General features: G+C 40.8%; 4 protein-coding genes across 7 annotated transcripts; 2 read left to right on the top strand and 2 right to left on the bottom strand.

The window, feature by feature from the left end:
* The first annotated feature begins 30,433 nt into the window (after positions 1 to 30,433).
* Positions 30,434 to 66,726, top strand: LOC308217577 (serine/threonine-protein kinase Sgk3). 2 transcript variants are annotated; one of them, XM_080610727.1, is made up of 17 exons: positions 30,434 to 30,447; positions 37,881 to 38,084; positions 42,502 to 42,585; positions 44,516 to 44,588; positions 47,434 to 47,509; positions 52,978 to 53,065; positions 55,019 to 55,071; positions 56,346 to 56,403; positions 57,173 to 57,256; positions 57,345 to 57,476; positions 59,441 to 59,553; positions 59,779 to 59,815; positions 59,926 to 60,012; positions 63,038 to 63,133; positions 63,988 to 64,143; positions 65,207 to 65,296; positions 66,266 to 66,726. In XM_080610727.1, exons 2-17 carry the CDS (start codon positions 38,007 to 38,009, stop codon positions 66,434 to 66,436), a joined length of 1,476 nt encoding a protein of 491 aa, XP_080466853.1. In that variant the 5' UTR covers positions 30,434 to 30,447; positions 37,881 to 38,006; the 3' UTR covers positions 66,437 to 66,726. The 2 variants fall into 2 exon arrangements, with proteins under 2 accessions (XP_080466853.1, XP_080466854.1); XM_080610728.1 differs by lacking the exon at positions 30,434 to 30,447 and having other exon boundaries at positions 37,422 to 38,084; positions 55,022 to 55,071.
* Positions 66,727 to 71,263: 4,537 nt separating this feature from the next.
* MCMDC2 (minichromosome maintenance domain containing 2) lies at positions 71,264 to 79,314 on the top strand (the record flags this gene model as incomplete). Its single annotated transcript, XM_080610534.1, has 14 exons — positions 71,264 to 71,363; positions 71,451 to 71,581; positions 71,678 to 71,737; positions 72,064 to 72,259; positions 73,362 to 73,484; positions 73,676 to 73,783; positions 74,982 to 75,110; positions 75,614 to 75,845; positions 76,350 to 76,555; positions 76,864 to 77,024; positions 77,207 to 77,383; positions 77,930 to 78,072; positions 78,626 to 78,735; positions 79,148 to 79,314. 14 exons carry the CDS (start codon positions 71,264 to 71,266, stop codon positions 79,312 to 79,314), a joined length of 2,043 nt encoding a protein of 680 aa, XP_080466660.1.
* An 8,078-nt stretch (positions 79,315 to 87,392) lies between these two features.
* TCF24 (transcription factor 24) lies at positions 87,393 to 92,090 on the bottom strand. Its single transcript, XM_080611151.1, has 4 exons — positions 91,988 to 92,090; positions 91,771 to 91,862; positions 90,471 to 90,880; positions 87,393 to 87,539 (listed from the first exon to the last, which is right to left on the bottom strand). Exons 1-4 carry the CDS (start codon positions 92,002 to 92,004, stop codon positions 87,426 to 87,428), a joined length of 633 nt encoding a protein of 210 aa, XP_080467277.1. The 5' UTR covers positions 92,005 to 92,090; the 3' UTR covers positions 87,393 to 87,425.
* A 4,869-nt stretch (positions 92,091 to 96,959) lies between these two features.
* PPP1R42 (protein phosphatase 1 regulatory subunit 42) lies at positions 96,960 to 119,825 on the bottom strand. 3 transcript variants are annotated; one of them, XR_013956285.1, is made up of 9 exons: positions 119,643 to 119,825; positions 117,551 to 117,717; positions 116,962 to 117,100; positions 114,791 to 114,907; positions 109,328 to 109,445; positions 107,670 to 107,792; positions 106,205 to 106,359; positions 98,710 to 98,827; positions 96,960 to 96,997 (listed from the first exon to the last, which is right to left on the bottom strand). XR_013956285.1 is itself a non-coding variant. In XM_080611143.1 (9 exons), the coding sequence occupies exons 1-7, from the start codon at positions 119,769 to 119,771 to the stop codon at positions 106,205 to 106,207; spliced, it is 948 nt and encodes a 315-aa protein (XP_080467269.1). In that variant the 5' UTR covers positions 119,772 to 119,825; the 3' UTR covers positions 98,651 to 98,827; positions 104,183 to 104,225. The 3 variants fall into 3 exon arrangements, 2 of the variants coding, with proteins under 2 accessions (XP_080467269.1, XP_080467268.1); XM_080611143.1 differs by lacking the exon at positions 96,960 to 96,997 and adding an exon at positions 104,183 to 104,225 and having other exon boundaries at positions 98,651 to 98,827; XM_080611142.1 differs by lacking the exon at positions 96,960 to 96,997 and having other exon boundaries at positions 98,651 to 98,827.
* Positions 119,826 to 121,896: the final 2,071 nt, after the last annotated feature.

A 121,896-nucleotide genomic window follows, 5' to 3' on the forward strand; every position in this document is an offset into this window, starting at 1 on the left:
TAATTATATAGCAGTCTTGTATTACATGCCATACTGCTTTTTTTCCTTGTGCCTCTTTATAGAGAAGTAGCTTCTAATTCTTATCTGAGTATCTGAGAATTGTCATTTAATATATTAAATAGTTTTATTATTTTTAAAGATATTTACTGCAGATTTAAGTAATAGACCGTTTTCCATTACTTCAGTTAATTCTGCTTGCAGAGGCTCTGTTAGATGCTGTAGTCAACATGACTGGTGTTTTATATGGCCAATAGTTCATAGCAGCAGGGATCCTGAATGCAAAAAATGAGCTCTGCTTTGTATGCAGAAATTAAACAGGCTTGTGCTATGAATGGATGAATCGTACAGTGTATCCAGTAACAAAAGCTGAAGGGCAGTGAACCTTCTGGTCTAATTAACCTTCAACTTCACACAGAACACACTTAAAACATTTGTAGCATAATGTGCAGTTGATTAAGAGGATACGATAAAATAATAACAAATTTTATTTTTGGAAGGAGGAAGAGAAAATGTGTTTAGTAGCTAGAGAGAAGATCCCATGCTTAACTGCTTACCTCTCACCATTTCAGGAAAAGAACTGGACTTGCTGAGTTGAAAGCTGCTTCTAGTAAGGACCAAAGTAACAGTGGTTTTATGTCCTGAGATACCACCCACAAACTTGGTAATATCTTCTTCCTACTCAATTTACCAGTATTCACTTTGTTTCAGGATTAGACTGCTAATCACCATTGTTTAATAACAACTAAGACTTCAAAATACATTTCTGTTTTCACTCTGGAGGTGGGCACCTCACCTGAATATCTGTCCATGGTGGACTTCAGTTCTGCAAAATCTGATCTAGATTTACTCATGACGCTGACAAGTACAAACTACTCTTTTGTACGAGTACAAAACTCAAAGCATCCAACGGTGTAGGAAATACAACCAAGTAAAACCAACTTAAAATAGGTGGCTAATGAGAAGGGTGACCTCTACCTGTTCTGATTCGGGTGTTGATATGAAAGCCTCATGGCAGTGCTTTGGAGAAGATGATTTTTCCTTGGAGGCACAATGGGAGTTAGATAGGGATCCCCAGATGTGATTTGGCAATGCAGTTTCAGGAGTTCAATAAAACATTTAAGTTGCTTTTTATTTAACATTTACATTAAACTTTCATCTTAATTGCTGTAGTCCATGTTTCAAATGTTCAATAAAACATGTAAGTGTTATATGACCTTACTGGGGAAAAGTAAATTCAATACCTATACTTTGTAAAGCTCTACACTTACTAGAAATATGAATGGTTAGCTAACCCCCTGAAGACAAACTTCATCATCCCTTCAGGAATTTGCTCTGAAAAATGGGGATTTCTGTGCCTGAAGATAGGACCTCTTCATGAACATGGATTCAGTGGCAGATGAATGGCATGTCAAAACAAGCCTTTCTCATGGTACGTAATCATTGATTTATTTCCTTGCTAGTATGTAGTTGTGGGGATCTAACTAGCCCGAGCGTGTACTGTCAGGTCTGCTGAACAGACAATCCTAGGTGAAAGATTGCCTTATATAACTTTCTGCTCTCTACTTTAGAACTTTCTTAACTCTTTTTTTCCACTTCTCCTTAGCCTAGCTCTATTTCTTCTCTCCCTACTTTGGCTCATAGCCTGTAGTGCTAGAAAGCTCACTATCAGTCTACATCAGCTAACGACCATTTGTCTTTGCAATCTTCCCTCCTGAAGTTCAGCCCGCACTATTATGCAGCTTCTTCATGTGGGCGGTGGCGGAAGTAGGATGTATGGAGGCAGAGTTGCTATGGGGAAAGAAGTGCAAAGGGAAGAAGGTGGAGACATGCAAATAGGTGAAAGCAACAAAGACAATGAAAGAAGGTAATAGGAAGGCAGAAGTAATGGTGACCTCGCAAAAGATGTTCCCCACTTTGGTCTCTCACAATAAGGAGCAGAATACATCATCTCCAGTTACCACAAAAAGTGTTTACCCTGACCTCAGTCTGTGCACCAGACTGCTGATGTTGACAGGAGTTGTTATGCTTTAAAAGCAGTATGTTATCATCATAGTCTGTTTTTTCCCCATTTTCTCTTTCTGTGTTGCTGGTGCTCCTAGGTGAGCTGTTCAGACATTGACCCCTGTGTAGTTAAACAAATCAACCTGTCTGCAAGGATATGTGTAAGAAAAGAAAACAAACAATGGAGTAAACAGATGACAGAACAAATGAGGCACATCTATTAGCTCTGTTTGTTCAGGAGCAGGACCGAGACTGACCCTTTAAAGATTTGCTAGGTTTAGTGCTTCATATTATGGATGAGGTAGCATTAGGGACTTTGAGTGTGTACTTATGTCCCCGCAGTAGAATACCAGAGTAAGAGGAAAACATGCTGCTCCTGTTTGTGCCTTTCCTTTTGGTTTTCTTCCAGCTCCGTGTCCTTTTTAAGTGGCGGGAAAGAGTTACATATTATTGTTAGATAACTAAGGTGGGTTTCACTTTAAGTGGATGCTTTTTATGATTTTTAATTTTAGACAAGGAATAAACAATGCAAAAATACCTTCTTAGAGCTTTGGAAGTAGAAATCCTTGTGGCATTATGGAATGAGCAGCAACAAAACTGGGTACTTTACCCACTGTTTAAGAAGTACAAGAATGTTGTGATCAGGTTATAGCCTGCTCTGGAGAAGGGAAAACAACATTTTTTGTTCTGTTTTTGGTTTTGTCCTAATAAAGGAGAAAACCTTCCAAGACTTTTTCCTCATTCAGGTTCTGTCAGAGAAAAGGGAGAGAGTTTAATCCAATGTGGAAACAGTGTTCTAATACTGAAAGATTAATTCCTGAAAATCTAGGCCTTAAAGGAAAGGTTTAGTTGTGTTAATCACTTTATCCCAAGTATATCATATGGCAATAATCTCTCTTGTCACTTCTTAGCATTACTTCTGTGTAACATGGGTGGATCTCTTGGATGGGTCAAATTGCATAACCTTTTTGTCTGGAGATTCGCCTTTTGGAAGCTGTCATAGAACCATAGAATAGTTAGGGTTGGAAAGGACCTTAAGATCATCTAGTTCCAACCCCTCTGCCATGGGCAGGGACACCTCACACTAAACCATGGCACCCAAGGCCTCATCCAACCTGGCCTTGAACACCGCCAAGGATGGAGCATTCACAACCTCCCTGGGCAACCCATTCCAGTGCCTCACCACCCTCTCAGTAAGGAATTTCTTCCTTATATCCAATCTAAACTTCCCCTGTTTAAGTTTGAACCCGTTACCCCTTGTCCTGTCACTACAGTCCCTGATGAAGAGTCCATCCCCAGCATCCTTGTAGGCCCCCTTCAGATACTGGAAGGCTGCTATGAGGTCTCCATGCAGCCTTCTCTTCTCCAGGCTGAACAGCCTCAACTTTCTCAGCCTGTCTTCATATGGTAGGTGCTCCAGTCCCCTGATCATCCTCGTGGCCCTCCTCTGGACTTGTTCCAACAGTTCCATGTCCTTTTTATGTTGAGGACACCAGAACTGCACACAATACTCCAAGTGAGGTCTCACGAGAGCAGAGTAGAGGGGCAGGATCACCTCCTTTGACCTGCTGGTCACTCTCCTTTTGATGCAGCCCAGGATACGGTTGGCTTTCTGGGCTGCGAGTGCACACTGAAGCCGGCTCACGTTCATTTTCTCATTGACCAACACCCCCAAGTCCTTCTCTGCAGGGCTGCTCTGAATCTCTTCTCTGCCCAACCTGTAGCCGTGCCTGGGATTGCTCCGACCCAGGTGTAGGACCTTGCACTTGGCATGGTTTGACAGTGGGATTGAGTGCCCCCTCAGCAAGTTTGCTGATGGCACCAAGCTGTGTGGTTTGGTTGATACACCAGAGGGAAGGGATGCCATCCAGAGGGACCTCGACACGCTTGTGAGGTGGGCTGATGCCAACCTTATGAAGTTTAACCATGCCATGGCAGAGGGGTTGGAACTAGATGATCTTAAGGTCCTTTCCAACCCTAACTATTCTATGATTCTATGATTCTATGGTTAAACTTCATAAAGTTGGCATCAGCCCACCTCACAAGTATGTCGAGGTCCCTCTGGATGGCATCCCTTCCCTCCAGTGTATCAACCGAACCACACAGCTTGGTGTCATCGGCAAACTTGCTGAGGGTGCACTCAATCCCACTGTCCATGCCACCAACAAAGATGTTGAACAAGACGGGTCCCAACACCGATCCCTGAGGGACACCACTCGTTACTGGTCTCCAGCCGGACATCGAGCCATTGACCACAACTCTTTGTGGGCAGCCACCCAGCCAGTTCTTTATCCACTGAGCGGTCCATCTCTCAAATTGATGTCTCTCCAATTTAGAGACAAGGATGTCATGTAGGACAGTGTCGAATGCTGTGCACAAGTCCAGGTAGATGACATCAACTGCTCTGCCCCTGTCCATCAGTTCCGTAGCCCCATCATAGAAGGCCACCAAATTGGTCAGGCAGGATTTCCCCTTAGTGAAGCCATGCTGGCTGTCACCAACCACCTCCTTGTTTTTCATGTGCCTTAGCATGCCTTCCAGGAGAATCTGCTCCAAGATTTTGCCAGGCACAGAGGTGAGACTGACTGGTCTGTAATTCCCCGGGTCATCCATTTTCCCCTTCTTGAAAATGGGGGTTATATTTCCTTTTTTCCAGTCATCGGGAACTTCACCTGACTGCCATGATCTTTCAAATATGATGGCCAGTGGCTTAGCAACTTCATTCGCCAGCTCCTTCAGGACCCGCGGATGGATTTCGTCAGGTCCCGTGGACTTGTGTATGTTTAGGTTTTTAAGATGGTCTCGAACCAGATCCACTCCTACAGTGGGCCTAGGGTCTTCATTCTCACAGTCTCTGCATTCATCTTCCAAGACTTGGGTGGTGCGGTCAGAGCCTTTGCCAGCGAAGACTGAGACAAAGAAGTCATTAAGAACCTCAGCCTTCTCCAAATCCAGGGTAGCCAGTTCTCCCGATAGCTTCCGGAGGGGGCCTACATTGTCCCTAGTCTGTCTTTTATTCGCTACGTACCTATAGAATCCCTTCCTGCTATCCTTAACATCCCTAGCCAAGTTTAATTCTAACTGGGCCTTAGTCAATTCTAACTGGGCCTTAGAACATAGTTTGTCCTGAACATAGTTTTCTGTGTGACTGTATTCTAAACAATTACACATGGAAGATGGATCAAGGACACCCACATGGACATAATGTTAAACGTATGCAAGACTTAAGAGAAACAGAAGGTTTTGATTATCATAGAATCACAGAACAGTCTGGGTTGGAAGGGACCTTTAATGGTTCAAACCTCCTGCAATGAGCAGGGACATCTACAACTAGATCAACTTGCCCCCATCCAACCCAACCTTCAATGTTTCCAGGGATGGGGCATTTACCACCTCCCTAGTGTTTCACCACCCTCATTGTAAAAACTTTCTTCCTTATTATCTATTCTGAGCCTACCCTCTTTTAGTTTCAGACCATGACCCCTTGTCCTGCTGCAGCAGGCCCTGCTAAAAAGTTTGTCCCAATCTTTCTTATAAGCCTCCTTTAAGTACTGAAAGGCCTCAATGAAGTCTTCATGGAGCCTTTTTGTTTCCAGGCTGAACAACCCCAGCTTTCAGCCTTTCCTCACAGGAGAGGTGCTCCAGCCCTATGAGCATTTTTGTGGCCCTTCTCTGGACCCTCTCCAACAGGTCCATGTCTTTCCTGTGCTGGGGCTCTAGAGATGGATGCAGTAATCCAGGTGGGGTCTCACCAGAGCAGAGCAGAGGGGCAGAATCACCTCCCTGAGTCTGCTGGCCATGCTTCTTGTGATGCAGCTCAGGATATAGTTGGCTTTCTGGGCTGTGAGTGAACACTGCCGGATCATATCCAGGCTTTCATCCACCAGGATTCCCAAATGTTTTTTGTCAGGGCTGCTCTCAATCGATTTATCCCCCAGCCTGTATTGAAACTGGGGTTTGCCCTGATCCTTGCACTTGGCTTTATTGAACCTCATGAGTTCACATCAGCCCACTCCTTGAGCTTGTCCAGGTCCCTCTGGAAGGCATCCCATCCCTCAGGCATGTCACTGCACCACTCAGGTTGGTGTTGTCTGCAGATTTGCTGAGGGTGCTCTCAATCCCACTGACAGTGTCACTGAGGAAGATATTAAAGACTACTGCTCCCAGTGCAGACCCCTGAGGGATGCCACTTATCACCGGCTTATCACTCCATCTTATCACTTATCACCACTTATCACTCCATCTGGACATTGCGCAGTTGACCACCCTCTGAATGTGACCATCCAGCCAATTCCTCATCCACCAAACAGTCCACCCATCAAATCTGTATCTCTCCAATTTAGAGAGAAGGATGTTGTGGGGGAGCATGCCAGAGGCCTTACAGAAGTTCAGATGCATGACATCTGTAGCTCTTTCCTTATTGACTGGTATAATTACTCCATCATAGAAGGCCATTGGGATGATCTAGAAGGACTCGCCCTTGGTGAAGCCATGCTCGAATCACCTCTCTGTCCTCCATGTGCCTTAGCATAGCTTCTAAGGTGACCTGTTCCATGACCTTCTGAGGCATTTTAAGATATACTAGGACATCAGACTAACTGTGCCAGACCATCAGACTGAGCTCTTTGTCTAGGATTCACTTTTGCCCGTACTTAAGTCTGGGGGTTTTTTGCATCTCAGGATGCAAGGGCTGTTGCCTTTCTCAGTAGCCCCTTACCTTCCTCTTCTTGCCACTCAAAAATTTCACCTGCACCCAGTCTGTGCTCGGAACAACCTCCCTCATCTCACATCCCGACTTGAGGCCTTCCTGATATTTTCCTTGGTCTGGGAAGCCTCCAGGCTGGTGCCACCTTCTCAGGAGTGCCATGTGGGGGAACATCACCTGGCCATACCCGAAACCATGGCTCTGATACTCAGAAGAATTTTGAGGCAGGACTGCACAAATTCAGGGCAGGGTGTGTTTTTTTGTGCTTCACGCCGTGGCAGTTTGTGGAGAAGAAAGCATGGCAGGAAGCGGGGGAAAAGGAGCCAGAAAACAGACAATAAACGTTGCTTGAAACAAACTGATAACTCTATTTTTACCACATCCTGCTGCGAGAAACGAGCGCTGAAAGTGATTATTGAAGAAAAAAGGCGAAATAACGCCTAGAAGACAGAAGGGGGACGGTGTTTCTGCACCCAAGCTAACGGCTCCGGCGTCTCTTTCCTCCACCCAGCCCGATTAATTAGTTTTCGCTGGCCAGACGAATGAAATGCTGGCATCGAAAATCCATTCTGTCTCTGTGCCAGGGTGCGACAGCTTTGCAGTTGGCGGGGTGGTCCGGGATTGCGAATGTAGCTGAGAACAGCGCTGCTGCCAGGCACTGTCACCCCCGACACCCGCTCCCGAGGCGCCGGCCGTGCTGCCCGGTATGCGCAACCCGTGGGGAGCCCTGGAAGACCAACGGGCGGTCGGAGGACCCCGGTGATCCGGCCCTGAATCCCGTACCGCAGCGTGCGCCGGCAGCCGCGGGCCGCGCAGCAGCAGGCGCGGCTCTGTCCCTGCCTCGCCCCGGGGCTCTCCCGGGAGCGGGGCCGGAGAGCCGCGGGCCAGGGCCAGGGCCGGCGCCGGCTGCGAGTCCCCGCCTGACCCCGCTGCAGGCGCCACTCGCCGCTGACCGGGGGGGCGCTGATCGGCGGGGCCCGGCTGCGACACCCACAGCGACACCGACTCCCTCACACACCGGCAGCGGCCCCGCCTGCGCGGCGGGTGGGGTGGGGGGAGTCTCGGAGAGCGAGAGCCGCCAGCCGCGGGGCTGCGGCAGGAGGAGAGCGGCTGACGCGGCAGAGCGAGGGCAGAGGAGGCAGGAGGAAGAGGCCGGACGGGCGGACGGGCGGCGGGACACACGGACAGGCACCCCTCGGCCCGGCCCGGCCCGGCCCGGCCGGCGGGAGGGAGGTGGGCAGGTACGCGGGGCCCGGCGATGAAGGTGCCGTCGGCCGCTCGCAGACGGTGGGCGGTAAAGGGGGCGCCCGGGGCCAGAGAGATTCTCCCATCCCGGCGGCCGGGCGGGACGGGACGGGACGCGGGACACGGGGCAGTTCGGCCCCCTTGTGTCCCCGTTTTTTTCTGTGAAGTGCGGTCAGCGTGGTCCCCCCTAGCCCTCTGCTGAGGGGGGACAGACACAGGGGCAGGGACGGACACACGGGCGGGAACCAGGACTGTTCACGCAGAGCACTGATCCATGTGAGAGAACGGCTCCAGTTGCAGGGATCCGGTCACGGACTGGGGGCAGAATGCTCGCAGATGGATAAACAAACACAGAGAAACTTGTGCTTTTCTCCTCAGCTGGTATAGACTTAGATACTGGTGTTTTTTTAAGCAAAGAAGTTGCAAAGTCATTCGGCATTTTGTATTCTCTTTTTTTTCCCCTCTCTCCCTTCTCCAGCTGTGTTCCTAGCTCCTGCTAGTACTCTCTCGCCTTGATGTTTTTCTGCATTACTCTGTGTGTGTGTAGTTATACATGTTACGCTTTATTTTGCACGTCTGGCTGGGTGTGGGAGGGTTTGATTTCTGGGTCACAGCTACAGACACCACCAAACTCCAGTTAACACTACTTAATTCCGTATGGACAGTAGTGCTCAGGTGGAAGCAGGCGGTTAAGAGATAAGGGATGGCGTGGCATTGAACTCAGAGCAGCTGACGGAGCCCTTTTGCAGAGAGCCCCTTCCCCATGCCCTAGAAGGATGGGGAGACTCTGGTTCCCTTTGCTTTGTACTTCGCAGAGGAAAAGCAGTTAAGACAGTTCAGTCTCTCTAGTTGTCTCTGTGCCAGGGAGGCAAGAGCTGGAGCTGCCTCTTTACCTCTTTAAACGTCTTCAATATGAGAGAAGGTTGGAGGCAGGGAGAAAATTAGAATAACATTTTCTCCTCCCATGCAGAAGGAGCTGCAAAGTATCGGTGCTTTGTGCACAGAGCTCCTGCAGGGAGTTAGACTTCAGGCAGAAATTCTTTTCCGTGAGGGTGCTGAGGCACTGCCACAGGTTGCCCAGAGAAGCTGTGGCTGCCCCATCCCTGGCAGTGTTCAAGACCAGGCTGGATGGGACTTAGAGCAGCCTGCTGTAGTGGAAGGTGTCCCTGCCCATGGCAGGGGGTTGGAACTAGGTGAACTTTAGGGTCTCTTCCAACACAAACCATTCTATGATCCTGTGATTCTGTGAAGGTAAAATCCTATCACAGACTTGAAGGATTTGCGTTAGGGGAGAACTAGCAGAGCTTGACAGAGTATCCCACAACACTCACCTGCCTGACTTTGTATTTGCAGGATGTCTTTGGCTCAGTTCTTTCATGAGCGTTGGTCATTGCTCCTTGGCTTCCCCTCACTGAGACTTATGTGCTCCTGTAGAGCTGGATTTGGCTTTGGGCTGGTTTGGATTTTTTTTTTTGGCTGAATAGTGCCGGGCTCTTCCCCTTAATTTTGGGGAGTGTATGAAGAGCAGGAATATGCATGAGTTGGCAGCAAAAACCAGCTTGTGTTCTCTGTATTTCTCTGTAGTAAATGCTACTGCTTCTTTGTTACATGCTCTGAGTGTTGAAATAGCATTGACATTTATAATGGACACTCAAAACAGGTGCTGACATCCCTTGCATTTAATTTCTTTCATGCTAATCTAATAAATTCAGTATGTATTGTTATCTTAAAAGAGGATTAAACATTTCCTGAGGGGAGGGCGAGTTACGCAAACTGGTGTATACACGGGCTGCATCTGGAGTGCTGCGAGACCTGGAATTCATGGGTTATGTTGTTCCAAGGGGATCTTCATTTGATAATCAGAAACTGATACGACTTGTTGCTTTTTATACTATTGCTGCCCGCATTTTCATCCTCTAAGGAGAGGTATCTCTCTAAGAAGCCTGACAAAGCTGCATGTCCAAGACTCATTGAGCAGAGGTCTTCAGAGGACCTATGGGGGACATAAGTTGGGTGCGTCCTGGCCTACTCTGCTTATAAAATAATGTATTGCAAAGGAGCAAGTAGTTCAAGTTTTAAGATGTGGGCACTTTAAAATTACTACTCTGTTCATTTTTTTTACTTGTTTAAAGTGAATCCACAAGTAGGTGGATAATTTGACTGTAATGGCATGTGTTTAAAATAGTGATTGCTGGGTTTTAATATGCAGAATTGTTTCAGCCTAGCTAGCTGGAGTAGCTGCAAGCCTCCGAAGCTGGCTTGACCCAGCAACAAGATATTTAAATAGGGTATGCTGAGAGACAAAAATAAAGTATATCAAATAAAATGCACAGGTATTAGCAAATAAAAACAGATGCAAAGCAACTCTTGTCTCCTCTGAGATCTAGGATTTATGGTGGAAATAATCTGTCATTTTATAATGCTATGCATGCTAATTGCAGGTTCATGTTAATCATCACTGTGTAAGAGGGTATGTCAAATCCTAATTTCCAGCCCATCCATACAAGATAAGCTGCTAATAAGCTGTGATCCTTCAGCCACATCCACACATGAGCTCTCTCCTGGGTTATCCTGCCTATATCCCACATAATTTTCCAGATGGTTTCAGTTTTACGATTTGCATGCAAGGACTAGGGCAGTTTTGTCCCACTGCCGCAGGCCATTTTATACAAAAATGCCCTGCATTTCTGTGTGTAAACTGAGATAGCCTATACATATTTGTACTTGTAAATGAATACCTGATTTTGGCTGTCTAATTTCTCACTTGGAAAAATGTTATTTTTAAGGAGTGGGTACTTTCCAAAAGGAAAGTCACTATTGATTGGTTTTGTGACTTCCTTTCTGGTCATTCCTAAGTCATCGAACACTTATATTGCTATGAATTTTTTTTACTGTAGACTGAAGGAATAGAAACTAGCGAAAGTAATCGATGTATTTATATAAACTGAGCCGTAGTAAAGCAATATGTTGTTTTTACTTCAAGTTAGCACTTGGAGTGTTTATATTGAAGGATTTATTTTGTTCCAGTTTGAGTAGTATCCATATGCTAAAATAACCTGCAAAGCAAACACACTTTCCAAAGTAGAACTGAAGGCCTTCAGCATACTGTGAGAACATTCTAATATGTGTTAATCAGGTTCTTGCTTGCATTCCTGACTCTAAAGCAGAATTTATTACCTCCCCCCAGATCTTCCAAACCACCTAACACAGTTTCTGCCTGGCTCTGGAAGTGTCTTAAACACACTGGATCTCCCTCTTTAAGCAGAAAGTTCTTAAGCGCCTTATCTAGAGCTGCTGCAGTCGAGGATCAAAGCCCTTAGGAGATGGAGAAACTAGGGCACCTGGCAAGCATGCTGTAAACACACACGGCTGTGTCTCCAAATGCAGCTGTATAGGATTTGATTCTGAAACACTGCCAGGACAGGAGCCAGTGCTCACTTCCCTGGAGAGCTGGTGGTGGTGGGGCTTGTCTATGGAGTAGACACTGTTCTGGTAGTTGAAACTTGAGCTGCTGGTCCCTGTGCCCAAGGGGTTAAAGCCCAAATCTGCCCCCGCCTCTGCAGCTATTGCATAGGCTGAAGTAAGTGACTGGGACAGCATGCTTTTCCCCTTGCGTTTACCCTGGGCCATCTCATGGAGGATGCAGCAGGTTGCCTGAAGCTGACATGAAGCACCAGAACCTGACTGTTGCACGAGTTTGTGTGTTCCCCTGGGAGGAGGGCTGGGATCTAGTGCTTGGTGCTGCTGCTGAGACTGCTACCAAAGGTGAGAATTTTCATGTTTCAAGAGAGGAGCAACATTTGGCTAGCTGCTCCAGGAGAAAACTGGGCCCAAGAGAAGAATGGGCTCTGAAATCTGGAGTAGGTGTTGACAGCTGTTGGTAGTCCTGGCTTAGGAGTTCAAGCTCTGAAGGTGAAGTGGGGCAGAATATCCAGTGTTTCCTACCAGAAAGCTCCGTTTCCAGTGCAGGAATCTCCATCCTTAGCACCTCTCATGATGTATCTGTGTGGCAGCAGGTGCCAGCCTGGCAGTTTTGTGTCATGCAGGTTTTTAGGTGGTGGTGTAACCGATCCTTACCCCACATCTGGATGTTAGTGACCTGGCCTGTAACTCCATTCCCTCACCCACATCTATGTTGAGAGTCTGCCTCCCTAGCCTTTAGCGAAGGAAGAAGTAAGGTTGTATCTTCACATGATCTTTGCACTTGATCTCTCAGACATCCTGCAGGCATCATCTGACTAGAAGGAACTTCCTTATTCCCTCATATTTGAAATGCTTTGCAACTACAGTGTTTCTTTGTTTTAGGGCAGGAAAGCACCTGGTTGGAGGGTGGAATGTGGACAGGCAAGATTGGAGTCTAAATTTATTTCAAAACTCCTTTATTCAAAGAGATATCACATCTTACTTCTTGGCAGTCTTGTTTAAACTCTGGGGGTGACTGGCAAGCTGCTCGTGCTGAGTGCCTTGCCAAGTACTATTGCAAAACACTGCCACTGCAGAAGTTGTGTAACTTTACAGACCGTTATGTTTCTCTTGGAGTAAACCAAGTTCTGCTCCTTTGCCCCTGCTGAAAAGCAAGACTGACATGTTTCCATCTGCTTATGTGAGGCACCAGCATGCTGCTTTCCTGCTGCCACCTCTTCCAGTTGCTGCAGTCAGTTTTCCTTCAATGATACTTCATCTCTTGTTCACTGCTGTGAAATAACTGAGGAAGCAAAGCTATTTAAAAAGCTTTCATTGTATTGTTAACTGCAAAATACTTTGGAACAGACATCACACCAAGGAAGGCTTTTCCTCTCATTCTGGACTCAATGTTGCTAATGTGGCAGGTGCATCAGAATATATTTGCAGTGTCTCATGGAGTTATACTTCGTATTTGAGTCCTTATTGAACATTTCTGGAATTGAAATCACTCCCAAGCATTTCTATTTGTCAGTATAATACAGGATGCTAAATCTGATACCTAAATATATGCCAACTGTGTGCCAATTTTTGAGATCTTGTAACTTTCCTGTTTGCTGTTAAAATAAGGCACTGGTTGGAAACAGTTCTTATTTTTCAGAAGCTATCTTGATAGCTATTTCAGGGCTTTGCATCATTAATCTTTGCTCAAATCAGTATTTTGAAATTTGAGGAATTGTAAGTATTCAGAAGACTTGTGAGGATTATTGTACTGTGATGTTGCACATTAACATTGCATTACAGTGACGTTTCTGGATTCAGCTATGGTGAGATATGTAAGCGCCCCTTAGGGCTAAACATCTTAAATCATGCGGTTATTCTGGTTAGAAGGAACCTTGAGAGGTGTCAAGTGTGACCTCCTGTTTGAAACAGGGTTAACCCCGAGTTCAGACAGGGTTTGCTCAGGGCTTTGTCTAGCTGGGTTTCGAACACCAACAAAGGCTGAGGCTCTGCAGCCCCTTTGGGCAACCTGCCTTGGTGGTCAGTTATCCTATAGTGATTTCTCTTCTTGGGCAGTGTCTCAAAGGCACTGGGAGGTTCGTGCTAGGTGCTCCTGGAGTCTTCTTGCGGCTAAGTGAGTCCAGTTGCCTCTGACTTACCTGCTAGAGCATGTGCTGCAGCCCTTGACTGTCTGTTCCCTGGCCTCTGCTGTGCCCTGTTTAGTTCCTGCTCAGTGCAGGGATGTCGGACATCTGTATTTACTGGGAATGTACTCAGTCTGCAGGACTCTGACAGAATGACTGTGTATTTAGATTATGATAGTTGAGGTTTAGACTTCTTGGCATCTTAGTGTTAGGTATTTATGAACTGGGATTACTATCAAGCCCTAAAATATGTTTCATCCTAAATTTAGTAAATAAGTAAGCACTAAGCCTGCAGAAAATGAATAGTTTTACTTAAATGCTGTGGAATTTCCAGTTTATGGTATGTGTTTTGGTTTAATGTTGGGAAGAGCATGGAAGAGGAATAGGAGGTAATTAAAGAAAAAAATAACTTTTTGTACTGCCTTTGGATGGGATTTAACCATACCTTGCAAAAGCAAGATGCATTAAGTCTACGAGTGTAGAATGCTACCAAAAACCACAAAACAGAGAAAGTTTAGAACAGTCAGAAATAAAAGCTACCTGGCAAAAGTACCCAGCCTGTCAAATGCCTGAAGACAAGTGCATCAAAGAACTTCTGCTTCCTTGCTGCAGTAGTAATGGTGCATCTTGACTATATTACAGAAAATGAGTAATATAAAAAGGCTGTGTTTTCATAAAAGGTAAGTAAAAAGAGCACATAGTGTTAAAAAGTATAGAGATGTTTCATGAGCGGTAAGAAGTGAGACAGAAGGGGGTTATCTAGAGTCAAGGTAGATGCTGACAGTCTAGAATCCAATACAGTAAATATCTTGTAAATAACTAATTTGGGTTGATCAGTTGTTCTTACAAGGAGTTCTGGATTTTCAGACTAGCGTGGAAATAGTCAAGCAGCATTTTAATACTAAAACATCTGAATTTCACCCTCCCAAATGAGCCCTTGGTAAAAGAATAGCAGAGTATGGCCACTGTACTCCAAAATTGTCAACTGCCTTAGTGTGAAGTGTTTGTTTCAAGGACAAACTGTGCTGTTTCAAATGAGGTTTTACATCTTGTGTATGTGTCTGCACACATTATATGTAACTCTGATGGCATATGCTGGATAGATTGGTTTAACTTCACTTTTCTTCAGAATTTTTTGGAGGTTGGCTGGCTTTTCGGTCTCTTTTCATGTTAACAAATACGTTATGTGGTGGATGAATAGGATTCTTTATAGAATTATCTAAAACCAGGCACTGATTTATATGAAAACAAAGGGTTTCTTTAGAGCTAAGTTCAAGCTGGAATTGCCATGAATCCTAGAATTATTCTACATTTAAAAGAGAGAACAGTGATGCACTTGTACTTGGGCTTTGAACAGCACAGAACTGTTGACCAGAGGCTTGGTAACCGCTGAGCAAATCTGTTTAGGTTCATTTGCCAAAGTTTTCAATCCTACTTTTCTCTCCTTATGACAAGCAAAGCTAAAACAATGCTGTAAGTTGCCCTGATCAGTTTGTGTGGAGATTTTCAAGTTGTTCTGCAGTGTGTGATCAAAAGATGTATAAAACCCTGAGTGCTCTGTAAGCAATCTGAACACTTACTTCTCTGGTTTGGTTTGGGGTGCGTGGGGTATAGCGCATAGCAGCTAAACAATACCTCACTTGTTTATAAAAAGCGTTGGGAAGAAAGGGTGAGAAAGAAGAAAATATTTACAGTAGTTTTCTACCCAATTAAAATCAGAAGGCAGACTGACAAGGAAAGAGTTCATCTACCATCCAAGCCGATTAAAAGTGAGTTCTGCTGCTTGGATGTTAATTGACACATCCAAGGCAATGTAAATTTAGCCTAGAAGCTTGACTTGACCTCACTAATTCAGACAAACTTCAAATTCATGATTCATTTGCTTTTGGTCATAACATCTGGGTGTTTAAGCACACTTTATGTGGATTGGCAGAGGCTATTAGAAATTTATAAACTGCCATAAAATGTTAGACTTGTGGAATACTTCACCAGAACGTGTAAATAAAGCCTGTCTTGAGAGCATAGCTCTGTAACGCAAGCTGGCTAGGCTCCTCAGATAAAATACTCTTACGTTTGATGCCCTTAGCTGTTAGCCCATTGATTAATTGCCTGGGAACAGAACCAGAACTCTGTAGCTTCTCTCATGTGTTAAGAGGTATCCAGAATTTCTATGCAAACATTTTAATTGTATTTATTGGTATTAGTTGAGATTGTTTATGGGTTTCTTTTTCTCATGTTTCATGTGTATTCATTTATAAAGAATTAAAATAGAGCTGGAAAGAGGAATCTGACAACGCTGACAGAAATGAACCTGTAAACTTGTCAATATGTGCAAAAATCAGTTTGCTGTTTTACATAGGTGCATCACTTGAAGTGACCTGAAAGAAATTTTACCATCAACCACCCAGTCAGAACCCAGATAACTATTCAGGGAACCATGCCGGATGCATGGTGTGCACAGAGTAAGAAACAAAACAGTCCTTGCCGAGGAATCCAGAGGTGCCAAATACTTAAGAAGCTACAGAGCAGTGTCTCATAAGGAACACATGATGGCCTTGCAGCTCAGAATCTAAACAGACATGCAAACACAGATGTGCACAATCTGACCCTTCTTTAGGAAAAGAAAGTGGCATCGTGAAATTAAAATATGTTGTTAAGAAATTAGGAACAGGCAGTGAGAAACTGGGATGGTTTTTTGTCTTGGTTGTTGCTCCAAGACTCAGCAGCTGGGAAAGATTGAGGGCTTGGGTGCTTGGTCCTTTGTTTTGGTTCCGCTACTTTAATTTATATGAGTCAGGAAGTCCCTAGGCAGGTCCTCATTTCAAGAAAAGGAAGAAAAGACAGATTACTATCAATTTATTTTAAAGCAAATGCAGTTGTTAAATGAAAACATTGTGATGGGTTGTTTCAGTTTATTCATACACCTACCAATGACATCCATATGTCACATCAGATGTCAGTTAAAATGGTCAATATACTGTCTCAAAAGAGTCAGTGCCTGGTATCTAGACACTTACTACTGTCACTCCAGTCATGCTCACTGCTGCAAAGTATTTACATCTATCTTAAGAGTTGAGACAAGCAGTGTTCTGGTCTGCTGTAGCTGTGACCCATCCTGCTTGCTCTGCTGTATGGATGCCACCGTCAGTCCCAGGATTACTCAGGTTTGGCTTAAGGTGAGCCTGTGTGACTGAATAGTTCAGTTGAGGAGCCTGCTTTTGAAGGACATCCCTCACCACATTTGAGTTCACTTTGCCTGGTCATATTGGGGAACATGAGCTAGATTCCTTTCAGATTAAGTCAGAGTGGAAGACATTCTGCAGGAGTGCTTTTAACACCTACCAACCAGGAATGGGTGTCTGGCGCACAGGACCAGGTTAGAGCTGTTTGAAGCAAAAGATACAAATTGGGCTGCACCAACATGTGCAGTAGTATGGATGCTGCATCCTCAACATCACCTGCTTTCCTCTCTGTGCTCATTTTAAGCTCATTAGGATTGGTCTATCCATAACTGACTAAAGAGGCAATTCCCTTTTTGTAGTAGTCTTCCAGTGTAACAGCTACCCTTTAAGAGTTACCCCCATACTACAGCTAGCTTGTCCATCCCACCTCCCCATAAGTCACATCTTCTGTACTACTTTGCATTCTTATTACTGTTGCTGAATCCGTCTCTAGTGGGACCGCATCTTTCATAGGTGTTCATATAAGACAGAGTAAAGAAAAAAGTAAAGTAGAAGAAGTCTTTGTTAGTTAAATAGATTATACTCCAGCTTTGCACACCACCACTTTTCTTTCTTTTAAATCTTATATCTCATAGCAGTGTTTTTCTTTCTTACAACAGCATGGTATTTGTCTCTTACAACCCACTGTAGTCTGCTGCTTTCTTGTCTGCTGCTTTCTTGTTTCCACCCTGTACTTCTGTATTTGATGTTTCCTGTCTGCGGGCAGTATCTTGTATGTAACCTGCTACATTTCACTCCATCCTTCCAGATCACTACTCTGTCCTGGCAATAATTCATTTAACCTTTATTTCTCACATCTTGAACTAGTATTTATTCTTCCTGCATCTGTAGTCTGATTGTTAAAATATCTCAAGGCGGTTTCAGAGCCTTACTAAAGGAAAGATGTGACATTTGTGACTTCTCTCCTACCTATCTGAAAGGCCTGTCAAAGGAAGTTAGTGATGAGATTTAACAAATCTCTTTTGGCTGCTAGTTAGGTTATGTTCCAGGTGCTAATTACTTTGTTCAGGATTGCTTTCCCCAGGAGTCTGAAGTTAAACTGACTCATTGGGTCGCTTTGTTTTGTTTACTTGCTTGGGTTTTCTCATCATGCACATGTGCACACGCTTTCGTTCACATTCTCCCTCTCTCCCTCTCTTCCCCCTGAATTCTTACCTGTCATGGCTATTATTTATGCTACTCACTGCTTTAATCTGACACTTAGTGAAGGCTGATGTCCCAAACATGATAGCCTTCTGGATGTCATCTCTTATCAGTTTCTCTCTATTGTCTAGGGCAGCAAGGTTTTCCTTGCTCTTAAGCTATAAACTTATCAATAATAAGGATTTTTTTGTTGTTGTTGCTGCTAGTAATTTTTTTAATTTGCATTATAATTCTATCTTAACCATGCTGGTTCTTATACCTATGTATTTATGCAGGTTTTATACTTATTGCCAGCAGTTTGACCATGTTCTCACATTCTGTGTCTGTCCTGACAAATAAATCTTGTGCTACAACTTCTGCTGTTTGTTTTCACAAGGCACAAGCGCAGATTATCCTGCTGTGTTGTTTCCTGGAGAAACTCATGTTGCTTTCCTATCTCTCGGTAGTGTCTCTTGTGAGGTTTCCTTTCTACCTGAGTGCATTCACATTTGTCTTCATTACATTTATGAATTCCCTCTCCTCTCATTTCATGAGGTTTAATCAACTTGTCTTTTGAACTGGTTGCTTTCCGTTTGTCTAGAAACAAATCTAAGAGGTCTGCTGCCTTCTGTTACTTAAAATTAAATTAATTTACTAATTTCAAAACACAATTATTTCTGTTAAATTATTTATAATTTTCAAATTAGTTAAAATTTTGCTGATTTTGAAATAAGTGAGAGTCTAAACAACAACAGAGCTTCATGTCAGTTCATGAGCCTTTTTTCTTTATACCATGTGGCTATCGAGATACCGCGCGGTGTTAGATTCCCATTTCAGGCTTTCTGGTGTATTTCCAAGTTGTTAGCTGTTTGATATGTAGATTTGAGATACCAACCAAACAACCCTGTTGCTGCTAGATATTTTTTAATGCCTTTGTCATTTAAACTGATTATCCCTGTTAGTGCAATGGCTTGTTCTTGCAATGCTCCAGGCTCTGCTGACTGCCTACGGCACGTTGTCTGTCACGATGCACATGCCATAGTGGGAAACATCAGTTTGGAAAATAAAGGCCTTCAGATTTACAGAGCTGTAGAATAGTTTGGGTTGGAAGGGACCTTAAAGATCATCTAGTCTGACACTGGCTCCATCTCTGGTCTGCAACCTGAGCCTATCCATGGTGGGTCTGGACTTTGTTCCACAGGTTGCCAAGACTTGTACAAAGGTCAGATGCTGAATCCAGACTCTTCCAACCATGGATTTATTTCTGCAGTTGTTACAGAGGCAAAAGTTTTTCCTGACCAGGGTCTTTAAGAGCTAGGAATAGAAGGATTTTGAAACTTTAAAGGACTACTGTGTAGTCAATTGAGCACAATAAGAGAGGTATGTGCAATAATACTTACCTCTCTATATATTTATATTAACATTGTTATCTTGGTCATTAGCAGCCACTAGGCACTTGAAGCTGCATGAAGTCCACATTACACTAGTTGTCTTGCACAAAATTAATAAAGATAATCTCTTTCCCAAAGAACACTACACTGGGGTTTATTCCTGTCTGGTGAGGTATGACAAGCCACAGTTACAGCATGAAAAGGATCCAGAACAGAGTGAGTGACAGTGGCATTTGAGTGTGGGGAGAGCAGGAAGAGAGCTTGTGAGCAAAGAGCTGCACCTCTTGGTGACTGAAACCCTGTGGGTTTCCTCCCATGAGGCCAGGTTACAGAGAACAGGAAGTGGAGGGACAGGATGTAACATGGTAGACACACATTATCCTCCCAGTGAAGGTAAATAAAAATGATGATGCAATAAAAAAATAGGAAGATATTTTTTCCTTGTTGCCTGCTGTCTGTTATTACTCTTTCCAGTGTGTTTAATTGCCTCCAAGTTTCTGTCTGTGCTGATGGAGGAGGTGCCCAAAATAAAATGCTATTTAGGGTTTAATATAATAATTACGCAAGGCTTTGCCAGTTTGTCCTGATCACAAAATGCTTTTTAAGGCTTCTGTCTCCTTTTCTCCCATTTGCACTAACATCTCCATCCCAGTAAGACTTCCTACGATTCTAATAATTTATTTGCAGCCCTACCTGTCTTGTACCTAATTGGAGATTGGCTCTAGCAAACTGATTCACTGAGCATCTTGACACATGCACCCAGATACTCCTTGGGAGCTCTGATCTCACTGGGCTTGGCGAGTGGTCTTCCAAACATTTGCATGTAATGTGAGGGTTCTGCTGTTGCTCTGTGCAGATCAGCATTCAATGTATTTTCTGACTTGATAGGTGCTTCTGAATCAGTCAATGGAGGCAGATGGGTGAAGAATGAAAATATCCGTAATTATCCTAACTTTATTTTAATGGAGGTACATGGTGAGGGTCCCTTGGCTGGACATTTGTTGGAGGGGATCCAGAGACGGACCACAAAAATAGTCAGAGGGATGGAGCACCTGTCTTATGAGGAAAGGCTGAGAGAGTTTGTGTTGTTCAGCCTGGAGAAGAGAAGGCTCTGGGGAGACCTTAGAGCAGCTTCCAGTGCCTAAAGGAGGCTGTAATAAAGATAGACTTTTCAGCAGGGCCTGTTGTGACAGGATGAGGGGCAATGGTTTTAAACTGAAAGAGGGGAGATTCAGGATGGACGTGAGGAAAAAATTCTTTACAATGAGAGTGGTAAAACGCTGGCACAGGTTGCCCGGAGAGGTGGTGGATGCGCCATCCCTGGAGACATTCAAGGCCAGGCTGGATGTGGTTCTGGGCAACCTGGTCTAGTTGATGATGTCCTTGCTCATTGCAGGGGAGTTGGACTAGATGACCTTTGAAGGTCCCTTCCAACCCAAACTGTTCTATGATTCTATGGTTCTATGATCTGCCTGCCATCCCAGGCTCCCAGGGGAGGTGACTGCACCAGCAGCGCAGGCGTTCCCTGTAGTTCCCAGTCATGCTAATGGCTGCGTGCAGGTAGGCATAAATGGGTGGCAAACAAAGGGAAAAAAGAGCAGCGTAGGCCTGGGAGAACCACAGTTACATAAAGGTGAACAATGAGGCATTATTTCTGAAGCGGGTATTTTGAAGGGCTGTTACTGCAACCCGTGTTATATAAATGAACAGCACATTTGAATCGGAAGCAGTTTGGTGTAGAAACCTGTGAGTGATTCATCCCAAACCTGAGGAGAAACAGAGCCTGTGTGGCACGGGGGGATTTTTGAGCTCTTGCACGGTCTAAAGTCTTCAGACTAAATTAAAATTCTCATCAGTTATTCCAAGGGTGGAAGATACTAGCACCCTCTGCCAACACCACTCCTATTAGCATCCGTTAGTGTGGTGCATATTCCAGTCTGGGTGTCCTCACCACCGCTGGAATTGCATCCAAACAGAGGTTGATTATTAATAATTTCCTGACCAGTGTACAGATCCTGCACAGCTCCTGTATGCAGTAAATGCAGTAACAGCGTATTTATTGAGTGCTTCAGTTCATGAGATGTGCAACATCTTGAGTTCTCGTGGCTTTACAAAATCTTTTATCTTCTTTCTACAGCAAAGTTTTTTCTTAATACAAAGATTTATAAAAACATTTACTGAATTGGGTTGACACAAAGATTGCCATGTGATGAGGAAACTTTGGCATTTTGGCCTTTTGTGTTCTGATGCAAGCTTAAGATTGTGCTGTCATCTACAAAAATTACTTTAATTTGTACAGCATTGTTGGAGAAAACTGTAGTTGGAATAAGATTTATTCTTGTTCTCATGCCTTAGAGAAGGAAACAGTAGCTTGGATTTTCATATGAAGCATTTGACTAATTTGAACAAAGACTGCGATAAAATACCATGTGTTTTAAATAATCTGGTTCTTATTGTCCCTTTAAATGGCAGTATGTACATCAAAGCTAAATGTCAATAGATACAATTTTGTGATAATTTCTCCTACTTAGTATTCATGTTCCATGCTGTAACATACAATATCTTTCCTTGTTCCTTGTAGGTCCTTAACCCCCAACAGCATAATAGCTAACATCAAAAAACTGCTGACCTGAAAGATTAAATACTTCCATGTTCGTTCTTAAGACTGCATAATGGCACACTGGTCTTGAGTTAATATAGAGATTAGATGGATTTATTTAATTGTTTATGCTTCTTATTCAGGTTTACTGAATTTTTATGAACTGGCTTCTGCTAGATTGCCATATTATAAAAAATTACATATTGCTGATGTATCTCTATATAAATCTATTGTTGAAACCCACTTAATAGCTCAAACCCACATAAACACTTAAAGCACTGATCCACAGCTCCCAGGACCGAAAATGAAAGTATTTGTGCTTGGAGAACAAAAAGAAAACAGGCTCTGTAGCTGGTAGATGGAAATACGTCTTCTCTATGGAACAGGAGTAGGTTGGGCATCTGGCAAACATGAGGAAACAGCTAGATAAGTAAACAAAGTAAGGACAGCAAATAATAAGACTCTTACAACATTTTGCTTAAATCTCTGTCATTTTTTGATCATGAGATACAGCTTCTTGCTTTCGTAGAGTGTTTTTTCAATTGTTGCTACCTATCTTCTTCTCCGAGTTGGTGTGTAACAGTGCTCTGGTGGGATGCATGCGTCTTTTGACGTAAACAGTTTGTAACAAATATTAAGATGACCAAACACTAGTCTATTCTGTATATTTTAGGCAGCCTTTAAAATGCTGATGTTTTGGAAGAAGGCTGTGAGCCCTTTGTGAGGGGACATACACTCACCCCAAACTCACACCATTGTTTAGTTTCATTTAAATGGAATACCAGTATATAGCTTGAAAAGGCAAGTACAGTGCTTGTGTTCTTGCTCGTCTCTACAATTTCAGGAAGAACTCTCAGTGTTCTGGGTAGACCCCACCTACATAACACTGTGCCAGAGCACTTGTTTACCAAAGCATGTTTGTTCACCCCAGCCCGTATTTGCAATTCTAGTAGAACGTGCTGTAGCTGGGATTCAGGGGGCTGAATTAAGAAACATCCATACAGAATTACTACTTGGAGAACTTTTTTCTTTTCTACTTAGCTTAGCTTTGGTATAGCTTCCTGCACAAACTGCTCAGGTCTCCTGCAAACTCAGATACTTGACCTGTTTTATAGAACTGTATTTATAAACTGAATTCCAAGGAGTTTTTGTGAAGAGCAAAATGCAGGCCTTACAGTACTGTCAGTACTTACACTTTACGAGCTGTACTGGATAACTTCAGCTTCACAGTGTTTAACAGTGCAGTAATTTGTAACTGTGTTGTATGCATGTCTGCTGAAACTAGTCCCAGAATGTGTTAGCATATACCAATAAACTGTGTATTTGATAGCACATATGTTGCTGTAAATCTATAAGACAGCCAGCTATCTTTGTCCTTTCATTATATGTGTATTCACCCTTAAAGAACCTGGTGGTGAAGCCAAGTCCAATGAACTTATTTTTCCTTATGTTCTTGGAACCCATGTAAATCTTCCATGCTTCCATGGAAGCAGGTGGAGGTGGCTTGAGGCGTTATGTACACTGTTCATCTCTAAGATAACTTTAAACTGTGGTAAACTAGGCTATCGGGAGCTTAGCATTAGTGCTATTATTCTGCTCCTGGTAGTTGAACTAGTTTGTAGAGAACTAGTTTATGGAGATTTTGCCTGGGTTCTTGCTCCAGACTGCATGCTTGCAGTGAGTGAGGGTAGGTGTAAGGCACAAAAAAAGAGATCTGGGCAATGAGTACTGGCGTATGTCCATGTGCCCCCAGTTAGTGGTTCTTATCCCACCAACATGGCTTGTAGCTGGATGTCATCTCCAGGTGGAACCCTGCCAGCTACTGCTTGGATAAGTGAACAGGATGCAAACATCAGGGATTGGGTCAGAAGTGAGCTTTGTTGGACAGTTCATGTGCACTTCACCGTTAACTTCAAATGCCTTGCAAAAGTAATTTTTAGAAACTAATCTTACATTGTTTGCTTTGTAACAAAAGGCATTGTTCAATTTGCTCTAACTGAAAAAAAACCCTACTCCAAAATGATTGATACAGCAATAATAATACATTTTGATGTATGCATGAGGGAAATAAAGAACTTGAGGAGGATGAAGTGAGAGAAATAGAGATGCATGTATTGAAAATGCAGATGTGATAATTCACTGTCTGATACTGCTTTTTTATCTTGAAATTCTACCGTGCATTTATGCAGTTTCTTCCAAAAATTGCTTGCCTATTTCAAATGACCCAGGAGGGCAGTTAGTTACAACACAGTATTGTACAAAAGGAATTCGTTTTCCTAAATATGTTTATGAAAACATACAGAGGCCTCAACAAATCAAAAAATGTAAACAAACAGAACTCTTAAAGGAAAAAAGGATAACTCATGGCCTTACATGTCTTCATGTTTTCAATTTGTTTTCCAACTTCTTTTAAAAGCCCATATAATGCTTGTGGCAGTAAATTGGTTTGTGTGTGTGTGTTCTCTAATATTTGTTTATTTAGTTAAAATGCGAAACTGGTTATGGTATGGTATCAAGCTGATGAGGAATGTCTGTGCTATGTCTAAGGTAGTACATACAGCTTTGCTACTGGAATGAATAATTGGGGTTTCCTTCCCACCACCACTCAGCCCATTATGCCCCATTTGCTACCTCCAGATCTTCATGCACATCAAGTACTTGCCTGTAATGAGGTGATGGCCAGGTCCACAGTTTGTCCATAGATGTTGCTTGAAACAGGTTCTTTCTCATTGCAAAACACTGTATGTGATATAACCAAATATGAAGTGTATGAAGTACAGCCAGAAATCCCTGGCTTCGAAGACAGGAGCTCAGATATAGCAATCCCTACATCTCGGGAAAGAAAACCCTTTGAAGAAGAGTAAAATGAAGCTGTGGCTGCCCAGTCCCTGGCAGTGTTCAAGGCCAGGATGGACAGGGTTTTGAGCAACCTGGTCTAGTGGAAGGAGTCCCTGTCCATGACAGGGGGCTGGAACTGAATGATCTTTAAGGTCCCTTCCAACCCAAACCATGCTATGATTCTATGAAAATCAGGGATGTGAAAGTGGCCTTTGTGAGAGGAAAGGGAAGCATTCCTGGGCAAAGTCTTTGATACTGTGTGAAGAATGAGGGCTGTGCTTGGACCAAGATGGGATCTGTAAAACCTGCCATAAATCTAATGTTCCCAGATGTGTCTCTTCTCTTCTGCCTGGAGGTGGTACCAGGACAGAACCCAAACTGTTTGCATTTGTTTTGGAGCTCTGGATACTCAGTAGACAAGTAAGAGTCACTGTTCAGGCCAGACTGTAGACATTAAGAAGTTCCATATAGGTCTGCTGAACATTCAGACTGCAGATACTGCTTCTGGGAAGGACCAGGTATATGTGCTGTAAGCACTGACCAATGCAAATGTCAACATACTTAAGACAAAGGTGCCATCGAACTCAGTGGGACTTTCCCATGTAATTGAGAGTATTTTATTTGCTACTTACTACAGTTGCTCTTGCCCAGAGAAACAGTCAGCTGTTGACTTCATCATCCCAGCGTGTAAATACACCGCTGAATAGACTGAAAGCTGAATGTATTTTTAACAAAAAACATAATTGCTCTGAAGAACACTGGCAGGGAATCTTCACTCCAAGCTACACAGCAACATACTTGTCATACATGTTACTCTAGGTAGGGATAAACTCACCTTTTTCATCATTTACCTTTATCTCTTTTTCCTTAATTCCTTGTAACACTGATGCTTTTGGCACAGTGCTTGCTTGTGTGCTAGCGTTCATCTTTAGTATATGCTTCAATTGATTTAAACCAGTTTTCTTCTTAGCTTCTGTGAAGAATTTCTTTGATGTGGTGCTGCTGTCATTCTTTTGGTTCATGTTATGCATACTCTGTGATGTTTGTGAAATTATGCCATTTATTACAGTTTTTCTATAGTTTTTCATTATTTTGGCCTGTGGTGTTTGCTGTGCTAAATATGAGTCCATGTAGTGTTGCAGATCCTGGTTTTGATCTTCCCCAGCCTTTGTGCTCCAAGACATTCTTCTTGTAATACATGGATTGTCTTCTTTGTGTCTGGAGTGCTGGAAAACTGTCAGTTCACTGTGAATGTTGTTAAGGGTTGGGAAGCCTCATTTTACTTGCTAAGTTCTTATGATTTGTCAAGAGATTATACTGAATCTTTCAGTCATACTTGTTTAGGTGGCTTGTAGTAGTTTTGGGTGGGTTGGTTGGTTTGTTTAGGAGAAGGGGTTTAAGTATATGTTTGCAATGAATTGGTCTTTCAAGTATTCATTTAATTCCTTCAAATTGAAAGACTGTCTCTGTAATCTGGAGACATTTTGTAGTTGATGTAGCATACAAAAAGAAGTACAGAAAAAAAAAAACCCAAAACATTTCCCCTGTGCAGCTCATATAAAACTGAACCATTATTCAGACTTCTCTAATAAGCACAGGCACACAACTATGAAAATGAGTTAAATGAAAGCTATTAATATGCATATGTGCATGAAGTGTTACAAAACCAGTTTTGGTAGAGAACGGTTACCTGGTGACGCTTGCACGTGCACTGTGAGGTGTTAATCTTGTCCAGCTGGCATTTCTTCCACAGTTTTAACCCTCAGGCTTCCAGCTAGATCACTTTCCCACTGAGTGTTTTCTCTTATTTGATTTTGTCCTAGGTAGCCCATGCTTTAAGGTAACCTCATGCATCTGCGGAGTTTACCAGAAGACTGTTTTCTCCAGTACATGATTCTTGGGTGGTGTCATGCTTTGCAGCGCTGAACGCCTGGTCCCAGCTGGCCCATTCTCAAGCCTCTTCAAAGTCCTGTTCATAAGCAGGCAGTGGGATATTAACATAGATTAATTACCCTCCAAGCAAGAGGCTGGGAAGCAGTGTGAAAGTAATTGATAGAAAAGGGTGAGTGAATATCTGTCTTCATACGTTTTATGGGGTCTTTGTGACTGCTAGAATCCCAGATATTAGACAGTATTTGCCCTGAGTTGTGGTGGCCGCATCATTGTGAGGCCCATCCATTGCAGCCTGAGGCTTTCCAGAGGGTGATGTCTTCAGACTGCTCAGTTATGTGTAGGTGGATACAACCTGCCTGGAGCTGGGTTCTTTGATTAAAACAATTGGCACATGCAAAGTTAACTACAATGACCATCAGTTGTTTCCTGAGTGAAGTCTTAAGTTTAGGGGTTTATAGGCTAAATTCTAACAATAATTACTTTAAAAGATCACTTCCGGTCTATTGCAGTGTCACGTTAATGCCTTTTGGAGGACTTTAAACCGACATGCGTGTGGTTTAACTGAAGTTTCTGGTATGTGAGATACTGTCACAGAAGAGTTAGTTGCTGATTCCAAACACCATCTCATCCTAGTGTCCAAACCTGATGACTCCATTGATGGTCTCTTATGGGGTGAGGAGGTTGTGTTGTCCCTAATTGTGAGGAGTAGGATAGAAAAAGCTTGGTAGGCCAAGATAGTCTTTGAAGATGCAGGAACTGAAACGGAAAGCTGTGGTGTTGTGGTATTTGAAGCTGGTAGTGAGGTAATGATTTCAAGGTCTTACTCAATTGACCCACAGTGTTTTAGCAGTAACTAAAAATATTGGACTACACTTGTCAAGTGGTTTGGGCTGTGCTTGTTGTGTGAATACTTTTATATATATTATGAAATATCACATAACATACATACGGAACTGTGTTCACCAGCAAAGCCCCTGGCTATGTTTAAACAAAGTCATTTGCATTCCTGCTTGTCCTTGTCTTGCAATGTATTTTATCCTGTGTTTTTGTCTGTATAGTTCTCTTGCTATTGTAAAATTAGACTTATTATCTTTGATCAGGGACAAGGTTTTCATAGTAATTTAAGGACATTTCCAGTAAAACCAGAATCTAATTGTTCAGATTGTTGCTACCTGCTCATACTGAAATTGGAGAAACATGTTAAAGGTACCATGCATTTCTGTGACATCTTGCATTTGCAGTGGGTTGAGATGGGTCCTTCATTTCTCTTTCTTCTTTTGCACCCCCACCATGCAGTCACTGGTATTCTTCAGCAAACACTTTAAATATTTGGGATGACAGCACAGTACATGGATTTGTAACATTCTTTAGAAGCGAAGTACTGCAAAGCAGTGGAAGAGAGAGTCTTTGTGTGTATTACTTGCCCGGGAAACATAAATGGGGAATGCAAGGGAGTTTCTGGATACAAAAATGTCAGAGCAAATGCTGACCTTTAACTTCTGTTAAAAGGCAAGTTGAGTTCCATGTGTTTCTGTGTGTGCTGTGCAGTTAAACCACCAGGTATCCACCTCCACATTAGAACATTATCCTTTAAAAGCTCATCAAACAGATCTGTAAATTAGGATTTATTTTTTTAGAACCTTAACAGTGTTTTGCACAGTAGGATGCGCTAGGCAAATTAACATGCTGGGGAATTCAGTCAGGCAAGTATCAATTTAAGGATAGGTACCATGCTGCTGCCCTCTGATTACTTAAGATTGCGCACAGCTCCAGAACAGCAAGAGGAACTGCATAAAATTAACCATTTGACAGCCCAGTCTTTGAGGAGTTTTTAACTGTGAGAAAGGACAAATAGCCACTCTTTGGTAGGAAGTTTAGGATTTAGACTGTGTGGCCAGGTAGACAAGAGTTAAATCATTCTTAGGCCAAGGTCATCACCTCGGGTTTTCTAGGTTGAGGTCCTTCTACTAACTGTAAATGAGCCCAGTGGCTCCATTGAGCTCATCTACTGACAAGTGAATGATTAACTGAAAACTATCAGCTAGACAGAACATGAACACTGCAAAACAACTGTAAAGTAAACAGCTCTTGAATACAGATTACCTGATTAAATTATTTGCCAGTAAGTTCTTCTGACTGAAGTTCAAAAGCGTTCTGCTCTGGGCTTCACAAGAAGTGCTAACGAGGTTTCCTTAAAACCTCTCTGTGAATGTAAGGCAAATACCTTGCCCAATCTGAACAAGCAAGAGAAGGCTGTTGCTACCGTGCAGTGTCTGGATCTAGCAGTGCCTACCCAAAAATACAAAACTCCAAAATCATGAGAGGGCAGGTTAGGGTGGGAAAATTCTTCATGTCTTCCTGTGTGGGCTGTACTGAAATGGAAGCTTATGATGCAGTTGGTTTGTAGCCTGTGTGTTTTCAGTTACAACATGCTAATTCAAACACTGACATATTCTCCGGTTTGTTCTGGGAGAGTGTTTCGATGAGTGTAGGTGCCTGACTCGAGTGAGGAACACTTACGCAGCAGGAGCGTTCAGAAACAGGATCTCCTGAATTACTGCTCGCCAGATACTTGCCAATACCTGTGACTGTTGAAATAAGCATCATCATGTCTCGTCAGGCCCTAATGCAAGTCTTGTGAAGACATGCTTGTAGAACATGGGGCTTCTCCATAATCAGTATTTCCTGTTGAAAACCTGTGGGGTTTTGCAGGCACTTGGGTGTTACATCAGTTGAGACAGTGGAATGGTACAGCATCTTTACCCAGCAGTGGAAAACCTGAGAATCATTTCAGGTATTTATATGGAGGAAGATAAAATGGCATAGACTTTTACCTCATCCTGAGCATTACCGTTTGTATTAGATACTGTTTAAAGACCATAGCAGACCCTCAATAAACACAAGGTTTTAACTCACTGGGTGCTGTGGCCTGCTCTGTTAAACTGCATCCATGCTCCCTCCTGGCTGCCCTGCACTTCTAGATCTAGTTGGAAGTGGAAGTGATACTGCTGTTGAAAGACCTTTTTCTTCTGGAACTTGTGTAACTGTTTTATGGCGTCAGTCTGCTCAGGAAAAACTTACCAAGTTACACTTTGTTTTAAGAGGGCTGGTTGCATTTTAACTGGGGTATTGAAACTTACCTTCCCATTTCAGAGCATGCAGAAACACTGCCCTAAAGAGTGGTAGGCATTATACAAACCCCTCTAATTTTTCTGCTAATGCTAATTCCTTACACACATACAGAAAAAGGGGAGAGCTTTCATTACAGCAGCTGGTTGGTTTAGTGGCAGCCTTGCCGGTGGGTTGCAGGCACCCCTGAACGCACCAAGGAGTTAAAACTGAAGGCCCGTTTGTGGGCAGGGTTTTGTTTTGGGTGTTTTTCAGACTATTTTTACCGGAGTGGCAGCTTGGCCGCGGCTGCGCTGCTGATTTTTCCAGCGTTTCTGTGGGGAGCCGCCCAGCAGCAGCGGGAGCATCTCCCAGGGGCCGCGGGGCGGAATTGAAAACTCATGTTAAAGGAAACTTAAAACTTTTCATTACAAGGGAGGTGTGTGTAGGGGGGATAACCTCGCCTTCCGGCCTCGGCCAACAGCCCTGGGCAGCAGGGTGCCCGTGCCCCGCTGTGAGCCCTGGGGCGGTGGGCGGAGGGCCGGGCCACAGCCTGGCGCCGCGGGGGCGGCCGCGGCCGGGCGCTGGCCCCGCGGGCGCGTCCGTGAGTGGGCCGGGCCGCGTTTGTTCGCTTCCACCGGCCACTGTGGGGCTTGGACCCGCGCCCGCTGCCCACCCTCCCCACCGGAGGAGTTAACCGGGGGTTAAAGGTTGGCTCCTCTTGCCCGCCCTCCGGAGCTACGGCCGCACGTGCGGGGTGCGTGAGCGGGCAGGCGGAGGGAGGGAGCGGGCAGGCAGCCGTTGGGGAGGCGCGGGGGCCCACCGGGCGCGCTCCCCGCGGTGGCGGCCCCGCTCCCGGCACTCTCTCGGCCTCCTCGGTGGAGCCGCCTCTCGCTTTTCCGCCAGTGGGGCCGCGTGTGCGTTCGTCGGCGGGGTTCCGGACGCAGGGCAGATGGCTGTGCCTCGGAGCGGGAGGCGGCGGCGGTGGTAGCTGCAGCAGCGCGGCGCCGCCGGACCGGGAATGTGAGAGACTGGTAACTTCCTAGAGCTGAGGGAGCCGAGGCGCGGTTCTTGGGGTGGCGGTGAGCAGCGTAGGGCCGCTCCCCAGCCGCGCCCAGGGCAGCGGAGTCGGTGGCCTCGCTTGCGAGGAGGTAGGTGTGAGTGCCGTGTGGTGTGGTGGCCGCGCTGTTCTGGTAGTCGCTGGGCGAAGGGCATGCCCCGGGTGTTACCTGCACGGCGTTTACTCCTCTCTCTGCGGGTGGTTCGCAGGCAGTATGTAGCCGGTGTTTTGGAAGAGTGCAGCGAACCTAAGGGAGAATACTGCTTAGGTCGTGTCCTGAGAAAGTAAAACTTTTTAGGCAGTGCTGTCTTGCAGGGATTCAGGTACCATTGAGGAATATAACTGTGTAGAGGTTAATCAAAAAGCAGTTGTAACACGTTAAGGATGAAGCAGTTCTGGCAGCTCGTCTTTCTTAATATTTGCGTGAATTTTCGTCCTCTAGCAGCTCTTAAAGCTGTAACTGCCCTGCTTCTGCATGTGCAGTAGTTGTGCATATGGAACGTTAATTTCTTAATCCCCTTTAAACTTAAGATAACGTTTTTGTGCTGGCAGTGCATTTCGTTTCAAGACAGTAAGGTCACTTGAATGCCGTTATGGTTCTTCCAGTTACTTGGCATTGAAGGTTCCTGTGAAAATCACTTGCTGCAGCACTCTTGTAGCGAAGTTGGGTTTGTTATATGTTATATATAACTCTTTTCAAACATAGTCCTAAATTCTGTTTATAGACTCATGTAGAATGATTCTGTACTCTTAAAGACTGTTGTGACTCTATTTTGTGTTCTTTAAGTGTTGGTGGTGTTTCAGTGTGGATGTCTAAACACGGTTCTGATTTTTTTGTTTGTATTTTGTTTGAATCTTCATGTGTGCGTCAGTCTTTAACGATAAAAAAGGAGGGTGTGTATGGAGGAGTGTTTTTTCTGAAGGTATTAAGATTCTTTAGATTTCAGGGAAAAGTGGTGTTAGCTTTTTGAAAGCATTTTGGAAAGTTCACTGTTAATGTTGTAAAGGCAGTCTCCGTCTATGGTATTTCTAATAAAGCTAGAAAACTGACCTATTTCTTAAAAGGTATTTTGACATACTAGTTTAGGTCAGAAATACAGCGTTCTCAACTTGCACATGTCAGTGAGAATTGCTGGTTGTTTTAATCCCCTTGACAACTTGAAAGCTGGAAAAGTAGGTACTAGTGGTTATGTGATGATGATGAATTGTGGTACAGTTGCTTTCCAACCGTGATTCCCACCTTTGATTGTAAGTTACAGCCTTGCCAAATCTGGCCTTATTGCACCAAATTCTGTTCTACATGCATAAACAACTGTGCCCTGAATCCTTACAGAATTGAAACACCTTCTTACTCTCTCTGCAGCACTGAAGTAGGTGAGAGGTCAGTGTATGCTCTTACCTGCAGGAGTTTGTAAACTGTCCTTGAAGAATGAACATGAAATACTAGCTGTGGTTGCACTGAGGTAATGTGAGGAATCGAGTGGCAGTGAACTGGGCATGCAATTTGGATATTGCTAAGGGCTCTCTTACTTGCCTTTTATATTCCAACATTTAAGTTGTTGCCTTTTCATTATCCAGCAGCTTTGTGGTTCTAGGCAGTGTGAATTCTGTAAAGCACAGACTTCAGAAGTGTGTTTTCTGGATTGTGAGCTATAGCTTGGACTTACATACTTCTTTATTTTAAAATCCAAAAATACCCTCTTGTACAGATTTTACCCTTTTGCCAGTTATAGTACACAAAATCCAGTAGCTTAGTCCATGTTTGATGCATTAGAGTAACATCAGTCTTAAATATATCAGAACACTCCTTTGTTTATGTAGCGAGACAGAGGGAGGATAGTTGGTAACTTCCGTTGAAGGTCATGTAAGAAAATGGGCAGTATATGTGTAAATGAAATCTGGTGTTCTCTCGTTTAGTTTTCACCAAAGGGCAAAACGAGGCTGGGATTATTTGCTTTGTGTTTACTGAAGCCTGACTGCCCTCTTATGTAGGGCTGACCATGCTGCAAGTGGCTGGTATCAGCTGTTTGTAAGACCTCTCGAAAGTCATTTCACAGTGCTTTTCATCTCTGCATCCTTACGCATCAAAATTTGAATGTAATTGGACCTGGTGTGTAGGAAGGCTGAGGAAGCATGCCAGGAAATGTGCAGGTAGCAAGTTTAATGCAAACTTAATTTTTTTTTCTCCATGTGCTCTGCTGTTTGTGTAAGTCATACTGTCTGAGGCACACAGTAACCTTTCCAGATAAGTATGGACAAAGGCTAAAGATGAAATTATGATGGGCCTGTGTTCAGGATTGAAAGACAGCTGCTTCCTATTGGCAGTGTTTGTTCTTTAGACCCATTTTATTACTTGGGGGTTTGCTTACCACAGCAAAGAACCTGTGTTCTGTCATGTAATACACATGAATGCAAATAGAGCCGGTCCAAGCCACAAATCCTGTTATGTGCCAGTTAGAGTAATTTACTGAAGCTTATTCTGGGAGGTGGGGCAGAAGGGATGCTCTTGGGTGCAGTTGAATCGTGGGAAGGAAATGTTTGCATGACTTGTCCAAAGTAAGTTTGATAGAGACCAAAAAAAAAAGGAATTACTCATTTCTTTCTGTTCCTAGAGTTTTCACTTTACCTGCTGTCATTTTCTACAAGTAGAAAGAATCAGTTGACTGGGACTTTGCCCACACTGCTGCACAGTAGTGGTTTGCTTTCCAGAGTGGTGCTACTAGAGATTTTTAAAAATGCAAGGTAGTGGGTGGGTGTGTAAACAGGGAGCCAGTGGCTGAAATCTCAATTCTCCTCAGACTGTAGTTAGAAGGGAGTGTGGAGATGAGCCAAAGATTGGCCAGAGCATTTTGGTTTTTCTTAAAATGGACTATTTCTAGAGGTCTATGCTGGTGTTCAGTGTTCTTGTATTAAGTGTCGTAAGTACATGGCCTGTGTGAAACCTCTGTTCTTCAGAACCTAGTTATTCAACAGCTTCTGGCCATCCATCTCTTTTACAGATTAGTCCCTGGCTCTCCTAATTAAGTATTTCTGTTGTGTTGGATTCTGAATATCTTGTCTCCTATTTTCTGTGTATCAGATGCTTGTTTGGTAACAAGAGAGTGGGATACTCTATTTCACCATACAGAGGTTGAGAAAAAGTTGCTTTTCTGGGCTTTCTCAAAGATTGTGTAATGTCCAGTCGTAGTGGAGTCATTATCAGGATATTTGTGGAGAAGACTGAGGAAATGATGAAAAGTATGCCAAAGATGATACTTTCTCTAAAGTAAGAGGAAATAAAGTTTTGAGAGAACAATAGGATGGTCTCCTGTATTTTGCTTTCTGTTTCTTTATATGCAGGTCTTCCATAATTGGAATAATGTTCAGGTGGGATTTTTAGCAGCTGTTTATACTGGTGACTCAGTCCTAGAGTAAGTCTTTCAACGCAGATGATTAGTGTATAGGGAAATGCCTGTTCTGTTGCACTGGGGTGCGTATGGGTCCTGGTGATTCTTCCAGGCATGTTTGCAGGGAGACTCTTTTTGAGTTTTTGACTGTTCTTGTCTCTCCTTCCCTTGTGTTACTCAGAGTCAGAATGAGTATGATAGCTGATTTGCACTGGCCTCAGAGGTATTTAAGGCAATTTGGCTACAGCTGGAGAGGCAGCTGGTGAGAACACAGCTTCCTGATCTAGTTTTGAACATTCTTGGCAGAGATTGACACGTAAGCACCCAGAGCAAGGGTCTTCGTTATACAATTGTATAATCTTCAGGCCATTACAATTTAAAAAAGAAAAGAAAATTTCAGTACAGAATAAAACAATCTGATTAAACTTCAGAAACCTTTTCAAGGTTTTAGCCTAGTTTATGTAGAAAGGACTGAAAGGAGGTTGCCACATATCCCTAAACTACACAATGTCTGCCTGTTGCATGTAGCTATTGCAGAGTTGCACAGAATATTTTGCCTTCGGGCATTCAGAAAATTATTCATTTGTGGGTATAGTAGATCTGTGTAAGGTCTTACAGTGTCAGGGTCCTGTTATTGCTGTGCTCTTATGGCAGAGGCAAGGGTCAGCGTGAAATTTGACATTGCTGTGGCTTCCTGCAGGAAACAGTGAAAATACTGGTCGCTTTTTGACAGCCGCCATGGAGAGAATGGACAATGTAGCAGTTGACAGGCTTGAAACTGTTCCAGAAGGATGCGTAACTTTTGTTCTCCTCTAAAGCAGTTGTTTGTGCTTTCCCCTTTTCCAGGCCTAGATACTGCAGTAACTTAAAAGTTACAGCTGTTTCTGAGCAGCACTGATCTCTGTGTTACCCTGTCTTCATGCTCTCTCAGTAGTGCCCAAGTATGATTTGAGGGGATTTATTTTGCTACCTGTTTTCTAAAGTTCCTTCTCCTATCCGAGTGTTACCAAAGTTGAAGCCAAGGGCTATTTGTTTTTAGTTAGAGGAAAAGCTTATAACCAGAGGCAGAGATTTCTCAGCTGACAAGTGTCAGTTTAATTCGCTCCTGTCTGGCAACCCTCAAGACACTGCAGTTTGTGCTTTTGATGCTGTGGCTGAAAATATGTCTCTACGGTTTGCTGTCTGTTATTACTTCACACAGTAAACCATTGCTCCTAAACTACAGCACAATAAAGACTTAGGCAAATCTATCCCCATTTCTACAGTCAGACCTACAGTTCAGAAGATATAAGAAGCTCTCAAGAGCTGATATGCTTGTGGCAAATAGAAATTGAAAGAAAGGTCTGGTGCTCTGGAGTTTAGTGGCAAACTGGAGGTGTATTTCTTCCAAGTTTGTTGGGTTAGCGTAGTGTTGGTGATGCAAGCACAGCTCAAAGGAGATGCCTTGGGGAAAGAAAATACCACAGACAGTGGCCTTCGAGGCAGCTTAAAGAAAGAAATGTGAATGTTGCAGTTTCAGCTTCTTGGCTGATTTATTGTACTTCTTCTCCCCTGTAAGATGAATAAACTCTTCCTGAATTAATCTGGGTGACACTTCCTCCTTTTGTTTTCTGTAGATCTTCAGATCTGGATTAAAGCTTAGTCTTCCAAGGGATATTCTTTGGACTGCATCATTTAATCCATACTATTCCTGTACTGGTTTTTAAAATTATGACCCTAAGAATAAAAAATGAAGTACAGCCTATATTGTGAGAATGAGTGCAAGCGTATTAGGAACCTTTGTAGTGAATGTCACTTTACAAGAGGAGAAAGACAGTTAGTGATACTACTCAGGGAACACCTAATCTGTTTTGAAGCTTTACTTGTTTTTCTGTGATGAGCAGGAAGACAGATAAAACACAGGGATTTGTGCTCAGTTGCTGGTGCTGGACCCGAAATGAGTAAAGGTTGACATAAGTGCTTAGTAAAGTCTAAGCTTAGTGAAACACTTACAGAAGTAGTGCCTATTTACTGTCTTAGTGGACCTTTTATGATGGAGAAGATCACAGTTAACCTTTAGATCTTAATTTGAGTGTCTGGCAGTGGGTCTTAATCCCATGCCAGTATAAAAATGTGGAAAATTGGAAGTGTGCCTTGTTGTGATAAAGCTTTAAACATTGTTTGCCAAAGGAAAAGAGAAACCAATTTGAAACTTAAGGTTTGGAACTTAACTGGCTTTGAGCTGTATTATAGTCAAATAAAGGTGTGGGAGTGGAGAGTTTAACTCTGTTCAACCTTATAGTTACCTAATCAGTGAAGTAGGGAACAATCAAATTGAAGTAAATGCAGATGTAACTAAAAGTAATTCTCTGAACATGGTGCAGTATGGATGATCTAGTATTTAGCTGTGATTACAGTGAGTTCAAACACTCTGTTTTATTTAAAGTCACCAGATTTTTGAAAATTAATTATTTTTAATGGCCACAGGAGGAATAACAACATGAAGTTTGAGCCAGAGACACAATCTGACAGGAAAAATAGTCAGTTGACTGACCAAGACTAGTTGGGTATCAAGAACAAATCTTTTCACTGTATTCCAGGGGCTTTGGCCTTCGTGCCAATGTAAATATGGGTGTCTCTCTAACAGCAGAATTACATTGGATTAGCCTGTGCTTTTTGGAAATTTATGATATGAAATATACAGTTCAGTTTTATACTTCCCTGTTTTAAGAAAACAGGGAGTTAAATGTTGATCTGGGCACTCCTTTCCTCTGGGTGTTTTGAAGAGAACTGAGGTCTTCTCTTTCTAAAAACTTTTCTCATGTTTGTAACTTAGTCAGACACAGAAGTGTTCCAAAAACTGGGCTGCACTCACTGAAACATTTCAGATGGCCGTGCATGTCTGAACAGAGGGTTGCAGCTATGTAGTATTAGCTTTGGCTGCTCTTAGGCAGTGCTGAAGTTCCTGTTGTTTGCACTGGCGTCCAGTAAACAATTTGCTAGTGCTCAAGGCAGGTGTGTAGCTCAGTGGGTGAAGGGGCATCTAGTCAGTACTGAGCTCTCTGCCTTTTAGATGACTTTGTCTTCTCACTTGTGCCTTTTTCAAGTTCTGCAAGGAAGATGACCTTACTGTTCTGCCAAACCTGGAGTATGGCAAGTATGGGGGAAGAGAGGGCAGAGCAGGTAAATACTCAGGCAGACACATGGTGCTACTGTGTCCCTCTCTAAAATTCACGTGAAAAAAAGATATTTTCTCATGTTGTCTTTCATCTCTGATGTGATAATTAAATATACCCGGCGTGTTCTGACAAATCTGAAATTCCCCCTGGTACAGGCTTCTGCAGTTGAAAACCTTTGTTTTTGAAGTAAAATGTTCTGAATGTATGTGTTCGTGACTCTTCTCAGAGGTCTGATACCAGGTTGTCATCTTTAATTGGTTTTGTGTTGGATCTTTGTTCCTTCAGAGTATTGTCTGTAGTAGGCCCAAATCGGTTTCTAGTATGTCTGCACAACTCAGTGATTTTTTTTTTTTCTTTTTTTTGGGGGGAGAGGAAGGATTCACTTCTCTCTGCAGAGAATGTGAATTATTTCAGTGAAACAACAAAGGACCACAAGCATGAAACTGTTTGCAAACTAATCATGATTATGACCGTATATGTGCATATTAGAGTGCATTTCCTGCCAGGAAAAGTTCTTGTCATGCAGGTTTTAGCACTGTGAGTTGAGTGTTCCTGTACTTAACTTTCCTTTTATTTTCTCTTTAAGATTACATGATGGAATTCACATTTTCTCAAGAAAAGCTGTGTATCTTGGATCAATACCGTTGAAGATACCTTCTGATTACAACACCTGAAGCAAGGTCCTGTAACATTCATCAGAAAAACATATACAATGGATCACAAAGAAAGCTGCCCAAGTGTTAGTATTCCGAGCTCTGATGAACACAGGGAGAAGAAAAAAAGATTTACTGTAAGTATGGAAGTGTGGAAGCGCTGTAGGTGAATGCAGTTTGTGGAAATCTGTTCACTTGCTCTTATGAGTACTGGTCATAGTCCAGAGTGAGAAGTTGTGAATGTTTTACAGTGTTGCCTTCTGCAAAAAGAATATGGCTTTATAAATTTCTGGTGGTTTTATCCCCAAGGGGCAGCATTTTCTCATATATAAGTGTCCAGCTGCAGGGATAACATTTTGGTACCAAATCAGATTAAAATTTGGTGTCCTATGTGATTTTTCATGTGCTTTGGGTTGGTTTCTGTTTGTTGGTGGTGTTTGGTTTGTTGTTGTTTTAATGGCCATTTTTTTCACAGATACCCTATTATACTTTTGTGTGTGTGTAAAAAAAAAAACAAAAACAAAAAAACCCCAAACAAACCAAAAAACCAACCAAACAAAAAAACCCAACAAATTTTTGAAAGGCCTTTTTTCTGCCTTCCTTCCTGTTTTCTGATTGTAAGTTTTTTCCTGTCCTATTCTCATTTCCACTCCTTGTCATTCCCCTCCCTCTTCCTTTTTTTTTGCCTCCCAAAATGACTTGCTTTCTGGAAGTAAAGTCTTCCCATTCTGTGGGGAAACTCTTTGCATTGCATGCTGAAAAATAAGGTACTGTGGCATGGATTTTTCTTTTGCTTATGTTTATGTTGGGATATAAATACAGCATCAGTACTTCTTTTAAAAAGCTCAAACTGTTTCATTGCTGTTGTGCAACTTCCTCTAAGCTTTCTTTTTTTCCTTCTTTTTTGAGTGAATTAGTCACTCTTCAGATGTGGAATGCAAACACCCTTACACTGAGCTGCTGTCTGAAGAATGCAACACACCAAAGATTTAGTTTGAGATGTATATCTGCCCTTCCTCTTCACCTCCATTCCTCATTGAAGAATAATGCTGTTTGCTTTTACAAGATGTAATTTGGGGAAGGAGTGTGCTGGTAAAGGGAACAAGCAAAAGAGCTTTGGAGCTCTTTTTTGCATACAGGTGAAACTCAAATGAGGAGGAAAAATGCCATGGAAGTCTAAACTTGAGCTAAACAGGTTTGCTGTATTGCCTGCCTCGCTGCTGGCAGTTCTGTTAAAAATGTGCCAGTGCCGTACATTTTTGGTACATACTAGTGTTGTCATTTCCAGGTCGTTTTACTTAGAGATCTGTGTGACAACCTTGAAAGCTTAAAGGCACATTCTTTGAGTGTACTTTCTTGCTACAAGCAAGAGTAGGAAACATGATGAATTGGGAGTTGAGGGTTGGAAAACGGAATTGAACCCAGCTTGCACTGTGTGGTGAGGTATGCTTTGTCTTGATACCTTCTGCTTTTTACATTAGGGTATAATTAGCAGCTTGACTAGAGCCGCTTTTCACAACCATGCTTTTGAGTAGTATCACATATATTCTAGGATTTGATAACAGAAGTGAGGGTCATACTAAACTTCATGGTAGGAACTGTGAATTCCAGCATGTGCCTGTCACTGATTTTACTGTGTTTCCCCTGTTGTAGGTGGAGCCCGTCAGTACCGCTTTTGGCAAGGGAGGGATGTAGAAAATAAGTCAAGCTTCTCAATTTTGTCTTTGGAAGTGAACTCTTCATTGCTCCTGAGCCTTTTCATAACCTTTTATTGAATATTTTATTTGTTTTTCTTAAATAATGCACACTTTCGATACATTTACTACCAGTGTTTTTTTTTTCTTGACAAATCATTTCATGTTTGAAGGTTTTGGGTGTTCTGGCTCCTTTTTGCTTCCACTTGATTTGTAGTAACTAGCCCCTGTGTGTATCCACTCTAGTTCACTGTCCTGCCTTTTTCTGAAGATTCAGTATTCACTTTCCTCATAAAAAGACCAAAATCCTTGCTTGATTTGGGCCATATCCAGGCATATTAATTGTTGTGCTGCCCTTGCTGCATAGTGGGTCATTCTTTTGTCTGTCTTGTCAAATAGCATTGTTTTGGATTTCTTGCTTTTATCACTGTGCTGTTTGATGTCTGAGGCTTAATTTTCTCTTCTGCCCTGTTCTCATTTCCCCTCACTCCCATCATACGCAGGCTTATTAACAAATCTCTTTCAAGGGTGCTGTTGTCTGATTAAATCTGGAAACTGTCTCAGACCTGTAATGTATAACACTAATCCCCAGCCTCATGGAAATTGTGGAGTTGGGGGGTTTTTTTGGTGGTGTATTTTTGTGTTTTCATCTTTTTGGCTGTTGTTGACACTTTAATAGTTCCCTTACTTTTTCATGCTTGCCCTCTTGAAATTGGAAAACAGCCTGCCTTTTTTCTTATGTTTGTTCTATACAAGCTGAATGTTTAATCCAGAAACATGAGCTACCTAAACAGAATTGAAGCCTTTTGATTTCAGTGACTTCTTTTGTGAAGAGATCAATCAGATCCAGAAATAGCTGGACCCTCTCCTGTCTATACCTGGGAAGGTAGTTTAATGGAGATGATTGTGGTGGTGATGTTTTCAGAAATTCTGTCTGGTTTTCTTCCTTTTCCCTTTCTCAAAGCTTTGTGTTATTTATCCGCATGTTATAATGTATGGATGCATCTTATCTATGTTTTAAGAGTTTTCTCATACTAGTTTTGATTTAGGAGTAATCAGATGTAAAAACATTGTTATCTAAGTAAGGCTAGATCCTTCCTGGCTGCCTTTCTGGAAACCAACATTGCACGTCTCTCTCAGTCATTACATAGGTGGAGCTGAGAGTAGTAATACAGCCCAGAGATGTTACATTTTTGGGTTTTACCAAATTCTTTGTAGGTATCATGTATGTTCTTACCATTTAGTGCTTCCCTAACTGTTGAACTTGGAGATTCTCCTTTGTTGGGTATGCAAGAGCTTTGGTGATGCTGTGAACTCGATGACATTGTGTTTCTTTTATGCTCTGCCGTACAAAAAAACGTTGACACTGTTGTTGTCCTACAGCTGTTCTACAGCTAGCTGCACTGAGAACAAAACTGTTTTGAGGTTGCCAAGGAGGTGGATTATCATCTTGTATCTCAAGTTAAAGTTATGCTTGCCTGTGCACTTTGAAGTCTATGCATTTTGCCCTGCTAATTTAAGAAGTCCATGAACTGCTTCTTAAACTTGTTGGCATTGGTCTGCCATGAAGTCATGGGGAGTGAATATGTTGGTGTTTGAACATTATTTGCAGGACTTGATTGCTGTCTAGATAGCTGAACTAGGCATCTAGTTCAGAAGGACAGTACTTAAGTCTTTGCAGTGGAAGCTTTTATTCTTTCCAGTATAGCGAGGCTCTAGAAGGTGCGTAGCTATGTTTTCTGCTAATGCTTGTTGAGCAGTGGAAGAGGAAGCTAGTTTTCAAAGAAAAGTCTCATCACTATCGTACTGAATGCTTCTGTTTAGCCCCCTCTGTTCTCCAGGGGAGATTGAGGGCAACTTATTTGAGCAGTTAACACAACATGAATGCAAATCTCAGGCTAAGGAACCGACAGTGGTGGTTTCCACTTCCACTGGGAGTTAAAAAGAGAGAGATAAGCTGCTGTTGCAGGACGGAAGGGAGACCGGGATATTGGTCATGTTATCTGCATCAGGAATTAGCAGCCTTCTGCAATTACTTTCTTGCTGTGTCCATCCTCTTCCCAGGAGGAATAGCCAGGTTCCTTCTGTAAGTACAGGAATGTGGAGAAGGGAGGTCAGCTTGCATAAGACACAGGAGCAGCCTGCTGGACACTAAGCTATCAACCAGATTTATGAAGCTAGGGACTGACAACCTGGAGTCAACTGACAAACTGGAGTCCTCTGCTGTGATAAGATTTGATTGGCCAAGCTGTGCAGCAGATTCCAGAAATTCCTCCTTTGATCCCAGTGCTTTGTGTGGTGTGATCTGACCTGTGCTATGTTTCAGCCACAGCACTGTTTTCCCCTCGAACAATTGTGTCATCTGCCAGGATCCTGACTATTAATACATATTCAAGATGTTGCAAGGAACAGTTACCTTTATAACTGCCTTCCATATGTGCTTTCTCTTTGTTTTGGTGAAGGCAATCGTCAGTGTTTAAATGCTTTACTTCCTTTAATATTAGTCTTTGTTATGAATTATCAGATTGTTAACAAATTTCCTAGCAAATCTTTATAGACTGCTATGGCCAGGTGTTCTTGCTGGGTATGAGCTAATTTATGAAACTCTATTACATCAGCTTTAGTGTTAGTTTTTGCTTACCTGGTGTTATAAAAATAAATCTGTAAAATCCCAGACTCTTCCAGTTGTTCTAATCATTTGTGTTGATGTCTGTGTGACTTAGCTATAAGAAATGTATGGCTCAACAAGTATGCTTACACGTTACATTTAACGACCTTCCCTGATTTCCACCACAGGACTAAACCTGGTGGGTTTTGTTCAACTTTGTTGTTGCCAATAACTTTATCTTTGTTACTACAGGTTTACAAAGTGTTGGTGTCAGTTGGCAGAAATGAGTGGTTTGTCCTCAGACGGTATGCAGAGTTTGATAAACTGTACAATACGGTAAGCAAAAGGCAAGCTATGAAATCATGCCAGAATAGCACAGAGTAACATTTGTTTGCAGTGTTATGGTTTGAGTTAATTCCCTTTTGAAGAATTTGAGTCAACATTTGATAACCATAGGAGCCTGTTGAAAGAAAATGACAGGGTGGGTTTTTTAAACTTTGGTTTGTTTGAATTTCAAACTCAAAATCCACTTATTTGTTGCTTTTTTTAAAAATTGTTGCTTGGGATCATAGTGTAATGAAAGAAACCTCCAAATTTAGTTTGTCGAAACATCTGAAATGTGCATTTGTTCGTGATGGTAAAAAGCACTGCAAAACTTAAACCATCAAGATAAATGAATCTATTAAATAAGTGGTTTACTTTGAAGTACTGAAAGCAGTGAACAAATCCTTGTTTTTTAATATAAACTGTTCCTGTCTGCAGTAGGAATAGTTACAATAGCCAAGTTTTGTGGCAGTGGTCTCAATGAAATAGGGACTGTCCATCAAATAAGTATGGGTTTATTGAGTTCATTGCTACAAGGGGATTTTGCTCCTTTTACATAGTGGGCAAGTGGGGCAATGACTTGCTCAAATGTGTAGTCCATGATGTGTCCTGTATCCCTAGTTGTCTCCAGTTTTTCATGTTTAGAGGCCACACCTTTTGCCTCTTGCAAAAAAGAGAAATGATTCCTTTGTGATCCCCACAAGAAAAGATTACCAACTGCTTATCTGTGCCTCCTTTTCCCTTCTGTTGCTCCTACGGGAAGTAGTCAGGCTTTTCTCTCTTCTGCTTCACTGTACATGGATTTATACGTGACATTGGTATACAAATACAGGCAGTGAGCTTGGAGTTGTCTTACCAGCTCTGAGCTGAAGTCAGCCTTAATGCACCATGGTATGCTTTGCCTGCATCTTTTGCAAGTGATGTGAAAACAAAGTATCCCTTTTTCTGTACCTGTAGGGTAAATGTTGGTGATCCTGTTCCTTTGCCACATTCTCTTGCCATTCAGATCACTGTTGCTCTGGGGAAGCTTGTTCAGCACTGGGCTTTCTAATGTGTGTGGGGACGGAGGTCCTGGAGAAGCATAACCAGAAGGACGCTGAGTCCAGTTTCTGTTCTGTATAATTCATATAGTACACCAAGAAGAACTTGTGCTGCTAACTGGAGGAGATACTTATGTTTCTAAGGAGAGGAGAATTGCTAGCTACTCTATTAAAAAACTACTTTCTTAAAGAGAATGAGGGTAAGATTGCTCCTCTGAGCTCTTGAAGATGAAGCAAATGTAATCAAGGCTTGGCAAATGTCGGGGTTTTTTTGCATAAATTCAGTGCTGTTGTATACAATCTTCTGGTCAGTTTACCAAGTGTAGATTATAATCAAATTATCAAATGCATCGTTGTAAAACAGACTGTTCATCTATTTACAGTTTTAGCTTAGGGGTAGACAACTTGTGTTTTCTAGAGCTTTAAGAATGTTATTTGAGCAAAACCCAGAGGCCTGTACCCCCAGCCCATCTTAAACCTCATGTATACACTTCTATGCAAGAAAAAAAAAACAAAAAACAAACCTGAGAGAGAGAGACTCGAGGAAGGAAGTAAAGAGGAGAATAAAACCAACATTGAAATTCTAACCTGTGTGTTTTAATCTGGGGCAAGTGGAAAATCTTTTCAGCGATGTTGCAGGAGATAGCTGCAATAATCCGTAGCCTTCTAAAGTGTGATGGCCTTTGAATTTAAAAGGGTATGAGTGGTGCAAGCAAGCTAAGTGCAGATTGGGTTTGTTTGTTTATGCTCTTTTTACAAGTGTATGAGTAGAGAAGATGACAGAGAGGAGCAGAATTACTAATAATCAGATGTTCACAAACTGTTCATCAGAAAACAAAGAAAAATGCAATTGTTTCTATCGATATTTAAGCACACTCCAATTGTATGTGTTTTGTTTTCAGCTAAAGAAGCAATTTCCCACCATGAACCTGAAGATTCCAGCTAAAAGAATATTTGGAGACAATTTTGATCCTGGTAAGTTATCATCAGGTTACTCATTTTGTCTTTTTTCTTTTTAAGATGAAAATTGATCTATTCCAGCCTACAAGAAGCTATCTTAGATGAGCTTTACACCAGTCTTCAAAACAGTGACTAAACCAGAGTTAGTCATGCCCCAGTCAAGAACAGGAACCAGTGTAGGAAGGTATTCTGCTTGTGATTGTGAGCAAAGCATTGCTTAGTGACCCCAGACCGCTCTTGCGCTGAGGGCTATAGCTCCTCCCAGCCCTCCTGTATTCACTGTTCTGAACTTTCAAGGTGTAATCTTTGTTCTGTAAAAGCAAAAGCCAAACTCCAGACTCTTCTAAACATAAGCCTAGCAAATTTTAACTTCCTTTGTGTGACTTTCCCTGCCCTCTCTGAAAAGTGAAATAACTGAAGGATTTATCTTTGAATGCTTTTGAACTCTCTATATCTAAATGTGCTTCCTTGTACAGTTTAGATGAAAATGAACCTCTTCCTGTTGTTGTTCCACTTAGAGAATCCTGTTTGATGTTCACACGATGTGATCCAGTTAACAGTGATAGGTCCCAAGTAAACTTGCTCTGTCCACATCAAAATACTCATTTGAAATCACTTCTAAAATGCACTGAATTAACCTAGGTGGCACCACTGATGAATAAATAAAAAGGCAAATGGGAAAGCCAAGGCTTTGCTCTGTGTTTATACTCTTCATTCAGGGTATTTTTCCTTAAGAGTGTTCTTGACAGTGATTGGGAATCTCCCACCCTCTCCTGGCTTGCTAATGTGGTCAGACCAAGTTTGTAGTTTCACATCCTCCTGCACCTATTTCAGGCATTTAATTTTCTCCTTTGCTGAAGAACAAATAGATCCAAAGGTGTTGAACTCTTGCAGTGTGTTCTTTTGGGGTTTTTAGAGTTCTTTCAAACAAACAAATTTTTGGCAGTTACTGTTAATCATCTAGATCCTGACACAAAACTCCTTTTTATTTTTTATTAAAATAATCAAATGCAAGTATCCAAGCTCTGATGGCCTCTTTTGATGAACATGTGACTGGTTGCCAAAACTTCTACATGGATTTTGTCTAAAGGGATTTCTTGCTTTGATTTCTGTCCTTTTCTCTGACCTTGAGGCTTTCAGAACCGGCTGAAGACCTAGTAGCGTGGTGCAGTCTGGGCTGCTGTACAGCCAAATGTACAGGTGGATTTACTGGAATCACATTTAGGAAACTGCAGTTTAAATGGCGGGGAAAGAACCGAAAACTTTATTAAAACTATATATGTAAAACAAAGTCCTCAGACTTGTTTTAAATTTCTGTGAACTATGCTGAAATCCTTGAAGCATGAGAAACTGAATAATTCTTAAGATGTTTCTTGCTGGGGGGCAGGGTGGAGATGGAGCCATGATGCTCTGTTAAATAATTATCTTAACACTAATTTAGTGAAGCTTTGATGTAGTGTTTCTGCTGGCTTCTGAAATGGCACTTATTTTACAAATGTTGAAAAGGTATTTTACCTCTGTCAGTCCATGCTTGTACTGTTGTCAGTCCATGGATTGCACTATTGCCTTGGAGCGCAGTAGAGAGAAATTTCCATATCCCTCTTCCCAAAGTTTACCAAAAATGCTGTTATAACATAGGTTGTCATCTAAATGCTTCATTTTTATTGTCACTAAGGTTATTTCAAAATTAATCTGGGTTTAATGTCAGAAGTAGGGCAGAGGGAACCCATTGAAACCAGTCAGAATACAGAACTAGAAAATGACAATACATTTGAGCTGACTTGATGCAGGTGTTTTATTTTCAACAATGTGGGTAGCTCTGTAGCCTTAAAGTGACTGATGGTACCATACATCCACCATACTGAAACTGCTGATGTTGGTGACTCCCATAACATCTTTATGCAGGTTTACCTTCCTGCTTGATGTCAGTAATTTGGGATTAGTAAATGCCTGAACAAGGACTGAGGGATTATATCCCTGGAACAATATAAACATTTTTTTGGTAGTATTTGAAATACAGCTTTTAATTAAAATTGAATTTTCATTTAAAATTTTAACAGTGGTCAGCAATTTATATATGACAGAGTTACCTCAGCAGTTAACACATGAATAAAATAGGCTTTTTCCATACAACTTGTTGTTGACATGAATAATGAAAGACAAGATTATCCTGTTTTGCACTTTATTTCATGTTAAAGAGTTTTAAATCCCTTGTGTATATTTCCATATCGCTAAAAGAAAGTTATGTATCTTAAGCTTTAGATGAGGGTGGAGATGCTGAGGATTGCTTTTTTAATATCAGAGATTATGTCCAAGACAGAAAATAAAGCATTTTATTTAGTTACTTTTAATGGTTCCATCTGAGTTCCCACTGGCAGGATGAGCTGTGCAACTTTCCCACTGCCATATATATATTATGGAAATGTGCTGCTTGGTGGGACTGTTCTTGTAAAAACTTGATTTGTGCAGCTGATGCCAGGTTTTGCCTGTGGTTTGTGGGTTTTGAATAGAATCGGGTCCTGAAGGGCTCACCAACACAACGAAGGCTGCACAGGTTAGCCTACTGTGCTTACAAGCTGTTCTCGAAGCACTTCAGTACAGTTCTAATCCAACTGGCTGTCTGCATTTTCTAGTAGTGTTGCAGAGAAACTGAAATTTGTTCTTTCGCCTCAGTTGAATGTGTTAAGCTTGTGATTTTTCACATGTAGAACCAATCCTTTTCTGAACCAGTCATGAAGCAGACTCTTTTTTTAACTGCTGTTTAAGTCCTAAAAACCCCCTACGTTTGAAAATGAAGTCTTTTTCATAAGCTGACCGATCATTCTAATAAATCTGTCTTACTTTTTTTTTTTTCCTCCAGATTTTATTAAACAGAGAAGAGCAGGACTGAACGAATTCATTCAGAATTTAGTTAGACAGCCAGAGCTATGCAACCAGTAAGTAGTTTCATTTCTGTTTTATAAGGACTGTATAAAATATGTGAGGTGTCAATACCAAGTTGTAAAATAAGTTATCTGGTTAAAAGTATGTAATTTTCATGTTCGGTGCTCTTAAATAAAATAAACAAACTTTACTATGGCTTGAGGAACAGTATAAAAATGTTTTTGTTTTCTGAAAACTGATCTACAAATAACCTGGGAGACAGTTAATGGATCTTAATTCAAGGGGAGCAGATTCCACTGTAAACCTTGTTGCTGTAGGGCAGGTGTTTGTTTTGCTCCTGGCTGTCCTGTTTAACAACTCTTCCTGTCACTTGCTATTAAGTTGCTGTAAGTCACTGCCTGAACTTTTTTGTTAGAGGAGTGTTTATGTGTGTGCTCCAGAACTTGTAAGCATTTTAACAAAGTAGCTTAATCAGCTTGCTTAGGCAGTTGGCAGTAACCAAGCTGCCTGTCTAAAGCAAATGAATAAGCTTGCACATAAATTGTTCCTTGAGAAGAATTGCAGGTGTGTTAAACTTCATCAGTGTCCTGCTGATGAGTAAGATGGTAGAGTTGGTTCCAGTTAAATCTGAAGGATAGCACCTCCGTGTGCAAGTTTATCTGGGGGCTAAACTGCACTTTCTTTTTCATTTAAATCTATACCTAATAAATTTAAACTAAATCTGTGCAGCTTTCTGTGTTGCTTGAACTGGTAAAATAATAAAGCCCTATGTTTGGCTTTAGTGTTGAATAAATGTCTGTAACACTTTGTTTAATCAGCCTATGTGTACAACCTGTTAAACTGCCTGTTTCCCACAGGAAAGAAAAGAACCCTTGAACAGTATTGCTGCAGTGTGCAGTCAGAGTATTTTTTTTTTTCCAATAAATGAACTATTTAAATGTCCTATTAACACAAAATATGTATTTTCTTTCTTTTTTGGAAGAAAGGAACATTTTATATCTTTCCCTGTGATAAGTGGAAAAAATTTTGAAGCCAAGTCGTTATGGTGGAATAGTTTTCCACTAGAACAAATACTGTGAGGTTTGTGGTCACCGTGATGTTCTTGGAGAAGATGAGAAAGCACTTTAAAATAATTGATTATTGAAAGCTAATCTGTTTTGTTACATTAGGAAAGGACACTGGTTTTATTTATCACAATCCCCTTCCCTGTTTGGTTGTCAGTATGTCCAAATAGTTTGTTTCAAAACCTGGTGTATTTGTTCTCCATAGGTAAAATGGTACAATGTTTCTGTGCACATCACAAAATTGTATACTTAAAAAAAGAAGCCAAACCTCAAATTCACTTTGCTGTTTTAAATTTTGTGAGCTTTCAAAATTGTTTTACATTCAAATGTATCTGTAGCTCAGTCGATATTCTTTAACTTTGCACTTTGCCTGTTTGATCCGTTAAAACTAACTTAAACCAGTATTAAGGAGTGGGTCTTATAAAGTGTTTTGGTGTTGTTGAAAGTGTTTTCAATAAAAAGCTTATTAGACATAGTTATACAATAAAAACAAAATAGAGACTGAATTTGTCTTTTTTTAAATGTGCTAGAAGCTGCTCAAGGAATATGTGGTGACTGAGTCTTCACATATAGTCAGCATCCTTACTTTCTTAGACTGTTTTGCTTTAATGTGCTAATTAAATTTGATATTAGCAGAAATTACTTACGTAAAGTTAATAATGTCCAAGGAAGGCATAGGGGGATATGCATTTTCACACAACTTCAAGGAAGCCCACCTTCCATTAGGTCTTTTAAGCGTTAAAACCAGTATCAGGATGTCATTTTTAACTCTTGCCTAGGAAAACTTTCACTAAAAGCCAGAAGATGATTGGTGGTGATGTCCTCATTTCTGGATGCGAAGGCACCTGAACATCTGACTTGAAAAGCACAAATGTCAGATTCAGTGTGTCCAAGATTGTAATGTTTATATTATTCTCTGAACCTTACAGCACTGTTTCAGGGAGAGGGGTGGGGTTGTTTGTTGTGGGTTTTTTTCTCTCCTTCAGTGGACTTGGTTCTTGGGTCCAGCATGTTTGTGAGATATTGTATTGAAGCCAAACCTTTCTGCCCAGTAATAAAACCAACAAAAACCTAAAAAAGTGTTAGAGATATTAGAGAGACCCTGTGGCAGTTGATGAGGATTTTCCTGCAATCACTGTCAGGTGGAATACGGGGCAGGATGGATCAGAGCACTGGAACAGGTTGCCCAGGGGGGTTGTGGAGTCTCCTATGTTGGAGATATTCAAGGCCCGGCTGGAAAAGTTCCTGTGTGATGTACTGTAGGTTACCCTGCTCTTGCAAGGGTGTTGGACTAGATGATCTTTTGAGGTCTCTTCCAACCCTTGGGATTCTGTGATTGGCTTAGACCTAATTGGGAATTTAGAGGACTAGCTTCAAGTGGCATTTACCCAGCTAATTGTATTTGACAGAGAACTTGCTCTTGTGGATAGAAAGCAGATGCAGAAGGGATAGAGATCTGATAATGTGCTCCTCTTGCTGAGTGATGTCTTGACTAGGAGCTGGGAGTTCATTACTTGTGAGCATTGTGAGGCTTCTTAAATCACTGAGCAACTATTTAAATTGGGCTGCTAGCCCCCTCAAAGGTAGGTCTTCACTGGAAAATTAATGAATATAATTGTGAGAACACTTCCAAGGAAAATCTGTTTGAATCCAAATGTATAATAGAGGATGCATTATAGATGTAACATAGTTATTTTTAAACAGTCCAAAGCAGTGTCTTAATGAAAATGAGAACATTTGCATAACACTTGAAGAACTCAAGGATGACAATACCCTGCCATCTCTGTGAGGAAATGAGTTATCAGCTCTTTAAGTGAGAAGCGGGGGTCTGTGTTTGTTCCCTAGAAGAAAATCAGTGGCTGGATTTTTCTGGTTTCTGAATCTGAACCCCTGGATTGTATGATCTTGCAGTCCGCGGTGGGGAAAGCAAGCCTTGCATTTACATTGGTTGTGCTCTTTTAAAATGTTAACTGTACGTTATGGCTTTTTGAGTCTTTGCTTTCTGTAAAAAAGATAGCAGTGTTTTGCTGGGCACCAGTAGTTAAAAAAAAAAAAGTGTGTCTTAAATGTTCTGTCACTGGCAGTTAACTTTACCATTTTGCTGAAAAATCTGTGTGACTTCTGGGGCTTGTTCATACTTCTGTGTGTCCAAAATTTTTTGTGTGGCTTCGTATGTTTCTTCAGGAAAGCCAATGGAGAACTACTGTTGCAGAAGGAACTGCATTTAGGTGGAGCTTGACATTCATTCATGATCTCAAAGAAAATCCATAAACTAAATTTATCCAGTCATAAAAATCCAAACAAAATTGACTTTTGCTGGTAGTATATGTACAATGTATATTGAGCATCCCTTTTAAACTGTTTTCTTGATCCTTTTAATTTCCTGTGAGGTTATTTTAGAAATAGTTCCAGTGTATTTTAAAATGCATTGAGTTAATATATGTGAGCGATTACAGCATACAAGTCCTATGAGTCTATATAGCATGTATTAGCATGCTGCAATCTGGGCTAGGAAATTAAACTTTTTCTTTTAATCACCACTTTTTTTGCAGTGCTTTTAAAACTGCGAATGTGAATGATGTAACATTGATCAGTTATACTCCTGGCTGCCATGCACTGTGGAGATTGAATAGTCTGCAACTGTACAGCAGCCTTTTACTGTCAATGTATTTTTCTACTTTTATTTTTTTTTTTCCTGCTGTGAATTCAGTCCTGGACAAAGTTACTATAGTAACTATTTGAGCTGTATTACAACATGCTCTATTAAATCAGCCATTTGTCCAGAATAATTAATGCTGAAAGGTAATTAAGATCTGGTTCTGTTGTTCTGTCTAGTGAAAAGTGCTAACCATAACTCTTTATTCTTGATTTTATGATATCCAAGGACTCTGAAACTTAAATTGCTGCGTTGTGAGCCAGTATTGCTACAATATTCAAACCACAGCAATTTTTGTCTTCCGTGACTCAGAATATAGGAGAGGCCCTGAAATAGATCAGAATTTGGAGTTCATATAAGATGGGAAGAATTAAGCTGAAATGATAGTGGAAAATTATGCGTACAGCCTTGTTCTTGAAACCTGAAAGGCTGAAGATAACAAACAGCTTTCAAGTGGGGTTTAAGAATATAGAATGTGGGCAATGGAGACTGGGAACCTCAGATAGTATAGGACATTAGTTGGGTTCAGTAACAAGTAGTGCTAATATGATACACAGGAGCTGGGGATATGTCAGAAATGGTTTGTCTGTTACTGCTGATCATCACTTTACAGAAGTGTGGAGGGTGAAATGGATTGAAAATAGCAAAGCAAGTATATCTGTTTCTTACATGTAAAATAGAGTAGTTTTATATACTAGGGATAAGATAAAAGAGCAGCTGTATAGTAAGCTAGTGCTTTTCTTTTACTGAATGTCTCATGCAGAGTTTCCTATGAGTGACTGCCCCAAGACATTCTCAAAGAACTTAATCTCTGAAATTTAGGTAAGATTTCCTCCTTGATAAGCAGGCTACATTTTAGTGAACTGATGGAACTTGATAGATTCAGTAATCTCTTCAGGGGGTATATAGCCTATATGTGATATCCATTTGTTTAGGCATTAATTTTGCCTCACTTGTAGTACATTATGTTTTACTCACTGTGTAGTGGTTAAGAAAGACATTACATTCCTTTGAATTACTGTTGAGTAAGCTTTGCTTACTGGAAGCGGGTTCTCATAATTCTTTCACTTTCCCTACCTTCTCCCAGTCCTCCTCCCCTGGCCCCCACCAAGGCAGCAGCTAGAAACCAATGCTGAAGTTTGAAAGGCATCTCCTTAAGTACTGTGAGAAGCCTGTAGTCTCTCTTGCTGGTTCCGGAAGGATAGTGTTTGTATGCTGCAGCTGACGGGAAGGATTTCCTGATGTCATCTTGTCAGTGCCCAGCCAGAATGCATTCTGAATACAGGGTCAGCATCTTCCACTTGAAAGTGAATGGGGACAGGAATGTAACGACCATGTATCTCTGTCTGGGATGCAAACTATGCATTTCATTCTATATGATGTTGGACTATTTCATTGACTTTGGAAAACTACAAATGGTTTTAAACTCCTCAGTTTCTTGAAAGACAGCTGGTTTCCTGGTGGTTGCTTGCCAGTTAGAAGTCATGCTTTCTTCTAACAATTACCTTTTAGTGCTGTTCTGCATAGTATTTCCTTATGAAGTCTTCACATACGTATACTTTAATGTGTCTGGGTTTTGCAAGGGAAAAATTTTATGTGCTGTATGCAACACATTCAGCAGTTGAATTATGTTGCTATAAAAGCATTTATTATACACAGTCCTTAATTGCCAGAACTTAATTGCAAAACTTTGTGATGAGTAACTCCTCTGTATGCTGCTGTTTAATCCAATGCTTCCTATGGTTATGGCTGAAAGTCATGCAGATTAGCACTGTGTTAATGAAGTTAACTATGTTTCTAGCCCAGATGTCAGAGCATTTCTTCAGATGGATAACCCAAAACACCAGTCAGATCCATCTGAAGATGAAGACGAAAGGAGCAGTCGGAAGGTAACAACAGAACAGTCTTCTAAATTTTAGCTATTTGAGAGCAATTTTAGGTGTATTATATACTGAAAATTACTAGTTGGTTTCACAGTAGGTCTCCTCCGTGCTCTTTTAAACAAATGTGTTCTACTTTGGGGTGTAAGATATTCTTCTGTCATACGTGGACCACAGAGAAGGGGTATAAGATATTGTGAGTTTTGTCGTGCTTCTTCGCTACTTGTTGTATGGGTTGAAGAAACACAGCTTTAGTCATAGCTTAGCTGTCACAGCTTTTGCAATCTCTTCAAAGATTCTTGCTAAGAATAATATCTGGCAAGGAGCAGGGGAGATTAAATGTTTTGTCTTTTTGTTTGCTTGGGTGTGTTGGGTTTTTTTTAAGAGGGGGAGAAAAATAATTCAGGGGAAAGAATACAGTCTTCCTAAAAGTCACTCGGGAGCAAGGATGGGTTGGATTTCATTTCACATATAACACTGTGGGATGTCTGACACCTCTCTTGTCACAAAAGCCACTATGTGGCTAGGTGGACTCCTTGGAAGTTAGTCTACAGTCTCTAGAAACAGTGCTGTTTGAGAGAAGGAGTACTTTTAGGAATATTTTAGGCCGTATTTAAGCTTGTTTTCTCCATGGCTTCTTGACATACAGATGTAATCTTAGTACTTTTCTTATTCAGCCTTCTTTAAAGGTGTAAAAGTTGTCATTTTGGTTTGTGATCAGATATTTCCTGAAAGTTCCACTTCCAAAGATGCCAGTCTTTGCTGCTTTTTTTGTTTTTTTCTGTAAGTGCTTGACAGCACTGTGAGCACACAGCAAAAATCTAATTTAAAGTACCAGTTTCCTCATCCTTTGAAAGGTATTTTAAGTAACATGGAATGATCAAAACCTGCAGTCAGAAATTAATGATGTGTCGTGCCACACCAGATTCCAAAATAGGAAGAGGGCTAATGCAGAGTGTCCTAGACCATACGTTTGATAGAAAAATTCACCTTCCCATAGTTAATGTAAATGACAAAGCTGAAAAATAAGGAACAAAACCAAGCCCTCAGAACAAACAAACAAGTCTTTCATATAGTAGCTTTTTAAAAACTGACCAGTATCATTGTGTGATTGGCTCTTACTGGTGAATAGTAGCACCCAGCACTGTGGTCAGAGAATTCTCTGCTTCTGGAGGAGTACTGGTTTTATGATGCCTATGAGCCAAGCCTGTCTCGAGGTAACTTGTATTTGAATGCAGTATTGTATTTGTAATGTATTTGAATATCCTTTTCTGATAAAGTCCAAAACCACAATGAGAGTACAAATACTCCTTTTTTAAATAAAAATAAAATTGAGAAAAATTACCTAAATGACAGTGGCTTCCTCCTCTGCCTGTAACTTACACATTGTGTCTGGGCGTGTACTGGGTAGGATTCATGTCATCTCTGGAACTGAGTTAACCTTTAATGTCAGGATAGAACAGGTGGGTAATGCTTTTCCTGGGGTGGGGAGAATGCTCACTTTTTGTTCTTTTAAAAACACGGTGTCTTTCATTATTTACTTCTGCATAAACAATGTATGGGGGTTTGAAATCATTTTATTGCTAAGATCTTGGAAAATCTAGAATAAAAGGTAGAAAATACATTCCTGGAGAAAATACAGAAAGGGTTCAGTTCTGGATGAGGAACAAATTGTTTGTTGAAATGATTGTAAGTTTTAATTCCCAATCTTGTTCTCTGTGTCGGATACAGTTATTGTGTGACCTTCATCCTTGAATGTGATGTGCATAGAAATAGTTTGTGACAAGGTGATGATGGCCAGATATTTCAATTTACAAGGTTCTTAGTGTGAATATTACATCTCCTTAACAAGTGTAAAGTATGGATTGAGCAAATTAGTGGAGTGTTTTGAAATTAATATTGGTTTCTAAGATAACTTGGACAAAAATATATTAAAAATCAATCTCTTTGTCTCTCCCACAGAATATCAACTCTACCTCACAGAATATCAACTTGGGACCATCTGGAAATCCTCAGTAGGTTTCAATTCAATTGAATTAAAACATAATTTGATTTAATGGACAATTTTTGTTTCAGTGACATTTATTGAATTTAATTTTAAACCCAGCAAAGTTAGACTAGGTGCAATTGTTAATAGTAATTAAAGGTCTTTGGGCATATGCCTTTATTTGTTAATTTGCTCTGCTCAGGAGGAAGCAAAACACTAACTCCTGTGCTAAATAAGCAACCATTTTTACAATTTTTTTTCTTTTTCACCTTCAGATTTTGTTTGTCTGCTATCCTCCTACTTCAAGATGCTATAGCAAAGATGACCTCTCTGTCTTGAGAGTGGTCCAACAACTGTTAAGAATGTGAACAGTTGCTGAAACAAGTTTGGTTTAATATATGGGAAACCTGGTTACTGCAGTCATAACTTGCTTCTGTGGTGTCTTCTGCAGAGTTTCTGTTCTCAGTTCTGTTTAAATCTGTGCTCAGTTCTGTGCTTTTCTCATCTAGGAGATGACTGCTATTTTGGTTTTGCTTTCGTCACAGATTTGTTCTGGACTAATAGGAGGAAATGCTTAATAGATTGCAGTAAGAAATTAAATCTAAGAGTACTTCTCTTCAGGGGAAATAAATAGAGAGGTGTATGGTGATGTAACTTGTTTTGGAGTTTGAAAACATGGATAATTGTTTTGCTGACAAAAATATATCTGAATTGTACTTAGGAAAAAGGGAATCCTGGGAAAAATGAAAGGAGTGGTGGTGTGGGAAGTGGAAAAACTGGGAGTGAATTATTCCTCAAGACCTCCCTCCTCTTGCTGCAGTTTAAAATGAGGAAGTAATGGATGGAGGGAAGGAAGGGATAAACAAAGAGCATACATAACTAACCTGGTCCCTCCTTCCTTCCCTTTGTAAGCTTGAGCTCTTAGGAAATGAGAAATAAGCTCTAGGAAAAGTCATGGGGAAATGCAGACTTAAAAGTTACAAAGAACTAGACTGTGGAGAATAAAAGAACAGTCTTGCTTCTCCTTCGTAGCTTAACCTTAAACTTAACAAAAGAAACTCAAAGGATGCAACTTGAGCACTTTCCCTGTAAGAAAATGGAATTGCAAAATGAAGAGGAGTCATTGTCTCCCAGTGATGGTCTGCTGAAGTGTGGGTGTTAGGTGGAATGAAGAATAAATGAGGATGCTAACAGAGTGTTGTTCTTGCATTACCACTCAAGTACTACCCTAGATTGCTGGACAGCTATAAAGCTTGTAATTTCCTCTCAGATCACCTGTCTTTGTTCCTAAATATATTTCAGTGCTAAGCCAACAGACTTTGATTTCCTGAAAGTTATTGGGAAAGGCAGCTTTGGCAAGGTGAGTTTTTCTTATTAGTGTCTTATCCTGGTGCAAGGATGCTAGCTGGAATCTTGTGCATAATGACTGTTGGCTAGAGACTTGGCTAGAGGTTTTGGAAGTGGTATCAGTCTAGGGTTGCATATAAACTGTATTATTTGATCCCTCTTGCTGCTTTTTTAAAGCCCTGACATTTCGTAGCTGGTGTGGCAGTTGGCTGCCTCAGTCACTTGTCTGGAGTAGCAAATGGGAGTATTTCCCTTTCTCATTAAGAGAAACAGGGATCCTCTCCCCCAGAGAGGAGGGGAGGTACCACTGTGCTTATGCAGCAGCATGCATTTCCCTTTGTTGGCATGGGCTGTTTTGTCAGACCCCTAATGCAGTGGACCCATGTGAGCAACAGCCCATTGAAAAGTGAATTAATTACTGATACTCTATCAAGATGCAACAGGGAATCTCTTTTGAAGTCTTTGTTTCCAATTTCAAGTTGTTTCTCATTAAATTATTCTTAAAACTCATAAAAACAGCTGAAATTGATAGAGATTCAGCAAGTTATAGAAAATAAATGTTATTCAGTCTTTCATGATACCATTATCAAGGCAGTTTTTTACTGAACTCTGAGCTCACTTTGTTGGTGATTATGTTGGTGGTTGACTGTATTAGAGGCAAAGAAAGTGTATTGTAAAAAACTAGCATGAATACTTCCCAGTTATGCTGAACTTGTGAAATTACTACTAATAGAATGTGAACTGCAGCAGTCACATTTCTTCATTTGGTCTGAATTTCACAGGTTCTTCTTGCAAAACGAAAACTGGATGGGAAATACTATGCTGTCAAAGTGCTGCAGAAAAAAATTGTTCTTAATAGGAAAGAGGTGAAATGTTCTCTCCCCACCTACCTCCCTTTTTCCTTTAGTTACAAAATTATTCCTGTTTACTTACTGATCTTTTACTTCCTTACAGCAAAAACACATTATGGCTGAACGTAATGTGCTTTTGAAAAATGTGAAACACCCATTTTTGGTTGGATTACATTACTCATTCCAAACAACGGAAAAGCTTTACTTTGTCCTGGATTTTGTTAATGGAGGAGAGGTATGTGGTAGTTGTGTTTGGGTTTGAGTCTCTCTTCTAATTCTCTGTGGGAGGGATGGAGTGATCCTTTACAATGGGTGCTCTCTCTCCAAATCCTAATATTATCTGCTATCACTACAGACTTCTGTAGCTATATGGACCCTGTTCCTCTTCTTGTCCAACTCTGTTCCCAAATTTATTTATGATTGTCAAATACAAATACTGTATTTTATATATACTGAAGTTTACCTTTATGAATTAATCTTAATGTTGTTACATTTTTCACCATGTAAATCTGTCTTTTCCTCTTGCGTCTGCATTAGCTGAGATGCCAGTATTTTGAAAGTAGAAGGAAGGAAACTGGCAACTGAATTTACTACATTGGTATTATTGGACCTTTGAGATTATTCTGTAGCTTTGTATTGTCTAATTACTTACTGCCAAATAGCCTTAACCTCAAGATTCTTTTCCTTGAAGCAGCGCCATTAAGTAACTTGAGGAAAACCTTGTGAAAGAAATGGAGGAAGTATATATATGTTTAAATAAGATGTTCTGGAGCAGCTTGTCTTCAGCTAGGGATCTGTTGCTTTCCAAAGTAGCCACTACTTCTAGGAGTGCTCAAGAAACTGATGTATAAACTGGTCGAATAGCCAGTACACATGAGAGGGTATGAAATGTTCATTCCATTCCTTCAAAAGGTTTGAGGGTCTCGTAGACTATTAATACCTGGGCCTATCTAGGAAATTAGTTGTAACTGAAGAAAACATCATAGTGAAAAATGATTGTATGAACAGAACAGAGCTGTGTGTCTTGTCACTTGCTGTGTTTTCAGTTTTGCTAATTTACTGGTGTAAAATGTATATACTTCAGAAGGTCTTACAGGTGCTTAAAGCAGAACAGGAAGGGATAAGACAAGATACTGTTATAGATGATGAAACTCCGGTAGCTGGAAGAGCACAGGGGAAGGGGTAGAATTTATATAGTTTGTTTTGGCATATCTCAAGGCTTCCTATTGTGTTGGTGTGGCTGGATATACACAGAAAAAATGTTAAGTATGCTGAATAAACCAGGATGAGATATGAACTGCATTAGTTCATATTGATGATGGCCTGCCATCAGTACTTATGGTGTTCCTAGAGCTGCTGTTCTGACCCCTTTAAGTGTCAGAGTTGGGACAAGATGGGCCTTTCTCTTGCCTCATGGACTGTCATCTTATTTAAACTGTATTAGCAAGCTCCTGGTGTGCTCTACTCTGAGTTCCTGCCTACAATTTAGTTTGGCATTCTTCCAGGCAAACTAAAATACAGTGCAGAACAGCTTTCAAATTTGAATGAAGTGTTCAGAAAGCTCTGAGGGCTTTTTTCTATTTTTTTCCCAAACTTTGTAGGCGGAAAACAGAAAACTTCTGTTTTCTCAAAATCTTGAGAAGTTGAATGGGTTGTATAGTTTAATCTGTATGATTATGATTAATCTTTGGCTAGACTCCCGTATCTGCTCAAACTGTTGGAAGCCAGACAGCTCTGTGTAGTTTGTGGATTAGCTGTCAGCTTGGAGTATACATCTCCCAAACTGGTGTACATCTAGGTGATTACAAAATACAATTCTCCAAATACTTACATACAAAAATTTGAATGCAAGCATATGCAGAAATGGAAGATTGCTGATCTGACACACCGGGTTATGTCCTGTTAGGAGGCTATCTTGCATCATTGAATCTTGCAACTTTTATTCACAGCCTAGTGGTTTACTGTAGTTCCTTTTAACTAGTCTTGGGTTTAGGGGAATGTCCTTACATGTTTGACTTATCTGTTCATTTCTGAGAAGAAAGGAAGGGAGTAAAGGTATGACAGAGTCATGCAGCAAACCTTATTTCATTTTACTTAAAAAAGTGGACAGCTAAATAATATTATGTTTTATTGTTAAAATTACATGTTATTAACCTGATTTTTTTATAATGTTTTTATTTACTATATGCGTATTTACAGCTGTTCTTTCACTTGCAAAGAGAACGTTCCTTTCCTGAGCACAGAGCCAGATTTTATGCTGCTGAAATAGCCAGTGCACTGGGCTACTTACACTCCATAAATATAGTGTACAGGTAGGTTTCTGAACTGTATCCTTGTCCTGCAGAAGTTCAAAATAGCACAAATTACTGAGTGAAAACCACTGTATGCAGTTATCTTATGGGAAGCTCGAACACAACAGTTTCACCAAAACCTGAAGCTTTCAGCTGAAGAAAGAAACTACTTGCCTCTGACGCTCTTGTGTTAGTGACTGCTGCTTTGAATTAATACGTTTGTTTTGTTTTGTTTTGTTGTAACAGGGATTTAAAACCAGAAAACATTCTCCTAGATTCACTAGTAAGTATACAATATTATTTTGTTTTTCTGTGTTCTCTCACAAAACTGACAGTGTGTATCTACACGTTGAGCAGGTTCTGGTTTTGAAATACCACTCTTTTCTTAAACAGGGTCATGTTGTGTTGACAGACTTTGGACTTTGTAAAGAAGGGATTGCAAGTTCTGATACCACTGCAACTTTCTGTGGGACACCAGAAGTATGTTGACGACTTCCGTGGGTTTTTCGGCTCGTAATTAATGACTGTTAACTATTACTAGTATTTGTGTAACTGGAAGACCAAATACTCTGTACTGTTGGAGGTTTGCATTCTTCTAACAAGCTCTTTCATGAAACCAAACCAAGGACAAGCTTCCTGCAGATGTGTTCTTTGTCCTTTTTACTCCTACTTACTACCCACATCCCCATAACTCATCTCTTCCTTCCTCCCTTTTTTCAACCCCCTTCAAACACTGTTTCCTCCTGTGTCTCCTAACCACTGGCTAGACACAGGACAGTTAGTTTGTGTAACAGCTGGAACAGATTTTCCAGTATGAATCTACCTACTGTATTCTGCCACCGACTTTGTTTATAGGGACTTAATATCTAATATTTAAGTTTATAGGGACTTAATATCTGTCTTGAGCAAATTTTGCATATGCATGGAATTTTTTACTTGCTGGCCAAGTTTATTGAACTCTGTCTTTTTACTGAGAAAACTACACTGGAAAATTTAGAATCTGAAGGTCTTCAACACGCATGAGGGATTCACTGAAATGTCAGTGTTAGTGGCTTTGATAATTTGATAACCATACTTGAAATTACAGCAAAGGCCTTTGAAGGCAGTGGAAGATAAGTGAGGAGTAGTATTTAGCTGAAACATTTGAACTAAAAGGAAATAAGCAGTTGGTAACATATGACAACTAATCCTAGTTATGGTCAGAATAGGAATACGTAAAGCTTGAGTGGTAAATGCGAGCTGAAGCAATATTTGAATATTTTAGAAATCTCAAAGGAGAGTGCACAGAACACAGGTAACTGGATCTGTTTCAGAAAATCTGAGGGGTTTTCCTCATGTTCAGAGGCTTAGTCTTCACACTTACCTTGGACTTACATGAATTGCAACATAAGAGGGTGATAATGCTGTTGCTTTCTATGCATTCTTAAAAATAGCAAGACTAAACATAGCAATTTTGTATTAGTCTTTATAATCCAAGATTTAGATTTGATTCTTTCATAATCCTGCTATAAAAGCATAATTATCTTCTCAGTGTTTCTAAACAGTTGAATGACATGGTCTAAACAGTTGAATGACATGGTGAGTTCCAACACCTAAAAATCCCAAAGGAGGTTGTGAAAGGTTAGCAAAAGCTGAAGTGGTTGATTACAAAATGCTTCAGCTGATTTTTATATTTTTGCGGAGTCATCTATAGACAAATGAGTTACAGGGCACTCACACATGCAGAAAGTTGGAGAAATACTGATCTAATTAAACTGTGAGTTTCAGTCTGTGCCTTGTCTGACAATGCTGTTATCTATTTGTAAATTAAATTTCAGAATGTGGATGCTAGAATGATAGAAGTGAGTATCCTCTTGCTTTGCGAGGTTAGAAATTGTGTGTGCTGTAGATGAGGACTGAGATCATAGAATTACGGAATAGTTAGGGTTGGAAAGGACTTTAAGATCATCAAGTTCCAACCCCCCTGCCATGGGCAGGGACACCTCACACTAAACCATGGCACCCAAGGCCTCATCCAACCTGGCCTTGAACACCGCCAAGGATGGAGCATTCACAGCTTCCCTGGGCAACCCATTCCAGTGCCTCACCACCCTCTCAGTAAAGAATTTCTTCCTTATATCCAATCTAAACTTCCCCGGTTTGTTTTAACCCATTACGCCTTGTCCTATCACTACAGTCCTTGATGAAGAGTCCCTCCCCAGCATCCTTGTGGGCCCCTTTCAGATACTGCAAGGCTGCTATGAGGTCTCCATGCAGCTTCTCTTCTCCAGGCTGAACAGCCCCAACTTCCTCAGCCTATCTTCATACGGAAGGTGCTCCAGTCCCCTGATCATCCTCGTGGCCCTGCTCTGGATTTGCTCCAACAGTTCCATGTTCTTTCTGTGTTGAGGACACCAGAACTGCACACAGTACTCCAAGTGAGGTCTCACAACAGCAGAGTAGAGGGGCAGGATCACCTCCTTCGACCTGCTGGTCACGCTCCTTTTGATGCAGCCCAGGATACAGTTGGCTTTCTGGGCTGCGAGTGCACACTGAAGCCGGCTCACGTTCATTTTCTCATCGACCAACACCCCCAAGTCCTTCTCTGCAGGGCTGCTCTGAGTCTCTTCTCTGCCCAACCTGTAGCTGTGCCTGGGATTGCTCCAACCCAGGTGTAGGACCTTGCACTTGGCATGGTTCAACTTCATAAGGTTGGCATCAGCCCACCTCACCAAGCGTGTCAAGGTCCCTCTGGATGGCATTCCTTCCCTCCACTGTTATCAACCATGTAACTTACTGTTAGCAAACTGGCTGAGGGCGCACTCAATCCCACTGTCCATGTCACCAACAAAGATGTTTAACAGGATCAGTCCCAACACCTATCCCTGAGGGACACCACTCATTACTGGTCTCCAGTCAGACACTGAGCCATTGATCACAACTCTTTGTATGCGGCCATCCAGCCAATTCTTTATCCACCAAGTGGTCCATCTGTCAGATTGATGTCTCTCCAGTTTAGAGACAAGAATGTTGTGTAGCACCTCACAATTCATGCCCTCATTGAGATGGACACTGAAACTTAATATAGGTCATACAATTTTTCAGAAGTGATAGATTTGAGGCAGAATTAGTATCTTCTCCTTTCATGTTTATGTATTGGATGGGGAGCATACAGGAAGCCGCTAGTAGCTAGTGTGCTGAGAGATGTTGCCTCTGCAGCAGTGCAACAACCTGTCAGAAATGTAGAACAAGTTTCATAATAGAGGTGGCAAAGTAGTTTGGCAAAACAATAGTGTGTGGGAAGTATTGTTTCAGTTGGGAAAACAGCTCTCCTGCTTGGTAAATACCCAAATGGTGACAAAGTATTTGCCAGGCTTGTTGAAGGACAAGATAAATACTTAGCAGTCATGCAATTGCTATGAAGCAACTTTTCCTGAATGTGTTTAATGTGATGTGATTAAAACCTAGGTTTTATTCGTGCTACTCTAATGCTCTAAAAGACTTTTTGATTTATTTTTTATTTTAGTATCTTGCACCAGAAGTCATTAAAAAGCAGCCCTATGACAACACAGTAGACTGGTGGTGCCTTGGTGCAGTTCTTTATGAAATGCTTTATGGGCTGGTATGTACTTAATTGGGGGGTTGTGGGGGTGTGGGTGCAGGGGATGCTTCCCTCTCCTCTCCCTTTATGTGAAGTAACCCTGGCATGTTGTTAAAGATGCTAACTTTAAAAATACTGATATAATCCACTTAAATGGATGAATAGGTACTTTTATACTTAGCATGGCACATTTTTCTCTTTTGGATTCTGCATTGCCTCTTGATGTCTAAAATTTTACTTCCCAGTGACCTGCTTGACATGAGCTCAGATGAAGACAAGTGATCAGAGGGACTACTTGAGGGAATGTGAGAGTAAACTGAATCAGCAGTGATAATACCCAATAAAACCCTCCAAAATTATAACTAAACTTTTGCCAAATATTGGAATAAATAAAATTAAAATACTTTTTTTTTTCTTTTCCCACTTGGATCTCCCAGGTTTTCTCGCAGCTTTTCCACTTCTTGCTGCAGCATTAGAATTAAAAAATCTTACTGTGCTGCTTCTACTCACTGATATGTAATTATTCCAGTAACAATCTGTTCTGTTAGTTTTCTGTGTTTCATCTCCCCCTGCTCCAGGACCTTAAATAGGGAGATAAATTTGGGTTCCACTCTCAGGTTCTTTTCAGAGAAGTTCAATGGGAGCTTTGAAACTGGATGGCATCTGTGGCTTCTTACAAGTATGAGAACATGTTAAGAGAAGAGGAGGTGGGTGGAGAAGCTATCAAGCATAAAGGTCTGGCAGTGGTGGTGACTGAATTAGAAGTTAGTGTGTAAGAAGAGGTAGATTTCTTCTTGACTGCTAGCAGTTTTTATTTCTTACAGAATAATTTACTGCATTTGGCTTCAAATTTGTATATGATTTTTATTTTTTAGCCTCCTTTTTACTGCCGTGACGTTGCTGAGATGTACGAGAATATTCTTCATAAACCCCTAGTTTTGCGCCCAGGAATCAGTCTTACAGCCTGGTCTATCTTGGAAGAGCTTTTGGAGAAAGATCGGCAAAGCAGACTTGGAGCAAGAGAAGATTTTGTATGTAATGTCCTAATTTATCAAGCCTTGCTTTGTTTAAAGAGTCATCACCAAATCTATGTGCACAGCACAGGTTTAACAGATAGAGATTGCTCTGTTATGTCTGCCTCTGTTTTCCTACTCTATTTCTTCATTAAAGATGCCAGTGTGGTCAAGCCCTAAAAGCTGTTGGCAATAAGAGAGAAATGGTTGTAATGGGATAGAAATATTTAGAGCTTGGTTGCTGCTGTACCTGCCAGCAAAGGAAACACAATTCCATGTGTAGTAGTCACTAAGGTGTACTAAGGTAGGTTTTACTGCAGTGAAACTGGGAAATAAAAGAAAAGGCTGTTCTCTGATAATGTCAGTTTAACTGTCTACATGAAACACAATCTTCAGATAAAGAGGAACACTAGTAATGTGCAGACAGAAGCTTGGTTTTAGCCTTAAAATCATATCAAACGTTTTCCCAGTGTAACACAAAGACTTTGTTTGCCAAGAAGGTGATGTGAAAAAGTTCAGTGTCTCCAGAACTGCGCAATGAGGAAACATCTAGAAGCAGTTTATCCAGTAATTATGAGATCCTCACAGTCTTCTGTTTGCAGTTTTAACATTAGGTAGCCTGCTGACCTTGTAACAGAGCATTTGGACTATTGTGCTTTCTCACAGCATGGACCAAGCTACAGTTACTGTAGCTGTTTGCCACTTCTTAACTAGTAAGCATACTGCAGAGATGCTGAAGCAACTGCTTCTCAGCCAATGATCTGCTTAACAAGAACTAACAAAACTTTAAGGCAAGAGCAGAGGTACTAACAGAAAATGTGCTTGCTCTGAGGTAGACTTCAGGGTGGTTGATTTTAAGACTTAAAAGCAGAAAATACAGTCTTAAAAAGAAATCAGTTTGCAGAGACAGGCTAACAAATTTTAATGGCTGTTTTACCAACTACAGCCTTTATTGCAAAGTAAACTGTGAATAAACAAACTGATGAAGGACTTCCTTGTGTGCATGCAGTCTGAAGTAGTGTTTACTATGATGCTTGGGATGGATTTCTGAAATATCTAAAATCTTGATTCCTTACTGCAGCTTGAAATTCAAAAGCACCCATTCTTTGAATCTCTCAGCTGGACTGATCTTCTTCAGAAGAAGATTCCACCGCCATTTAATCCTAATGTGGTAAGTACCTGCTTTTAGTTCATAGCTGCCAAAATTCTGCCTTTGAGGTCTCATTTATTTGCAAAGAATGCTTGTTTCAAAATGGTGAAGAATGGAGAACCCCCCCAGTGCCTTTTGAGCAGTCACACTTTTGAGCATTGATACCATCCTTTTTTTACTTAAAACTCAGTTTGATATATCACTGTTTCTTCAGCTCCTTCCTGTCAAAGGACTGTCATTTTTTGTGGGGTCTGAAGACCAAATAAGAAGATAGAATCTTTACTTTTAAGTCTTTCTGAAAGACTGATTTCCTGCTTTTTTGTAGTTATGCAGCCTTGGTTGCAGCTTTTCTTTATCTTCCTATCAGTTTTAAACTGTTGTCAACCTGTGACTGCTTGTCCAAAAGCTGGGGGAGGGAGGGGGGGTACAGTGCTAGGAGGGTGGTACAGTGGAAAGGAAGTCCTTAAAGTCACATCAGAGCATCGCCTTTAGTTGAGTCTACATCTGTTTTGTGAAGAAGCCTCAGATGTCTTCTCTCTTTTTTGTGTGACCCAGTATTACTATGCTTTTGCTCTGAGGTGTGTCACTGATCTATTGTAATAACAGTACCATTGCTGAAATTTTAACATTTAAAGTATTATTGATGGAAAGGAGAGAAATACAATTTGGTGTGGTTTGGGGTTGGTTTTTGGCTTCCTTTTCAGGGGGATGGGGTTAGCTTTTATATCTTCCTAAGTCAGTTAAGACAGACATATTTCTTTGTATTTCCCTGGTTCATCAGATCATAAGGGTGTGTAAGCTTTGGCCTAAACTCCAGTCTAAAAGAAACAATCAGGCTTTTAATAGCTGTTTCCAGGGATGCTGTGGTGTGCTTCCTTAAACTTCCTGTGCATAAACAGGCAAGAACAACATAGCCTCAAGAGTTAAATTTGAAAGCACAAGTTTAAAGCACAGCATTAACGTAACAGCTGATAGATCTCTGTTTTTTAGGTTGGACCAGATGACATTGGGAATTTTGATGCAGTGTTTACAGAAGAAATGGTCCCATACTCTGTCTGTGTTTCTTCAGATTACAACATTGTTAATGCCAGTGTCCTTGAGGCAGATGATGCATTTGTTGGATTTTCTTACGCACCACCCTCTGAAGATATGTTTTCTTAGGAAGCTAGAAGCCATGGTGGTTTGGAAGTCTTGGGGTTGAACTGAAGTGTTATGGACACATTCCAAAATAGCGTAACTAGTGCCTCGTTTTGTATGTAGGTTTGAAACCTATGAACAAACTTTCTCTGCTGTATAGGAGGAATTTGGGCATTTTGGATGGCTTTTTGGGAGGGTTGAATGGTTTGTTCCTGCTGCAGAAAATATTTTTTAAAACCTTTAAAAAGCATTCTCTACATATATTTTAAGCAAAAAACACTGACTGTTCTCCTCAGTCCCTTCCAAGTTTACATTTGAACCTAATCTAAGATTTGGCTGCACAAACAGCAGCAAATTTAGTAAATTTATAAATGCTTTTGTACCTATTTGTGCTTGAATTGTAACTATGCAAATTGTCTTTTGTATATCCTGGTTTAAGAAAGGTAAATGTTTTCCCTGTTATATCAGTTCAAAATATATGTTAGTTTACATGTCAGCACTTAAATTAGGGGTTAATAGAAGTTAAGACCTAGATTCTTAAAGGACTTCTAGAGAATGAAAACTTGGTCATGTAAAACTGGATTGTTGCTCTTGCACCTGCTGAAGTGCTGTTCACTCCACTGGATTATCTAAGGTATTGGGGACAAGTCAAAGCAAGGATGGAACAAATTAACTGGATTGATTTGGTAACATTACTGGTCATGTGTTCTTCTTTCCTCCCTGAGATAAATACGTCTATATTTCAACTACATTAAAAATATTTTTGGTTAAAACTCTGCTTTTCCAAAGATCTAATATGCAATAATCACTATTACTTTGAAAGGCTGTTTTGCTTTGACCTTTCGGGGGTGGGTGGTGGGGAGACCACACCAAATATTAGGGACTTTTCTCACGGATTTACAGTTTGAAACACTAATATGTTCCAAATTGATTGTATTTCAACAGTCATAGCTACTTGTCTTTGTGTTCCAGTTTGCACCATTTTTAAATCTTCACTTGATATTAGGAGGGAAAAATGTAAATTATGCTGATAGTTTTAAAAATGTGAAACGCTGTTGTACTTCTCATAACATACACGTGTATGGACAAACGGCTAACTCTGAACAATTTCTGTTTAAGGAAATTTTTTTAAACAATGCAAATATTGACTGCAGTTACAGTGTATAAATGCCTATCACAGTAGTAGTTTTATTATATATACTACTTGTAAATAACAACTTATTTTTGTCTGTTACTCAATGTTCTGTGTTTTTTGTTCATAAATATATTCTGTTAAATGCCTTGATTTGAGAGAGGTTTGCTAAGACACTGATGAGTAAAAGATAAGTTTCAGTATCTGACTCATCTCATTTTTCACAAAGAACTAGCTAAAAGAAATGCTATCCATATTGTATGAAGGTCAGTTTAAATTTGAGAATGTTGGGGAAAAGAGTGTATCAAATCTTAATTCTTTTGAAATTAATGTTATAACAACAGTGAAACATTAGACAAGTGGAAACTGAAACAGGATTCTGTGCTTATCTGGAGGAGCATCTCCTATAGAACTGCGGTCTCCATAGTGCTTAAGTGATGCTGAGCTGCTGCTTCATCAGGTGTTGGAAGGAGTGATTGGGTAAAAGAAGTAAGAATTGACATTGGTATGGAAGGAAGGACCTGCATTGTTTGTGGAAGTGAAGTAGTGGGTTGGCTCTCATTTACTGTGGTGCTGCTCTGGAATTTTGAGAGGTTTGGAAATAGCTGTGCAGATGTTCAGAACAACCAGCAACTACATGAATCCTGTTATTGCCATTATAATAATGAGGAAGCAGCAGCATTGCCCTTTTTGGGAAAAAGAAAACAAAAAAAAAAAACCAAGCCAAATGCCAAACCCCATGTCTTTCTGATGGACTTGAAAGCAGAGGTTGCTTGTAAGAATGGAAGTGTCCACCATTCTCATAGCAAATTTTCACTCTGTATACTGCTGAAATTACTGTGGGCTACTGTAACTGCCTTAATGGCAAGGAAGTACAGCTTTGTAGAGAGATGAGAAGAAGAGGGGATACTTAAGAAGTTGTTGCTGGGGAAGGTAGCACCGCTTTCACTTTGTCTTGCACCTAGTTGCCTGACTGCGTGAAGGGTTTTGGTGGGACAGTTATGACAAATTTAGGGTTTCTTGCCCTTCTTAAGATGGTGGTGGTAGTTAAAGTTATTTCTAGAACAGCAGCTCAGTAACTGCTTATAAAGCTTTTTCTGTCAGCAGGCTCTGCCTTTTTGGTGAAGTGTGAATTTGTTAAACATACCACTTGCAATAGTTCAGTTCACTTTGTTTCTTCTGGTGTAAGTTCATGTTGTGAAATGCCTCGGTCAGCTCAGGCCTTGTAAAGATAACAGACTGTGTACAGCTCTTGTTCCACATGTCCCTGCATCCCATGACAATGGGTTTCAAATAAGATAGGTTCAGAGTGTCACAGCTCCTTCACCCAGTGCTGAGCTGGCAAGTGAGCTCTGAGGCACTCGTTGTGGTAAAGCCTGGACAGTAGATAGTCAGAGAGCCTACACAGGAACCATCTCTGGTGCTCCCTTTCTGTTTCGGCAGATAGGTAATAAAGGGAGGTAAAATTTGACTTTGTGACTAATGCAGGGGTTATGCCTGTCCTTAGTGAAGGGAAGTTGTTCCTCCCTTCCACAGAGGCACATCCCAACCCTGTGAGGAGCAGACCTCTCCTGGTGCCACGGAAGCAAAGGAATGTTGCACCAGCTCTGTTGTTTTGGTGTGGGATGAGAGTGGGAGAGGCAGCAAGATGGACTGGCTGACATGTATGGCAGAATGAAATGCAACAGAAGTAGATACGCTGTTCCGTAAGATAAGTTTGCAGATGGCTGGCATGATGGGCAGCAGTTAAATATGCAGTATTTATTAATGAGAGAAAATGCGGTTTACATTGGTATTTAGTACTTGCTACACTGAGTGCATGACGCTTCCTGGTGCCCTGCCTCATACGCTGGCCAAAGTAAAGCAATGGCCGTGCGCCCACAGTAGCCGTGTTTAATAGAGGGGCTGGCGGCTGTCCTTGTGCAGCCGCTGGATTTCGGAGGCCGTTCTCAACCCCGGCGCTGCCCTTCAGGGCCCCGGTAGCGGCGCCTCAGGAGGCCGGGGTGGGGAGAGCTCGGGCGCCTTTCCTGCCTGGGCCGCGCGGGGCCGTTGCCTCGCGGCTACCCCCGTCTGAGGGCGTGAGGGAGCCGCACCAGCCGGAGGCTGTGGAGCCCCTCGGTACCACCTCATAAGCGGCGCAGCCGGCCTATGCCGCGGGTACAGCGGCGCCACGGTCCTCCCCCGCTGCGGTGTGAACAGCCCGGTCGCTCTCTGACACAGTAGTGCTGAAGAGGGCGGCGTAGGAACCTGTAGAGCGTTTGGGAGGCAGCGGCCGTGAGGTTTATGGGGGGAGGGAGAGGGGTGGCAGGAGCTTGAAGCCAGGAGGCGGTGCTGGGTGTCGCTGGCTGTGGGGGGCACCGATGAACACCATCACCCCCGTAGTGGGACTGTTCAGACTTTCTGAAGCTTAGGTGATGACAGTATTTAGTGCACGATGACCTGGGCCATAGTTTTAGTCCTTCCTAGTCGTGTTTGGTGTCCCTTCTAGCCTGGGGAACACAAGGAGGGGAGGTATGGTGGATCTGTGTGTGTGTGTTTCTATAACCCCTTCTTGATAAACATTTTGAGGGATGAATTGCTAATCATGTAGGAGTAATCCTAAAGAAACTTGGGGGGGGGAATCTCTACTATAAACTATCATCTTCCAATTTGTGTTCAAAATGTGATCCTTAGGGCACTAAACACATCTACCAGGCCACAGCATAAAACTGTCAGTCAATAGATTTTGCACTGCTGCTGCACTGGTGTTGCACTAGTATTCAGTTACTCATCTCTGATGTTGATCTGTTTGTCCTCCCAAAGCCAGTTCTGTGAACTACAGGGGATCTTTCATATGCTACGAGCTTTGATTCCTCATCAGCCCAATAATTGTGTGTCTTACCCTCTCCTAGGAAGCTAAATCTATTTTTGAAGATTGAAGCAGCATTTCATACTGGTCATCAACAGAGAGGACAAAGGACGCTTTGTGGAAGAAAGTCTGTAAGACAGTAAAACAAATACGTATATACAAAATGCAGTATTTTGGCCTTAGTAATCCTCCCTCTAAATTCAGCAAAGTAGTGCTTCGTGGCGTGAGATTCTGCTTTAAAAAGGAAATAAATATGCAGAGGTACACAATGAAAGCAGCACTGAAGAGCACAGCCTCCAGTCCAAAACTGTAGTTGTTAAAGCTTTGTCTGTGGGAGTTGGGACTGATCTGTGTACATGGTTGGAAGTACGTGTGTGGAAGATCAGCACCTTAAGTTGGTAGTACAGGAGGTAACAGCAGAGTAGGAAAGTCAGATTTAAAAACGGGGGAAGATGTCCAGTTTTGCACTTCTAGCAGCTAAGACAGACTTCTTAGGTAAGGGAAGTGTTTAAGTCCTACTTTTGATCGGCTGATTATACGTATAAAATATAGAGGGGAGGTTAAGTTAAATGCAAGCTTTCATTTCATGGGTTAGGGAATGGAGCAGTGAAGTAAATCACTGAGAAAAGAAAACACCAGAGCATTCTTCAGGAATTTATTTTGGGAATGCAGTATGCTTCAGACACTGGAAAGAACTTTCCACTGAATTTTAAAAATCCTTAGAGAACTGCATAGTTTGAAAAAGAGACTTATTTGTATGGCTTTGTTAATATTTCCCTTTATTATTATCATAGCATGGCCAGCTCTAACATCATTTCTCCACAGTTTATTCCAACATTTTGGTGAATAGCGCAAACGTCTTTCTTGGAAGATGCATCCTGAAATACAGAAGATGAGGGAAGTTGCCCTTGTTTACCTGGACAGAAGTGGTGGCCTTCAGAAATTCATGCAGGATTGCAAAAAATACAGTGGTATTACTCAACAGATAGTCTGTTAAATTAATATGTAATGTTACATAAGTCTCTTGTTATTTTTTGAGATACTTTTTGCTCCTACAGACTCAAAACAAAGTTATGCTGTTTATCGTTTCATTATTTCAATAAACCCTTCTGATATTGCTGAATTAGATGCAACTCTTGGAAACTACATTCTTCATAATCCCATACAAGCTGCACAGATTTTTCAGTCAGTAAGTACAGACTGATAGACAAGAGTAGATAAAAGTACATCTTCTACATTTTAACTAGATTTTCCTTTCTAAAACGAAATGATCTGTCAATCACAGGTGTGCTTCATAGCTATTAAGACATTATCATTAATTGAACAACTGCAGACAGAGGCCCAGGTGAGTCTGCAGTTTTCCTCCATTTAGATCTTAAATCTTTCAAGTATGGTGAAGTATTAACTAGTATTATTTTTATATTAACTTTTCATTTAGCGTTTTTCCCTTGGGTTGTAGTATTAGTTGTAATTAAAAATAGCTGGAAATCTCACCCAACCCTATTGCAAGAATTTAGAGATAATTAATATAAAAACTCATTACTCTTCATGCATTTCTGATTTTTCTAATAGCCATATATCACATTGTGTGCTTGTCCATGTAAGTAAAGTGGGTTTAAAACAAACAAACAAATATTTTGATGGTATTAATGTGATTGTGTCTCTTGTTAGATCAGTATATTGCTGAAACCAACCCATTTGCCACCTTTACCAAGTTATGTTCTGAGCCTTGCTGCATTTCCTTTTAATTACACATCTCAAAGATTTTACATGTCTGAAGGAATAGCGATTGCGATGGGAACTATAACAAAGTATACACAAGGAGCAAGATTTCTTTGTACTGAGGAAACCTGCCAATTTTCTAAAGGTAATAAAAAAAAAAGATTGGTACTATTTCAGAAGCTTTATAATAATTTTGGTAATTTAAGAGCTAAACCCCAGCATGACAAAAGCATTTTTCTATGCAGTCTTACTATGCATATATTTTTTGTAATGAGCACAGTATGATTTCTGTTAATTGAAAGCAGTGGACCCTGCCAGTGGTTGCTCAGCATTATTAATGTTTTGGAAGCACAGCACTGCCAGCAATCCATTTTCCTAATGATGAAGATAAATCATTAAATTATATTGGTGTACATAATGTGTCATATAAACTATCTGAAAGAAAAAAGCTAAGCTAGCAGAATACTTTTTTCCCTTGGAAACTGTGTTTCTGTGTGCATTAGTATACTGTAGAACAGTATCCTTAAGTGACTAGCAAAAACTCCTAGTGTAGAACAAGTTTGGTTTAATAAGTAGCTCACTTCAGTGAAACAACTTCTTTCAGTAATATTACTGAACTGCTTGCATCATTGCAGGATTAGGCCTTAAGGACTTTTAAGGCTGTTTTGTTTGCTTCTTCCTGTAACAGAGACCATCAATAATAAAAGAAAAGCCAAATCCCAAAGTTAGGAGACTGCAGAATAAATCACAGTGATGTCTTTATGAGGGCACGTACCTTCCTAATGCATATACATTTTTCCACGGTATTTCCAGGCCAGGCAGAGGCGGCAGCAGCTTCCGCCCGGCCGCTCAGAAAGCCGCCCCAACCTGTTCTGCTTGCGAATGTGCCGTAGGAACTACTGCCATCTTGTGGTCAGCCTGCAATAAATGTTAGAGATCATTTTAGTGGAGACATAGTACATGAACGTCTGCTCATCCAAAGAAACACATGATACATTTGGCATTTCAGTGTCCAGTATTTTAACCATAGAATCATCGCATGGTTTGGGTTGGAATGGACCTTAAAGATCGTCTGGTTCCAAACCCCCTGCCATGGGCAAGGACATGTCCCACTATACCACACAAAGCCCCATTCACACTGACCTTGAACACTTCCAGAGATGGGGTATCATGTCTCTACAGAATAGGAAATTTAAAATGAAAGCCATGTCCTCATTTTAAACGTTCCATACGTCATTTCTTTTTAGGGTTTAGGTACATAAGAGTGCATCTGCCTGGAGCTACAGAATCTGCCACAGTGAGAAATGATTTTGTGTGTGGTTTGTGTTCTTCGCCACTGCAGGAAGACATGAAATTTAGAGTACTTGGTGGTAGGACCTATGTAGTTTTATCTGTATTACTTTCCTACTTCTGTTAAACAGTAAGTAAGCAAAATGGTGAAACGGAAAAAGCTTCAAAATCATAGAACCATTAAAAAAAAAGTCATTTAATAAAAATAATAATAATAAAAGCCATACTGTTTTCTAGATAACTAACCTTTCTTTTGCCTTTGTTTTGAAAGATAAGCAAATAGTTGAAATGATTGATGCAAAAGTTTTGAATGCTTTGAAAGGATATTCCAATGATAAATCACATTTCAGGATTCAGACCTTCACAGTTTTCTTGAGAGGTAAGCTGAATTTTGGAGTCTTGTCAAAAATGATTTAGAATTGAATGGTAACAGTCTGTTTCATTTGCCTTATAGGCCCATTTCTCTGGACAAAATGGTGATAATCATAACTTATATTGCAGTTATTTAATAAGATTAGGAGGGAAAAATGCATGAATGTAGATGACTAAACAGTGTACACAGGCGATTGAAGAGTGCACATTGCAAAACTGTTGTGTTCACTTCTATCTAAATAAAATCCCCCAGCCAGCTTTGCAGTATCACATCCTAACTAAAGCTTGGTTTTTCCTCCTTGTTACTTCCTTTGGTCACACTGATTTGTAGTAACTTTATGCATTTTTAACATCCCCATCTAGCTGTGTTTCACATTCCATCAGGATTTTTGGCTTCTACTAGCACTACCTTGCACTGCAAACATTAAATGGTTCTCAGTGTGAATATCCAACTAAAATCACAACTCCTCAACATAATTCCATCAATTTTCTTAAAAAAGCAGAACACTCACCATTCAAAAAGTCTATGGAATTATATAGTCAATTTATTGAAAGCTAAGTAGAAAAAAACTAATAATAAAATTAGGAAAATAATAAAAACACCAGTGGATGAGATACCGCGAGTTCTGCATACATTACATTTCCACTGGCTTCAATGATCAGTGAGGTCAGACCAGGTCTCACAGCTGAGATTCAGACATGGTGGGATGTAGCTTTCCTTTCCCAGAAATAAATGTGATTTTTTTTTTCTTTTGAGAAACACAGAAATACAAATCTTCCCAAAGGCATTTGTGTGTTATTCTGAAATTCTCCTTTTTATTGGTCTTTTTCTCTGACATCATACAGGACAGTAACTCATACCAGAGTGACCACAAGTTTCAGAGTAGGAATGCATACTTGCAAACAACTATGCATTTTCTTTTCAATGCAAAGCTATATGCATCATCCATTTTCTTTATCAGGAGTCTGCTTTTCCTCACCCCTTGTGCCTTTCTTACCTTTTACACTAATCAATTATAATTGTATGCTTCATTTTATTCTAGTTCATTATGGTGAACCTGGCAGCCAACTGTTATTTTCTGCAGTTAAAGCATAAAATAGAACCATTCAGAATGTCGGTTTCTGACCATGTCTTTTTAACTAACTGGTTTATACCTCACACATGTGCAGGTTTCTCCCCTCCCCCTCCATTTTTTTATTTCTAGATGAACTGGCCAATAAAATGAAAATAGGAAACCACTACAAGATTATAGGAATTCCAGCTTGTGTACAAAATGGCTTACAAGCTACAGCATGTATAGAAATCAATAGCATACAGCTCTGTAAACCAAGTGGTAAGAAAGTTCCATTAAAAATCTTCTAGAACAAAATCTTGAGAATTGGTAGTTTTCCGTTATCTGGAGGTCCAGGTTATGAAACCGCTCTGGGACTTTTCTTCTTACTGTCTGCAATGCAAGCTTTCTGTTCCTTGAGAACATTTTCCTTTACCCACTTTCCATACATCTGAAAACTACATCATTATTTACTGCAGCCCTTCCAACTTCTCCTTCCACCTTTTCCTGTCCATTGAAAACTATTTTGAAATCATACATTAGATAAACCTGATATTTCAGTTTGTTATTCATTTCTCAGTCTGTCAGTTTTAGCAGATTATGTCTGCTACCTTTTAGTAGTAAAATTAATGGTGTCAGATGTTTACATTCTAAATCTGTGCTTAATACATAAACATAATAATTATTTTTAAGTTTTGCATCAAGACTAAACTGGTGATTTGTTCTGATGTATCTGCACAGCTGTCTTATTAAGCATTTGTTAACCTGTACTTTGTTTTCATTAGGTCCTTCTTTTGTCAGTGACAATTTTAAGTATCTGCTGTCACTGACAGCAAGTTCATGCTGGAGGTTTACTGCCATCCTTGCCAATATCTTTGCTTCTCAAGTTGTTCCACCAGGCACTTACAATACTCTCAAACTGGCAATATTGCTGAGTCTAGTACAGACATGTGAAAAAGAAAATGCAGATTACCTGGATCTGTTGATTGTGACAACTGACACGTTAGTAATTGATAGGTAAAGAGATTGCTTATTTTTCACATAGGTTAGAATGAAAAACCAAGTATTTTTAAAAATAATAGTAAGCACTTGCAGAGCTTGCAAGTTCCCACCCAGCCTTTTCCTTTATTCCAGATGGCCAGGACTACTAATCCCTTATCCTTCCAGATTGCTGGAAAGGTTTCTTTAGAAGAGGAACAGGAATTAACATAGGGTTAAATTATGAGACTTCTTAGGAATGACTGCTATTGCAAGCCACGATTTGCCTCATGTTAAATCCATAAGGAGTACAGCCCTGCTGGGAGCTGTTGCAGAGGTGGCTTGGCCTTCTACCTTTGTGTATTTTCGACACAGAGTTACTTTAAACATTTTAGACACTGGTTTTATGTTTAGGTTTTATGTTGGGTTTGTTGTTGCTTCTAAGTGAGTCTTAATATATGTAAATACCATTATAAAGTGTTAGATTTTGAAAACTGAACAATAATTTTACAATTTGTGACTGACAGTTGTTTAATCTTCTAGGCTTCTGAATTACAGCCTCTGTCTTCTGCCTCGTGGCATACGACACCCACCTTACAGTGACATTTTCCCCTCTGTGTCTAAAGACAAATACGGAACTGGAAGTGCTAGTATTCAAGCTTGCAGTGCTGTGCTGGCCAAGGGTGGTATCTGCTACATAGGAGACTTGGCTTCATATAAAAAGGATAAACTTGAACTTCTACAGTCAGGTAATCTCACACCTAATGAGGGGACAGAACAAAACAAACATGCAAATTTATGGCTAGGTTTGTTTCCCTGTTTATGGCCCTCAAATGCTGTGAAAAGCTTTAAGCTGGTTTTAGTAAGTCTGTGTAAAAAAAAAAAAAAACCACAACAAAAAAACCCAGGTCCTCTAATCTTACATTTGCTACACAGACAGAGATCACTCCATTGATTGTGACAATTCAGTAAATATATAATCGTGACTGGTCTCAGAGAGTGTGTGTGGGGGGGATTAAGATTTAAAGTTAAACCGATGTATTTTTTCTTTTCCTAGTGCTAGAGAGCAGAACGACAACAGTCTTCATTCCTGGGAAGAAGTATGGAGAAGAGGCTGACCAGCAAGTTACTATTTTGCTTCAGACCAACTTTTGGTCTTATGTGGATTCTTCCTCAAAGAAACATATACAAAAGGACAACTTTTTAATTGGACAGATGGTAAAGCACATGCCCTGTTAAGACTAACTGTACTACAGCAGCCATGTGTTTATTTTTATTGTTTCATGAGTTGAAATAACCATAATCAAATCTGTATTTCTCAAAAAGTCACATCTTCAGGGACTTGAGCTCATCATGCTGAAGTGAAGTAGCTGTTTTCTTTCTCTGGGTCTTCCCTCTAGGACATGAGTTTGATTCCACCTAACCTTGTAGATGGATTTGGACTTCTGATACACAATGAGTTTCCTTCATGTCAACAATCTTCACCTCTGGTACACCATATCTTGAAAAAAGCCATTCATCCTGAAGCCATGCTGTACAAAGTCTCCCAGCAGTTCAGAATGCAGGATTATGAGGAGGTAACAAATACTACCCAGTAATTTAAACGTGCATTATACTTGGGAATATCATACTGTTTCTGAGATTTGAAGGTTCTCTCTACACATTCAGACTGCTAACACTCACTTTCTACCCTTCCCCACCCCACCCAACATTCCCACCAGCACTAACAGGATCACTGATAACATTAGCTTCAGTTCCTTAAAAGGACCAGCATAATAAATTCTATTTGATCTTGTTTCTGAAAAACATCCTGGGTTAACACTGACATAAGAACTGATCTCCAGTACCTACTTTTGACTGGAATAGTTTACAATTAGTAGTAAAAGTTAGTATTTGATTCTAAGTAAACTGTCAATGCCTCTAGAATAATTAACAGATGATTCTGTTTAGCATCTGAGATCCATTCCTTACACACAGCTGAATGGTGACAGCTGTATTCAAAAAATTATTTGTAGAATACATTGCCTAAACTACATTACTATGCCACTGGCACATTAAAAGGTATAAAAAAGGTAAATTCTTCATTTTCCAGTTAAATATTAAAATGTGTACCCCTTCTCCAGTTTATTTTGTTTGCTAAGAATCTTCATGCTGAACTGAGTCCAGAAGCAGAAAGCCTCATTCAGGGCTACTATCTTGCAAGTCGCAGAGTGAGAAGAGATTCTATTCATGGATCAACATTATCAGCATCTGCACTAAAAAATCTGTATGTCCTACTTTTCATAGTAAAGGAAACACACCTGCATTTCAAACAGAAATTGTGCTGAGCTACTCAGGAGCTTGTTAAAATACAAATCTAGACAGGACTCAAAGTTTTGAAAAGTTCAAGCATAAAGAATCTCACCCTTTATAAATGCCATTTATTTTATATATTGATGTTGAGGGAAAAAAAAAAGAAGTCTAAAGAACTTTGCCAAGCAAAACCCATGATTTAAGAAACAATTTTCAATATTAAAGCTATCGAGAAAAACAAAAATGGGATTTTAGTTATTACAGCTTGGTGTTATGCAAACAAAGGTATTAACAGTATATAATACACCAACTTCCACTGCTTTCAGAGCATAAGAAAATCACGCCTAGTAACACACCTTGTCAGTGACAAGTAACTGCACAGTATCTGGGGGGAGTTACACAGCCAAAATACAAGAAAAACCCACTTGCGTTAACTTTTGAGGTATGGAAGTGCTTGAAGCAGGACAATACATACTGCATTCATGTCCACAATATTTATTTCTGACATCCTTGTATTAATCTCTCAGGATTTCACTGTCTAAGGCTCATGCTAAACTAAGTTTAAGAAAGAAAGTACTTGAGGAAGACGCATTGATTGCCATCCTGTTCCTTGAATCATCTCTGACCCTAAAACACGGTAACTAATGCAACTCAAGTCTTTAGTCTTGGGTACAGTTTTCAGATTTTGTCAGTTTGAAAAAAGTTCGTATCATCAATTGATTGTAGTAATAGCTCATTTCAAATCGAAGTCCAGAACCTGCACTGAAGACTTTGCCACACAGTCAGTGCTGTCCTTTATGCTGGCAGATTTCCCTCCCTGGGGAAACAGAAAACAAGGGTTGGGGGGTTTTGTTGTTTATCTAGCATTAGTCACATTGGTTCCCACACAAATTTGACAATGAGAAAAGGATTACCATGTAACACTCCATAACATGATCTTCTATGTTACCATTTAAGTAATCTGTGTCACAGCTTTTCTCCCCCTTCAAATGGAAAGTCTGGCAAAAGTTTATCACATCTTTTAGCACAAGTCTTTCTTCTTTGCTTAGGCAAGTCTGCATTATGCATAGCACCAAATCCTGTGTTTCCATTTGACCTCAGTGATGAAAACTCCCTGCAACAGAGAGACAGTTACCTCATGCAGTGTCACCATCAACTGCTGAAGTTCATTGGTGCATATGGCCCAGGAATTCACATTAACACTAATGAAGAGTGAAAAGTCCATTGTGCAAGTAAAGCCTGAATCTTTAGGCTTCTGAGACTGCAGCTAGAAATACACAACTAATAAAGTTTTTACTGTTTTTGTCAGGCAGTTCAGTGCTGGTTTGCTAAGGAATAAAACACAGTTGACAAGATTTAATTACAAGCTTTGTGACAGTGTTGTTTGAGAGACAGGAGTGACATTTTCATCCTGGGAGGCCGCAGCTACAGAACAAAGCCAGAACCTGAACTTTACTTCCTGGTTACCACTGTTAATCCACAGATAAGTGAGGAGTAAAGCAGGACTTCCAATAAGACTACAACTAAGAATTAAACCACGAGTTTAGAATCTGTTTCCAAAGAGTTTCTCTTGTTGCTTCTTTTTAAATATACCACCCAATGAGTGGTGGTAGGTTCCCAGCATAAGCCAACTTTCTTAAATTACTCATGCTCTGTAAAATGTAAAATGTATAAAAGCATCACCATGCTGCTTGATGTTCTGTGTCTTAGTTTACATTACAGCGCCGTATTAGCACAGGATGCCCAGTGTGCTCCTGCAGTCTAAAAAACCTCAGTATTTCCACATTACTGCGTATAGACTGCAGGGGAGCTTAGAACCCTACAGGAAAGTGAAACAAAAAAGCTATTAGACAACCTGGTGGGTAAGGCAGCTCAGTGAGATCAACTCTATCTCACTGCAAAAACAAGCGTAAAGAATGGTGTGGTAGAAGCTGAGGTGTCCAAGACACCACACAGTTTTACAACTGTGGACCTTCCTGAATTCCATCTTCCTAACAAGGATATGGCAACAGACAGAACACTGACCAAGTTTTACGTCCAAGACAGCTCTGGTTAAAAAAAGGCAGCAGAAAAATTGTACAGGCTTTCTGTCAGCTCTTGACAAGCTGAACACCAAAGGTTTGCTTGGTGTGACTCCCACCCAGAGTATCCAGCAGGATGTACCGCTCACCTCGCCTCAACAAAAAACTAGTAATTGAAAATAGAAACTCAAGATTTTACTCATACACACACTGCCAAAGCCACTCTGATTTAGACAATTTTTCCTACAAGGTTTTAACACTTGATTTATTCAATTTTGTTCTATTTGGTACATTCAAATACTCAGTATGAGTTCTTCAAGTGCCCACAGGGTCATTTCCCTTTCTAGGGTTTCACCAGAACATCATTTGAGGATTGTTCACAGAACAGCTGCTCACCTGCTTTGCTGTTCCATCAAGCCATATTTCCAAGGAACAGGAAGGGCCAGGAAAGCATTTCCAGGCACATTAGAACTCCACATTTCAGGCTGCTGTGTTCAAGCTAAGGACAGCAACAACAGAAAAAAATGAATTTCAAAATTAGTGTTTTGTGCCCTTAATGGATCTTACACAAAGATGCTGCTAACTGCACTGGCATGTCAGAGTCAAAGATACACATCAGAAAAAAATTCAGATGGGTAAACGGCAAAGATTTCATCATTATGCCAGCAAAAGTTCTCCTAAAATAAACTTAATACAACACCTTTATAAATCACTGTTTTTGCAAAGCTGTTATTAAGGAAGGTACATCCTCAGAAAAGGGTTTTCTCTAACAGGAGCACAGCTTTTTATTATAGAATCATTAAATGGTTTGTGACTTAAAGATCATCCAGTTCCAACCCCCTGCCACAGGCAGGGACATCTTCCACTAGACAAGGTTGCTCAGTATGCTATCCAATCTGGCCTTATCCTCACCTCTCCCCAGTTTCTTCTGGGATGTTTCAAGCAATAAATTAGAAGACAAGCAGCAGTACCACAACTGAAGGACAACAAAGTCAGTCAGTAGTCCGGAAGTGTGCCTAACAGGCAACACTTCCTGCTGATGGAAGCCCACACAGCTCCATGCAGCAGCAAGCGTGGTCACTAAGGATCCTCATCAGTACCACTTACCAGTTACTTAACTAGCTTTGTAAAAAAAATCAACTTACCCCATTAAATACCCATTCTTCTAGAGGTGGATGGAGTCTACTGTTGGCTGTATGTGCATATGCACGTTTTGGAGACAGTGGAGAAGGTCATCTGATGTCACAGCACCTTTAAAATGATGAATAAAATCAGAACTGATGGTAGCCAAATCAAACTGGGAAAACCCTCCTAATTAACCGGCACCTCAGATACAACACTGCTCATCACACATTTCAGCTGGGTAAACGGCAAAGAGTTATCATCATTGTGCCAGCAAACAGGTTCCTGCCTGTTGTAAGGCTGTTGTAATGCTCCCAAGGTATCAAACACAAGGGGATTTGTTTGTCTCAAGAGACTCACTTCTATAAACTGAAGGAGAGCCTTGTTTGCAACTGTTAAGCACAGAATGGTTTCAGTAGAGCTAGGAGCAAGAGAAAAAAAGCTCTTTCAGCACAGAAACACAGGTCCCTCCCTGTTAATTCAAGCCCCAGGTGCCAAGTATCTTTCCAGAGGTGAAGTTCAGTGCTGCAGCCACCTTTACCTTCAGGATATATTCCAACAGGCTGACACAGCTAAGTGCCAGCAAAGGTAGTGACATGAACATACTGTTCTTCAATCTCTCACTTAGTTCTCCACAGCAGAAGCCTTGTTTCCCACCCCAGTTAAAAACCAGATTCTCTGATACTATTATAAACCTCTCCCTTACAATTCCTTCAGGGTTCTTGGGTTACACCTGATTTGGAGCACATGTGGGAGGCTTTACAGCTGGCATAACAGCTTCTGTTATTGAGTTTCAACCTCTTAACACTACATGCAAGCATATTCCTCCCTGTTCCACCTGTAAGAGAATTTACAAGCCAAAAAACATCTTCAGAACTCTAGATTTTGGAAGGCTTTCCTCAGCATTTTTAGGTACAGGAAGAAATAATTACTTCTGTAGCTTCAGAATTCACGTGACATCTTTCTGCTTGCAAGACAACAGCATAGCAGGGTCCAGACTGAGGATTCCCAAAGCCAGTAACAAACTCACCTCATAACCTCACTTGCTGCCTGAAATAGTGAAAAGAAATCAAAGACATTTCATTTAGAGAATTCCACTGCTGAGCCAGTAACCAAAAGCATTGACATTTCCTTGGGGAAAGTAAGCCAGTCAAACAAATAGCAACCTCACTGCTGCCTTTGTTGTTACCTGGGGAAAACAACTACTGACAGCACCAGCTGAGCTGGTGGTTAGACAAGATTCACCTAGAGAGCTCCCACATCAAGAATGAATGACTGCAGGAATGCTACACTGATCCAGAGACAACAGCCATCCCTGGGGAGAAGAGTACCCCAGCAGGGTACAGCCTTTAACCCCAGCTCACCCACCACTACTGACCCATTTCCCTATTGGCTGAGTTAGGGTCAGCACTCACATGATGGTCCTGGCAGGAAAGCATGGCTAGAGAGACCACGGAGCCCCTGGGGTCATGCTCCCCCCATTCTGGATCTGTGCCAGCAGCCCAAAGGGCAGCTCAGGGTCACCATACAGCACTTGCCAAATCCCCAAAAGGAGGAAAGAGACCATTTTTCTTCAGAATTAGGACACGCATCTGCCGATGAAAATGATTTATCAGCAAAACCGAGTCTCTCTGGATGCCTGATCTGTCATTCCTTTGAAGACTTGATGAATCAAGAGGTAACTCTAAGCAACGACCGCAGCTCGCTGGCAGCAGATCAGCACACACTAACAAGGCCCGTTACTCTCACAACACACACACACACGTGCCTTTGTGGCCACCGAGTGTCAGCCTGTACTCCACAACTCCAGCATCCAGACTCAGCCCGTTGTTAGTACACAGCCATTACCGCTTGGCAGCCGAAAGTTACAACAGGGTGGTAATTGCTCACCTTTTAAGTGATGCCTTACGCCGTTAAGGGAACGGTGCCAGCAACCCGCCCCTTCAGTTCTTGAGGTTATACTGTTTTGCGCTGCCAGAACTGGATTTATAACCACAGACCAGTTTGGGTTGGAAGGGACCTTAAAGATCATCCAGTTCCAACCCCGCTGAAGCTTAACAGCAGAGAATAGTTTTAATCCCTCTGAAAAAAGCGGGAAATGGCTCTGCTACTCGGACGGGCACATGCTCTGCCGGAGGAGCTGCCCCGGGGAGGCAGCGGCAGCAACTCTGCGGCCGGGTCCATCACTCCCCGGGCCGCTGCCGGAGGGGCCGCACGGCAGCCCAAGCTATGGCTCCGGTGCTGGCGGCTGCGGCACGGACGGAGCCGCGCACAACTCACAGAGCTACCGTACATGGCCCCTGCCGCCGGACGCATCGGCACCCGCCGAGAGCTGCTCCTGCAGCACGGGTCCCGCAAACGCGGGCGCACCGGCCTGAGCCGCCGCCCGGAGCCCGCCGCAGAGCGCCTGACACCCAGCGAACCCTCACCCGCGGCCCCGAAGCGCGTAAAAGGAGTAACGCTTTTCCGGGACCCCCTTAAATAGGCCGCGCGCCAGGGGCGGGGAAGGCGCGCGGCACCGCGGCGCTTTGCGGCGGGGCGTGGCTGCTCGCGCATGCGCACGGCAGGGTCTCTGTGGCGGTACCTGGGTAGCAGCGCGGCGTTCGGCGTGTCCCGGCTATGTCCTGGCAGCCCCCAGCGCCAGGCCCGCGGGTGGCACCCGCGTCCCCGTCGCCTTGGCCTCCCGCCCTGAGGCCGCCGCCGGCACAGCTCGTCCTCGGCACTGTGGGGAGGCGCGGTCGGTTGGTGCCGCAGCCACCGTAACGGCGCTCCCAATTGGAGGAGGAGAGCCGGCGTGTCGTGCAGGCAGCGGGAGCCCGCGGGCGCTGAGGGAGCTGCGCGGCCGCCGTACCGGGCCCGTTGTGGAGGAGCTGCCGGCTGCCCCCGGGCTGTGTATGCGGGACGGCTCCTGGGGTGGCGGTTTCGCTGAGAGAACCGAGGTGGATTGTGCCAAGGGGGTTACAGACAGGACTGCTAGGGGTGGGAGCACCTTCGCTTGCTTTTTCGTGTGTCTCATCTACAACCCGGCGTTTAAAACGCCTCCGTTCCCACTGAACAATCAGCCTTTGAGAAGTCAGAGCCATGGAAAATTCGTCTTTCTGGTGTTGTCATTCTTTAGTTTACACAAGCACAATGGATGCTTTGTTCCAAAGGTCTCTCAGGGAGAGAGGAGGGATTGGCAGGGTGTGTGCTAAAGGAAAGTGCTCTGTGGCTGGAGGGCACGGTACTGCAGTTACAGCCGCAATAGGGTGTGTGAGGAAAGATCGATGTGCAGCAGGCTTTGCATAGGTAGGCCATTTAGATATGGCCATTAAGGTTTACCAGCCCCATCCTTCTGAAGGAAAAGCTGGGATTTCAGTAACTGAGGTTTGCTAAGACCTTTATGTTACTTCTGATAGCAATGTGTGAATATCAGAGTTTTATTCCTAAGCACCTATTTCCAGTGCCAATGACAAACTCTTACGTTTCAGTATACAAGGGTATGAACTGTTCCTAAGAAACCTGGCATTGGATCCAGGCATCAGAGTTGAAACAGGTTCAGAGGATCTGTTTTGATCCTGATGTAGATTCCTGGAAAATGAGCTCTTGCACTGGTGGAAGGAAGTGGGTTTGCCAACCTGGTGTCTTGGTGCTGGGGTAAAAGGCATACACATTTGCAATTGATGCTGAGTAATGTCTTGAAATAAAAAATCCCAGCTCATAGCGATGTGAAGTTCTTCTCAAGTAACTCTATTGAGTTCTGTTGTAACTCTGCAGATTCTCACTGGCCTTAAATGCATCTGTAGAATGCTGCTGAGGTCTTTGTGCTGTCACCTCTGTAGCCACAACTTCTGCCGACAGGGTGCACAGCAGCCACGGCGTTTGCTGCTCGGCTCCTCTGCCTTCCAAGTGTTGTTGAATACTGCACGTTTACTGTAGTCAAAGTTTGAGTAGACATGTCTTCTCCATACCATCCATGCATAACTTCCTACGATTTTAACCCTTATCCCTATCCATTTTTCATGCTTACTTCGTGGATAAGCACTCCGAATTGTTCATTTACATTTAGAGAAAAGAGGCCTTTAAAAACAGCAGGGGAGCTATCATTTTTATTACCTTTTTTTTTTTTTCCCTCCTGTCTGGAATTCTGTCCCTTCCAGGTGTATTATTTAAGAGCCCATGAAGTAACCAGCACCTCTGTGCTAGGTGAGAGCACACAGCTGATGCAGACCATCACCACAGTTTGTGTTTTCCTCACACTATTCTGTGTGCTTGGTTCACACATGGTCTATTTTTACTATCACACTGCTGCTCCACAGCGGCAGCTCAACGTTTGATGCTGACTTCTGGCTGAGATTTCACTTGCCCTTTCCCCCCGATGCCACCTGTTCAGATCTCAGTTGCACACAAAACTAGTTTGAATTCTCTGTGCTTCTGTGTCACCATTTACATTTGTCTGAAGCATGGTCTGTCTCACACCCTCATCTTTTCTAGCTGAGTCCTCCTGGGAATCCCCACTGCTCTGTCACTCTCTTCCTACTTCACTGTCGTCACCTCTACAACGCCTTCACATTGCCTCATTAAGAACTCCACACACAAATAACCATCGCCATGATAAGAGGTTGTGCTAACCCACTTTTTAGTAATATGGAAAGCACATATACTTTAAAAAGTCAGGCTCCTATCTATGAGTAGATATTTCTGTATGCAAAACTACTCTTTTGTATGTATTTTTTTACAAAATGGAGTAGCTCATGTGTTGAGTGGTGCCCTGGCAGTGTAACCGTTATATCTTAATAAACCACTTACAGTTGGAAATATAAAGTAGATGCCTAAAATATATATTAAATGTATTTCTAATATTTAAAGTATGCTTACTATTTAAAAGAATAATCTTGCTGAAGTTCAGAGTGCTGCAGGGGTGGGAGCAGCTCAAACCTTCACCATATTGCCATCTTACATGGTTTGTCCAGCTCTTTCTAATGATTCTCTCTTTTGCCAGAGGCTTGGGGTTCTGTGAACCTGGGCACTTAGCTCAGTACCTCTGAAAGACATCACAGGTTTGACTCAAGACCAAGAGCAATAGATTATATATATAGTATATACAAAGGTTGTTCTTCTTAGTATTTTTGTTTCGCTTTTTCTTAAATGTAGTTTTAGAACTGGAACCATGAAGTCTTCAGAAAGAAGTTACTCTAAATGCAGAATATTACTATTAGAAACTAGCGGTCCTGTACAATGAAAAACAGGCACAGTTTTTACAACTCTAAGTACATAATGTTCACTCAATAATGTTTAATAAAAGGTTTACCTCAGCAATAACAAGTAGTACAGTGTTTTACAGAACAGACACATCAGATGGCACTTATGCACTTAGTTTCAACTTTTCCTGCCTAAATACAGATGATGCTTAAGTGGAAAATGTGCTGTGAACAAACCAACTCCTCAGGCTTCAACATGAAGTTCATCTGCTTCGATGCATGAGCCCACTAAAAGACTAGAGAAATGCCCCTCAGTGTCTTGAGCAGATAAGTGATTGGAGAAACACCTAAACACATTTTAAACATGCACCACAATCATATGGATTGACACAAGTGATACTTGATGTGCAGAGCAGCTCGTGGCTGTTGGACATGGTGCTGCAGGACAGACCTCAGCACATTTTTACTGGAGGTGAACATGCATCCACCCTTCTGGGAATAGCTCTGGACATCTAAGATTCCCCAAAGGATGAAGCCCTTGCCTGACAGCCATGGTCAGTGGGATTTCCAGCATTTTTATGCAGTGAAGAAAGTGCAGACAGGATTCTGATTGCTATTTTGAGGCTTGCCCTTTGTTTTCCACCTGAGCCCACAGTGCTCTGCTCTCAGCCAGTACTGCACCCTGCCTTTTACCTCCTTCTGTGTAGCACGCCCCTCCATTACTTGTCCCAGCGGAGGTGCAGAGTCCCACTCTACCAGCAGCCACTTCTGCTGGTGCTAGCTGCAGTCACCTTCTCTAATACCTCTGTTCAGACCCCAGCAGTGCCCTCTGTGATAGAACCAACCACACATCACATTCACTTAATGAGGTATTAATTACATTTAAGAATCAATTCCTTCTCTATAAACAGTATTTCAGGAATTGCAGCTTGTCTATAGATACTATTTTTAACTTAAATATGTAATGTGTAATAAATAATTATTTTTAAAAGCCAGAAGGGAGATTAGATTTGTGAAGCTGTTGATGTTTCTCCTTGGTTTGCACCATCTCCTTGTGCTGAGTGAGTCAGAAACTGCCCTGTGGCTCCAATGTATAACCTGGAACGCATCGGCCACTTCTGCAAGAGAGGAGAGACAAGCAGAGTGCTGACACACCCGGGATCTTTGCAGTCTGAATGCCACTCTCTGCAAAGCTGTAAGTGTTGACAGATCACAGATTGAGGAAATAGGAAACTTGCTATCACCTGGAAGTTCCCATTTTGTCGCTTGTTGGAAAATGTCGTTAGAAGCTGGGTAAGAGAAAGGGAACTTCTGCCTGGATGTTTTTTATCTTTGGTATTTAGCCATGAAGCTCTGGTCCCAAACCCCACTGTGACCCTGCAGGCAGGAGTGGGCCATGCTGGTCAGTCCTCCTGCCACCATATGTATAACCAATGCACCATTGGTCAAATAAAGCAAAGCATTTCTCTTTACAGTGCCAGTAGTACTACACGGATACACCAACACCTGCAGAGACTGCAATCCTGTGCATGTACCTTCCATGCTGGCAGCCCTACGATGCAGGGGCTGCAAAAAAACTGTCTGTTAAAGGGAATTTAATCTAATTGCTGCAGCACTGACATCTCCTTGTCATTGTCAGCTCTGGCAATGAACACTGAGACACCCCATCTTTCTGTTCAGTGATTGCTGGAGTCATCAGTTACATTTGTATTAGACACTTGCAGCTCAGGTTTCTTTACCCAAGGAAGTTCCTTACTGCAGACAGCAGCTGGACACCCATCTCTAAAGAGGAAGCGTTCAGCTCCACTTTGATAAGCCAAGTTCATTATCAGAGAGGTAGATGTTTGAAAGACAACTTGTCATACACATTGGATGCAAAAATACCTGACACACAGGTCTCTGATGGTACTTATCAGCTGCCAGTTATCACTAGCAGAAAACCACTCTTGTTCCAAAAGAACACAATTTATTTTGGACACTCTGGGGAGTAGGCTGGCACCTTTCCTGGGGTAAAAAAAAAAAAAAAAAGAAGACTGCTGTAAAAACTAGACAGGCTTAATACTGCAGCTTAATCTCAGCTTTTCCCTTTAAAGACAGGAAGCAGCAGCATTTTCTCACTTGGAAAGACCATACAACCTCATTCAGTATTTAAATCTCACGTATGATGTAATGAATTTATCACCAGTGAGACATCTGAATTTAAAGCCATTAACTGTATCTTTTGTTCAGTTACACACAACTATACCTGGATACTTTCCTCTCTGTATTTACTGTGCTTGATACACAAATGTTAAGGTCCTCATTGTCCTGGTTCTCTCATATCCTGCACTTGGGGGGTGTTTTTGAAGCACATAACATGATTTGCCTGTGACACATTTTAGTGCCAACTAAAACAATTAAATTAGCACATAAGCTTGGTTGGACTGATAGAATTTCAAGACTAAATGCAGGTAAATGGCACATCTGTAAGATTAAAAAAAATATAATAATTGCTTAAACGAATCCAGTATCGCTGTATTCCAGCAGCCTGGGAAATGCGCATCTGGTTCATTTAGCTGCTGTAAAAGCTATTTACAAGTGGTTTTCTGCAAGTAATAGTTGGCAGCTGATAAAAAGCACTGTAAGAGACCTGTGTCCTTTCACTCTGACCAAGGGACTAACAGAAGTGGCTTCAAGCTTACTTGAAAATACATCACACTATTTTTGTTTCTTAAATTAGAGCCATCTTCCAATTTCTGTACAGGTTTTGCTTTCTGGAGGAGCTGTTGATCAATCATCTGGCCTCAGCAGCATACATTCATATTGCACTTTTTACAGTGACCAATGCCATGAATAAGAAACTCTGAATTAAGTTCACTTTATAGGAATTAAAGATTACTTCACAGATTAATCTTAATTAAATCATTCTGAATTCCTCAGACTGTTTAAAACAAACAAAAAACCCACCCCAGTGCTCTTAACTTGCTCCCTGAGACCAGAGCCAAAGAAAACACCCCGTGGTATTTGAGTCCCATCAGTCAGTGAGCAATGCATGTGAACACAGTTTCCAGCCGCAGGCCCTCCCCAGGAGCAGTTCCCTGTTCTTGTCCCCTCCACATTGCTCTGACATTATATTTTTGGATGAAGGGAACATCTACACTAACCACATGAAATGAACACATGAGGAAAGCACTTTCACAGAAGGGATTAACATGTGGCCAGTGATTAACACCACCCTCCACACCACGGCTGCCTGGTGAGAGAACCAAAGTGGGCTCGGCCCCGGGGCTCCCATCACAGCACCGTGCATCACAGTCAGACACATCCCCTCCAGTGGGGTCTGATGGGTTTGCTGGGGGATCACTGAGGTTCCCACATGGGGACTGAGGATGTGCTGGTACTTCCAAAGGGACTGAGCCCCACTAGTCTGGACCTATACTGTATTTGGTATTTTTGTGCAAAGTCCCTGAAGCTGGAGGGAGACAGCTCCCAGACATTTCCAACAGGCCCCAAGCACCTAGACAATGGCTAGTCTAGGCAGTCTTCTCATGTACTCATAGAATAGAATCATAGAATGGTTTGGGTTGGAAGGGACCTTAAAGATCATCTAAGTTCCACCTCCCTGCCATGGGCAGGACACCTCCCACTTAGACCAGGTTGCTCCAAGCCCCATCCAACCTGGCTTTGAACATTTCCAGAGATGGGGCAGCCACAGCTTCTCTGGGGAGCTTGTACCAGCACCTCACCACCCTCACAGGGAAGGACTGCTTCCTAATAGCTAATCTAAATCTACCCTCTGTCAGCTTAAAACCATTCCCCCTTGTCCTATCATTACACACCCTTGTAAAAAGTTCCCTCTCCAGCTTTATTATAGGCTCCCTTTAGGCACTATTAGCACTAGGAAGACTGCTATAAGGTTTCCCTGGAGTCTTCCCCAGGATGAGCAAGCCCAACTATCTCAACCTGTGTTAACATTAGCAAGGTAAGTATAAATTGAAATTTTAGTCTCATCTAAGACCACTCTACTTCTCCACTGAGAGGAGATAGTGGCTGATCCTCAGCCCTCCTACCTTGACAGGGTGGAGGTATCCATCCCCTCTGAGGGTACCCAAGCCCTCTCCTGGTGACTCTTCCTCATCCTGAAGGCTGCGGGTGAGGTGTGCGATGTAAGTGGTGGCCAGGAGGAGCACGTCCAGCTTGGAGAGCTTGGTGTCGGGCGGCACAGACGGCAGAGTCTTCTGCAGCTCGAGGAAGGCATGGCGCAGGGTCTGAACCCGGCTGCGCTCCCGGGCGGCGTTAGCAGCAGCGGGTCTGCCCGGAGGGGCTCCGGCCTGCCGCCCAGCCACGGGGGAGGTGCAGGAGTTGCTGCCGGCAGCAGGAGGCAACACGGAATCGGGCTCTGGGGTCGGGCTGGAGGTCTCCTCGCCTCTCTCACGCAAGTGTCCGCAGTCCATCGGTGACTTTCCCGGCAGGGAGGGACCTGCAACCAACAAGAGCATCTCTGGAGCCAGCCCCTGCTGCAAACGCTCTCCAAAAACAAAGACTATTGGAGATACAAGTGCTGCCCATGGCAGGAAAAGCTGGGATGCAGCAGTGCAAGCTGCTCTTTCACTCACTGCTGGCAAATTTGATACCACACACATGTACAGAAGCAGAACTCCTCAAAGATTGTATTTAATACTTTTTGGACAGAATTGCGTAGAGCAAGTTTTAATCCCTCAGAGTCCAGAGATTGCTTCTGAGAAAACCCTTTCTGAAAACAGGCTCTGCTGAGCAGCACTACCTTGGTGGCTCCCATTCACAACCAACTGAAAATTAGGCTAAATGTGATATTCTTAAAAAACATTATCTGTATAATTTGGCAAGTAGGACTGTCTCTATAAATATGTATTCCATTTAGCTGCAATTATTTCATCAACAGTCTTTATAGGTGATCAGTTTGGATTACAGAAAGAAAAAATCACTGTTTTCAGGCAGAGCAGGGTGTGGAGCCACAGAGTTCGGCGCTGAGGTTCTGAAGGGCAAAACTTGGTCCACGGTTTTAGAAAATCAGGAGCAGACTTCTCCTGTCCTCCCTTAACATTATTCAGATTTCCTTGCTAATCCCCCATCTTCTACACTTTCAAGCTTTAAAAGAATCCTGTAAGCTGTACTTTGGCCATCGGGGGGCAAGAGAACCTTTGGAAAACAACAGCAAAAAACTTGAGCAAAGCTGAATGTAACGCCCTGGGGGTCTTTCCCCAGCTTTCAGAAGCGTCAGCCAGCTCTGCCCGGAGTAACACTCACAGTCCTTTAGTTCATTGAATTCTGCAGTAAAACGTAATTCAATCAAAGCTCTCAAAGCGCAGCACTCCTTAGCCAAAACTGTACCTGTTCCTGTCGCCCTTAGCCAAGCAGCCCTCCCAGGCCTCTCAGATCCTGGCTTCCACGTGCTGGGAACAACTGTTTCTGTGACAGCCCAGCTTGAAGAGAAGAACAAGAACAAGCCATCAAAACTTTTAGTTTCATGCAACTACTATGCAATTAAAAAAAATATGCAAAAATGATATACATAAATGACCCAATATCTAAATTTGCAAAAATTAACCTTGATTTTGCAACCATTTCAACCTCACACCAAAGTCTCACAGATGCCCCTCTGCAGCTGCAGCCGGTAACAGCAAAACCCAGGACAACGAACCAAATCACAGGTTTCTAGCAGAAAGGAAGAGAGGTTTCTCAATAACCCATTTTGCAATGCTCTGGTTTGACGGCATTTAGAAGGCATTATAACTTCGGGTGTTCTATTGTGATTTGCTGTTAATGAGGCTCACAGATTTATCAGGTCACATTCTCTTAAACAGAGGTACAGTTCAGGCTGAGATTATTTGTGAAATACTGCGTGTGCATTGTAACTGTAAACCAAAGGGAAAAACCCTCTTTTTTTTTTTCCTATGGTAATACCTATGACCAATATAAGACTCACATTAAGCCTACATGAGCTTGTTTTGAGGGAGGGCTGAAAAATGGTCCTTAAATTGGCTGTTTCCTTTAACTTAAAGGAAGAAAAGGTGCCATGTGCTTTTTTCTTGGTGTTTTCTCGTGCGCTCAGGCACAGTCTGGATGCATTTTAACATTAAACAAAAATCATCATTATTGCAGAGTCAAGACGATCATGAGAACTAGCAGAAGAGCACAGGCTCATGTCTATCAGCAGTGTTTCTCATTTGCCACCCAAGTGAAATCCCACCAAAATGAGGAATTATTCCCCTATTAGTGGAAAAATCTGAACTGCCCAAGAACACAGACCAGCTTCATATAAATCTCTGCTTGCCTACTGCAACACAGGACTAGGGCTGGTGTACACACTGTTCTCATGGTGCTGTGTTGGTACGTAGCCAGAGTTAGAACTGGGATGATTTTTGCACGAAGTACAGGGCATTAAAATGCATGTACCTAAACCCCTCATCTCCTTGGGCACTCCTTGAAGTAGGAATTTCTGGTTTACAAGCTTCACATCTACGTTGGATGAAATCCTGGGCCTACAGAAAACAAGAAAGGGCAAAATTTCAGCTGTGAAAATGAGAGATTTCACTCTGAATTAATCGGTTCTCGGTCAGATTTTCTATCATATACATACAGCAAATGGCTCAGGAAAACCCGCTACGTAGAAACACAGGATCTGCTGTAGGTGTGTATGTACATGCAGCCAGAACACGGCGGTTCCTGTGCACACGCTGGGGTGAGCACTGTCACCCTCCCAGTGGGGAGGTCGCGATCATCCAAACCTCACGGTCCGAAAACCTGTTGCTGAGCGCTAAAGTAAACGAAATGCCCCTGAGCAACAGCCGGTTTCCATGTAACCTCCTTTAAAAGAGAGAGGTTTGCATTTTAAGGTCATTGCAACGATTTTTGCCAACACCTGCTTGCTGCAGACCTGGAAACGCAGGGGTGAAAGTTTATCTTTCTAAGTATTCTTATTTAAGTATTTCTATTCTTTCTAAAGCAGCCCTATTGCAGTATTTCTAAAGCGGGCAGATGCATTCGTGGTTTTACATGACAGTACAAAGGCAGAATCACTTTGAAACGTAATCAGTTTACCGAGGAAAACAACACAATGCTTATTTTTGTTCTATATTCTGTGTGAGCAAAACAGCAACAGGAAAAGAACGAAAACACCAAAGCAGAGCACACAAACTAGAAAGAAATAGGTGGAAACCTCAGATAAGGTGAAAGCCTCCGATAACCTTGTTGGCAGCTTTTGCTGTTGTTCCTAGGGGGGGAATACAGTGAACCTGCATTACTTTGCATCGGGTTTAAGAAAACGCCGTCCTTCGCGTAACTCAGCAATAGTTAACGAAAACACTGTCTCCGAAGCAGTTAAAGCGTATCTCGCCCGTCCCCGTGCGAAGCTAGCACAGTCGCTAACCCGACCAGTACCGTCGAGCCCCTGTCGGCTGCGGTACCGCGGCCGCCCCATCCCGCACCCTGCAGGGATCCAACGCCGCGGCCGGTGTAAGAGATACCCCGCGGTCCCCATCCTAGGGATGAACTTACCGTTCCCACCCGAAGCAGAGCCACCCGGCGCAGCCCCAGCACCACCCGTCCCGCGGCGCCCGTCTTAAGGCGTCGCGGCCGGTGGGCGCGGCGGGGCTGGTCGCACCTGGCCGCTGGGCTCCCCCCGCCCGCCCGGGAAGCAGCGACCGCCCCTTCCCCGGCGGGTCCGTCATTAATCACGCAGCTGTCGGGGGGCGGCATCGCCTCACGGCCCCGGTCTTCTTCCCTGGTCGGTGCAGATCGTGCGCCTGCCCCGTGCACGCTGTGTTTCTTAGGATGAAGTAACGTTTTTGCTGGAGGACAGGAAAACAACCGATGGGCTAGCAGCGCCGGCGGGACCGCGGGGGTCCCGGGCGAGGCTCCGTCCCGCGGCCACGGCAAGGGAGTTGGTCGTGGCTGCCTCCGGGGCCCCGACACTCGTGCGTGGGTCCAAACGTGGATGGAAACGCGAACGGGACTAGGGGCGGCCGGGCGATTGCAAAGTGAACGGGGAGCGATTAACGGTCGGTAACGTTAATAAGAAGGGGCAGTCAAAATAAATACTGGCGGTATAGAATCGGCCTGGAGAAACATTTTGAACGAAGCCCGATTGTGCGATAACAGGGACCCAATAAATCATGCCTCGGGAGCAGTAGAAAAACAAAGTCTGAGCTGTTCGCTGCCGCTTTGGCAGCCAAGAAAATCAGGAATTTAATCTCTAGCAGTAACAGGGAGTCCCGGGTAGGGACGATTTAAGAGAGGGATGGAAGAGCCCGGCGAGCAACCGGCGGGGCGCAGCCGCTCACGGGGAGCCGCGCACCTGACCCCGGCCACGGCTCCGGTCCCGGCAGCGGCCGCCGCGGCCGCCGCAGCCGCGGGCCCCTGGCACGTCTCGGAGCTGGCGGAACGCTCCCGCCCGAGTATGTCACACCGAGGGGAACGAGCAGGAGCTGCCCGCGGACGAGACCCCCGGCCGTGCCCCGCCGAGGCCCAGCAGCTCCTTAAAGGAGGTGCATTTAAATGCTAAAGCTGAAGCTGTGCCTCAGCATCGACCTTTGCCTGGCGCTGGCAGCCTCGGTAGGGAGTTTCCCATCTTCCATTAGGCCTTACTGTAGCCAAAGCTATTTTGTCAGTGTTTACAAGGTCGTGATTTTGGGCTTCACCCACAGCACGGACCATCCTTCAGCCTCCTGGTGCCTGGAAGAATGATGGCTGCAGCCGCATGGAGGATGGTGGAGGATGAGCCAGCCTTGCATCTAAGCCCATGTCTTAGCTACAAGGTTTTGTACAAAACCTTTCCAGGTTTGCCTCCACTGCACGCAAACATTCCCAGAACCTTTTTGCAGCTAAAAACTCTTAGAAGTTCACTTGCTGGACGCCTCTCTGCTTAGCCAGTCCCTGGGGCTCTAACAAGCAGTTCTTGAACAAAGCCTCAACTGGCTGATACCAGTTCTGTAGGGAGCAGGGCCTTGTCTTCCAGACCCAGTTTCCCTGGGGCTCCTCTTTCAGTCTGTAGCTGTCAAACAAGCGCTGACTGGGTCCAGTGCCCAGATCTGACTGGGTGGTGGCTGTCCCACACCTCACAGAGGTGTCCTGGCTCTGCCTGCTCAAGGAATGCCTGCTCAAAAGGACATCTAAGAAGACTGGGGGACACTTGGCTGTGTTAATATGAAGGGGTCAGTGACAGGCAGGTGTCCAAACTGCCTGAGAATTTCCAGCACCCTAAATCAGCAGATCCTGAGTGCTGTGCTTACCTTCACTGCTCTAATGGATTTAATGACACAAAGTTACGTGCTGTTTTGACTTTAAGCAACCTGGTCTAGTGGAAGGTGTCCCTGCCCATGACAGGGGGCTAGAACTAGATGGTCTCTAAGGTCCCTTCCAACCCAAACCATTCTATGATTCTATGACTTGCCCATTGTACATGCACGGAGTTCAGTCTCAGAGCAGGAAACCCAGCAGAAGGGCCTGGAAGAGAGGTGATGCAACCCCTATCACCAGCTTTTGGCAGCTCCAAATCCCACTTTCTCCAGGGTGCAGTTAGGGAGATTAGTGAGCAGGGTTTGGAGACACCACCCTGTCTGCTAAGGCCATTACCACAGAAGATGTGCTTTAGATACATTAAAAACCCCAAGAGGTACAAAGGTCAAGATAATTGCTCTTTGCCTCATCAAGACTTTCTCTCACCAGAAGACAACTTCTCTGTTGTAACCACAAGGAGATCCAGTGATTATTTTCTTGTATCAATCCACTACTGAAGTCTAAAGCTGTGACAAGCTACTGCAGCTGTTTCTTCTCTCCCAGTTAACTGCCTGAGAATTCCTTTCGTGCCTCACCTTTTGCAGTACATTTCAATGAGAAACACCAGAGCCACAGAAGAGCCAGATTTCCAGTGATTTAGGTAAGACAGAGTTCTGCAAGAGACAGAGCGATGTTCTTCCAGGTGCACTTTGCTCCCTTCATGTCAAATTATTTGCCGGCTTTACAGCTACAACTCAGCAAAAACACTGCCTTTAAAAGTTCTCCTTTCTCTAGATTTTTCCATCCAGTCATAAATACAAATATTTTAATATAAATGGTTTGGGGTTTTAAAAAAGACAGAATTTTCAGAGGCAAGTTGCAAAAATGAAGCTTGAGTGACTTTAGTATTTCACACTCCCAGCTACCACCAGGAAGTAATAATTTAAAAATGTATCTAAAATACGTATCAGAAAGACTTCATTTTAGGGGGTATGTGTACTAAGGGTTAGAGCGTAATGGTAAGTATTTTTTCTTAAAGCCTTAGAGATACTGAGATCCCACCACAATTTCATTTCATACCCAAACCTATTTAAGGAAATACTTTCTGACCTGCAGATGAGAAGACAGGTGTCCAGTTCAGAAGGGATTCCCTGACCTTGGCTGTTCTCACTGTAGAAGACGAAGGAGAACCAGGGTAGAGGCGGCACGTCCCAGGGTCTCTGGCTCATAGGAGCCCTGGCTCACAGCTCTCCCCTTGCTAGCAGCCCTGCGAGAAGCACAGCACTGCAGCCAACGTGAGTGTCGTGGGAGCCAAGCAGGGTCAGGGCTGGCTTTGCTGGAGCTGGAGAAGTGGGAATATTTAAGCATCAATGACAGAGTGAAAGACTGCACTGGAGAGGGACTGCAGACTTAAAATGCTGCAAGGCTTTGGAGCAGGTCAGAAAGTGAGACTGAACATACATGTGTGCAGTGGGGATGTGGCCATAGTAATACAGAATGTAAAAAGTGGGAGGAAGATTAGATCCAGTGAGAGTGAGACCCACTCACCACACTGGTGCCACTTCACCAGCAGAAGCTTTTGACAGGGGTTTGCTTTAGCTAGCTGTGAGTTGCTTGGCTGCAGGATTCTCTGTGGGAAACTCCATGGCCTGCATTGTAGGGGCTTATTTACTACCTGAGATTTGGAAATCTTTATAATAAAGATCATGTTATTCAAGGGGAGAATGCCTGCAGGAGTTAAGTTTATTTGAATAACATTTATCAAAGAGCAGTAAAATATTACCAATAAAAAAATACACAAAATTTTGAAGGTGAAAAGACAGAACTGGATCTCCTTATTCCGAAATATTTCTTATTTCAGAGAGGGTCTCAAGCATAAAGTAATAAGGTAGATTCAGACAAGAAATTAGGAAGAAATTCTTCACTGTGAGGTGGTGAGATGCTGGCACAGATTGCCGAGAGAAGCTGTAGCAACCTGTGCCCTGGCAGTGTTCAAGGACAGGTTGGATGGGGCTTGGAGCAACCTCGTCTAGTGGAAGGTGTTCCTGCCCCTGGAAGGGGGGTTGGAACAAGATGATCTTTAAGGTCCCTTCCGACCCAAACCATTCTATGATTCTATGAATCTATGCTGAGCTGAAATTCATACAGAGAAACTCCATTAGGAAAGGTTTTATTCCAGGGACAATTTACAATCTGGGCTTTCCTTTCCTTATCTGTATGTTTGGAATTTTCCTGTATCAGGAGTCTTGAACATTCATTTAATCACTCAAACCAGTGCAAAGCAGCCAAACTCAAGTCCCAGTTACTTAAACAGAATTTGAGTTAAAATGAATGTGTAATACTCCGAATACAAAAATTAATCAGCACAGGCATCATTAATCTTCTTTCACCTTCCTCTCTTAGTTATTCCACATTATTCACCAGAACTTGGAAAAATCCAAATGGTGGAAATTACTTGTTAGGACTACAGATCTTCTCAAAAACCATGTGCTAATAGCTACTTTGTCTTGAAGAGACTATAAACATGCCTCTGCGTAATTGCTAGGAGTATAGAAAGAAGCAGCTCTTCAGGTATTCAGATCACAAACTAGGTAAGACGCTGGTTAAGAACAACTTTCTTGAAGAACTGTAGGAACTAGGTTTAGCCTACCACATGCAGGTATTTTTACATGCCTTCAGTACCAAAGCACTGCTCCTACATAAATAGGCAGCCCCCTTATTTTTCTGAATGCTCTTAAAAGGCAGTGTTAAGTTCAGCATACTTCACTGTGGAGATTCCTACAGGACACAAGAGGAAAATTTTTCACAACAAGAACAATCAGGCATTGGAATAATCTCCCCAGAGAAGTGGTGGATTCCATGGAGTTGGATACTTTTAAGATTTGGCTGGACAGGGTGCTGGGACATCTAGTCTAAGTCATGCTTCTCTAGAAAGGTTGGAGCAGATGATCCTCAAGGTCCCTTTCAACCCGGTATTCTGTGATTCTACGATTCATTTTGTCAGGTTTTGAGATTACAAAGACACAGATAACACATCCGTAGAGACACCAGTACCTTTCTTTCTAAGCTTTGAGGGAAAAAATAAATAAAAAATCCAAGTCTTCACATCTTGTAACTTATAGGTGTTAGCATTCAACTTCTGCTGTTACTTCAGATTCCTCTTCAATCTACACTGGAGAGATCAGAGAAGACAGATGAGACTTTCACATCAGAACCACAGCAAAGCCCCTACTGCTCGCATCTTGGTTAATGCTTCTCAGGACTACACAACATTTCTACAACATTTCTAAGCAGTGTTATCAAAAGCTGCAGATGAAAACCAAAAAAGGATATAGAGATGCAGTAAAAGACATTTTTTTTTCCCCAGTGCCAAACCTGGGGCCAGACTAATCTGACTTAACATAATCTAATCATTGGGGTATTACACATTCCTTTATTAAAAAATTGATTGATTTTTTCCACACATAAAAATGGTGATAATCAACACATAAATTTGTATCAAAGAATGACAATTTTCAAGTTCCATAAGAAACAAAATCTTAGCAATAATCAAAGCAATTTCTCATATAAATGAAATCAGATAAGCCTCAGTCTTTTATTCCAAAACACTTTTCTACAAACTATGTGTAAGGGATTATACCCAACTTTCCTGGGCATGTAATTAGTGATTATTATGACAGCCTAATATATTAACTCTCCAAGAAAGGAAGAGCTTATTGCTCCAAATCTCATTTTGAATGAAAGTATTAGTCTATTACATGGATCATTTCACAGCTGGCTCGGATTTATGTAGAGTTTGATGCAGCAATTAATTCTGCTCAGAATTAAGGGAACAGAAAGATGTAGTCAGTTATTTCTGTAGTCTCTGGTTACAGTGTTATTTGATTGAAGAGGTAACGTTGAAATACATCTTTTTTTAGCAATGAACTCCTAGAATCCTTCAAGGCCATAAAACCTCAGTAGTTTGTTTTTTAACCTAGCAAAGCAAAATGTATTATTTAGAGTTACAATATATAACATTTATGATTTAGTGACTGTGAATAAGCAGGTTCATATATTACCTGATTCTCCTCAGAGCTTTCAGGATAGCTACTTTGTACAATACACCAAGATGAAAAATCACGAGAAAACCAAGGACGAACCTTTCAGATCCCCCTATTTTTATCAGTTACACTCTGAATTACAGTTACGTACTTTCCCATATTAATAGATCACGTGTCTGAATCCTCATCCTGAAAAATCAGTGGGAACACATTAACTAAATTATTTGCCTTTTTTTTCCCTTTCTGCCCCAGTCTCAGAACTTTTGGACTGTATAGCTTTTATAGCTGTAGCACAGGCAGTTCTATGCACTGCTTTGTACCTGCATATAGAAAGAAATAATATGGCATTAAATTAACTTACACCTTGCACTAGTTTTAATGTGTCATTCAAGAAAAATAGCAATTTTTCATTGGTTACTGAACTAAAGTTCAAGTGTCAACTTTAGGTCAGTAACTAAAACACTGTGTGTGTGCACAGTGGTTACAATGCTTACGTATCACAGAATCAGAATAGTTTGGGTTGGAAGGGAGCTTAAGATCATCTAGTATGTCTGGTATCTATAAATGTATTCTGATTATGGTCAGAGCAGTACCAAGGAGAGGTGTTCAGGCACCAAGGCCTTATTTCTTTCCCTTTTGGTACTTCTAACACACCAAAAAGCTACAACAGTACTGGAGGTGCTCTGGAGGCATCAGAACCTTTACTGGCAAGGCCTGATCTCACACCTCCTAAGTCCTAGGCACAGTTTTTGGTGGGGGGAAATACTACCAACAATAGATGATGACTAATTCAGGAGCCACTAAGACCAATCTGACATCTCCAAGTCTTTGCAACTGGATGGGCTGCATCCTAGCGTGCCAGAAGTGTTACTAAGGAATTAGTGGTTGTAATGCTGTCCTCCAAAAAATGTTGCACACACACAATTATTGTGGTTTCACCTCAGGTTTGTTAGGCAGCTGCATATGGGAGTATGCCTTCACAATGTGTGATAGGATACAGGAAGGCAAATACTGAAACAGTGTTTATATCATTACAGTAAATTAGTTTATTAGAACTGACTTCAAGTGAATTGCTTCCAGGGTTATACTGAAGTGATTAAAGAATTTATTTATGTATCCCCATTTAAGTAGCATTCTTTATTTTAACCTCAAATTACTTTTAAAGTCTCCATGCAGTCTGCTTTAAAAACCTGAAGACACAGCCATTATTTTTTTTTACTTGGTAAATTTGATTCATGCTTTGTGTATATAGAAGTGACTTTTGTAATTATGTATATTAGATACACAATAAAGCATGTGCAATGCTAACACAGCAGCCTAAAAATGTTGTGAAGTTTCGAGTTTGTATCTCAACAGTAGCCTGTAAAAGCAGGATAGGAAAAGAGCCTACTGGGTGTCTGTTTCATTTATCCAACAACAGTTACAGTGAACACAGAACACCTGAAAAATAAATATGCAAAGATTTGAGTTTGCTTTTTGTTTATTTTACCATTCTACAGTAGTACTTTGTTCCTGATACGCTTTTGATGGAGCCATTTACAAGATGCAGCTCACTCTAAAGTCACTACTAGTTTGCTCTGTATATGAATTCTGTTTAAAATATTATTGACCTATGGCTGGACTTGATGATCTTTAGGGTCTTTTCCAACCTAAATGATTCTAAATATTAATGTATTTTATGTAAAATGTTTCAGACAGTCTGAGTTTCAACATTCTTGAAAGTGCATTACAGCCTGCAGACTCAGATGTACGCTGGTAGTTTTTAGACCCACTGCTGGCTGACAAGCTGCACGTGCCATTTGAATTTCTAAAGCTCTCAGAAATAACCTGTATCTCCTGGAAAAGGTAGTAGATTGAAAAGAATGTGGAATGTGTCTGCGTGGTATCTGGTCATTCAGACATGTAGGAGTGCATGTGGTCTAGCTGGCAATCTAATCATCAAGAGGTGCACACTCCCTCTCAACAATTTGGAAAAGCATTTATTCTTTTCAAGGGCAAAGGGTTCTGTTGGTGCATGTGTTCTGTTTGTGCATTTTAGTTCATTTCTCTTTCCCAGTTTTGTGCCAGCTGCAATAGGAAATCTATTATCCTGTGTTTTGAAGAAAGAAATATCTCCAGACCGCTGGAGAGGGGAGGCATGGGCATGGCCAAAAAGCCTTTTAATATTGTTTTTAGGATGCTGAATGATGTGGCAGTGTTAAGTACTACAGATTTGGCATATATTAAAATTACTTTTCTGGTTTTGTTTTTAAATTACCACTACTGAAATCTAGGTTTACACAGAAGATAATGCCATTTCTATGTCATCTTGCATGTTTGTAATGACAGAGTTAAATTTTTCCTTGTAAACACATTATGAATCATCATGGGCAGAATCATCAAACACCACATTCAGCAAGGCTGTAAACATGGATACAGAAAATACTATGAAGATACACATTACTGTAATGTTAATTGTGGTCCTACAAAACCACTTAATTCACCTTTGCAGGTAGTACATATCCTCCAGAAAAAAGAGAATCAACCACTAAATTGGGTGAATTGCCCTCTGAAACCTTACAAGGGCCACAGTAACCAGAAACTGTTAGTACCTGACCTCCATTCAAACAGCTCTGCTTCAGCAACCATTTTCATTTCAGAACTTCACTTCATCTCTTTATCCTTGCACTTTATCTTGCATTACAGTGACTCCTTTCATATCCTGTGTCATGGCTGAATAACTCAATGAGAAGTAAATTCCTTACATTTCTCTTCCACAGCTTCACCACTAATTGCTGATAGATATTTTCTAGACCTCACTGAGGTGGTGTTTACATTTTTCCTTCAACACCTTCACCAAGGAAAGGCAGTGAGTCAGGCTATAGATGCTGGACAAGGCACTCCAGGTCTGTTCAAAACATGCTTTCAGCTCTGCCACACTACTACAGCTGGTATCCAAATATCTAGTGCACTTAATTCTGAATTCAGTTTTAGTGCTTGTAGGTTATTCAGTGGATAAAACCTGCTGTAGGATGCACAGCTGAAACTACACTGGTTTGTATCATAGTTCTGTATTTCTTCCTGTCATGAAGCCAAGGCTGAAAGTATTTTTTATTTTTGAATTTTCAGAAGTTTGCTGGAATTGATATTAGTAAGAGAACAAGATTTAGGTTACCTGGAGGTAACATATTCCCCCATGGTTCTCTCAAATAAGAGAATTATATTCTGTAATAAGAAATAAACATAGGATTGTAAAAGTTATGGTTTGGGTATGCAATCTTTATAAGCTTGTATCAGACTCCCCCCAAACTGTCATATAACACGCCTTAATAATTCTAGTTATTGTAATGCCAGTTAGATTCATATAAACAAAAGCCTAATATACATGCAGAACACGTACATTCTTACCTGTTATCAAATATACATTACGCTATCTAGATTTCAGACCACACAAATCACCTCTGCTCAAGGCATTCCTAAATATTTCATAAATAAATACCTACAATGCTGGTACAGTCACCTGCCAAAGAGCTAAGAAGAGGAAGAAGTAACATTGCTCACTGCAAGTTTCTTCCCTTTGAACTAAAACTTGAGCTACACAGGATGTATATGGTGGCTCAGAGAGTGGCTTATGATTAGTTGCACAATCCAGTGTGCTTACTATATGCTGACTGCATTATTTAAAGATATAAACATATTGCTAATCACATCACATATACTGGAGAGACAAAAGGTGACTTTCCGACCAAATTCTGAATTGCTACAGTATTGCTATGAGTACCTACTATGATACTTAATTCTATGAGTAAGGAAATGTGGGCAGAAACTGCTGGTTACAGGTTAAGTTTACAACATCAAAATTTCAACAACTTCTCTATTTAGGGAAAATTCATATTCGTGCATCCCATTGGAAGGTATTAGGTATCTTTAAAATAGTTAAGAGATTTGTTTTCTTTTAATTACTTCCTGCCAATATCCATAATTCTCTCTAAATGTTCAAAACTAACTTAAAATCCAATATAAATTTGCTATTGTTTTTATATCACCCAGAAAGAAAGATTAATGACGTATTTCAGTAATATAGTAATAACTGGCTTTGTTTCATTGTTCAAGCTGTATGTAATCCTCAGTGGATCTTAGATGTAGGTTAAAAAGGCATTAAATGCCTGTTTTTCAGTTGCCAAGGTCAAACATCACCTAGCATGTATAGGGAAAGAGGAAACATCTGTTGGAATAATTTATTTGACTAACACAAAGGTTAGGATTCAAATTCACTAATTTCTTTGGTCCAATACTGAATTTCATTAAACAATACAAGTATTTGTTCAGTTCCTCACTTTACATGTGGGCACATTTATGCATATCCCTAATTAGTGGGTCTGGCAAGGGAATACTGTGATTTGTCATTATTTCATATTTGCACATACTCTGAGAATGAATATTTATGTATTTTGAGGTGGGGTTTTTTTACCCCCAAAAAAGAACATTTTAAAGAATTCACCAACCTTTAGGTAATTCCCAAGACTCTTTGGTTTCCATGGAGTTCCACTAATAACAAGATTAGAATAGGTCTTAAGATCAGTGATTACACATGAAATTGTAATTAATGAACAGCAATCTTCAGCATCCAAGATAAAAGTCCCACTTCCAAGCTTTTTGAAAATATTAAATGCATGTCATCTGACTTTAGTTTATTCTAACCTTTATGTGATTCAGAGTCAAACTTTCTAGACTAATAGTGAAAAAAAAAAATTAAATAAAATCACTCAAATAGTTTAATTTGCAAATGTGCGTTTATACAAATATAGACATTAAGATCAGATCAAGTATGGGAGATGCAATCTTTGCCTTTCTAGGATCAAAAGGGATTTACAAAGGGCCAGGATTGTAGTCCAGCTTCTTAATACTGGGAAAATTTTTGTCAAGCAAAGAAGCTGAACAATTGGTCAGCTTTTAAATATAGTATTGTAGAATCAGAATTCATTATCTCAAAGAAGATAGCAGAAGTTCTCACACTGAAGAAAACATCTTTCTGGGAGGTGCTGTACACGCATGTTCCACCCTTTATTGTCACTACTTATAATTGTAAAGAAAAAGTGCAGTTTTATTCTGCCTGGCACAAAAGACAGAATGCTAATAAAGACACAATACAAGCTGACAGAACCCTGCACATGTGGACAAACTCATTTGGCAATGGAATTAAAATAAATGCATGTTTGCATGGCACAAACACTAGCCTGCACTCCTCTACATTTCACAAGCCTGGGCTATTCACTGGAAAATAATTGTGTAGTAGCACTATTTTGTGATAACTAGTGCATTATTCCTTCAGTTCTTGTTTTCAAACTTCTCCACTGCTGTGTGCCTTCTGCAGCAGCAAAAAGATAAAAAAAAAGAATGGGCAAATATATGATGAGTTTAGTTTCTTCTTAGGCCAGAATACGTCCGTTGTCTTATGAAGGACAAAAATGATACTTTGGAGGAGAGCAGCTGTGTGATTTGCAATTCTTCTTCCCTTTTTAAAGAGAAAAGCAGCTATTTTTAATCGAAACAGGAATCAGTAAGAACAAAACTGATGGAATTGAAAGTGGTAAGTTGTCAAGAAAAAATTGTATTAAATGCTGCTCAGTTACTAATAGATTTTGATTTGAATGTAAAACTACTACCTTTAGTAATTTTGTTACCAAAGAATTCCTGTGTCAGTTGAATTTATTTACCTGCAGCATTGCATAAATGATGAATTTTTTGTGAGCCAGCACAGCTGATAAATAATAAAACAGTGAGGTTAAAAGTAGCATTAAAAATCTGGAGGGAGTGATATTAGGTCCCCAATACTGAACTAAACTATTACTGCAGGTAAAACTGAAAAACTGTAGGTCTCAAACTGCAAATCTCTGTGAGCAGATTTTATTTCCACAAACAGTTGCACTAGAGTTCACAAAGCTGCTTAAGTGAGTAAGAAATACATATGCTAAACTCAAAACTATTTAATTTAATCTAATGTCTAAATGTCTTTAAGGGACACACAGATTTTCTTTCTAGATTATCTTGATGGTCTTGAGCTGATGCTACAGGAAAATGCTAATCAAGTATATACTACACTGGAACATCCCTATTAGAAGTAAGCTAGAATGATGAAAAGTGATTATTTCTCCTTCTGCATATTACTATGTGCATGGGATCAGCCTTTGCCAATGTTGACAGTAACTATACTTCCAAGAATTAACTTGGATATTATTTTATCTTTGTGGAAAATTACAATCAAATGCATATGAGAGAAACTAGTAACACAGAAGTTATTGCTGTTAGCTAGACTATTGATTTATAACCAGAAACTGAAATCTATTATCCTGTGTTTTGAAGAAAGAAATATAGAAAATATAACATGGTTAAAAAAAAAAGAAGAAACCCAGAAAACTTCTTCCATATTAAATTCTACCTTCACTTCCTCATTTTCCAACAGACTCAGTAAGAGCTGTACAAGCAATAACCAACGGAACTAAGAGAAAGATATTTGAGGAACATACCTAAGTTTTTGTCTGACTTATTTTTTTCCCCAGGATTCTTGGCAGAGGTTTTCTTATAGCTTTCTGCATCTCAGACAAAACTAAAAAATCTGCTTTTCCTTTCACAGAGTGACTGTAGTGAAAGGGAAGAACAGGATGAAGTGTTCCCGAGTCAGCTGCAGAAAACAAACAAAAAAGGATTAATTCAATATCCCAAGTCAAACCATATCTATTTTAATATTCAGTATGATTGATCACAGGTTCCAATATATCTTATTAAAGAAAACAGTATAATAAGCGTTAGGGTTATGTCTCAAATTTGATAATTGAGAATAGAAAACTTTGTATGAAATTATGGAAAGTGCTGCCAACACTGATGAAAGGAAATAATTAAAGCAGGTATTTCCATTCAGGTAGAGTTATTTGAAAGGGAGGAAATTCAATTACATAGCACCTCCTTATATCAGCAGTTATTCAGAAGACAGAATATTACTTTCAGAACTGTTGCCATTCACATATGGCTTCCAAACACTGAATAAATTGCAACTTTTTTGGGCCTGAGGCTGACAGGCTGAGTGCTTTTTTACTTCATGTCTTCAGAAACAACTGGTCTTCATGAGATTTCATGAATTAATAATTAGTGTGTATTAGCAATTAATAAATAGTGGTTATAAAGAACATGTTCTCTCCCTTAAGCTACCTATCACAGTTAATCCTTTGAAAGCAATAGTGTAACTTCCACCAGTTTTATTTGATAAATACGGTCGCTCAAACCATTTTAAGTAATTTGAAGTCTAATGTCTACTTCCAAACCCTGCAAGATGGCAAGACATGCTGGTAAGGTTTTAATCTGTAGTCAGCTCTGTAACAACAACAACCCTGACATTTTGATTAAAAAAAAGAAATAAAAATTGAAGTTTATTTCAGGTTTTGCTTGAGTTTCAAAACTAATTTGTTTCCCACTTCAAGAACATGTTGCCTTTTCTTATAGGTTTAAGGCTTTTTTTCCTTCAGAAGGGTTTTCTAGTTTTTTTAATCTTTCCGAGTTTCAAACTTTTACTTCTGCTAGACACGTATCTTGGGAAAGCCTTTAAAAGGACTGTAAATCTACATAGATCAAATAATTACCAACAAATACATTTTAAAAGTCTGATGTATTTCATGCACATTTATTCTAGAATGCCCAACAATTTTGCTTTTATTTATTATTTATTTTAATATGGAAAGTAATCAGAAGTAATTACAAACATTCAAAATGTAGCTACTCTTTTCCATAATTCTGGGAGATAGGGATAGAAGGAAAAAAAACCACCATATAAATTACTGCTAAAATTAAAGTTTATAATGGGAAAGTTCAGTTTCTTTTCCTGTGTTTGGTCTTACCACCAGTACAAGTCTTATTCTTAGTATCTTTACTGTTAGTTGCTATTTTATTTTTTGCTCTAATATTACAAATAAGCATGAAGTAATTGATTAGTTTGCTTACATAAATGGGCTGCATGCTCATTTGTCATTCTTTCTTCGTTTGTTTCCCTGGCAGCTTTGGAGGCTTTCCAATTCATTAGGAACTGTCTTTCCATTTCTTTAATTTCTTTCCCATCAAGGGATTCTGTCAAAGAGAAGAGAACATTTTCTGTGATATCCAGAGTTAACAAAACTGTATGCAATGTGTACGCCTTCTGTATTTGCTCTCTTCAAATCTTTTTTGCTGCTTTTAGTCTTTTGGTAAAAAGAAATACCCAGTAAAGCTTGATACTTATATTCAACCTGCAAGAGTAAGTTGACATGTCTGAATAACAAAAGAGAACATCTATTATTTTTATAACTTTCAAGGGAAATATATACATTTCACATTCTGTTAGCATGCACCACTTTTTATGCTATGCTTTCACACAAGATATATATAGATGCAGAAATCCAGGTTAAGAGAGAGAAACTGCATGTCTTGGCAATCAAGGGGTCGTCCTGATCATGCAGACAGATTTGGCTCTTTGAGGTTAACTTTACTCACTTAGGTGAGTGTTTATGCTCTATGTTTCCTTGGTTGCAACTGCATTTTTGCGTCAGACCAAATGAAATACCTCATTTGGCCACAAATTTATGTTGCGTTAGAACTGTCCTAAGGCACTGTTAGTTACACTGTGCAGATAAGCTTTTGCTTTTCCTTAAGGGCCAATATTTTGTACTTTCAGAAAAAAAGAAAAACAAGGTCTGTAATTACAACTTCTAAGATAATTGCCACCTTTATCCCCAAAAGGAAAAAATGAGCAGATAGGTTTTACTTTTTTCTGCAGCATGAATGCTTCTGCAGCACGAAGAGTAAATTACTTCCTTTATGCTAAAATTATCTCAAAATAATATAACTGCATCACAGTAAGGTTAATAAATACATTCATCACAAGTGTAGATTGCTTTTAAGGACAAATGTTATATAACAAACTCAAACATGGTAAGGTACGACCTGTACAACAGTAACTGTACAAATAAAACATGTAAGCAACTGCTACAGGCTGATAAGGAAGACGACTAGACTTGTCTTTGAGAATCATTTTCACAATGACTGGAATATGAACACAAAAAAGTCTTATTGTTATAGCACAATAGAATCTTATGATGATAGAATATTATTATAATAGCATAATAGAATAGAAAGTTTAGGTTGGAAAAGACACTTAAGATCACCAAATCCAACTGTTAACCTAGCACTGCCAAGTCCACCACTAAACCATGTGGCAAGTACCACATTTACACTTTTTTTAAACACCTCCAGGGATGGTGACACAACCACTTCCCTGAGCAGCCTGTTTCTGTAGTTGACAACCCTTTCAGAGAAGAAATGTTTTTCAATGTCCAATCTAAACCTGCCCTAGCACAACTTGAGGAACAATCTCGCCAATCATCTATTATAAAACAAATTATTACTTATAATAGCAAAAGCTAAGCATCATGGTTTGTGCAGTTGATTACAGAAGCAGGTTTAGCTACATTATCTGTACATAAATAAAACTATTATAATTTGACCTCAATATCTATGGCAATAATTGTGTTTACATATATAGTGCAATTCAAGAATGATTAATATATCAGTTATGTTCTAAAACAGGGAGGGTTATGGATGGGTTTTTGGGATGGCTATTGTTTTACCTAAAGTTTGTGACTGTACTACAATCCTGTCCCTGTACTTAGGCTTGTTGCAGATGGGGTTTCCTGCAAGTTCCATTCTGCGCAGCTTTGTCCATTTGTTTAATACAACCTCCAAATCCTGCAATTGGTAAAAGAAGGGAACATTGTCATTATTTTTCCCTCTCCAGAGTAAACTTGAATAGTAATGCTATTTGTTCTGTCAGGCCCAAATTCTGCACATAGGAATAACTTCAGTGAGACTATTAATGTATTAATATGCATGTTAAGAATGTGCATTTTCAAGTACAGTGGTGTATAGCATTCCCTGAATATGTCATAATTGCACAGAAAAATGGTGAAGCAGTTGGAAAACTCTGCACAATTATGGACACAGTAATACCAGCTGTGGAAAATTACCACTACAATCCCACTCATGAGCACCTAATGCTAAGGAATTACCAGCCAAAAAAAAGGTATGATATGTAATGTCTGTTAATGTATCCCCATGGTTCCACAAAGCACTCAAGAGTATCAGTGTCTGATTATATTCTGAAAAATCTGTGGAAGAATAAATATTTTACAGAGAAAGAATAGACTAAAAAAAGCTAAAATTGTGCAAACCACAGTAGACTGCCTTGCTCTTTATTTATGTGTAAACCTGTATTTTACAGAAGAAAGAGTAATGCCCCACATAACCGAGTGTGGTCAGTTACAGTATTGGCCCAAATAGTGAAATTTTTGAAATATACCTTTCTCCATCTGGGTTCTGTCTGGTTACTCAAGGGCAGTGTGACCTAGATAAAATTTGTTCTGTCTTTTAAATACAATAAATTCAAGTTAAAAGGATGCAAAGCTTAGCAGCTTGGTCCTTTCTACTCTACTAATTTCTGAAATACTTTTGTCTCAAAATTGCACTTAACTGTCATCCTTAATGGGCTTCCTTCTGTGTATGAAAAGCTCAAGGAGGGATTCAGAACAATCCATATGATTGAAGGAGGAGAGAGAATTTATATTCTACAGTTGTAATAATCTGGAAAAAAATCTACTAATCATGATGTGACAGATTCTAAACTGCACAGTCTATAGAATTTTGTAGCTTGATGCCAATAATGAAGTATGAAACAACACAGGTATCACTTAAATCCTTCAAATTTAGAAAAATCACGTGGGTAACACAAACAAGGAGAATTCTGTTTTTGCAGGCCCTACTCCCTTGGTAGAAAATCCTCCTGGGAATATTCTATGGGTTATATAACAAGTGTTTAAAAAAATCATATGGAAGAGGAGGTGGCAGCACAGCCTCACACCTCCAAACCATGTAATTTTTTGTCTATTGATATCATCTATCATCTATTGTTATCCAGTGATGATAAAGTCTTTTCTGAAAAACAAAGAGCAAAATCAGTTCTGTGAGGAGCAAGACTGATAAAACAATGCAAGAAACTCAGGACCAGTCCACTGGAAGAAGTGTTGATAAATCTCATAGTATTACACAGCAAAGCTTTGTCAGCATGTATCAGAACAGCAACATGTATCAGATCAGCATGTATCAGAACAGTTTAGGTGCTAACAATCACAAACACAACAATTAGGGGAAAAATATTTTAGGCTAGGGCTATTAAAAAAGAAATAGCATTTAACAAGTGTATTTATTAATTCTTACCTGAGCATTCAGGCATTGTCACTGAACTCTGTAATGTGTTCTAGATTTCACTAGGAAGAATTTTTTCAAGTAATAGTTTTGCAACACAAAGTTGTCTATTACTGAAATATAATGTATGTATACAGATTATCTTTGATGAATCTGTACAAAGAGTCCCGTAGATCTTTTTTTAAGCTGTTACTTACTTGATAAATGACCCAGAACATGCTTACTCCAGTGTATGTTTATCTAAGAGCACACTAATCCTGTGCTGAAATATGATTACCCTTTCGATACGCTCTAGTTGTTCATTGCCTTCCTGTCTCTAATAAAGTGCTTTCACTTCCCAGCCTTTCAATAAGCTGTACTAAAGGGACCAGACACTCTTCTGGGCAGTCTCCGTTTGATAAATGATCATGTCATGCTATCACTTTGAGGTCTGCTACAAAATACTGACGAGCAAATTATATTCCATTGGGGATAGAGAAGAGGGGGAAGGGCAAGTGCCTTAGTAGACAGCTGTAGTGCTGGCATTAATGCTCTTACCAATTAATGACGGTCATTTAAGAATTGGTATTTGACCAGTATGCTCCAGTTTTTATCAGAAATGTCTAGTCCAACTGCCTGACTACATCTACAAACAGCAATTTGTCACCATTTTGATTACCTGTCATAATCTATTTGAGAAAATCTATAATTTTTCTCTTGTTCCTGACTCAATTCTGAAGAGAATGAATTCATCTTTTGTGATATCCTCTTGTCATAATCAATACTGGGCAGAGGTTGAATAAATTAAAGACTTAAGAAATACAGATTTTTGTAACTATTTCTAGCTGTATTTTCTCTATTTATCCAAATACTCACACAAGTCATACTCTTCCCAACACTAACATAATAAATAAATAAATACTATACTGGCTTTTTGTAAACAGGAAGAGTTGTGGGGGTTTTCAATAGGAACAGTTGTTTTTTTTAAAATTTCCTTAATATTCCAACCCCAAAACACTGGAGCTTAGAAGTCCTTGTGAATGTGTCTATAGTAAACCAGAAGCTTGATAGGATAAATAAATAAAGTAGCAGGCAATAAAAACCAAAGAAAAGCCAATTCTATTAAAATCAATTATATTCTTGATAAGTGAGCCAAGACATGCTTTCTACACATGGTAGCTAGTCCTATTAAGTTAGTCTGCACGAACTGAGAAAAATGACTTAATTTTGTTCTGTCTACATATAAATTCAGTCATGTGAAACAAGGTCATATGCCTTGATGTCTGTTAATTTTGCTAACAGTGCCCTGAATTAGCTAGAACTTAAAGTGCTTGAATTTCCTAGCCCAGATTTTCAACTACATTGAGATCAACATGGCCTTGTTGATAAGTGAAGGAGTATAGGTTTTCCTAGTAATGTGAAAAAATTCATCTAAATGTTTAGATATATGATAATTCACCAATTCTATAAAAGTGAGAAAAGTCTACACGAGAAGATTGTATTTCATACATTTCTTATGCCTTTCATATTTCCCTCTTTTGCAAAGATTCTGTATTATTCCTGTTGCCATCCACCTCTGCTACACAGCTCACTGCTGTTGATCAGCCCTGCTCGGCCATGAATGGCTCCTCTACTTCTCTACAGCTTTTCTTCCCATGGGGTGAAGCAGAGCTGGGTACATAGCTCTCTGACACTTCTGTCATACTGCGCTGCTATTGTCTCTGATCAATGCCAGGCATTCCCGAGGATGTTCTTGATGGCAGTGATGGGGAAGTGGGAATGGGAAGACAGGGGACATAGAGCTTTTGGCGTGAAAAAGAGGAATACATAAGAGTTTTTAATACAGAGGGGCAAGAAGGAGAATGGAGGCAGCTTGTGTGGGAATGAAAAAGCCTTTGCTGCTTGTAACAATTCCAGCCAGCAGAAGTGATTAACTATATGTAGTACCATGTATACTAAAATCCTTTCAGCTATCACAATTTAGAATAATGTGAGCCATGGAATCATGAAATTTAGGGTTGCAAAAAATTTGGAACATACTTAATGCTTCCCCCAGCTATGTTTATTTTTAAACAGTTAGTGGATATATAAGATTGTTCTGCTAGATGGTCACTCTGAGTTAAAGCCTTTTAAATAGAGCTTAAACTGCCTTTTTTAAAATATTTTTCTTTTTCAGTAGTGTGGGGTTGGTGTTTTTAATTTAAGTAAGAATTTATATCAGTGATAAGTAGAGCCTACTAAAATGTAATCTCTAAACCTCAGTAACTGTAGCTGTAAAGTTGAATATCCAGCTGCACTGCTGTTAGACTGTAGCTGCATTAATGTTAGTCACATTGAATATGGTCATTCATTTTACAGGTCTGCAAAGATATGAAGAGAAATACCCGATCTGCTCCATATTTGCAAAACTTGGAGATTGTTTAGAAAACATTTTCTAAATTCACCAGAGCTTAATCCAAGCGTAACTGGCAGCAGCAGCAGCAGCAGCAGCAGCAAACTCAAATGCTAACCACGTAATTTTTCAAAAGCTGTGACTGTGTAACATTGAAATGTAAATGTCTGATTGATTTGGATAAATATAAACTCTGGTCTTCCTGATGATTAAGTAATGAAATTTAATAATGATTAAATAATACATACACAGCTTCTGAATAATGCAGTCTTTTTGTTCTCTACTTGTTCTATGTCAGAAGATACTGTTTTTCCCTCTGAGACACTGAAAACACTCTCTGAACTGGCATCCTTATTCTTAAAAATAGTTGGCTCTTTGGCTAAGACAATCTTCTAAGATCATCATAATTGGAGTCTTTTGCATTTATAAGACAGAAAAAATACAGTAAAAAGATCTGTAAAAAACATGATAATGTGTTTTATTTAGAAAAGAAATCCTTTTCAAAAGGAAAGCTTCGCAGACGTGACCTATTTAAAAAAGCTTACTGTTATTTTGTATGTAACTAACACATTCAATATGGCTTTAATTACCCATCAAAAGCCTACATGAATTCTATTTCGATATGAATTCAATCACAACTGCCAGCCAGAAACACAGCTTGAAATGCAATACATTAATAATCCACTTGTAAAAAAGAAACGCATTGTTCAACATTTTAAAATAATAAAATGCAACAAATTAAGAGTCCAAATAAAGTACATTGACCTAGAGAGCTGATAGACTATGCAATAAAATACTGAAATCTCCTCATCAATAAACAGAACTGGCAAATTTATTAGGTGTTGTAAGAAGTAATAAGAATAGTTATTTTAATAATTACTAACCATTAAAAGTTAACTTTTCTAAGGAAATAGAATGCATATGCAAACCAGTAATGAAAGTGTTTATTTTAATCACGGCTGTTTCTTGGTGGTTTGAGTTATTATTTAAGCCAAATCATTTTAGTATTTATTAATAAAAATATAAATTTAATAAAAAGCAGAACACTCATGTTTATGGTTTATATCAAGTGAAAACTGTATTTATTAAGTTATTTATAAAGTTTGTTTCATGCTTCTACCATGCAATGATGGTGATAGATAATGTTCAACAGAAATCTGATATTCAGTTACTGGCATGTCACTAAAATTATTTTTTAAGTGTTCTTCATGTCAAGAAGTAGAAGACATATTAACTTATAAAGATAATGAGAAGTGACAAGACCAATTCTCCTGTTCCTTTTTGAGAAGATTAGCTGGAAATTTTAAGTGTGTGTAGAATATTCTGTTCGAATCACATGTACTACTGCAAAAGAAAGAGTGAAAATACTTTTATTTCACTTGTTTTAGCTGTGACTGTGGCAGTTTGCTTTTCTGCTTAGCAGAAATTTATATCACCCATAAACAGAACAAATATTTAATACCTTGATATGTTGAAGCTGATTGTCAACTGCTCTAAGATAAGAAAGATTTTCCAAAACTGCCAGTTCGTCTAATTCATCAATGTTGTTATTGCTGATATTCAACACAGACAAAGATTTCTGGAGGAGGAAAAGCAGAAAAAGAAAATACTTCTTTTTTCACGCCCCGCATAAGTGAAGTTGTAAATTCATACAGGAAATTCTCTTAGAGCAAGGACAAGCATATGAAGCAGAAATGTGCAAATACAACAACCACATACCTCACACATTGTTTTATGTAGGCTTTCCATATTGTCCTAAAACACTGTTTATTTTGGAGTCAAACCAAGACAAGATTATTTCTCAATTACTTCAGGAATTCTTAGTGAATACAGAATTTTTATTTTTCTCTAAACATGTTCAAATGCTTTACAGTTCTGTGAATGCTACTAACTCTATATTTGAAGTATGAAACAGACACAGATATTGATTGCTTTTACCAAGGTTACATCTGAACCACATAAAGCTGAAATCCATGTCTGATGCCTACCTCATCTTGTTTAATGGCTTGCCTACTCTGTTTTCCTTTCAGGCTTGATATTATGAACCTCTGGGTATACATACATCTGTTCCTTGTTCCTTCTTTGGAACACTAGTGAGTCACGTAATGCACTTTGTAACAGATAATAGCTAGAGAGATCTTTACATTCTAGATAAAATGTAAATGGGTTTCAGGTAGTACTTAATGTAGTTTCACTTTAAAAGAACAAGAGGCTTCTACCTCTAGAAGATTAAAACCAACATCTCTTCAAGTGAGTTTAAAATTATACCAGATATGCGATTTGCTATTAGTTACAAAATGTCCTTTTCAGCAATGCATATAGGAAATGGAACCCATTCAAAAATCTTACCAAGGTCTACATTGCAGGAAGAAATTACCAGAATCATCCCGATACGCACAGTGCATAAACTTAAACTCCTCAGTCAAAACATTCATTATATTGTCATCATCCAAACATTTGCTTCTAGTACACAGAGAACTACATGGCCCCATATTTTTGGCTCCTTCCTCTCTGATAGCATTAAGAGCCAAAACCAGAAGAAGATGAAGTAAGAAGTGATGTCTTAAAGATGGACCAAACACTTAGCACTTGAAGAATAAAAATAGAATGTTTTTATATGTAGCCTTCACAAAGATGTTACATGGTCAAGAATGCAAAGTGTTTCTTTCAAAACAAAAAACAAACCCACACCAAAAGACCTTAAACAAAAGCCATGAAGAACTAAACGCTAGTGATTCTAGGCCAAGATGCTGAAAAACACTGAAGTATCAGATTTATCGTCCTGGGAAAATATTAGCTCTATAACCTCCCTCTACTTTCATAATAGAGAAGGAACGAAATAAAAGTGCTCTAACAGGAATGACTTGTTTCTATTAAAGGAAAATGGCAATACACGTCTTGGATTACTTAACCTCAAAACAGAAAGAATTAGAGCCAGATCAAATGTTTATGACAGACACTTGAACTCATTTTTCAGTGAGTGCTTCATCTTCACAAAACGAAAAAGCTCACCAAGCCCTGACTACACTTCAGGAGATACAGCAAGATGAATATTTTTAGTATAGAACAACATCCATTCATAAGTCTACTTTTTTAACCACTTCAAGAATATATTTGATGTTTACTTTGTTGAAAGAACTTCAGAAGTTGGCTTTCCACAACATAGAAAAATTGCACAACTAAAACTGAATATTTTTGATTGTGTTGCTGTTAATATCCAGAAAAAAAGCTGTTTACACCTCTTTTTTTGCCATTGTATTCTCTAGAGAAATACAAAAGGAAGTAAATAAACTAATATAACAAAAATTGACTACAAATTAAGTAGACTGAGATAACTAGCAGTGATAAATTCTTACCCCTTTTTATTCACATTCTGTTATATAGGTATATGGCATTCGCACATTTCCTTACTTCCTCTCTCTCTTTATTCTCATCTCCATCCTTGATAGAAAAGTAAATGAAGTAGAATCTGTTGGGCTCCTTGCTTATTTAAAAATTGGAATGGGAATCCCTTGAAAGAATGCCACCAATTGGGAGAAAAGGAAACCACACAGTGATCAAGCCTTAATCACTTTCTTTTAAAATATTGAACCACTGATTAATGGCTCACTGAAATTCTCAGAATGTACTTACTGCCAGGGACCTAAGAGATCTTGGATCAAACAGAAGCTTTCCATTATGGGGGAGATGTTGACTTTCAATATGTAGCTCCCTTATTTCTTCTATTTTATCCAGACCCTCTACTACAGTGATGTAGTTGCCCCCCAAATACCTGCAGAATAGAACACAAAATAGATCTAATAGCCTTTGACAGTAAAAGCAAACACAAGGCTTCAATATGTTAAAAAGATACTTAAGTATTATTGAATAATACCTTGGAATTATAATAGAAAAAGTAAATCACCTAGCATGTGAGTAGAGCATACAGCTAACAAACAGATCCAAGGGGTTTTAGCTACTTTATCTATTGCTATTATTATTTTTATAAAAATAATAATTATTATTATTAAATGGCTGAAAAAGGAAAATAATTTAAATGCAAATAACTATGTTATGTTATTACTTACATCATAGAATGCTTCATTAAAAAAAAAAGCAATAACTTTCATTTGAAAAGCAAAATTTAAGAGCTCAAAGGACCTTAATGGCTACATAGTATTTAATTTCTTAGTGCAATAATTATTATTTTACTAGTGAAATAAATACATTATTTTCAACTTACAGCTTTTCAAGTTTTTTCAGTGATGAGAGATTTTCCATACAGGAAATACAATTGTTCTGAAGGTAAAGGTGCGTTATATTTGAAGCAAAGTCCAAGTTCTGGATTTGATTGATTTGGTTATCATATAAATATAGAACTTTAAGATTTTTGCATGAAGAGAGGTCACCCTGAAATAAAGAGTAACAAACTATGTAAGAGTTCATTCACTGCCTGCTTCTGGAAGCTGTTTATTGGTTTTATATTTATGTTCTGCTTCATGTTTTATACATTTTCACCTTTAACAAACACTTTTAGCAACTGTTTTTCCTAGAAAGGCTAAGTCAGTAATCATCAGATTTAAGACTGACATCCATCATTACTATTCTGTTGTACAGAAGCTGAGGACTACAGACACCATCACAGTTACGTATATGTTTGCCTTCATGAGGTGGATTTTCAGAAAAGTTAGTGTAGTTGGCTGTGCACATTCCTAGGAGTGGGCTGAATAAACCCATTTACTTGCATGGCTCTGTTCACATAGAACAAGCTATTTTATCTTGACTAAAATCACACTTTTAAAGCAAAAACCCACAATACACAACAATTCAATTGTTCAGGGTTCATCAATTTCAAAATGTGCTCAGTATCTTCAAGGGATTTGAATTAACTTGGGACTTACTCAAACCCATCTAAATTTCCTATTATTAAACTCAAAGGAAGAAGGACTGGGTTAGGCTTGCAGGTTTAGTCTTTGAAAATGGAAAGGTCTTGGATTATTTTTAAATGAATAAGCCCCAGGGAGCAATTTATAAAAAAAAAGTAGATTTTAACCTGACTAATTTGAAAAAGCCACCACACCAGTCCAAATCTGTTAACATCACTTGGCTTATATCCTGTTCTTGAACTCCCCTTTCCTTTCTCAGACTTCCTCTGAAATCTAAGGAATAAATCACAGATAGATTGAAAAGATTGTGCTGTGAGTTAACAACTCTTTGTACGAAGTCCCAAGACTAAAAAAAAAAGTAGCATTAATGAGACTAAAGTAAGTGTTACACTTAATTGTATGTTCAGCAATATTACTTCCTCAAAAAAAATTCAATCTGATCTGCAAAATTTCTCATTAATTACATCTTCTTCTATTCCAGAGTTTGCATTTTTATAAAGGTAACCATCAAGAAATACAAATATTTAAATTAAAAAAACAAAACAAATAACAAACCTGCTGCAAATATGAACTTTGGTTTTAACCTCGACCTGAAGTCTTCAAGAACACTGGAGCTAGATTTCAACAGGGCTAAAGCACTGCTGTCAAAGCCCTACACCTACTGATTCAATGGCAACAGCCTGAGTATATTGTATAGGAAAAGTGTCAGGTCTAAATGATTAATTTGAAATACTCTTTTTCTGAAGTGGCTAAAGAGGTAAGCAAGTGGAGTTATTTCCATTCTGGTGACTTCCTGAAAGGCCTTTTACAACGTAGCAACTGTACGAAATAAAATAGCAAATTGTTTTGGTATTTTATTTTTAAGAGCTGCAAATTTCTGTTATAGAACTGTGAAATACTGAAAAAATAAAATATTTAATCTCCCTTGTGTAACTACTTATATGGATTTTCTCTTTAACTAAAGCAAAAATAGGGTACTGATAATACCCTTCTTGTCTGCTATACAGATGATATATATTTCCACAGTTTGAGATAAGTAAAATAATTCAACAAGATTTTTGCCACATAAACAAAAAGTGTCAGGTCAATAATAACAAATGCTGCAGACTGTTGGAGCTACAGTCACCTGCTTTGATGTTCTATATGAAAAGTTACAGCTGAAAGATTATTTTCACATTTCAAATGCCACATATTTAAAATCTATTTAAACACTGGTATGTACAAGCAGTGTTCCACACAATAACAGCAGTGAACACTAAAGCATGTTTCCAAACAGATGCATGATTATGGCTTAGTTACAAGACAATATAAATGTTTAAACACAATATAGCTGTTATAAAATAGAAACTTGTTTTACTTGTCTCCCGAACTATAGACAATTCATTGTAATAGTAACTACAAAACATTTGAATAGGTAGGTTAAAAGGAACAAAGAAAAATAAATCTTACAATTGTATCTATATTTTTAGCTGATAAATTCAGATGAGTTATTTTTCGCAGGTACTGCCCAAAGTCCTCTTCACTGCGATTCTTGTAATTGATGCTTCTAGCAATGAGGTCCACTGTCAGTCGAACCATGATTTCTTAGTAGGCCAAACTGCTCTAGCACTGCTTTTAATAGTGTATTCCATGCGCTCTTGTAGGTAGCTTTATAAAATGCCTTAAAAATGAAAAAGGAAAATGTTATACTTGTACCCCAGATCTTCAGCAAAGCTTACGTATATAGTTCAAATCTGATATTTCCTCACCAATTCCCTTTTTGCTTAGTAACACATTTATATATAGTCTTCGCTGCTTATAAGACCCTATCCAGTTTTTGCTGCCATTTTTTCCAAGCTTATTGTTATATTTCACCTGCTGTTTCAGTGTGTTTAAGTAGGTTGTACCCTAGTCGTCACCTTTTAGATACAGAAATCTGAGCAAAATGGTCCACAGCTGAAGTAATTCTCACACATAAATAACTAATTAACGGCAGCTCATAACCTAATTATTGGTTAGAAAGCACATCACTCTGTATAGCAGGTTTTACAGGCTTTGAGAAGTGGTATAAAGCTAAAATACTCTTTATAAAGCTACACAACCCTTTTGTCATGCACAAAATTGCTCATGCATTTGTTATGCACAGTGAAAAAATGTGATTTTTTTTTTTTTGCACTGAACCAATACTGTAGAGGTTCTCACAATACCATTTTTTTAGGTTTTTTTTTTCCCCTTTTTAAACTCTGGCCACTGTTCCAAGTGAGCTTCCCCCGATGCATGTTATTCGAACTGGACGGGGATAAAACCAGTCTGGGGATAAAACTAGTCTAGGGATTAAAATATACAATACAAATACAATCTAACAACTCAGAATAAAAAAGTCACCTTTTTATCCAGTGTGTAATACAATGTACATGTTATATTATAGCCAAAACATAATACCCCTCCTCCCTGCCCCATCAGTGTATAAAATCAACCAAGGAAGCAGCAAAAAACATCCCAACACTAAACCTCATGCAGCCACATAAACCAAGGCATGGAGAATCCTCCTTGCCAGTACTATGTTTATGAGAATCTGATTGAAACTATGAAGACAGAAGAAACTTCCTTACGTACTACGTAAGATGGAAGCTCAGTAGTCCCCCTCTTATCCATGCTATTTTTTTTAAGGTGAGAGAAGAGGGAAAGCTGAAAAGCTTGTTTGTTTTGTTTTGGGTGTGATCTTTTTCTTGACTAAGTGTGGGGTTTTTTTCTTGCTTTTTAAATAAAAATATCTCTCAGTGCCCTTTCTCATTCCTTTTTCCAACCCAAGCAATAGCAGCAGAGAGAAAGCCTGCCTGCAGGCCGGGGTCTTTGCGTGAGGCCCATCTCCCTCGATCCCCCCCAGCTCCCACAGTCGGAGGGGGTGTCGCCCTGTCATCCCTGCCCCCCCACTCCACCGCACCCAGCAGAAGACCCAACGACGACAGGGACCAACTGCCACCCAGCACAACCCGCGGGAAGACTGCTCTGACCTCCCCACCAGTAAGCCAAGAGGGAGGAGAGGCAGGAGCCAGGACCAGCTCCCGAGGTCCGTTCCAGAGGGAATCACCCCACAGCCTCCGCGGTCCCGCTCTTCCCCTCACCTCCCAGCCTCAGCGGCGGGACTGGCGCGCGCCTCCACCGCCCCTGGCTGCCACGGCAACCGCACACCAATAGCCGAGCAGGCAGAACGCTCCCGCCGCCGGCTGCGGCGCGCGCCCCGAGCACCCAATCAGCGTTGAAGAGAGACCAGAGGCGGGGAGGGCGGGGAGAGAAACACGCGCACGGCACGGTACGGACCCGCGGGGTCGTCGATGTCTCCGGGGGTGGTGGGGGCGGTCTAAGGGGTCCAGTGCGGAGGGGGCTGCTGAGGCTCCGGCCGTGTGTGGCCGTGCCTCCCCTGGCAAGACATCGTGGTGCTGGAGTGGGTCCAAAAAAGGGCAGCAAAGCTGGTGAAGGGCCTGGAGCACAAGTCTGATGAAGAACGGCTGAGGGAACTGGGATGTTTAGTGTGGAGAAGAGAAGGCTCAGGAGGGACCTTATTGCTCTCTACAACTACCTGAAAGGAGGTTGTAGTGAGGTGTAGGTTGGGCTCTTCTCCCAAGTAACAAGCAGTAAGACAAGAGGTAATGGCCTCAAGCTGTGACATGGGAGGTTTAGACTGGATATTAGGAAAAAATTCTTCACAGAGAGGGTGATCAGG

The sequence above is a fragment of the Psittacula echo genome (genome assembly GCF_963264785.1).
Source record: "Psittacula echo genome assembly, chromosome: 2".
Lineage (NCBI taxonomy): Eukaryota > Metazoa > Chordata > Aves > Psittaciformes > Psittacidae > Psittacula > Psittacula echo.

Coding starts and splice junctions, on each gene's coding strand:
- LOC308217577 (XM_080610727.1), top strand. CDS start 38,007: ATGGATCACAAAGAAAGCTGCCCAAGTGTTAGTATTCCGAGCTCTGAT. Junction 55,072..56,345: donor GGACCATCTGGAAATCCTCA/GTAGGTTTCAAT, acceptor AATATATTTCAG/TGCTAAGCCAACAGACTTTG. Junction 57,477..59,440: donor ATTTTGTTAATGGAGGAGAG/GTATGTGGTAGT, acceptor GCGTATTTACAG/CTGTTCTTTCACTTGCAAAG.
- TCF24 (XM_080611151.1), bottom strand. Junction 90,881..91,770: donor GCTAAGGGCGACAGGAACAG/GTACAGTTTTGG, acceptor TGTTGGTTGCAG/GTCCCTCCCTGCCGGGAAAG. Junction 87,540..90,470: donor GATACCTCCACCCTGTCAAG/GTAGGAGGGCTG, acceptor CCTCTCTTGCAG/AAGTGGCCGATGCGTTCCAG.
- PPP1R42 (XM_080611142.1), bottom strand. CDS start 119,771: ATGGTTCGACTGACAGTGGACCTCATTGCTAGAAGCATCAATTACAAG. Junction 109,446..114,790: donor ATCAGCTTCAACATATCAAG/GTATTAAATATT, acceptor TACCAATTGCAG/GATTTGGAGGTTGTATTAAA. Junction 107,793..109,327: donor AGTACAGTCACAAACTTTAG/GTAAAACAATAG, acceptor TCTCTTTGACAG/AATCCCTTGATGGGAAAGAA.